This window comes from Schistocerca piceifrons, chromosome 1 (genome assembly GCF_021461385.2).
Source record: "Schistocerca piceifrons isolate TAMUIC-IGC-003096 chromosome 1, iqSchPice1.1, whole genome shotgun sequence".
NCBI classification, from domain to species: domain Eukaryota; kingdom Metazoa; phylum Arthropoda; class Insecta; order Orthoptera; family Acrididae; genus Schistocerca; species Schistocerca piceifrons.
Genome location: NC_060138.1, coordinates 401,891,162 through 402,035,340, shown reverse-complemented (window position 1 = coordinate 402,035,340; position 144,179 = coordinate 401,891,162). Strand labels below are relative to the sequence as shown.

Below are 144,179 nucleotides of genomic sequence, written 5' to 3'. Positions count from 1 at the left end.
CTACATTTTCTAAGGACTCTCCCAATGAATCTCAACCTGGCACCCGCCTTACCAACAATTAATTTTATATGATCATTCCACTTCAAATCGTTGCGTACGCATACTCCCAGATATTTTACAGAAGTAACTGTTACCAGTGTTTGTTCCCCTATCATATAATCATACAATAAAGGATCCTTCTTTCTATGTATTCGCAATACATTACATTTGTCTATCTTAAGGATCAGTTGCCACTCCCTGCACCAAGTGCCTATCCGCTGCAGATCTTCCTGTATTTCGCTGCAATTTTCTAATGCTGCAACTTCTCTGTATACTACAGCATCATCCGCGAAAATCCGCATGGAACTTCCGACACTATCTACTAGGTCATTCATATATATTGTGTAAAGCAATGGTCCCAATACACTCCCCTGTTTCACGCCAGAGGTTACTTTAACGTCTGTAGACGTCTCTCCATTGAGAACATCATGCTGTGCTCTGTTTGCTAAAAACTCTTCAATCCCGCCACACAGCTGGTCTGATATTCCGTAGGCTCTTACTTTGTTTATCAGGCGATAGTGCGGAACTGTATCGAACGCCTTCCGGAAGTCAAGGAAAATGGCATCTACCTGGTAGCCTGTATCTAATATTTTCTGGGTCTCATGAACAAATAAAGCGAGTTGGGTCTCACACGATCGCCGTTTCCGGAATCCATGTTGATTCCTACAGAGTAGATTCTGGGTTTCCAGAAATGACATGATACGCGAGCAAGAAACATGTTCTAAAATTCTACAACAGATCGATGTCAGAGATATAGGCCCATAGTTTTGCGCATCTGCTCGACGACCCTTCTTGAAAGCTGGAACCACCTGTCCTCTTTTTCCAATCATTTGGAACCTTCCGTTCCTCTGGAGACTTGCGGTACATAGCTGTTAGAAGTGGGGCAAGTTCTTTCGCGTACTCTGTGTAGAATGGAATTCGTATCCCGCCAGGTCCAGTGGACTTTCCTCTGTTGAGTGATTTCAGTTTCTTTTCTGTTCCTTGGACACTTATTTCGATGTCAGCCATTTTGTCTTGCGTGCGAGGATTTAGAGAAAGAACTGCAGTGCGGTCTTCCTCTGTGAAACAGCTTTGGAAAAAGGTGTTTAGTATTTCAGCTTTACACGTGTCATCCTCTGTTTAAATGACATTATCATCCCAGAGTGTCTGGATATGTTGTTTCGATCCACTTACTGATTTAACGTAAGACCAGAACTTCCTAGGATTTTCTGTCAAGTCTGTACATAGAATTTTACTTTCGAATTCACTGAAAGCTTCACGCATATCCCTCCTTACGCTAACTTTGACATCGTTTAGCTTCTGTTTGTCTGAGAGGATTTGGGTGCGTTGAAATTTGCAGTGAAGCTCTCTTTGCTTTCGCAGTAGTTTCCTAACTTTGTTGTTGAACCACGGTGGGTTTTTCCCGTCCCTCACAGTTTTACTCGGCACGTAACTGTCTAAAACGCATTTTACGATTGCCTTGAACTTTTTTCCACAAACGCTCAACATTATCAGTGTCGGAACAGAAATTTTCATTTTTATCTGTTAGGTAGTCTGAAATGTGCCTCCTATTACACTTGCTAAACAGATAAACCTTCCTCCCGTTTTTCTATTCCAATTTACTTCCATATTCAGGGATGCTGCAGCGGCCTTATTATCACTGATTCCCTGTTCTGCGTTTACAGAGTCGAAAAGTTCGGGTCTGTTTGTTATCAGTAGGTCCAAGATGTTATCTGCACGAGTCGGTTCTCTGTTTAATTGCTCGAGGTAATTTTCAGATAGTGCACTCAGTATAATATCACTCGATACTCTGTCCCTACCACTCGTCCTAAACATCTGAGTGTCCCAGTCTACATCTGGTAAATTAAAATCTCCACCTAAGACTATAACATGCTGAGGGAATTTATGTGAAATGTATTCCAGATTTTCTCTCAGTTGTTCTGCCACTAATGCTGCTGAGTCGGGAGGTCGGTAAAAGGAGCCAATTATTAACCTAGCTCGGTTGTTGAGTATAGCCTCCACCCATAATAATTCACAGGAACTATCCACTTCTACTTCACTACAGGATAAACTACTACTAACAGCGACAAACACGCCACCACCGGTTGCATGCAATCTATCCTTTCTAAACACTGTCTGTGCCTTTGTACAAATTTCGGCAGAATTTATCTCTGGCTTCAGCCAGCTTTCCGTACATGTAACAATTTCAGCTTTGGTGCTTTCTATCAGCGCTTGAAGTTCTGGTACTTTACCAACGCAGCTTCGACAGTTTACAATTACAATACCGATTGCTGCTTGGCCGCCGCATGTCCTGACTTTGCCCCGCACCCTTTGAGGGTGTTGCCCTTTCTGTACTTGCCCGAGGCCATCTAACCTAAAAAACCGCCCAGTCCACGCCACACAACCCCTGCTACCCGTGTAGCCGCCTGCTGTGTGTAGTGAACTCCTGGCCTATCCAGCGGAACCCGAAATCCCACCACCCTATGGCGCAAGTCGAGGAATCTGGAGCCCACAAGGTCGCAGAATCGTCTCAGCCTCTGATTCAGACTCTCCACTCGGCTCTGTACCAAAGGTCTGCAGTCAGTCCTGTCGACGATCTACATCTGCATCTACATCTACATCCATACTTCGCAAGCCACCTGACGGTGTGTGGCGGAGGGTACCTTGAGTACCTCTATCGGTTCTCCCTTCTATTCCAATCTCGTATTGTTCGTGGAAAGAAGGATTATCGGTATGCCTCTGTGTGGGCTCTAATCTCTCTGATTTTATCCTCATGGTCTCTTCGGGAGATATACGTAGGAGGGAGCAATATACTGCTTGCTCCTCGGTGAAGGTATGTTCTCGAAACTTCAACAAAAGCCCGTACCGAGCTACTGAGCGTCTCTCCTGCAGAGTCTTCCACTGGAGTTTATCTACCATCTCCGTAACGCTTTCGCGATTACTAAATGATCCTGTAACGAAGCGCGCTGCTCTCCGTTGGATCTTCTCTATCTCTTCTATCAACCCTGTCTGGTACAGATCCCACACTTCTGAGCAGTATTCAAGCAGTGGGCGAACAAGCGTACTGTAACCTACTTCCTTTGTTTTCGGATTTCAATTCATTAGGATTCTTCCAATGAATCTCAGTCTGGCATCTGCTTTACCGACGATCAACTGTATATGATCATTCCATTTTAAATCACTCCTAATGCGTATTCCCAGATAATTTATGGAATTAACTGCTTCCAGTTGCTGACCTGCTATATTGTAGCTTAATGGTAAGGGATCTTTCTTTCTATGTATTCGCAGCACATTACACTTGTCTACATTGAGATTCAATTGCCAATCCCTGCACCATGCGTCAAGTCGCTGCAAATCCTCCTGCATTTCAGTACAATTTTCCATTGTTACAACCTCTCGATATACCATAGCATCATCCGCAAAAAGCCTCAGTGAACGAACTTCCGATGTCATCCACAAGGTCATTTATGTATATTGTGAATAGCAACGGTCCTACGACACTCCCCTGCAGCACACCTGAAATCACTCTTACTTCGGAAGACTTCTCTCCATTGAGAATGACATGCTGCGTTCTGTTATCTAGGAACTCTTCAATCCAATCACACAATTGGTCTGATAGTCCATATGCTCTTACTTTGTTCATTAAACGGCTGTGGGGAATTGTATCGAACGCCTTGCGGAAGTCAAGAAACACGGCATCTACCTGGGAACCCGTGTCTATGGCCCTCTGAGTCTCGTGGACGAATAGCGCGAGATGGGTTTCACACGATCGTCTTTTTCGAAACCCATGCCGATTCCTACAGAGTAGATTTCTAGTCTCCAGAAAAGTCATTATACTCGAACATAATACGTGTTCCAAATTCTACAACTGATCGACGTTAGAGATATAGGTCTATAGTTGTGCGCATCTGTTCGACGTCCCTTCTTGAAAACGGGGATGACCTGTGCCCTTTTCCAATACTTTGGAACGCTACGCTCTTCCGGAGACCTATGGTACACCGCTGCAAGAAGGGGGGCAAGTTCCTTCGCGTACTCTGTGTAAAATAAAACTGGTATCCCATCAGGTCCAGCGGCCTTTCCTCTTTTGAGTGATTTTAATTGGTTCTCTATCCCTCTGTCGTCTATTTCGATATCTACCATTTTGTCATCTGTGCGACAATCTAGAGAAGGAACCACAGTGCAGTCTTCCTCTGTGAAACAGTTTTGGAAAAAGACATTTAGTATTTCGGCCTTTAGTCTGTCATCCTCTGTTTCAGTACCATTTTGGTCACAGAGTGTCGGGACATTTTGTTTTGATCCACCTACCGCTTTGACATAAGACCAAAATTTCTTACGATTTTCTGCCAAGTCAGTGCATAGAACTTTACTTTCGAATTCATTGAACGCCTCTCGCATAGCCCTCCTCACACTACATTTCGCTTCGCGTAATTTTTGTTTGTCCGCAAGGCTTTGGCTATGTTTATGTTTGCTGTGAAGCTCCCTTTGCTTCCGCAGCAGTTTTCTAACTCGGTTGTTGTACCACGGTGGCCCTTTTCCATCTCTTACGATCTTGCTTGGCACATACTCATCTAACGCATATTGTACGATGGTTTTGAACTTCGTCCACTGATCCTCAACACTATCTGTACTTGAGACAAAACTTTTGTGTTGAGCCTTCAGGTATTCTGAAACCTGCTTTTTGTCGCTTCTGCTAAACAGAAATATCTTCCTACCTTTTTTAATATTTCTATTTACGGCTGAAATCATCGATGCAGTAACCGCCCTATGATCGCTGATTCCCCGCTCCGCGTCAACCCTTTTGAAATAGTTCGGATCTGTTTGTCACCAGAAGTTCTAATATGTTATCGCCAGGAGTCGGTTCTCTGCTTAACTTCTCAAGGTAGTTTTCAGATAAAGCACTTAAAAAAATTTTACTGGATTCTTTGTCCCTGCCACCCGTTATGAACGTTTGAGTCTCCCAGTCTATATCTGGCAAATTAAAATCTCCACCCAGAACTGTAACATGGTGGAGAAATCTACTTGAAATATTTTCCAAATTATCCTTCAGGTGCTCAGCCACAACAGCTGCTGAGCCAAGGGGCCTATAGAGACATCCAATTACCATGTCAGAGCCTGCTTTAACCGTGACCTTCACAAAAAATTATTTCACATTTCGGATCTCCGTCAATTTCCTTCGATACTATTGCACTTCTTATCGCTATAAACACGGCTCCCCCTTCACTGTCCAGCCTATCTCTGCGGTATACATTCCAAACTGAGTTTAGAATTTCATTACTGTTTACATCTGGTTTCAGCCAACTTTCTGTCCCTAGTACTACGTGGGCATTGTGACCGTTTATTAATGAGGGCAGTTCTGGGACATTTCTATAGACACTCCTGCAGTTTACTATTACCTCATTAATATTGTTATTCCCTGTTGCATTTTGCCTACTGCTACCTTGCCGCGTCTCAGGAGGTGATGGTGAGCTCTGCTTTCATCCCGCTAGCGAGACTGCCAGTCTTCACCAAATCAGATAGCCGCCGGAAGCCAGAGAGGATTTCCTCCGATCCATAGCGACACACATCATTGGTGCCGACATGAGCGACCACTTGCAGATGGCTGCACCCTGTACCTTTCATGGCATCTGGAAGAACCCTTTCCACATCTGGAATGACTCCCCCCGGTATGCACACGGAGTGCACATTGGTTTTCTTCCCCTCTCTTGCAGCCATATCCCTAAGGGGCCCCATTACGCGCCTGACGTTGGAGCTCCCAACTACCAGTAAGCCCACCCTCTGCGACCGCTCGGATCTTGCAGACTGAGGGGCAACCTCTGGAACAGGACAAGCAGCCATGTCCGGCCGAAGATCAGTATCAGCCGGAGACAGAGCCTGAAGCCGGTTCATCAGACAAACTGGAGAGGCCTTCCGTTCAGCGCTCCGGAATGTCTTTCGCCCCCTGCCACACCTCGAGACGACCTCCCACTCTACCACGTGTGAGGGGTCAGCCTCAATGTGCGCAGTATCCCGGGCAGCCACAGCTGTAGTCCGATCGGGGGATGCGTGGGACGAGCTGGCCGTCCCCGACAAACCCCCGTCCGGACCCCCACAGTGATGCCCATTGGCAACAGCCTCAAGCTGTGTGACCGAATCCAACACTGCCTGAAGCTGGGAGCGAAGGGATGCCAACTCAGCCTGCACCCAAACACAGCAGTCGCAGTCCCTATCCATGCTAAATACTGTTGTGCAAAGAACGTCTGAACGAATCTACAGAGAGCACAAACAATTCGACACAAAATTTAAACGGTTATTAAAATACAAGACTGCCTAGTAAATACAATAATGCTGCTACTTGCGCACCGCTGACACACTGCTCGGCGGCAGAAGGCTAACTGTACTGTCAGTAACGTACAAAGACTATTTGAAAGAAATAAACAAATCACAGACGACTACGCGACTTTACACGTCACAGATAATAAAATGCAAATCTGCCCCTGCTAGTTACGAAACTACACAATGATTTGACGGATTTAACTAAACAAGTGCGCTAAGAACACTCAAACAGATTTTCAACTTGACTACTACACTTATATGAACGCTAAATAAGCCACTTGCTGCTACTTGCGCACTGCTGACACACTGCTCGGCGGCAGAAGGCTAACTGTTCTCCCCAGTTCTATTCATTACCTTCTCATTAGTCACATGATCTACCCATCTAATCTTCAACATGGTGATTTTATTGATATCCAGTAGTGGCGCTTGCTGTAGAACCCCCTAAATCGAAAACCATCACTGTCATCATCATTGTGAGTGTAGTAGATATGATGATTGTTTGTACGTTCCTGTCGTGTTCCCCGCAGCAACGGCCGGTGGCTGCAGCAGCTGCCAGGCGCCCGCCTATCCGACTGCCCCCTAGGCGGGAGCTCGTCCGTCCGCAGACGCCGCCGTCACCGCCACCGCCTCCGCCGCCTCCGCCAGCGGCCTCCGAGTCTGAGGCGGCTCAAGAGCTGGTGGTTAGGGCGGCTGCCGCGGTGCGGCGCTCCGGTTGCTCCTCCAAAGCTCAGCCGCAGCAGCCTCAACTGCAAGCCGTCCCTAGCAACCGCTAACAGCTAAACTAAATGAATCACTTGCAGAGACGGCCCTACCCTCTTCATCGCCTATATACGAGCACTATCCTGGTGCTCGTAGTATTCAAAAATTTATCGCAATATCAGTTTTGTCGTACAATTTATACAAAAGCACATTTTGCAGAATCTTCTTTTTTGTGACATATACAGTACTATAAAATATAACTAGCGATGCAATTATTTAAAAAACTACTTCCTGAGCTTTAATATTCGCAGAATTCTTGTCAGTGACACTTATTTCATTATACACACATCAAAAAAAGTTTTGCATCACCCCAGTTCCCAGAACTCCTGAAGATAGACGTTGACTGTGGATAATTGTGCGGACAAGTCCCTTTGACTGTTCAGAGATGTCACTACACTAAACCCGCCCAAAGATGTAAACAACCATGCATGAGCAGCGTCTATTAGACCGGGGGGGGGGGGGGGGCGGGTCCGACATCCTATCAGTTCCAGTCATTCCATCAGGAAGGAGGTACACAGTTCGTGTTGTCTGTAGTTGAACCATGCCTAGACGGTCAATACCGTGGTTCGATCGCTTCCGCATTGTTAGGTTTGTGCCAGGAACGGCTCTCAACAAGGGAAGCGTCCAGGCGTCTCAGAGTGAACCAAAGCGACGTTGTTCAGACATGGAGGGGATACAGAGAGACATGAACTGTCAGGCTGCCCAATGGGTACTACTGCAGCGGACGACTGCTATCTACCACACCCAACATCCATGGCGAGGTCCATCTTTGCAACCACGACACCACGCAGCATGGTAGGTGTCGACCCAACAACATCCCGAATGGACCGCTCAGGATTGGCATCACGTTCTCTTCACCGATGAGTGTCGCATATGCCTTCAACCAGACAATCGTCGGAGACGTGTTTGGAGGCAACCCCGTCAGGCGGAACGCCTTAGACAATCTGTCCAGCGAGTGCAGCAAGGTGGAGATTCCCTGCTGTTATGGGTTGGCATTATGTGGAGCCGACGTACGCCGCTGGTGGTCATGGAAGGCGTCGTAACGGCTGTACGATACGTGAATACCATCTTCCGACCGATAGTGCAACCATATCGGCAGCATATTGGTGAGGAATTTGTCTACATGAAAGACAATTCGCTCCCCCATCGTGCACTCTTGTAAATGACTTCCTTCAGGATGTTGACATCGCTCGACTAGACTGGCCTGCATGTTCTCCAGACATGAACCCTATCGAACATGCCTAGGATAGACTGAAAACTGCTGTTTATGGACGCCATGACCCATCAACCACTCAGAGGGAACTATGCCGAATCGCCGTTGAGGAGTGGGACAATCTGGGCCAACAGTGCCTTGAGGAACTTGGGGAGAGTATGCTAAGACGAATACAGGCATGCATCAATGCGAGAGGACGTGCTACTGGGTATTAGAGATAGCGGTGTGTGCAGCAATCTGGGCCACCACCTCTGAAGGTCTCGCAGTATGGTGATAAAACATGCAATGTGTGGTTTTGATGAGCAATAAAAACGATCGAAATGATCTAATGTTGACCTCTTTTCCAACTTTCTGTACAGGTTCCGGAACTCTCGTAACCGAGGTGATGGAAGACGTTTTATGTTGTACCCATATCCAGTTCAGTATTAATCCATACATACTATAAAAATGTATGTATGTTCCACATCTCCTAAACCACTGAAAAGGTTTCAACCAAACCTGACATACATATCTCCTCCAGTCTGGAAGGAATCGCTGTGTAGGCAAAAACGAAATTGATATGTCTGCTGACAGTGGCACAAAAATATTCAGGTACCAATGACTGAATTAGTTTATTTATCAAAGATTAACAACACATCTACTCAAGCACAAATTGAAAGAAAACTTAAATATGTCACTTCTTGAAATGAAACAATAGTACTTCTAGTTGCTTCTTAGAGGACTATGAAAAGAGCATCCAAATTATTAGCAGGTCTTGGGCATCTTTGCCTTCAACGGAAATTTTGCCTAAGAACCGAGATATTCCATTTACCGATGAAATACTATTGAGGCGCTGGTTGTACCAAAGGGAAGTCTGTTGCACTGGAACAAGATGGAGTATTGATGACTAGGATACATTAGTATTCCTTGTCCAAAGGCTGCTGGAGATGTGTGTCCACGGATATGAATTTTGAAAAAAAATTTGAGATATGGTTTAGACCCAGGGATTGTGGAAGCGGAGTCTTGAATTTCTAACACAAGTGCACTGAAAAGGTTCAAGCTTAAGAGACTGACAGGTCTGACAAATTTGGGCAGTGAATTGTCCATTACTTTTTATAATATTATTAGTATCACTTTGCACTTGGGTATCAAAGAGACGGAAGGGAGGGTACCTAATGCTATAATATGAATCCCAATCGATAACGATCGTGGAAGACCATGTATCTATATGTAAGGAGATGGACACGTAACTGATATCGACAGTTAATGAGTGATTTTCGTATAGCCGAGCGGTTCTAGGCGCTTCAGTCCGGAACCGCGCTGCTGCTTCGGTCGCAGGTTCGAATCCTGCCTGGGGCATGGATGCGTGTGATCTCCTTAGGTTGGTTAGGTTTAAGTAGTTCTAAGTTCTAGGGGACTGATGATCTCAGATGTTAAGTTCCATAGTGCTCAGAGCCATTTTAACCGTCGTGAAGGGAAGACAAGTTTATAGAAACGGGTTCTTAAGTTTTAGGAAATGAGTTTTATGACCATCATCCTAGGTATGTAATATAATCATATCTCTGTCCAAGAAAGCAGCGTATAATTACTTGCACTTGAGGTTATTGTAATGAAAACGGCAATCACGAGGTAAGTCCTTCAGGTGGTCTCCGTGCGTCTGTCCTTGGAGTTAATGACGACTAAAAAACAGATGGTGGGTTCCTCCCAGGTGCACTTGAGAGTCAAAGTATTTAAGTTTCCAATCTTCCTTAATTATTGCACAATGCCGAAAGACGTACTCAATAATTTATTTTGAAACAAGTTTACTCCTAATTCATTGACAGCACTAAGAATTTACCTCACGGTACCGGGTGCAGCAGCTCACAATGAAAAATCTTTTCGTCATTCAAAAATAACAAAAAACAAGTTACGCGATCCGAAGCTGTTGTGAAGTAGGTCAACCAGTTTAAGTTTCACCAGCTGAGTATTTAGCGTCGCCCAGGTATGTATTTGTTCCATTTCTATTAGTCCATCTCCTCCCTCGCCCTCTCTCTGCCCATCTCCATCTCCACCTCTCTCTCTCCACCCCCTCCACCCTCTGCTATCTGTCCATCGCCATCTGGCCTTCTCTCTGTCCATCTCCTCCTCCCCACTCCCTCTGTCTACTTCCTCCTCCCCCATATCTCTGATCATCTCCTCTATCCCCTCTCTGTCTTTCCGTCTCTTCCTGCTCCCATTCTCTCTCCATGTTATGACCCCACACTAATTGGAGGTTGTTGGTTCTTACCCACACAGTATTTCTTTCCAGACAGTAAGTAATTTGTGTACCAAGTTTGGTTGAAATGGATTCAGCGGTTTGGGAGGAGTTTTTCATTCACAGCTTTTCCTACAGATGCACACATCACTTATGCTGCACATAAATTTAACATAATTTATTCATGTATCTGTACATGTATTTCACCTGCATCTCTAGTGAACTTGGGCCTGCTGTTTCGTTTGCACTCAGTTCAGTATCTGTTACGTTATATCGCCATACGATCATTTCATTTCATTTCCTGAACCGTGTGTCGTAAAATGATACGATTTTCCAGGTATATTCAGCGGTGCAGTGGTGAAATCAGCACAAAGGCAGGGTTTCAGGAAAGTAATAGAACAACGTCTGAAGCATGTATGTATCGAATTTACTATGAAAGTAGAAGATACATATAAGACTTAAATAATCATGGCGGAATTAAAAAGTTTCCTTCATAACGCGAGAAACAAGATAAGGCTCTTGCACTACCTGGGGGGAAACGGGTACAATGGCGTTCAGTTTCCTGTTGTGTTATTGCATTGTTGGTACTTTGTTCAAACACCGTTCTTCCTAATTACCTCAAAAATTCTCTTCGGTGTTGATTTTGCTAGTGTTTAGTAGTACTTGCAGTGAAATTTTCGCCCACTCTTCTCATAACGCTTTTCAGCTCACAGACTGCCTCAAATTGCCTTCCATTGCGATAAGCACACCTTCGAAATATCCCACAAAGGTTTTCTATGGAGTTCAAATCCAGGTTCCGTACAGACCAGGGCAACAGGGAAAGACATCGACATCTTTATCTTAATAACATATTTTGGTTCTAGCAGGACAATACGCAGATGCATTATCTTGTTGAAGCATTAGACTTTCGTCCCCTAGGTCCTCATACATTCTAATCAGTTCTGTGTCTAGCATCTCAGTGTACATGTTAGAGTACGTTCCAGTACTCAGCCAAGCAATTCATGGTTTACCTTGAGTGTAGAAAAGCTGCCCAATTCAGAATACTTCCACTATCAAAATTTCTCCTCATTCTTACCTGCTTCTCTGTTCTCATACCATGCAAATGACATTGAACTCCTCCCTGCCCAGCAAAATTAAACTTCTTCTCAAGATATCGTTTTGATCAGTAACAGAGTACAGCCAGTGCTCACTTTATTTTGTAAATTTGAACATATCCTGTTTGTCTTCTGAACATATCTTCCCACTCTTTTGAAAGAAGAAAGATGTGTGCCTTTAATTAAGAGTGCGAAACGTGCATGAGTAGACTAGTTTAGTGATGCGCTCAGGCTCTGGCGTGCCCCTGGAAACGGTGTCCTAGTGTGGTGCACTGTTTGCAACACCAGGTAGGACCGCTTCTGATCGCTTTTCATGTCAACGCTTCCGTTCATTCCTTCGCGGTTTTTTGTTATCAGTCCTTACCAGTATTTTATTTGAATTCCAAAGGGAACTATACCTTCGGCTGATACCTGTAGGGTATCATTAAGTTTGTAATGTACGACTGCGATATTAAGCACTTCATTTTGAAATATGGGGTAATTAGAAATTATTGGGCGTTCCGTAACAATTCGCCCGCACTGAATATAAAAATGGAGTGTTTAAAAATGTCTGTACTTTAAGGATATACAACATTTACTAAGCGTTGAAACATATATGAAAAAACTAGTGGCAAATACCGAAGGCAAATATATGAGTTGTTATGCTTAACTGGAGAAACTGAGTGGAACTGCTTATTTTGATACGCTACATCTATGACTTTTCCTCCAAATGTAAAATGAGTCTTAGTACTTTCGGGGAAATTTGTTGCACCTCATCATTGATATGACACTGTAAAAGATCTGTTTGTAATTTATCAATTCATCATGTTCCATTCATTCTATCATGAAGAAGAATATTCAGTAACTTCGATCGCTTCAAATTATACAATGACAAACAGATGAAAATTTTAGTAACTGCATTAATAAGTATCATTATATTAAAGACTATTTGCGCTTAGAGCACCAAAATTTAACTTGCTAAAATTAGATGGAAAGCCGTTCTTTCGAAAAAACGAAAGCTGCTTCTTACGCAGTTATATTCAAAAGCTACTATTCGTCTTGTACTGCTATCATCATGTACCTTCACTCTGTGTTTAGTTTCACTGCTGTGGCGCAATTTCTCAAAATGAATGTCTGCTTGCTGCAATGAAGATAAGACTCCATCCATGCAACTGGATGCATTAACATTATAGTTTTCCAAGAAGAATTTTAAGGCCCACGCAGTAATCGGTGTCCGGTCCCGACAGTTACCACGCCGGACATTTGCCACGATTTTACCTGCTCCGACGGGTTGGGTCTCTTGTGCCCCCGCCCCCGCTCTCCTCCTCCTCCTCCTCCTTACCCACCCGCCCACTTTGCTTTCGAAGTTCCTAACGTGACTATCAGTTTGGACGTTATTACAACAAGCAAGGACAGGCCTCCTGCTCATTACAAAGGTTACGCGTATCTTAAACAGAGAGAATCTATAGGTGTTGTTACGTGGATGTGCTTACGCCGAAAAGCGGATCATTGCAAGGGAAAGCTGCTTTCGAGGAACGGAGAAGTGTTGAACGTATTAGAACATCTCTGTGGACCACCTGACGATGCGGCTCTGAAAGTGAGAAAGCAAGTGGAAAGAGCGAAGAGAAGGACTCGAGAAGAAGCTACATAGTTATCGGGGATATACGCGGATGACATGGGAAATCTATATAATAAAGTTTATGACTTTGTTGCAGTGATGCCTAATTCAGAAACTATGAAGAGAACCATGCGTTGTCGATGGAGTCGAGAGCGGGGGAAACAGCAAGAGCCTAAGAACTCTTATGAAATTGATCTTCATGAAGATCTATTAAAAATGGGAGATGGCAGTAGTTTTCTTCTGGAAGACGATAGTTTAGAGGTGAGAATAATGATTTTTAGTGGAAGCAAAGCAAAAGAAAGTTTAAAAACATGTTCTCATATTTTCATGGATGGAACATTTAAGAGATGCAGCAAGCAGTTTGCACAGATCTACACCGTACACGTAGACTTAGGAGACCCGATTAAAGAAACAAACATTCTTCCTACTGTATTTGCACTGCTCCCTAATAAGAAGAAAGACACATACGTTCGACTGTTTCGTCTGATGAAACAAGCAGTCTCTGAGTGGTGTCCTAAACAAGTAAAGGTGGAGTTTGAGGCAGCTGCGATATCGGCCATTCGTCAAGTTTTTCCCACAATTGAAATAGATGGATTCTATTTCCATATGAAGAATAGTTCATGGAGAAGAATTCGAGTTCTCGGTCTAACTGTGGAGTACCGCTAGAACGAGGATTTAAGACTTCAAGGTAGCATGTGTGCAGCGCTGGCAGTTGTAAAACCGGAGGACGTAAGCAATGGATGGATTGAGATTCATGCAGAAGCTCCTGATAACGGAAGATTCTCTCAATTTTTTGACTACTTTGTGGATAACTGGCTAGAGAGTGAGGATATCGCAATAGAAATGTGGGACTGTTACGGAAAAAGGCACCGAACGACGAATGCTGTTGAAGGTTGGCACAACGAAATAAATAGTATTATTGGAAACCCTCACCCTATAATCAACTATTTGGTGAAGTGTTTAAAAAAGGAAGCAGAGTTCACAAACTGCATGTACATGAAATTGGAAATGAATCTTGAAGGTAAGAAGAGGAAGAAGAAGTACTTGAAGCTGGACGACAGGATAGAGAGAATCGTAAAGAATTATGAAGAGACTGGTAACATTAGGCCTTGCTTGAAAGCCATTGCCCATATTCAGAAACTGGACTAAAATACGTTAAAAATAATGTATTAAAAATTATGAAAACCACTGAGTCTTTGCAGATAACTGAGATAAAATTATTAAAACATTGAAGCAGCATCATCATCGGAGCTAATATTAAGTTGTAATTGTAAATAGAGTGTACATTGGTTCAGCGTGTTTAGGCTGATTTTACACAAGCCAGAATGGTAATTGGTTATCTACCATTTTGACGTTCCAAAGCCCGTGCAAAGTGTGATGCGAATCAGCCGTTAATGTAAAAATTTAAAAGTGTTTCAAGCCTCACAAAAGTATCCCTATTGTTGTCACGTTAAGATAACTTTTTTCCAATATTATGGCCATACTATTACATAATTGTGAGTTCTAAAATTATTTTCTGAAGCTTCAGAATCGCAACTATCACCTAAAATATCATGGTTTGTTAAACTGATAGTATACGCTTTTGTAAAAGAAAATGGGAACTGAACGTTTGAATTGCACCTAAAATTGACATCCCAAAACTGATCTGATCCTAAGGTTGACAATTTTGGCACCTCAAATATTTTTTATTTAAGTTTAGCTGCAAACATTTATAGTAGATGTAAATCTACTTAAGTACATTTAGATATAGTCCAGCTTACTACTGAAAATTAATTGTTTCTAAAGAACATCAGAAACAAATGTATTAGACCTACTTTTCTTATACATTATAGACTTTTTGAAAAGATATTTGATCATTTCCTCTGTCACTGACAGTGTAATTTCAGTTGCTTTGCAACACCAGGGATATCTACTTCTAAATTATGTTTGCAGCTGTTCTCATTTCAAATTCTGGAATATTTACTTCGTCTTCTTTGGTGAAGGAATTTCTGAAAATGCATTTACTAACTCCACTTTAGTGGCACTGTCATCAGTAACATTACCGTCGCTGTCGCGCAGTAAAGTTACTTACTGAGCCTTTCCGCTGGTTTACTTAACATGGAACCAGTATCTCTTTGAATTTTCCGCCACATTTCTAGAGCGAGTTTCGTTGTGGAAACTATTAAATGCATCTCGCATTGAAATCCGCACCAAATTTCGAGCCTCAGTAAAACTTCACCAGTCTTGGAGATTTTGCGTTCGCCTAAATTATACGTGCCTTTTGCGGTGCTCCTGCAACAGCTTTCTGTCGTGTTTTGTGTACCATAGGGGATCAGTTCCGTCTCTTATTAATTTATTTGGTATGAATATTTCGAGTGCTGTTGATACTGTTTATCTGAACTTACGCCACATATGGTCTTCATTTACATAGTTTGGAAGGATTGGAGACTATCTCTTAGAAAGACGTCACCCGAATTTTTAGCTGCTTTTATAAATGGATATATTTCGCGTTTAGTTTTGGTGAATTTCTTTGTTACGGAAGTGAGCCTCGCTACGACTGCGTGTTCACTCATCCCTGTATCCGTCGTGATGCTCAGGATTATTTGTGGCTAATAGGTCAAGTGTGTTTTCGTAACCATTTACAATTTGAATGGCCTCGTCAACTAACTGTTAAAAATAATTTTAAAAATAGCATTTAGAACAATTACGGAAGTTGTTTTCTATTTACAATAGGGTATGAAAATGTATTTTGGCAACATGCGGAAGGTAGATTGAAGTCACTGCCAACTTTAATTGTATGAGTAGGGCACCTATTTGTGATGAGACTCAAGTTTTCTTTTAACTGTTCAGCAACTGTTTCATCTGAGACGGGGGATCGGTAAAAGGAGCCAGTTGTTAATTTATTCCGGTTGTCGAATATAACCTCTGCCCATACTAAGTCACAGGAACTATCTGCTTCAAAGTCGATTGTGAGCTTACATTATTTTTCCTTAAGTTGTCCTTCTTGTTTCTGTTGTAGTGCAGATAATTACAATTACAGCTTTTCCCTCCAGAACCTAAGATGCTTTCTCTGTGAACCTGTAAATACCAGAGCTAAACAATGTAGAACAACAACGTACGTTACAAGTGTAGCATTCTGTATTACTTCATTTCCTTATTTCTAACATTTTAAAATTGTAAGTCGACTTTAGATGACATGTCAATGATAGATGTTCTTATCTCTATTTAGTGAACATGTTTTCAGTTATGTTTTGAACATTGCCCCGCTACACTTTATTACCTAATGTTTTTAGAGAGTAAATTAATATGGAGTATGGTCGTTCTTCTTTTCAAACATTCACAAACCCATTTATTCTTTACCTATTGTCTTTTGGGTATGCAGTTGTAGTAATTAAAGTAGGCACAAATGCAGTGATAAAGAAATGATTAGCGTACATTTGCATTCTCGTTTCATCGTTCCTTTCTTATTGCTCCCATGCCGATGGACTGTTTCTATCGCAATCAGTAAGCGTGAAAGGAAGCTACCGTACAGACAGAGGAATCTATATTTATACTTGGCAGAACTAATTACATACTGACATAATCGTCGGTATTGCTTTCGTTTCCCAAAAGTTATAAATATTTCTATTTCGGAAAGGAAGCTCTGTATTTGGCCAAGATGTCGAACAATAAGGTCCCTTACGTACTGGTTGCATCGAGTAAGATGTGGAGACGGCGGTCTGAAAGCGGACAGAGGTAGTGCGGGGAAGGGCGTCCGTTACCTGAGGGATCGCTACCTGGCAAAGGGGCAAGTGTGGCAAATGTCCGGCGTGGCAAATGTCCAGCATTCCAGTAATCACCTGGCGAGGCCACAGAATACACCAGAAAAGAATTTTTTGTTGTTGAGATCTTTTACGAGATTATGTGTGGCTTCCTTTACAGAGCATCCTTTACGAAAGCAAATCTAAGAGGCAGTTGACTAGTTCTACTCTAAAACCTTAGCCTGTATACTGTTGTACGCCACATTTTTAACATTTTTTGAGTCCTAGAAGTGCTTCGCTTGGCTCTAATTCTTAGATGGGTTGCCATAGGCCTACCGCGTATAAGCCTGTGTGGGACCATGTCTTAAGTCACTGATTGATTATAAAACCAGCTCAAGTATCGTGCTATGAGCCAACACACGCTTTTAATACCCGGAAACATTTGACGACGTCGTTGGTTTGATGCGAATGATGACGACCGAGTTTATCGTAGCCACATCATTCAATTTATGCAGTGTCTTGTACCATCCTTAAGGATTTTTAAAGGATTGCGGACATGTTTATGCCTCGACTACTAGCTGATTTACCTGGCAAGAGGAGCAGAATTGAAAAAGTTATCAATCAGTTATTTGAGACAAAGGTTGGGAAAAATGGCTTTGAACTAGATGTACGAATATAACATGATTTTTCCATTATTATTTCATTTCTCTCGAGGCACAAGCCAAGGTTTGGAATGCCAGCGGTAGCAGCGAAAGCTGCCTGTAAGTGGCTGCCACTCTGACCTGTGTCGACTGAGCCCTATCGAGGTGCAGATGGCTCCCCACAGACTCAGATGTGAAATGGAAGGCTGTCGCGCAATGGAAACGCTAGGAAATTAATGAGCCTCCCGTTCGAGGTCTATACGTTACAGCGAAGAGCCATCAGGGTATTTCTTCTTAGTACCGAGTCTCTGGGTGTCACGCGCTCAATTGGTGAGACGCTCATATCGAGCAGAGAAGTCTTGAACAAACTGTATATGTTGTAAGCACCCACCAGAGAAATATTTTCACAGCTTTCTACATCAAGAATGGACAGACTTGATAATGGCAGAGCGTATGATGTTTGTTCGCGTTACCCAGCCTGCAAGAGATGTATACACAGGAATACTGTTCAGCAAATAACGCCAACGCAACAGTATAGCATGAAGATGCATCACCTGACTGGGCAACTCAGACAGCGGCTTCTAAACACATTTGAAAAGTAAGTAGCTCTCTGTCCATTATTATTAATGTTATTAATGTATTAGTTTATAGTTATGTTATTGTTATTGTTTTCTTCCAGCAGTGCAACGCATTCAGCGGAACTACAGGACCAGGATGCACAGCAGCACAACGACTGTTCTTGACATCATCATTCACTGGTGAAAAAAAAGAATCAGTGGATTTATTTTAAAGACGATTAATTACTGCACACAATGTACAAATTTTTTATTGATTTATCAAATATATAGTAAATAATAGTATTTCGTACAAAATTGTCTGCTGCTACCCATCAATTATAAAGATATGCAGCCACGGCAGCTCTGTGAGTGAGGTATTTGTTTGTGAAGGGATTAGGCTCTTTTGTAAATAATTACAAAGATGTAACAAAATAACTAACGGTTTATTAGCATTACAAATAGTTTTTTGGGGAGTTTTTTTGTGATGACTTAAACACAACAACGAACTTAAATTTTTTATGTGCAATCATTTTTTGTGCTTTAAAAAGATGACATTTACACAACACTGAAAATTCTTTTTGTTCTTAAGGATGATCTATTTTTTCGTTAAACTAGTTAGTTTATGTAATATTTATACTTTTAACCATTTTTTGTGGTTGGTTTGGTCAGTTGTACATATAACATATGAATATATGGGAAACGGGTGGACCAGAAGCAGCAGTAGGTGAAGAAATATCTCTCTCTCTCTCTCTCTCTCATACACACACACACACACCCACACACACACACACACACACACACACACACACACATACACACCCACACCCACACCCACACACACACACACACACACACACACACACACACACACACACACACACAAATTGTTTACACATCCATATAATGAATCATTCGAGCGAATAGTGTGAGAGTGTGAGGATCCCGATCGCGCCTCCACACGTGAATCATTTGTTGCCATGACGTGATAGGCCAGCTTTCAGCTGCAGTGCAGTATGCACCTCATGATCTTGCGACCAAAAGACTACTTGACGCATCATGTGCAGAAAAGCATTTGCACCATTCCAGAGGCACTCATTGTAGTCGTCGATCATGAGAGCTTACGAGAAAGCGTGATGCATTCCCCTAGCCCATCTTTAGGTGATTCATGCATCTATATGATATGCACACATTTTAGATCTGAGCCCCAAAAACTCCACAATCCGCCAGCCTCTCACCTCGTCTTTCATCAGGACAATAGCTTTCTAGTTCTGGGGCGTCATGCCATAAGGATTATCAGCCGTGTATCCAGACGTGTTGAATACCTGAGGATTGCACCTAATTATTTCATCTGGATCACAGCCTTTATCCAGTAGATGGAACTGTCTGTATACACATAAAGTTAATTGGCATAATTGATGTTTGGTTTTGCAAACTCATAGTGAAATCGGAGAGGTTCTGAATACGTTTACCCATATGGAGAGGTTCCGTAAGGTCCACTGAAACCTTAGCCATCCCCACAGTGACTAGTCCTTCATTGAAGTTGTAGCCCACTTCAAATTTGGCCTGTCGATGTAATCTCTTGCACCATAACTCCAATCCCAATGGTAAGCTAAATTAATTTCGTGGTGGTTACCAACTTGCTGCGTGGTTTTCCGGAAAACAGAATTATTCATTAATTTATAAAAATCCTTTTCAAAATCACACATTCCAAGAGCCCCTGTCTTCTCCTTCAACAAAGGACGCAGCTTGAAGGAGATGACGTGGGTGATTCCAGTAAATGTTATCCCCAAATTGAAACATTACTGGAGTTCTCTGTAGTGCAGAATATAACTCTGCTTATTCCCCAGCATTGTCATCAGCTTGGGGTCGAACCCTTTTGTTGGACTTGACACTCTGGACCCAGCAGCATGTCGCTATGAGCACCATGCAAACGGGTGTGATATACCAGTTCTGCCTCCAAGACATATCTCTCATGAGCATCTGCGGCCACGTGTTGGATCTGCTTCTCCAGTCTGACGATTTTCTCTTTGGACAGACGTCAGAACCCTCCAAACGGGAAAGATTGTTGCGTGGCGTGCCGTAGAGAGTGTCTACATCCAAGTAAAGTCCTGCGTGAATCCCAGGACCAAAAAGGAGCAACATATCAACATCAGTCAATAGTTCGATATTGATACAGGTTCTTTTTGAGTGTTTCACAAAATCCCTGACACAGTGTGATAAAAGACAGGACCCAGAGTGTACGTGTTCATGCCTACACTCTGGAATTTCTCAAGAATGTCTACAAGTAGGTGGATATCATTGGTCATGTATAATTGAGTATGTTCTGCTAATTCGAAGATGTTGCACTCTTGCAAAACATTTATCGCATGCTCATACTCTGCATCTTGTATGGCGGTGACTATGGGTTTACTGGTGAAAGTGCTTATGTTGGGCAACGTAGTTTCATTAAGTCTCTTCTTCGAATCCAAGTATTTTTAAGGAAGTATCCCCTGCTTCATCACAAGCTGAAATTAGCATCACCGGGATATGCAGCTCTGGTGATATACATGCCCTCACGACTCATTATCTCAGCAAGTTTCTGAGGAGACATGTGCATGAAATGTAATGAACCCAGGAAAAGTGTTATCCTTGGCGTGATTTGCTTGGAAAATGAAATGTAGCTTTCTGCATTGTCGAGTATGACACTGACATTATCATCCTTCAAGCCGAAATCATCCAAATGTTCAGCAAGAAAATGAGCATCATAGCTCCTCAACCTATGTCAGAAGGTGGCTGTGTGTCATGGCAGTTGGTATTTTTAGATGTCAATAGTATCAACGTAGAATTTCTGCTTACTTGTCCAACAGCAGCCCACAACTATGACAGTCAACTGCGTGCTTGTATAAGGCACATTCTTTTGCAAGCCGGTCATGGGAATGATGTTGCGATAATTGCGATAAACTTCTCAACGTATTTTTCAAGCTCAGAGAACTACCATCTCACAGGATTATCGCTGATACATGATTTGAACTGATTGAGATTACAATCACATGAGCATGCAACTTCATATGCTTCTGTGTATGGTACACTTCGTTCTGTGAAGATCATATAAGAGGCAGTGAGATCACCTTCACAATGCCCCACAGGAACTAGTGAGCACTCACAATCAGTGTGCACAATGAAAGGGCAGCATTCCTGGTGGTGGACATTCCTGAATTTTCATTACTTTTCGTCCTCAGTGGACATTTCCACACATACTGGTTCCTGGCTTGAGAATCTGATCAAATGCCTGCCTAGACATTCAGTCTTAATGAAAGAATTGAGGCATCTATTGCAAAAATGCCTCATACCGTGATGGTTCCACAACTAGGAGGAAAGTGGGCATGACATGTTTTTGACCCAGACATAGCGATGCTTCTCACCTTTGGAGAATAGCAGCAAATCAACGTGTTTGGGATACTGACTGCCTACTTTGGAAAAATAGTAGGATCTGACTATTTTATGCTTCTTTCCTTGCAGTGTGCTCTTCGTAATCTTCTGGCTTCCTCTTACCTAAAGACAGGCCATAAATGTGAACTGATTAATCTGGGTTTTAAATTTTGATAGGTCCTGGATTTCGATGGGGAATGAGATATCTGAAGTTATCATGCCTGCAGACATTAGACGTTCGACATATGTCTGCATACAGAGCATGATCCAGGTAATTTCTATCCCAGACCATAAGCGATCATGCAAAGCAGTATTCATCTTCCTCAGCTGTATTCCGGACATTAATAAGTGCTTTTTTAACGGCAATATCTTTTCGAGAGATGAAACCGAGCTCCCCGTTAGCAGTGTCAAAAAAAAATGCAAGTACACTTCAAGTTGGAGTACACGGCTGCGTGCCATACCTCACCCTCTTTCCTGCACTTTGGAAAAATGACCCACTGTGACACTCTTGGGAATAGTTTCAAACCACGCTGCAACTGACTCAGCGTGAGATATCACGCCATGTTTCCTCCAAATTTTAACGATGCTTTACTCTTCAGCATCACAGCCTTCTTTGGTGGGGTGCATCAGCTCACAGTACAGAACTACCTTGCACCTAACAGCAGGATACTGTGGGTCATTGATGAGGATTAGCCGAGCGGTCTAAGGCGCTGCAGTCATGGACTGTGCGGCTGTCCAAGGTTCGAGTCCTCCCTCGGGCATGGGGGTGTGTGTTTGTCAGTGATGATTTCGAGGAGCTCTCTTTCCAAAACTGCTTGGCAAACATTGAGGAAAGTAACATGTTCTCAGCAGCCTGCATTATTATTGTCAGTATGAGATTGTAAGATATTATCCCCACAATCACAGGCAACCATAAAGTAGTCCTGCGTGATTCGGCTGACGTTCGATAACATAACGGGCTGTAGGGTTTCTGCTGCTAGTTCCAGGACATTGTCGATTTTTGTGCGATGCACTGGCAGTGCATGCACCGTTGGCAAGCTGGAACACAGTGTCGAAGGACCTGCGTGTGGTATCAGTGAATGCATCGTCAACTGGGCCACCCCAAAGTGGAAACATCATCGATGCATCCTGCTGTGGTGTCAATGGACCTACAGGAGGTGTCATATTCAGGTCTGACCGTAGTCTTTCAAGCCCATGTCCTTAAGGTACCAATACTTCTGCAAAGGAAGAAGCGAGATAGATAAGTATCTTGTGTGTGCAACACTCAATATACATTTGCATCCATCAGTTACAGTAATTTATGATACTTGAGTTGAGGTTTATTCATGTTAGTTTGCCCAACAACTGAGCATAGCTACCCATCATCTTCGTATTTCGGCATATTATATACATTCTAATATTGTTTCTTCTAACTCAGCTTTCAGAGCAGTGGCTATTTTCTCGTCAAATGCATCAGAAAAACAACACACTTCGTAAGTATTGCATGCAAGTGTAAAATTATCTTAAGAAAAAGAAGAAATAATACCAATGTATCTGATTCTCCACAATTAGACCAAAACCCATGGTTCTTGGGTTGATGGTTGGGACGGCTCACATATAATATTCAGATGGTAAAAATCCCATAAATCATCCATTAGGAAAGCCATGGTTTGGTCATCAAAGAGCAGTGACAGTATGCTATTATCTGGCTCACACGTAGTATTCAGATCACCTAGAATGTAGAAAAAGCACCTTATAAACATTTTCCACAAACGTAAATAATTACTCAGAACACACACATAAGTATGTACATTTACATTCACATTCGGGTAAATCATTGATGAGGAAGACCAGGCTTCATCATAAAAATGTGATGACGGAATGCTTGCAACGTCATTGTAATCCTCGGCCGACAAACGAGAGTGCTTACCGAATCCATCACCATTAGGACAGCAACGTGGCCTGCTTGTGTCGTCTCGCTATTCACAGCTCGTATCAGATTCTGGATGCGAGTCTCATCTGTAGGTTGCAGCCTCCAAATGTGTCTCTGTCAACTGTCTACATTCCTCCTAACCTTGAGTCCAAGTCCCTGTTTCAAGTGTCACCTCCCAAAATCCTCTCTGCTCCCAGTTGTTCACAGAACACCCGCCAAAACACATTCGTCTTCCAGTCAGAAAGTTTGTCAGTGGTTCTCTCAATAGGAAACCTCTCAGCAGAACGTGCACTCTCTCTGCAAACAAAGTTTCTTTTACTGTTTATCAACCTCCTTATTTTTCCAAGTTGGCGATATATTAGCAGTTAAGTAACAATGTCCCCCCCATGAACCATGGACCTTGCCGTTGGTGGGGAGGCTTGCGTGCCTCAGCGATACAGATAGCCGTACCGTAGGTGCAACCACAACGGAGGGGTATCTGTTGAGAGGCCAGACAAACGTGTGGTTCCTGAAGAGGGGCAGCAGCCTTTTCAGTAGTTGCAAGGGCAACAGTCTGGATGATTGACTGATCTGGCCTTGTAACAATAACCAAAACGGCCTTGCTGTGCTGGTACTGCGAACGGCTGAAAGCAAGGGGAAACTACAGCCGTAATTTTTCCCGAGGGCATGCAGCTTTACTGTATGATCACATGATGATGGCGTCCTCTTGGGTAAAATATTCCGGAGGTAAAATAGTCCCCCATTCGGATCTCCGGGCGGGGACTACTCAAGAGGATGTCGTTATCAGGAGAAAGAAAACTGGCGTTCTACGGATCGGAGCGTGGAATGTCAGATCCCTTAATCGGGCAGGTAGGTTAGAAAATTTAAAAAGGGAAATGGATAGGTTGAAGTTAGATATAGTGGGAATTAGTGAAGTTCGGTGGCAGGAGGAACAAGACTTCTGGTCAGGTGACTACAGGGTTATAAACACAAAATCAAATAGGGGTAATGCAGGAGTAGGTTTAATAATGAATAGGAAAATAGGAATGCGGGTAAGCTACTACAAACAGCATAGTGAACGCATTATTGTGGCCAAGATAGATACGAAGCCCACACCTACTACAGTAGTACAAGTTTATATGCCAACTAGCTCTGCAGATGACGAAGATATTGAAGAAATGTATGATGAAATAAAAGAAATTATTCAGATTGTGAAGGGAGACGAAAATTTAATAGCCATGGGTGACTGGAATTTGAGTGTAGGAAAAGGGAGAGAAGGAAACATAGTAGGTGAATATGGATTGGGGGACAGAAATGAAAGAGGAAGCCGCCTGGTCGAATTTTGCACAGAGCACAACATAATCATAACTAACACTTGGTTTAAGAATCATGAAAGAAGGTTGTATACATGGAAGAACCCTGGAGATACTAAAAGGTATCAGAGAGATTATATAATGGTAAGACAGAGATTTAGGAACCAGGTTTTAAATTGTAAGACATTTCCAGGGGCAGATGTGGACTCTGACCACAATCTATTGGTTATGACCTGTAGATTAAAACTGAAGAAACTGCAAAATGGTGGGAATTTAAGGAGATGGGACCTGGATAAACTAAAAGAACCAGAGGTTGTACAGAGATTCAGGGAGAGCATAAGGGAGCAATTGACAGGAATGGGGGAAATAAATACAGTAGAAGAAGAATGGGTAGCTTTGAGGGATGAAGTAGTGAAGGCAGCAGAGGATCAGGTAGGTAAAAAGACGAGGGCTAGTAGAAATCCTTGGGTAACAGAAGAAATATTGAATTTAATTGATGAAAGGAGAAAATATAAAAATGCAGTAAGTGAAACAGGCAAAAAGGAATACAAACGTCTCAAAAATGATATCGACAGGAAGTGCAAAATGGCTAAGCAGGGATGGCTAGAGGACAAATGTAAGGATGTAGATGCTTATCTCACTAGGGGTAAGATAGATACCGCCTACAGGAAAATTAAAGAGACCTTTGGAGATAAGAGAACGACTTGTATGAATATCAAGAGCACAGATGGAAACCCAGTTCTAAGCAAAGAAGGGAAAGCAGAAAGGTGGAAGGAGTATATAGAGGGTCTATACAAGGGCGATGTACTTGAGGACAATATTATGGAAATGGAAGAGGATGTAGATGAAGATGAAATGGGAGATACGATACTGCGTGAAGAGTTTGACAGAGCACTGAAAGACCTGAGTCGAAACAAGGCCCCCGGAGTAGACAATATTCCATTGGAACTACTGACGGCCTTGGGAGAGCCGGTCCTGACAAAACTCTACCATCTGGTGAGCAAGATGTATGAGACAGGCGAAATACCCTCCGACTTCAAGAAGAATATAATAATTCCAATCCCAAAGAAAGCAGGTGTTGACAGATGTGAAAATTACCGAACTATCAGCTTAATAAGTCACAGCTGCAAAATACTAACACGAATTCTTTACAGACGAATGGAAAAACTAGTAGAAGCCAACCTCGGGGAAGATCAGTTTGGATTCCGTAGAAACACTGGAACACGTGAGGCAATACTGACCTTACGACTTACCTTAGAAGAAAGATTAAGGAAAGGCAAATCTACGTTTCTAGCATTTGTAGACTTAGAGAAATCTTTTGACAATGTTGACTGGAATACTCTCTTTCAAATTCTAAAGGTGGCCGGGGTAAAATACAGGGAGCGAAAGGCTATTTACAATTTGTACAGAAACCAGATGGCAGTTATAAGAGTCGAGGGACATGAAAGGGAAGCAGTGGTTGGGAAGGGAGTAAGACAGGGTTGTAGCCTGTCCCCGATGTTGTTCAATCTGTATATTGAGCAAGCAGTAAAGGAAACAAAAGAAAAATTCGGAGTAGGTATTAAAATTCATGGAGAAGAAATAAAAACTTTGAGGTTCGCCGATGACATTGTAATTCTGTCAGAGACAGCAAAGGACTTGGAAGAGCAGTTGAATGGAATGGACAGTGTCTTGAAAGGAGGATATAAGATGAACATCAACAAAAGCAAAACAAGGATAATGGAATGTAGTCTAATTAAATCGGGTGATGCTGAGGGAATTAGATTAGGAAATGAGGCACTTAAAGTAGTAAAGGAGTTTTGCTATTTGGGGAGCAAAATAACTGATGATGGTCGAAGTAGAGAGGATATAAAATGTAGGCTGGCAATGGCAAGGAAAGCGTTTCTGAAGAAGAGAAATTTGTTAACATCGAGTATAGATGTAAGTGTCAGGAAGTCGTTTCTGAAAGTATTTGTATGGAGTGTAGCCATGTATGGAAGTGAAACATGGACGATAAATAGTTTGGACAAGAAGAGAATAGAAGCTTTCGAAATGTGGTGCTACAGAAGAATGCTGAAGATTAGATGGGTAGATCACATAACTAATGAGGAAGTATTGAATAGGATTGGGGAGAAGAGAAGTTTGTGGCACAACTTGACCAGAGGAAGGGATCGGTTGGTAGGACATGTTCTGAGGCATCAAGGGATCACCAATTTAGTATTGGAGGGCAGCGTGGAGGGTAAAAATCGTAGGGGGAGACCAAGAGATGAATACACCAAGCAGATTCAGAACGATGTAGGTTGCAGTAGGTACTGGGAGATGAAAAAGCTTGCACAGGATAGAGTAGCATGGAGAGCTGCATCAAACCAGTCTCAGGACTGAAGACCACAACAACAACAACAAGTAACAATGTTCCATTCTTGGAGAAATTTTCAATGCTAACCAATGTGAAAAGCATGACTGCTTTCCTCAGAAAAAATAGTCCAATCCCCCACTCACACTCCTCTTTTGGCACTGTCCAATCACCGTTCTTCCCACTGCCTTCTGCAGTGCTCGGGTCAACAAACTCCATAGTCTGGTGACAAATTGTCAGCAGACTGGCTCTTTACGTAGCACAGTAAAAGTTCCATTTCCCGAACACGAGTTTTACACTGTAATGAGCCAAATAAGATCTTATCCACCTTTACAACCACTGTAAAACAATTTTTTTACTACCAGCATCTGCCCTGCGGCCTGCAAACAGGTCGTGAGACCATTTTAGCTGAACAGGGCACCACCTAAAGAATCACACATGCTCTACACAGTCCCAGCATTCTCCTTAGAGCTCATTGTTAAGATCCATTGGGTCACATCCGTCCGCTAGATGCCTACCTAGTTCTCCAAAAAGCCAGTCGTCTGCGCCATTACAATGCCATTTACACAACAGCTCTGCCCCAGAGACCGCCGGCCGATGTGACCGATGATTCTCCAGGATATTGATGCACACCGCACAGCAGAAGTCTTCAGATCTCAGGTTAAGGGATACAGAAATTTACAAATGTTAGTTGCATATGGGCATTGCAGTAATTACAAGGGCGACGACCGAGACCGAACCCAGATAATCTGTTTCTCTAGACGGTTGTCTTCAACACCTTGGCCATCTGAGCATACTTGCCGCCTAGCACAAATTCCCATACGCCAGATAATACAGATGTATTATCTCCAGTCCATTATTCCCTATTTACTCACAGCTGGTCAGCTGAGTCCCACAAGAGTTTGGATGAGTAAGTGCATCCCACAGAAGATACCATTTCGCGATCAAGGCGCATATATGTACATAATTATATGTGTGGTATCTATTCTGTCGGACCCACCAGCTCGGCAACACCCTTGGCGCCACTCATCCACCTCTGTTGGACATATTAAAAATACCTGTCTGAAACTTGGACAAACGTTCAGCCTCATGGCTGCTCTAGCGCCTGAGGGTTAGGCTAAATGGTTCAAATGGTTCTGAGCACTATGGGACTTAACATCTGAGGTCATCAGTCCCCTAGAACTTAGAACTACTTAAACCTGACCAACCTAAGAACATCACTCACATCCATGCCCGAGGCAGGATTCGAACCTGCGACCATAGCGGTCTCGCGGTTCCAGAGTGAAGCGCCTAGAACCGCTCGGCCACACCGGCCGGCCGTTAGGCAAACCCTTCGACATCCCTTATGTGGGGTTATCTGATTCAGGCACTAGAGCAGCTGTGAGGCTGAACGTGTGACGAAGTTTCTGACAGGCACATTTTTAAAGTACGCAAAAAAGTTGCGTGTGAGGCAATGAAGGTTTTCCTGAACTTAGGGGAGGGAAGGGGAGGGGGATCTTAGGGGGCCCTTTGCAGTTTTATTCATGTTAACGTTGAACTGTGAAAGTGCAATATCTTTCACTTCCCTTGCTCCCACTGTATGAATCAGTTGAACAACGGGTGCTCTCTTTAACAATGTTTCCTACAACAAATAGACTCCAATCTCCTCCCTGCTTTCCCTTTCGATTACGTACATATTTTTACAGAAATTTACATGGTGATTTGCTGTATCTCCATAAATAAATCATTAAAAATTCCTTCAATAACCTGCTCAACAACTTAATTTCTCAGTGCTTTGAAGTACCTGCGGTAGCAGAATAGAGATACGAGAAACACAAGTCCGAAATATTTTATTGGACTCACCAAAACGAACCAATAATACAGTCTCCAAAAGAACAATAGACTCGATCCCAACTGCGGATCGTCACAAATACAAGATAACAAATAATAATAGAAAAGACCCGACTCTTCACAGGGAGAGATCACAATAACAATTCTACAATGTCCAGACGTCCGTCGACAATACCAAGTCCATCTGCAAGAGATCAGCCAGCTAGAAGAGGCGTCTGGCCGTGGCTGTCGGGATAGCAGCTCTGTATACTTCCAAGTAGTGCGTCGAACTGTCCTTTGCCTGCAGTGCGCCGCCCTATAAAGCCCGTTTGGCGGATATATCTGCTCGAACTACTTGCAATCACGTGCCTGGCGTATCGAAGTAGTTCCTGTGCTAACTGCGACCTCTGGTGAAGCTGTTCTGTAGGCTCTGCGAAAGTGTTGCGGTTCCTGGAGGTTGTTGGTGGAGACCTGGTGTTGTGTTGTGGCCGTCAGTAAATATTTGTGTTGGCAACATAGACGATGTAGGTTTTCCTGGTGAATATACGCCATGTGATGCAGGCATCCCGTGTCGATTGGACGTGAAGTGGGATGCCGATGCAGTAGGCGCTACGATGTATGAAGTGGGCGCCCACAGCATCCTTCTACACTCATGCTCATAAATTAAGGATAATGCTGATACATGGTCAAACAACGCTTAGGTGGGCGGTTTGCAGGTTTAAATCACCTCGGGGTATGACCATGCAGTGCATCTGACCTGCGGCGTCGCACGGTGGCGCTGGCAGCAGTCAACACACACAGAGCATGTCAGAGTACGGTGCTGCGAGTAAGTGTGCAGACGTTTTCAGACGTGCTAATGGTGACTGTGTGTTGAAAATGGCTCAAATAACACACATTGATGACGTTATGAGGGGTAGAATACTACGGCGACTGGAGGCTGGTCAAATACAGCAGGTTGTAGCACAGGCCCTCCGTATGCCACAAAGTGTGATCTCACGATTATGGCAACGATTCCAGCAGACAGGAAACGTGTCCAAGCGCTATAGTACTGGACGTCCACAGTGTATAACACCACAAGAAGACCGATATCTCACCATCAGTGCCCGCAGGCGGGCACGGAGTACTGCAGGTAGCCTTGCTCGGGACCTTACCGCGGCCACTGGAACAGTTGTCTCCAGTCTACAGACCCCTGGTCACAGGAGAGCCCGTAAAGCCTGGTGTCAAGAACACAGTACATGGTCATTGGAACAGTGATCCCAGGTTATGTTCACAGACGAGTCCAGGTATAGTCTGAACAGTGATTCACGCCGGGTTTTTATCTGGCGTGAACCAGGAACCAGATACCAACGCCTTAATGTCCTTGAAAGGGACCTGTGTGGAGGTTGTGGTTTGACGGTGGAGGGTGGGATTACAATTGGTACACGTACATCCAGATGTCTTCGACAGAGGAACTGTAACAGGTCAGGTATATCGGGACGTCATTTTGCACCAGTATGTCCGCCTTTTCAGGGGTTCAGTGGATCCCACCTTCCTCCAGATGGATGATAATGCATGGCCCCACCGAGCTACCATCATGGAGGAGTACCTTGAAACAGAAGATATCAGGCGAATGGAGTGGCCTGCCTGTTCTCCAGACCTAAACCCCTTCGAATATTTCTGGGATGCTCTCGGTCGACGAATCGCTGCACGTCTTCAAACCCCTACGACACTTCAGGAGCTCCAACAGGCACTGGTGCAAGAATGAAAGCTATACCCCAGCAGCTGCTACTCCATCTGATCCAGAATATGCCAACCTGTTGTGCGGCCTGTTTATGTGTGCATGGTGATCATATCCCATATTGATATCGGGGTACATGCGCAGGAAACAGTGGCATTTTGTAGCACATGTGTTTAGGGACGGTTTTCTCAACTTATCACCAATACCGTGGACATACAGATCTGTGTCGTGTGTGTTCCCTATGTGCCTATGCTATTAGTGCCAGTTTTGTGTAATGCCACGTTATGTGGCACCACATTCCGTAATTATCCTTAATTTATGAGCACGAGTGTAGCTCTCTCTCTTTTTGTTTCTCTCATTCCTCGTGAATTAACATCTTATGGGCCTCACCCATGCACTTACTGCTGTATTCATCAGAATTTCCACCAACACAGATAGCAGGAAGTGAATTTCCAGCTAGAGATATTTAGGTGATGTGCAAGGTGGCTGCAGTGCACACTACGCAACTAAAGGGCTCTAAAGCACACGTTAGATAGGCAACACAAAATGAGTAAAATAATAAGCATTTATTAAGTTTGTGATCAAAAGTAATACGCAGCTTTCAGCGTGATGGAAGCGTGGAAAGATATTCAAAGTCCAACACGTTGACTATCCTAACACACTGAAAATAACTTTTTATCTAAAAATGTTTAGCTGGTCTGCTGTGTTTGACAGTTCTTTGTTCTGTTTGTGACTAATAACTACACTGGATACTTGGTGTCGAACAGTCCAACATATACTCTTAGGTAGTGGCTAACTATTACAATGGCGAATGAAGGTAGCATTGTCTGTCGACGACTGGAACTGTAGAGCTGTAGGCACTCGCGCGTGAGCTGGGCATGAACTGCGTTGGATGTGAACTGGAACTAGGTGTAAACTGGACGAGAGCTGTCATGTGTCACTATTGGTGGAATAATCTTGCATCTGCGAGGAGGAAAGTAATTCTGAATATCAGCGCCCCCAGTGGCAACTAATATCACTAGCAGCTTATGATTATGACACTTGCGGACAGTCTTGCAGCGAAAGTAGAAATCCGTCGCATATTACAAGAGCCATATGTGTGGCAACAGACAACTCTGTATGGCACCACAACTGGAATGGCTGCATAGTGGCGCCCTCTGATGCATATTACTGTGTACCAGTGACTAAGTACACAGCATCCCTGCCTCGGGAGGGTGGCCACGGGGGAGGGGGCACAGGGTGGGACGATGAAACTGGCTTCATCGGTTTAAACCTTCCCCGCTTGCTGACAGGCGAATATGGTGGGTGTACACCTCTTGCTCCCCCTGGCGTTTGCCCATGGCTCTGGGGAAAACCCACACAAAACCCCGGTGAGCGGGAGCTCAGCTAAGCATTGCACCAATCTAGTTCCATAGGCTCGTCTTTCGGATGGGGCTCGACCTCCACATCCAATTGGGCGCCTCTGGTTCGCTGCGGCCTCGCTGCCGGTTGTGCCTGGAGGGCCACAAGACAGCTGGTTGCAATGAAGTCTTCTGAGTTTGAAAAAGAGAACAAGCAAGAAGTTCTGCCTCTATGTGACTGAGCACATTGCAGCCACATTTCATTCCTATGGTGTGTTGAGACACCCTGATATTTTACTCCAAACTTTGCATTGCTTAGCTGCTGTATAACTGTACCAGACACCCAAGATTTCTTGCCAGACTTTTATATTGGAATAAGTCTTTCTTATTGCAATAAGTCTTTCTTTCCTGTCAGCCTTTGTCCCGCTTCAATGCGAGGTCGGCCTTGTTACAACGGCTTTGGCAGTGTTAGTTGCAGAGGATGGCCGGATTCCCTTCCTGCCGCCACCCTGAACCACCACCACCTAGAAAGAGTCTCTAAGTGGTGGTGCCTGAACCCCCCGGGACGGAATTAGTGTACCCCAGCTGTCTGCGTTTAGTGTAAGCCATGAAATAGTGCGAACGTTTTCAAATGTCTGCGAGTCGTGTAACTGAGGTGGAACGTGGGGACCAGTCCGGTATTCACCTAGCAGGATGTGGAAAACCGCCTAAAAACCACATTCAGGCTGGCCATCATACGATCCCTCGTCGTTAATCCGCTGGGGCGGATTCGATCTGGGGCCGGCGTGCCTACCCGAGTCCAGGAAGCATCGAATTAGCGCTCTCGGCTACCCTGGCGGGTTTATATATTGCAGTTAGTACAGGATCATTTATTTTTTCAAATTTCTATGTCGACTGTTGTCGAAGCTAGGGTTGCCGATGCACGAGCAGTTTTAAAACTGACATTACAGTGCGCAGCGGTCTCCCACGTAGTTTCTAAGCCGAAGATTTGGCATACTGACCCTACGACTTATCTTAGAAAATAGATTAAGGAAATGCAAACCTACGTTTCTAGCATTTGTAGACTTAGAGAAAGCTTTTGACAATGTTGACTGGAATACTCTCTTTCAAATTCTGAAGGTGGCAGGGATAAAATACAGAGAGCCAAAGGCTGTTTACAATCTGTACAGAAACCAGATGGCAGTTATAAAAATCGAGGGGCATGAAAGGGAAGCAGAGGTTGGGAAGGGAGTGAAACAGGGTTGTAGCCTCTCCCCGATGTTATTCAATCGATATATTGAGCAAGCAGTAAAGGAAACAAAAGAAAAATTCGGAGTAGGTATTAAAATCCATGGAGAAGAAATAAAAACTTTGAGGTTCGCCGATGACATTGTAATTCTGTCAGAGACAGCAAAGGACCTGGAAGAGCAGCTGAACTGAATGGATAGTGTCTTGAAAGGACGATATAAAATGAACATCGACAAAAGCAAAACGAAGATAATGGAATGTAGTCGAATTAAATCGGGTAATGCTGAGGGAATTAGATTAGAAAATGAGACACTTAAAGTAGTACATGAGTTTTGCGATTTAAGGAGCAAAATAACTGATGATGTTCGAAGTAGAGAGGATATAAAATGTAGACTGGCAATGGCAAGGAAAGCGTTTCTGAAGAAGATAAATTTGTTAACATCGAGCATAGATTTAAGTGTCAGAAAGTCTTTTCCGTGCGAATTGGTATGGGTGGAGGTTATACTTAACAGCCGAACTAAGTTAATAATTGGCTCCTTCTACCGACCCCCAGACTCCGATGACATAGTTGCTGAACAGTTCAGAGAAAATCTGAGTCTCGTAAAAAATAAATACCCCACTCATACGGTTATAGTTGGTGGGGACTTCAACCTTCCCTCGATATGTTGGCAAAAATACTTGTTCAAAACCGGTGGTAGGCAGAAAACATCTTCCGAGATTGTCCTAAATGCTTTCTCCGAAAATTATTTCGAGCACTTAGTCCACGAACCCACGCGAATTGTCTATGGTTGCGAAAACACACGTGACCTCTTAGCCACAACAATCCAGAGCTAATAGAGAGCATCGTGACTGATACAGGGATTAGTGATCACAAGGTCGTTGTAGCTAGGCTCAATACCGTTTCTACCAAATCCACCAGAAACAAACGCAAAATAATTTTATTTAAAAAAGCGGATAAAGTGTCACTAGAAGCCTTCCTAAGAGACAATCTCCATTCCTTCCGAATTGACTATGCAAATGTAGACGAGATGTGGCTCAAATTCAAAGATATAGTAGCAACAGCAATTGAGAGATTCATACCTCATAAATTGGTAAGAGATGGAACTGATCCCCCATGGTACACAAAACAGGTCCGAACCCTGTTGCAGAGGCAACGGAAAAAGCATGCGAAGTTCAGAAGAACGCGAAATCCCGAAGATTGGCTAAAATTTACAGACGTGCGAAATTTGGCACGGACTTCAATGCGAGATGCCTTTAATAGGTTCCACAACGAAACATTGTCTCGAAATTTGGCAGAAAATCCGAAGAAATTCTGGTCGTATGTAAAGTACACAAGCGGCAAGACGCAGTCAATACCATCGTTGCGCAGTGCCGATGGTACTGTTAGCGACGACTGTGCCGCTAAAGCGGAGTTATTAAACGCAGTTTTCCGAAATTCCTTCACCAGGGAAGACGAATGGAATATTCCAGAATTTGAAACACGAACAGCTGCTAGCATGAGTTTCTTAGAAGTAGATGCCTTAGGGGTTGCGAAGCAACTCAAATCGCCTGATACGGGCAAGTCTTCAGGTCCAGATTGTATACCGATCAGGTTCCTTTCAGATTACGCTGTTACAACAGCTCCCTACGTAGCAATCATATACAACCGCTCGCTCACCGATAGATCTGTACCTACAGATTGGAAAATTGCGCAGGTCGCACCAGTGTTTAAGAAGGGTAGTAGGAGCAATCCATTGAACTACAAACCTATATCATTGACGTCGGTTTGCAGTAGGGTTTTGGAGCATATACTGTATTCAAACATTATGAATCACCTCGAAGGGAACGATCTATTGATACGTAATCAGCACGGTTTCAGAAAACATCGTTCTTGTGCAACGCAGCTAGCTCTTTATTCGCACGAAGTAATGGCCGCTATCGACAGGGGATCTCAAGTTGATTCCGTATTTCTAGATTTCCGGAAAGCTTTTGACACCGTTCCTCACAAGCGATTTCTAATCAAGCTGTGGGCCTATGGGGTATCGTCTCAGTTGTGCGACTGGATTCGTGATTTCCTGTCAGGAAGGTCGCAGTTCGTAGTAATACACGGCAAATCAGATGTTCCGCAGGGAAGCGTCCTGGGACCTCTGCTGTTCCTGATCTATATAAATGACCTGGGTGACAATCTGAGCAGTTCTCTTAGGCTGTTCGCAGATGATGCTGTAATTTACCGCCTAGTAAGGTCATCCGAAGACCAGTATCAGTTGCAAAGCGGTTTAGAAAAGATTGCTGTATGGTTTGGCAGGTGGCAGTTGACGCTAAATAATGAAAAGTGTGAGGTGGTCCACATGAGTTCCAAAAGAAATCCGTTGGAATTCGATTACTCGATAAATAGTACAATTCTCAAGGCTGTCAATTCAACTAAGTACCTGGGTGTAAAAATTACGAACAACTTCAGTTGGAAAGACCACATAGACAATATTGTGGGGAAGACGAGCCAAAGGTTGCGTTTCATTGGCAGGACACTTAGAAGATGCAACAAGTCCACTAAAGAGACAGCTTACACTACACTCGTTCGTCCTCTGTTAGAATATTGCTGCGAGGTGTGGGATCCTTACCAGGTGGGATTGACGGAGGACATCGAAAGGGTGCAAAAAAGGGCAGCTCGTTTTGTATTATCACGAAATAGGGGAGAGAGTGTGGCAGATATGATACGCGAGTTGGGATGGAAGTCATTAAAGCAAAGACGTTTTTCGTCGCGGCGAGATCTATTTACGAAATTTCAGTCACCAAATTTCTCTTCCGAATGCGAAAATATTTTGTTGAGCGCAATCTACATAAGTAGGAATGATCATCAAAATAAAATAAGAGAAATCAGAGCTCGAACAGAAAGATTTAGGTGTTCGTTTTTCCCGCGCGCTGTTCGGGAGTGGAATGGTAGGGAGATAGTATGATTGTGGTTCGATGAACCCTCTGCCAAGCACTTAAATGTGAATTGCAGAGTAATCATGTAGATGTAGATGTATTTGTATGGAGTGTAGCCACGTATTGTTTGGACAAGAAGAGAATAGAAGCTTTCGAAATGTGGTGCTACAGAAGAATGCTGAAGATTAGATGGGTAGACCACATAACTAATGAGGAGGTACTGAATAGAATTGGGGAGAAGAGAAATTTGTGGCACAACTTGACTAGAAGAAGAGATCGCTTGGTAGGACATATTCTGAGGCATCAAGGGATCACAAATTTAGCATTGGAGGGCAGCGTGGAGGGTAAAAATCGTAGATGGAGACCAAGAGATGAATATACTAAACAGATTCAGAAGGATGTAGGTTGCAGTAAGTACTGGGAGATGAAGAAGCTTGCACAGGATAGAGTAGCATGGAGAGCTGCATCAAACCAGTCTCTGGACTGAAGACCACAACAACAACATCGATAATGTTAGCCTAACAAGTATCACATTGTACAGGGCGATAAAGATTAGTAGGAAATAATAAAGGGATTCTTTCAAGTATCCACAGGTACGCCAGTTTTGAATGGGGTCCATGTTGCATTTTTTATGAAGTTGTTGCTGGATTTTGTGTACTGTAATTGGTGTGTTAAGCACAGTCTGTAACGTATTGTCTAGATACCGAATCCTAGGCTCAAGATGTGGGATAGGCACACGGTGGCAGAGTATAAAATACCAATTGTAGGTTGAAAATTGAAGTAGTGATTTCCCATTGAATACATACGTCTTCTATGTAGACGTATCAGTTGCTCTTTAAGTAGTATTTGAATGTGTTTGAACAAATATCAATGGTAGTCCTGTAGCTGTGAGGTAATGCATCAACATCTACATCTACGTGTCGCCTTACGGTGTGTAGTGGTGGGCACCTCTTTCCCACTACCATCTTCCCACTTCATTCTTTCATTCGCGAATACTGCGTTGGGGGAACGTCTATCATTAAGCTACCGTATGATCTCTAATTCTTTTTATTTTTTCGACGTGGTGAAAATAATATGTTATCGAGATCTCAATCGAGCGCACGTTCGTAGGATTCCGCTGAATAGGTCAGGTGTCCATTATATGCAGGAAGCGGCTACACGGGTAGCAGGGGCTGTGTGGCGTGGACTGGGCGGTTTTTTAGGTTATAGGGTCTCGGAAAAGCACAAGAAGGGCCTCAGTCACAAAGGGTGCTGGCTGAACACAGGAAGGACGTAGATACAGGAACCATTGGTATAACAGTTGTAAATTGTCGTAGTTGTGTTGGGAAAGTACCAGGGCTCCAAGCGTTAATAGAAAGCACTGATTCTCAAATCGTTATAGGCACTGAAAGCTGGCTATAGCCGGATATAAGCTCAGCCGAAATTTTTGCGAAGAACCTAACGGTGTTCTGAAAGAATAGGCTATACACAGTTGGCGCTGGCGTTTTTGTTGCTGTTACAAGTAGTTTAACTTGTCGCGAAATTGAAGTAGATAATTCCTGTGAGTTAGTATGGGCAGAGGTAATTGTTGGCAACCGGAATAAACTAATAATTGGAATCTTTTTACCAACCTCCCAATTGAGATGATACAGTTGCTGAAAGGTTCAAAGAAAACTTGAGTTTGATTTCAAACATGTACCCGACTCATACGATAACAGTTGGCGGTGACTTTAATTTACCCTCTATATGTGGGCGAAAATACATGTTTAATTCCGGAGGTACGCATAAAATATCATCTGAAATTGTGCTAAACGCATTCTCTGAAAATTATTTGGAGCAGTTAGTTCATGAGCCCACGCGAATAGTAAACGGTTGTGAAAACACACTTGACCTCTTAGCAACAAATAATCCTGAGTTAATAACGAGCATCAAAACCGATTCATGGATTAGTGAACACAGGGTTGTCGTAGCGAGATTGAATATTGTAATCTCCAAATCCGCGAAAAATAAACGAAAAATATACCTACTCAGAAAAGCAGGTAAAAATTCACTTGACGCCTTCCTAAGAGACAATCTCCACTTATTCCAAATTAATAATACAAGTGTAGACCAGATGTGGCTTAAATTCAAAGAAATAGTATCGGCAGCAATTGAGAGATTTATACCAAATAAATTAACAAACGACGGAGCTGATCCTCCTTGATACACAAAACGGGATGGAACACTGTTGCAGAAACAATGAAACAAACATGTCAAATTTAAACAGACGCAAAGTCCCCGAGATTGGCGTTCGTTTACAGAAGCTCGAAATTTAGCGCGGACTTCAATGCGAGATGCCTATAACAGTTTCCACAACGAAACTTTGTCTCGAAACATGGCAGAAAATCCAAAGAGATTCTGGTCGTATGTGAAGTATGTTAGCGGCAAGAAACAATCAATGCCTTCTCTGCGCGATAGCAACGGGGATACTATCGAGGACAGTGCTGCCTAAGCAGAGTTACTAAACACAGCCTTCCGAAATGCCTTCACAAAAGAAGACGAAGTAAATATTCCAGAATTCTAATCGAAAACAGCTGCCAACATGAGTAACGTAGAAGTAAATATCCTCGGAGTAGTGAATCAACGTAAATCACTTAACGAAAGCAAGTCTTCTAGTCCAGACTGTATACCAATTAGGTTTCTTTCGGAGTAAGCTGATGCATTAGCTCCATACTTAACAATCATATACAACCGCTCGCTCAATGAAAGATCCATACCCAAAGACTGGAAAGTTGCACAGGTCATACCAATATTCAAGAAAGGTAGTAGGACTAAGCCTCTAAATTACAGGCCCATATCGTTAACGTAGATATGCAGCACGATTTTCGAACATATATTGTGTTCGAACACTAGCTCTTTATTCACATGAAGTGTTGAGTGCTATTGACAAGTGATATCCGATCGATTCTGTATTTCTGGATGTCCGGAAGGCTTTTGACACTGTACCACACAAGCGGCTCGTAGTGAAATTGCGTGCTTATGGAATATCGTAGTTATATGACTGAATCTGTGATTTCCTGTCAGAGAGGTCATAGTTCGTAGTAATTGACGGAACGTCATCGAGTACAACAGAAGTGATTTCTGGCGTTCCCCAAGGTAGTGTTATAGGCCCTTTGCTGTTCCTTATCTATATAAACGATTTTGGAGACAATGTCAGCAGCCGTCTTACGTTGTTTGTAGATAACGCTGTCGTTTATAGACTAGTAAAGTCATTAGAAGATCAAAACAAACTGCAAAACGATTTAGAAAAGATATCTGAATAGTGCGAAAAGTGGCAGTTGACCGTAAATAACGAAAAGTGTGAGGTCATCCACATGACTGCTAAAAGGAACTGGTTAAACTTCGGTTGCACGATAAATCAAACTAATCTAAAAGCCGTAAATTCAACTATATACCTAGGTATTACAATTGCGAACAACTTAAATTGGAAGGAACACAGAAAATTTTGTGGTGAAGGCTAACCAAAGTCTGCGTTTTATTGGCAGGACACTTAGAAAATGTAACAGACCTACTAAGGAGACTGCCTACATTACGCTTGTCCGTCCTCTTTTAGAATACTGCTGCGCGGTGTGGGATCCTTACCAGATAGAACCGACGGAGTACATCGAAAAAGGTCAAAGAAAGGCAGCACGTTTTGTATTATCGCGAAATATGGGAGAGAGTGTCACAGAAATGATACAGGATTTGGGCTGGACATCATTAAAAGAAAGGTGTTTTTCGTTGCAACGGAATCTTCTCACGAAATTCCCAACTTTCTCCTCCGAATGCGAAAATATTTTGTTGACACTGACCTACATAGGGAGGAACGATCACCACGATAAAATAAGGGAAACCAGAGCTCGTACGGAAAGATATAGATGTTCATTCTTCCCGCGCGCCATTAGAGATTGGAGTCATAGAGAATTGTAAAGGTGGTTCGATGAACCCTCTGCCATGCACTTGAATGTGATTTACAGAGTATCCACGTAGATTGAAATGTAAACGCTAATCTTCTCCGTGATATGCAACGCCTTTCTTGCAGAGACTACCATTAGAGTTTGTTGAGCATCTACGTAACGTTCTAGCACCGACAGCTAAACGATTCCAGACACAATGTGCCACTCTTCCTTGGATCTTCTCTGTCCCTTCTGTTCATCGTACTTGGTAAGGGTCCCAACTGATGAGTAATAATACGAATCTGTCGAACGTTTGCTTTTGCGTTTATCACAAATCTCTCGCCCAGCACAAAGTTGTAAGCGACTGCAAATAAACCCTGATGGTTCAAGTGCATAAGAAGGGTAAAAGAACAGTTCCGCAAAATTACAGACCAATATCCTTGTTATCGATTTGGTGTAAAATTCTTGAGCATATTCGAGTTCGAAAATAATAAATTTTCTTTGATCACAAATGCTCCTGTCAACAGATGAGCATGGCTTTAGAAAACATCGCTCGTGCGAAATTCAGCTTGCCCTTTTCTCGCCAGGTATCCTGCACCCATGTTCTAGAGGTAGCGTCTTTGATTATTAATCAAAACGTCCTCGGTCGCGGGCTCGAACCTCGCCACTGCTTAAATTTTGAGTAAAAATCATGAGCGTTGGCGGCCGAAGACTTCTGGCACAAGAAGTCACCCTCAATCTACCAACGGCCTTGTCAAAGACGGTGAAGGAACGGACAGAGGTTCAGAGCAATCTCTTGCCCATGGTGTGGGAAAGGTGGACGAATCAGCGATGATCAACGCCATGAGGATGCAGAAGGCAGTGGAAACCACTGCCTTTAAGATACATAACGGGTATCCACAGAACATGTGGCGTGTAATTGGAAAAGTATCATGATGATCTCTCCTTTGGCAAAACATTCCGGTATAGGGACTGCCAAGGGCGAGGTGACTATGAGGAAAAGATCGAATAGCCAACGAAAGAATAACCTTTTACGAGTCGTAGCGTGGAATGTCAGAAGTTTGAAGGTGTGAGGGAAGCTAGAAAATCTGAGAAGGGAAAGGCTTAAGGCTCAATCTAGAAATAGCGGAGCCAGTGAAGTGTAATGGAAAGAAGACAAGGATTTCTGGTCATATCGATAAGTGGCTTCATACTGCCAAGTTCTTTGATAATTGGGATCGATTTTGTAATCAGTGAAGTAACATCATTCTATGTAGGTGTGATGCTCTAAGAAATAGGATGGTGAAATTTGGTCTACGTAAGGTGCTCCAGGAAATCACAAACAACCTCTGAGAAATGGTGCTCACACATACTATCAAATAATGTCAAGAAAGATATTGCTTTTAATCTATCAAGGCATCAGAGATCCATAAGTTCAGAACAAGGATAACAACAATTTTACATAAATTACATTTTATTACAACCATGTACGAATAAATTTACAAGAGATTTTGAAATATTCTGCTATTGGCTGAGTTTCATGCTTCATACCTTCGCCGGAATGAGCTTCCAAATCTGTCGTCTATGGCGCAGTCTTGCTTCTTATCGTGAGAAAGTCACTGATTCGGGTAATAAGGACAGTTCTCTTTGTAACTTAAGTAGCTACTTACCTGTATACGTGTACTAAAACAGCGTAGCTGTCTTAAGAGTAGGCTTCTAAAAGAGGCAGTATTATGCACAACCACTTGCACTCACAGTTGAGCGCTTGAAAAGTGCTGCGACACGTGATATTGCCTGATAAGGTTACATTGTATTTCCTCGTCGCCCGCTGGTGGATCTGGGACCACGAGAGCAGACGCAGACCATCACTTCATAAGGAAGCGTTGCTTTTCCTGACTTCTGGTTGGCTGGGGGAGAACAGGGGCCCATGCTAAGATGAAGAATCAGAAAACGAGAGACCAGGTTTGGCGGTGACTGGGTGGGAACGAGTCAACAGCGGTGACAAGACAAATGAGTGTCACAGGTGCTTCCAGTGTGGAAAGTACATGTCCAACTCGTATATCGTAAGTCACAACACCTTTGCGAATAGGTTTATTCATTTTGCAGTGGAACTCAATAACAAATGTCTTGGCACTTTACGTTTAGTTGAATCATTGCCATTTGCCATCTAACACATAGTCTGTAGCGATCAACGTAGCGTTAAAGGCGAATGATTAACGATTGGCGACCACTACTGTCTACAGTGACAAGAGACATTGCATGAAGTTTCGAGTTAAGTGCTAATTACAACTCTGCTGTGTGTGCCTGAAAAGTCCATGTCCACTTGCGATACACGACGGGTACTGCATAATACTCACAAGAAGTCGCGCTCTTCCGCCCTTGGGAGTAATGTCACACGCAAACTTAATTTTAAAGTGCCTCATCGTGGTAATGGGACCAAATCATACTAAACTCTTGACATACCCGCAAGAAAAAATCAATGGCCCTTAACTCGGACAAATGTAGTGACCATAGAACGGTTCCTGGCCGATGACTTGAGTATCGGGTAGTCCTAGTCCTGCAATAGTGTTGCAACAGTGTCCACTTGCTTTGCTGGGTGGTAACGTGCTCCCCTCCCATGCAAGCGGGCCCGGGTTCGATTCCCGGCTGGGTTGGAGATTTTCTCAGCTCGGGGACTGGGTGTTGTGTTGTCCTCATCATCATTTCATCCTCAGCGCCGGCGCGTAAGTCGCCCAATGTGGCGTCGAATGAAATAAAGACTTCCACTTGGCGGCCGAACTTCCCTGAATAGGGGACTCCCGGCCAACGATGCCACACGCTCATTTCATTTCCACCGCAACAGTTACGTCGCCTGCACGTACCACACAACGTGCACTGACTGAAGGTGCACTACTAAACCTTTCTATCACGGCATCATTAAAATCCAGTGTTCTCAAATCAGGCCTTCCATTCTCAATACGCTCAAGACAAAGTTGTCATAAAATACAGTAAAGTTAATGTGGTGTGGATCTCTTCTATTAGGAAAACGATACTCGCGGAGATGGGAATCGTCTATTCTATCGCCCACCTATTGACGGCAAGACATAATAGTGTCAGTGCGTTCATTCGGTTCTCAGTACATGTTAGATCCAGAATCGTATATGCACATCGAAGGCTAAGAACAATTAACTACGAGGTGGCCACGGAGCGTTGAGTACCCTTACCAACACACACACACTGTGTGCGACCTGTCACCTCTTAAAAGTTTATCAGCGACGCTCTGAAATATCATCTCGCGCAGGTTACGATTAAGGTTTTAGAGGAAAAGAAAAACTAAATACAAGCTTCTTAGTAGGAGTATTGTAGACGGATTGTGCCTGAACAATGACGTTCTTGTGGTATCCGGCAGTGACTCGATCTCCGTTCATAGAAAGTGTGTTGTCCGTGTAGCGAGGGGTTCGGTAATGCCATGAGTTTGTGAGAACGTTTCTTTCTGCATAAACATAAGAACTTATTCTTAGGAGAGGGTATGCGTAAATAAAGTTTATTTTTCCTTATAAGAAATTGGTAATTATGTAAAATGGTGATGTAATGTTACCAAGTCATGTTATAAGGTTAGGGGTGCTGCGTTATTCATGGAGTCATGGAAACGATTTGTACTGACGTAACTGAAGCTGTTGAAAATAAAATGAGCATGTTCCATAAAATTTCGGTTGCGCAGCCGCATAAATTCACCTCTTTGCCGCCTATCAACGTCTCTGGCGCCTTGTGTATCTTTGGCATGTTACCAAGCCATGTTATAAGGTTAGGGATGCTGCGTTATTCATGGAGTCATGGAAACGGTTTGTACTGACGTAACTGAAGCTGTTGGAAATAAAATGAGCATGTTCCATAAAATTTCGGTTGCGCAGCCGCATAAATTCACCTCTTTGCCGCCTATCAACGTCTCTGGCGCCTTGTGTATCTTTGGCGCATACGCAGTGGTTCGGTCCTCGGGTTTAATATGACGGAGCAAGTGATGGAGCGTTAGTCACCTCGGCTCACTCAGAAGATGGACGGACGGTATTCAGCCGAAATATTAGAGGAAGAAGCTGAATTTGTGCGGCTGCACGCCAGAAATTTTATGGAAGAGTCTTTGCGCCGCGTAAATATGAAAATGAGCGTGGTTACAGGATTAAGTGGTTTGAGATTTTAAATAGAATACACAAGACACAGTAAGCGAGATTTGTTGTAGTGTGTCTCGCTTTTGAAATGAGTGGATATTTTTAAGTATAAATTCTGAAGAATCTTATGATGCTTTCAGTGACGGGAAGCGGGCTGAGGAACTTGTTGAGGAAGAAAACAATGTTGGTAGGTATGTTGGAAAGTGTTATGTCTGTTTTAGTTGCAAGGAATTCAGTCTTACAGTTGAGGATTATACAGGATCTTGCATGTTGGGAGTATTGCATCTAGAAGGAAAGATGATAATTGGGCAGGATGTACGGAAGCAGTTAGATCGACAGTAGCGGCAGATGGCAGAATTTCTGTAATTGATGATCTAGTGATTTTTATACATGTGGTGTTTTTCGCAACAACAGCAATGGGAGCCACATTAGAAGGGTTCCACGTTACATTTGCGATAGTAGATTAGGGCACTGTGAGTGGTTACTTAAGTGATTTAGCCGGCCGCTGTGACCGAGCGGTTCTAGGCGCTACAATCTGGAACCGCGCGACCGCTACGATCGCAGGTTCGAATCCTGCCTCGGGCATGGATGTGTGTGATGTCCTTAGGTTATTTAGGTTTAAGTAGTTCTAACTCTAGGGGACTGATGACCTCAGATGTTAAGTCCCATAGTGCTCAGAGCCATTTGAACCATTTTTAAGTGATTTAATGAAGACAGGGCTTCTTCGAAGATTCACCTATATAAACACGGGCGGGCTCACCGTTTATGTGAAGCGTTTTCCTAACTTCAGTGTCTTGGGAGCAATTGAGTTTAGACTCTTCCCCCCCTCTGTTGATGTGTCAGGTTCTACTCCACTGATAACAACAGTGTGGATATGTGGAACGAATTTTATGCACATTTACGGCAGACCATTTGTGCCATATGCAGGTTAGTTTCAGGTGGTCTATATGTTGCTTCGTTGCAGAGATTTTGCCAGCATATTGACTCGTTTCACTTTTAATGTGTCGGGTCATACAATCGTCAAAGAAACGAGTAAAGTAATCTAACTTCTCAGTGGCGTCTGAAAACTGAAAGGCTACGTCACGGTGTAAACACGACTTATCATTGTTCCTAACAGATCAGCACTGGAAGCTCCAAAAAAGATTAAAGGAGCAATACACTAAACTCTTCCAAAAAATTTTACGTACAATTCTTCCCACTCATTAAAGTGATTAAAACAACTCAACGAGATGGTGCAATTCAATACATGTCAAGAAAGAATAGTCTGCTATTTAAAGTAATTATTTTGTTGTTCTATTTTAATTTGGAAGGAGGAGGACTTCGTTACGCTCATCAAGAAATGTCACCCGCAAGAAGCAAATTTCGATCCTCTCTTCATGTGATCACACACTGACAAGGGGTAAAGGAAATATTGTCATCCACATGAAGCGAATTGACAGTCTTGTTAATGTACCTCATCCTGCCAATGTGATGTATCATTTCTGCACAAATCAAGTTCTAACGGACTTACATTTTCGGGTAATTGAAATAAGTTATTATGCGTGTTCCTAGAATCCCTGTTGTCTGGGGAAAACCAACTCTTCTGATGAACAAACCAAATCCAAAAATACGTAGACTCAGCTATAACGGAATCGTTATTGCGCGATTTTTTTGAAAAATGATAAAAACTGCAAATTAGTTAGTGAAGTTTCAGACAATAAAGTTAAATATTTTTTTAGTTTGGATTACAATGGTTATAGAAAACGACCGCCAGCTCACGTGTCAGCGAACAATACTATACAGTTGTTAATCAATTCAGAAAAGCATTTACATAATAATTAATCCAAGACAATCACGCGGGAGCGCACACAATAACACTGACTCGTCCTCGGATTCAAAAACACAGTTAACACCATGAAATAAATCTAACTGTGAAATTACCAAAGCAAATTTCGCTTAGCATATGCACTTGATTGCTGATTGTCCGGCACTCAGTTTGCTTCATAAATAGTTTCGCGCAGCCTACTATAATGCCTATTATATTTCTCCTATCGTTATTGTTCATAAATAAATATTTTTCGTTAAGCAATATATCTTTATTAGCGAATAACTTTAATTAACTATTGATTAACTTTTGAATAACACTGTTAAGTGTTTTGGAAGTGAGAGCAGAAATTATTGATCACACAAAGAAATTAAACTTTTTGATCTACAGTAATCTTAAAAATTCACTAAAATTACTTTTTCATAGACACTGAATATTACTAGTTTTTATGTGAATAATTCGCTGAGCAACAAAGTCAATTATCTTTAACGATCAGTCTATTATTTTTATGTTTTGATAACTTTCACTTTTTTAAACACAGTCAAAATTAAATTAGCTCAGCAATTTTAGTCTTTTTATCATCAACAGTAACACTCGGCTTTAATTTATAATGACAGAATAGGACGCTACTTGATAACTGTTCAGGTTTAAGCACTTGTAACACAGTGCTAAGGATAAGTTGGTAATTATTCACAAAATTAAGCTACTACGCCGACTAGCCTTGATGTACTTCTAAATATTAAAACTGGTATCGGTCTTACTTCAGTGAGTGACTGCTAGTGCTGCGTAAGACAATAATTGCCGACAATGCATGGTTACAGGCTCTACTTAGCGTCGCTTTTCAATAAATAATTCTGGATCCACAGTGCTCTTCCATATTAATTCCTCTTGATGCTTTTTTGCACTGTGCACTGTGTCCACTTAACACCGTAATCATGGCAGACCACGACACACGATTCTCCCAGTTTGGTACCTTATAATACGCTGCACTGTATGCCGCTAGCAACCACTAGGCCTAAGCGCTTCTATCAGACTCTTACGGCACAAGAGTTCGCACCAGACTCAACTGTACTCTGCGCGTCCGCGCCCAGCGACAGCGTTCCCTACTACAAATATACTCTTTGACTATTCAGAATAGCAAATCGCCTTGACTAGTCCAGCGTCTTTACTATATGTTATTATACAATTTTCTTCTAGACATTGCATTTAAATTACATAATCATATTCATTCATAAGAAAATATTTACAAAACAGTGAAAAAATATATTACAAAAAAATTACTCCATTACTCAAAATTACAACATTAATACTGCGAAAATTTTTTACGTTAGACACTGTGTTGTGTTACAAAATACAGCTGCAAAATCAATAGTTTTGTACTTCTCCTTTACTGTTTGACTCATTATGAATGCTTGTTTCTTCTGATTAAAATCGTATATATTTTTGTAAGAAAATTGACATGTCTGCCACTATTATTAGTAATGGCTCAATGGAACGTAGCTGTGAACAGTTACAGAATAAACTGTTGGTGAGCAGTTTGAGGCACTGCACGAATAGCTTCTAGTCAGCCCTAAACTGTTTTGAGTTGTGTAGTCACTACTCCTACGATGCTTTCGCTCTGCTCACGCGTGCGACAAATGGAAACTGCTGCTCGTGAAAGCCAACGTTTTCGCCAAAACAGAGTTGTTATCCGCAGTTACGAGTTTCAGAGGAGAGTGTTGTGATCGGCCTAACTGGACACGATTCTTCGGCGGCAGCCTTTTGCTTGATTTTAAAGTTAACAGCTAGCTCGAGTATATGTTGGCTGAAAAACGAACTTGGTGGGGGTCCTTTAAAGTGAAAAAGTTCACTATTGTTGTGTAAAGTCAAGTGTTTTATATTACATATTATTCTGAATCTTGTTCGCAAAGATGCTGTTTCCCGAGACTCCTGGAATGTTGCTAGGAACCAGTTGTGAGGTTAAGTGAGACCTGTCTGCAGTCTTTTCGGTAGCTTATTTGAATACAAGTGGTTTGTTACATAACCTGTGGTGGAAGACACACACTATATACCGTCGACATATACACTGTCGTGCAGTATTTTCAGGGCGTCTTTTGTTTTCTGAGTCTTCTGATTGGTTTGATGCGGCCCGCCACGAGTTGCTTTCTTGTGGCAACTTCTTGATCTCAGAGTAGCACTTGCAACGTCCTCAATTATTTGTTGGTCGTATTGCAGTCTTTGTATTCCTCTACGGTTTTTAGCCTCTACAGTTGCCTCTAGTACCATGCTAGTTATTCCGTGATGTCTTTACAGATGTCCTGTCATATTTTCCCTTTTTCTCGTCAATCTTCTCCATATGTTCCTTTCCTCGTCGGTTCTGCAGAGAATCCCCGCATTCCATACCTTATCAGTCCAACAAATTTTCAACATTCTTCTAGAGCATCACGTCTGAAACGCTTCGATTTTCTTCTGTTCCGTTTTTCCCACAGTCCGTGTTTCACTACCATACAGTGTGAACTGTGGCGGAATTGCAACCTACGAGTGTCCGCGTAATTAGCCCTGTTACAACGTTGAGTCACCACTCCAAACCAGTACACGAGAAAGTCAAGAAAAAATATAAATTAGATAAATCCGATAATTACTCGCGAAGAGGTGCAATGGAATCCATCCAACCTGTCAGAAGTTCACAGATTCCTAGAAACACTGCACGAGCAACTGTGTGACCAATAAGTAATCGTATGCTTGGCCGAATTGGCAATTCTGCCTCCTGGCACTATAGCATACCTTCGATTAAATGGACCACCAAAAAAGGACGATCAACATACAGCAGAACAAATGAAGAAGCCAACTCACAACTAATGAAGCGTCTTGTATAAGTATCGATCTCCCTGGGGAAGACGTTCACAGCCTGGTCTATTGCGATTGCCTATGGCACCTTATTACTGAAAACTATGCCATAGTCGCATTTCGACAGCTAAAACACACTCATCCTGACGGTGGTTGCAAATCGGCATATGGGCCCAGTACATGGCTTCTGGAGCCATGGAAATCTGCAGACGCATATGGAAAATGAACAATATTGGAAGCCGATAACAGAACGTCACTACTGTGTAGTGTATTCAAAGGGAAGTACAGTGACTGAACGACATACTAAAACTTTAAATAATACAACAGACTCAGTAACTGACAGCAACTTATATTTATTGATAAATCTTGTTACAGCGCTTGCTCAGTATTCATTACAGTTGAAATGAAGGCAGCTTTCTTGTAATATGCGTCCACAGTTTCAATAAATTTTTTAAAATGATTTCATATTGCATTCAGCCATTATAATTTTATTTTACGATTTTAATTTCGGCAATAAACCATTTTCATTCATCTTTAAACATAATAAAACGAAACGAGAACCATTTATAGTGGGATTAATAGTAGGTACGACATATTTTGTAGTTTGTAGACATTCATATACCATACTTATAAGAGTCTGATATAAAGGTTTAAGTCAGGCAGAGATAACAACGTAATACGCATATCAAAGAACAACTAATCAACATTACTTGTTAATATTCCATTTTATACACTTTGACTTTGAGCGGATTGTATACATGACACATCTAAAACCTTACACTCATAATGCATTAGCGTACATGTCTACAACAATTGAGAAAATTTTTATTTCTGAGGTCTGTTTGCTCATTTAATATGTATTGTGGTTAGTCTTTTGAGGCGCTATAAATTTCAATTTCTTCTAGTGTGTCCACCAACCGGCCTTCAAAAATTCCTCGCTTTTTTCAGTGTTATGATTGTAGTTTCTTAGATGTGCAGTACATGGAGATTTGCAGGTTTCTCTCTGAACCTGGTGGAGAAACATCTACTTGTCTGCCCCACGGAGAAATTTTCACACTCACCACATTCGATTTTATAAATCCTTGATTGTTAAATGGTTTTGTTTTGTGGGTTGTATGTCTCATGCATTGGTTTTACGAAAATTCTTGGCTATTATGTCTGAAATGGCTCCATAATAAGTTGAAGCAATGTCTTTCGTTTCTTCTGGATCTGCTTCTCTTGTTAATGTTATTTCTTTATCTATTCTGTTGCTTTTATTATGTAATTTGGTAGTATATATTTTGTCTAGCTTTACAGCACTGTAGCTGTTATTTATTTCAAATATGCTTTAGTATACTGAACTCTATGGTAATGATTCTGTTGATCATGCAGTGAAAACAGGCGTTCTCATGTATTTCCCGGAGGCACGAACTGTTGTGCATCATGCTGTCAGTGGAGGTTGGTTTCCGAAATATTCCGAATTTGAGGGCGCCATTATCATTCTTTATCATCAAATTTAAAAGATTAATTGATCGTAGTTTTTTTAGCTCCAACCTAAAAACGTTTTTTTGGACGTACACTGTTACATTGTGAAAGCACATTTTCGATTTCAGCTACTGTGTCGTTGAAGAGAACAAACGTTTGTCTCCACACATCTTCTAATAAAAAATCTTACTACTAATATCAGTTAAATTTTTCAAAGAATTGGTTCTCTGTATGATTTCTAAAAATATCTGCCAATGTGCTAGTAACACTTACTGCCCGTTGCAACATCATTTGGTTGTGAGTATACCATATTTTTCATTTTTAAATAATAGAAAGATAAGATTAACTGCATCAACTCAATAATTTCCTCAGTTTCGACTATTCTTTTTTTTGCGTTTGAGTAGGTTCTTTTTTTATAATGTCCGTGGTTTCTACTGTTGGAAAGCTAGTGAACAGATTTACTATATCAAATGAAGGAAATTTTCCTTCTATAGGCATTACTGTGTCTTTAATCTCGATTTCTACATAAATGGCATTTTTAACTTTCATAGACTGCGTCAAAAGCGTAATTTATTTCTAGATTATCAAGTTTCTTATGAAGCAGGCAAAAAGGAATACAAACGTCTCAAAAATGAGATCGACAGGAAGTGCAAAATGGCTAAGCAGGGATGGCTAGAGGACAAATGTAAGGATGTAGAGGCTTGTCTCACTAGGGGTACGATAGATACTGCCTACAGGAAAATTAAAGAGACCTTTGGAGAGAAGAGAACCACTTGTATGAATATCAAGAGCTCAGATGGCAACCCAGTTCAAAGCAGAGAAGGGAAGGCAGAAAGGTGGAAGGAGTATATAGATGGTTTATACAAGGGCGATGTACTTGAGGTCAATATTATGGAAATGGAAGAGGATGTAGATGAAGACGAAATGGGAGATAAGATACTGCGTGAAGAGTTTGACAGAGCACTGAAAGACCTGAGTCGAAACAAGGCCCCGGGAGTAGACAACATTCCATTAGAACTACTGATGGCCTTGGGAGAGCCAGTCATGACAAAACTCTACCATCTGGTGAGCAAGATGTATGAGACAGGCGAAATACCCTCAGACTTCAAGAAGAATATAATAATTCCAATCCCAAAGAAAGCAGGTGTTGACAGATGTGAAAATTACCGAACTATCAGTTTAATAAGTCACAGCTGCAAAATACTAACGCGAATTATTTACAGACGAATGGAAAAACTGGTAGAAGCGGACCTCGGGGAAGATCAGTTTGGATTCCGTAGAAATGTTGGAACACGTGAGGCAATACCGTATGTAGGTTGCAGTAGGTACAGGGAGATGAAGAAGCTTGCACAGGATAGAGTAGCATGGAGAGCTGCATCAAACCAGTCTCAGGACAACAACAACAACAAGTTTCTTACCAATTCTATAAATAGGACTCTCAATATAATTCACTACAGGACATATGGGTTATCTGGTCTTACGGATCTTAGGTTGAGTGTAGAATGTGGGTGTTTGTGGTTTCATAACGAAACATTCATTGACCTCGCTCTCTGCCAGGATGAAATTTTGTGTTTAGGTAACAGGATGGTATTCTGTTTTATTGTAGACTACTGATGTTTAAATAGCGATTGGGCAGTCAGCTACCACTTTAAATAGGCAATCTCGCAAGCTTTACTGCATTTTATTATTACTGCAATTTTATTTCATAGTTAAATGATGTTTCCACAGCAACTGTTTTGTTATTTTCGTGTTGAAATTATTGAATAAATCATCAGTTCATGGCAATCTAAAACCTTTGATGTTCGTTAAATAGAATTAACACAGCCTTTTTATCTTGTTATTATTATTTATTGCATTACAATCTGTAATGTTTAAATTTGCGTTACTTCCCAACGCTTAGGTAAAATTGAGTACAGTGTCAAAGATTCCAGCTGAAAGCAGATATGTCACAGATAGAATCTATGACTATATCGAACTAACATTCCAAACAGAGCCGTGTACCACCCATCTGTGTCTAATGTCTATTATGAACAGCATTAGGGCATCTCCGTCATAAGTTTTCTATTATTCGGCTGCCTTAGAAATCAATATTCGGTGTTCCCAACAAGCAACGCAGTTTGGGTTGAAAACCATTCTAAAACCTTTAACGTTAAAGTCGCTAAAACGCCAAAATAGTATTTGTTTGCTTCTCATAAATTACATTTCCAAGAATGATGAAAAGACGTATCTATCACAACCACGTTAACACTAGTATACAAGGGTTGTCCAGAAAGTAAGTTCCGATCGTTCGCCAGATGGAAACCACTCGGAAAATCAGGTAAAACTTTGCACAGATGTTTTGGCAGTGTCTCTAGTATTCCCGTCGATCGTGTCGCACCGCTCGTTTCAGTTTTGAGTGAACAGTGAGCACGTAAACACGCATAGGGAATAGCGTCTCCCGCTAAGTAGGAGGGTCTGGTTAGAGATTTCGCCTGTGTCATGCAGCCCACATAACACAACTGTCGAGCAGTTCCTTCTTCATGCCATTTCTGGACCGCACACTGCAGGTCCAATTAAGACGCTCCTGCAGCGTTTCCGATGAGAGGTGTTTGATCACCCACAATACAGTCCGTAATTGGCTCCCCCTGAGTCTCATATCTGCTCACAAGAACCGCTGGCTATGAAGACAAAATTTTTCCACAGACAACGAGCTGCAGACCAGTGCAGATAACTGGCCGAAAGCACAGGCGGCCGCTTTTGTATGACGAGGATATTGCAAAGTTGATACAACACTACGACAAAACTCGAAGTTGGAGCGGCGACTATGCAGAGAAGTAGGTGGAAGGTGTACTTAACTGTTGCAAATAAAACGTTTCTGGTTTTGACTGTGATTTCCATTTCGCGACCGATCGGAACTAAATTTCTGGACAACCCTTGTATATTATGTATCTGCATAGCGCACACAGTTAAAAAGTTCTAAAAGTTCATCAGCATTTTTTGTGAATTTATTTTTTAGTCTCTTGATGAAGATTTGGAATGATTCCAGAGCACCTTGGTACTCTTTGTTATTAATAAAAAGCTTCTTAAGGATGCTGATGCCAAGGACAAAACACATGTGGTTGCATAAATCTAGTGCATTTCTTTTTATATTCATTTGTCTCTATAAAAACGCTAGCCTTTATTACGATCTGAACGACCCTGAAGATTCTGACCGTACTTTCGAAGGACGAAGTATTATATTAATGCAGTTAGTACAACGCTCTGTTGTTGGACGGACATATCTCGTTCAAAAGTTTATAAACCTGTCTTTAAAGTAGTCGAAAAGTACGTGTGAAATTGGCAAGGAAGGACCTCGCAAGCTTGTTAGCGATGTTACTAAATTAGAAAGTAGCGAAAGGATAAAACATTCACAATGAAATTTTCATGAAGGACCGTAATTCTGAGGAACAATAAAGAATGGGCTAGCATTGTTGACGTTCTTGAAATTCATCACATCTTCAAGGTCGTGCTCCAAGAGGTATGGTATAAGATATCAGACGCATTTATATTATGAATAGCGATAACAATCACGAAATCGTTGGGAACCGTACAAGTCGGCGAGAACGGTCCTTGATAATTGTAATAAATCTTTTATAGCTTAAGCTCTGTGTACAGTGACCAATACCATAACACAATGAGAAAACTGTTCCGAGGGATAAAGGAAATACAAATGTAAACCGTTGCGTGCTTTCACTCATAACGAATGTACAAAACCACTGTATCCAAAAATTCTTCGCTATCCGTCAAAATAGTACAAAAGTTGGCACCAAAATAAAAGTATCTCCGTTCTTTCCCAAATACTTGCATGCAATTTGTAAGCAACACATTGTAACAAGGCATAAATAACAATTTTTATAGTGTTCGTAAGGAGTCATAACGAAAGGTTATTTGTTGTTGTAGTTTACGGACGAATTTTGTCCTGGGTAAACATCTTAAGTGATTTATTAACGCCTGATGAAGCGGCCGTGGCACTGAAAGCACTCGGCTCCGCACTTTCTCGAGACGACGCGGCCGTCCTGCGGCAGGTGACGTCAGCGCCAGTCGTCGAGCTCCGACTCGGAGGAGTCGTTCTGGACGAGCAGCTGCATCACAGACGCGATCTGCGGGGTGCTCTCCCTCGTGTCCTGGTGCCTCCGCAGGTTCCACGCCTCGAACAGCTCGCTCCGGATCTGCCCACACAGAAATACCCGCACCAACGTAAGTTTCATCGAACAACACCAAGTATTTGCAAAGAAGCCTCCACTAATAACAGTAAGCACCGCTACATGCTACGTGTTACAGCCAACTGAACACTGTATTGGGATACATGGTGCTGGAAGAGCTATTGATACGCAGTAGCCTGCGGCAAAGATAACAGACAGTGCTCCTAGCGCTCGATGCATCATAGCTATCCAGTTTCGTCGTCTAGAAGACACTACGGCTCGTTTATACACTGATGCGGATTGTGAACGTAAGAAAATGAAGTACAAGTTCGGATTTTTATCAAAACTTGTGAATATATTCATTACATAACGAGTACTGCACGATTAAACTTTCATTCCAATCGGAAATCTTCCTCTCATCAACATCAATATGAGGCCACAAATACATGTTTGTATTCGATACGAGTTGGAAGCAACCTGCCAACGAACGTCATACTGAGAAATTTCTTTCCATGCTTGAAACACGTGATCGTTGGAAGCTGACATGAAAGAACACTGCAAAAATATACAACACCTGGGGCAATGTCATTTTATTGACAACTGAGATAACAGGTAGTTCATTATTGTAGGAGTATATGAAGATAAATTCAGACCAAATGATACACACATATCACAGGAAAGGGTGCCCAAACATTCGCATCAAACACACAGCGTACCTCCCTTTGGCGGCAACGCAGGCGTTTATTATCATGCAAACGTCATAAGGATGCCGAATAGCACCCAAGTATCTTACGCCTTTTGTTGTGATTCGACAATCGGGAACGAGTGAGTTCCAGTTTTATCATGTCCCATACATGTTCAACTGACGAGAAATCTGCTGATCTTGCTGGCCAGAGTTGATGTTGACATCATGATGACTTCACTACAGATAAGAGTCCTCAGCTATATTCTTATAGGTAAAACACTTATTAAACTCCTCTCTGTCCAGCGCTAGCATCTCATCAGTTGAGCACAATTCCACCAAACAAATAAAGATAGTTCCTCCCATACCACCCTTTTTCCCACCAACTTGTAGATGAAGGGTCGAGTTTGAGTATGTCTACCACTAGTTTCGAGTCGTATTGTGAAATTTTTTCCCAGCTGGATAACACCAGTTGTATGGTATTGTCAATTTTTGAGCTGTATTGCAATGTTAAGCACTCCTTGTGTAGCAATATGCATATAGCAGTTGTATGAGCAACGATCTTCTGATTAATTGGTTACTTAGGGCCAATCTTCACTTCAGAATGAAATTTTCACTCTGCAGCAAAGTGTGTGCTGACATGAAACTTCCTGGCAGATTAAAACTGTGTGCCGGACCGAGACTCGAACTAGGGACCTTGGCCTTTTGTGGGCAAGTGCTCTACCAACTGAGCTACCCAAGCACGACTGACGCCCCGTCCTCACAGCTTTACATCTGCCAGTACCTTGTCTCCTACCTTCCAAACCTCACAGAAGCTCTTCTGCGAAGCGATGGTAGAGCACTTGCACGCGGAAGGCAAAGGTCCCAAGTTTGAGTCTCAGTCCAGCACACAGCTTTAATTTGCCAAGAAGTTTTAATCTTCAGTTCAGTTTCACAATCTAAATAAATGAATTACATTAACTTAACCTTCCTCTTCTTCATCGGGATAGTTTCTATTTTTTGGGGAGTGCACTTGGGCTTTCTGTCTGGAAGGATCGGGGTTCATGTCCCGGAAGTGGCACCGCCATTTTGAATTTCCTGCCAATTTCTTTGGGAGAGGTTGGGGTGGAACGTCTTCACAGCCCTGGAACAATGAAATGGCCACCAAAATTTGAAATTCCCGCCAAAAATTCGAAATTCCTTCCAAAATCCGATATTCCCGCCAATAGGGTAGCTGGGGGATGGGGAAGAAGAGAGGGAGGAGGAGGGGGAGGGGCTGGGACCCATGTGGTAGCTGAAGAAAAGACATGATGTCATGCAGGGTTGTGGGTAGGGGGTAGGGCGTAATAAATTGATAAATTTAATTAATTTGCATATCAGTTTTATATCAAAATTGGTGTTACAGTCCCATTACCCTACTACTTGTGTCTAATAACTAATCAGTGGTTTGAGCAATTTATAATGGTCCGTTTTACATGTTTGATCCTCCATTTATCAAATTTTTTCATGATTTGTACAGCATGTGCAGGGAAGGTCACATAATGAGGACCGCTTCTACTCAAATATGTAGGTCCATCTTATTCATCTGGTGGCTGTGATAGATGCATATGCCCTAACTCCGATACTGAATCCAACACGTTGCGGAAGGTCGTGAAATACACACAGGGCTAGGGTACCTTCACGATGCACACATTGCACTGTCGGTATCTGAGCTGTTAGCTGCCCCTAAATTCCTAAGAATTATAGACTCGGGTATTTCGTGCAATGGTTACCCACATCAGGTAGACATTTCTGTGACGCGCTGCTGCGCATGGGGAGAGCCCCCAGGCGGACTGACTGGCTACGCTGCAGCAGGAAAATCTATTTAAGAACGAAGGGGAAACATTGGCACCACAATATTTGGTCTACACCAGAAGAAACGCCGAATCGTAGTTGAAATCAAAACCATTATGCTTAGTGGAGCAATGCAGACACAAACATGATAAAGTAGATCTTAAAATATACAATGAGAAGCGAATTTTTATTAATCGAGACATCATCCCCATCCTCAAACAGGCCCCCCTCTCACACAACAAACCTGGTGCCGTAGACTATCAGACAGAATTACATCTCATAGAACCCTCAACATGGTGTAATGGATATTTTTTCATCGTGACCTTAAACCACAAACAGATTAAGAACAACGAGCCAATTTAGAAAGATAGGGAGTAAATTAAGTCCCGAAAAAAAGGACGGAAATTGAAGCAATCATCCCTACCTCCAAAGGTGACTCACTCCTGGAAAAGATGAAAGTAATGATCGTCTAACCATATGTACTGCCTCCTACAAGGTGGTTCAGATACATGCACTTTGACCAAAGCGACTCGCTGTACGAACGCTCCAGTCTGTGGAGATTATTGTCGATCAACATTCGAGAACACATTATTTGAAAAAACTACAACTTTGCATTAAATGTAACGAGGGTCATTCTTGTCACTTAATAACTTGATATATCTTTCATAAAGGAGTACAAATTCTTCGATAGAGTAACAAACTTCGATGCTAGGAAAAAAAATGCGAATGGTTTCATGCTGTACAGATGATCCAAACATTCACGCTAATAACAACAAGCGTCCCACCTGCGACGAAAAAAGCGCTCACTTCCTCCCCTCAACACTAGACTCAGATGGTCTCCCAAATATGTCCCATCACGAAAAAGCAACTGTTCTCGCCCTCCTGTACCTAACCTGACGACCACAGCCTCCCTTCCCACAGGAGAGCAGTATCTTCTGCGACAGATCACTCTTGGAGGAAGGCTGCCTTTCACTGTATATTCACCCCACGAACAACCAGCGGGCTGACGCCTTGACAGCAGCAAGTGGCTGATGAAAGATTTGGAAATGGAACATAAAGATGGTCGATTCATTTACTTCTCCAGAAATACGCCGAGACATTCCCAATTCGAACTAAGGCACATTAAAGAAAATAATAAAATGGAAGAAAAGAAGAAACCAAAAGTAAAGACAGATCCGCTTACTCAAATAGCCCCGTATATCACGTCACCTACAGAAATTAAGCAGAGTGACAAGAACCCAGAAGATCGTGTCGGGTAATGTTGAACTGTGATGTTTGCCCACTACAGCACTTGCCTACAGATTTAATGTTTCTTTGGCGTTTCTGACGCTTCTACAGCCATTTCCTAGCATCCTGACAACTGGAGAGGTCAGTTTTCAAACCTTGCCCCCCCCCCCCCCCACACACCCACACCACACACACACACACACACACTGATCAGCTAACGACTCTCCAACGGAATTCCAATACCTACTACCACCAGAGCACAGAATTTAAACAATTAATAGCATTCCATCCAAAAGTTGATAGAGCCCTATAGGAAACCGGATTTTCAGCAGTCTACCAAACTTGTTAACTGGAATACTCTCTTTCAAATTCTGAAGGTGGCAGGGTAAAATACAGGGAGCGAAAGGCTATTTACAATTTGTACAGAAACCAGATGGCAGTTATAAGAGTCGAGGGGCATGAAAGGGAAGCAGTGGTTGAGAAGGGAGTGAGACAGCGTTGTAGCCTGTCCTCGATGTTATTCAGTCTTTATATTGAGCAAGCAGTAAAGGAAAACAAAAGAAAAATTCGGAGTAGGTATTAAAATTCATGGAGAATAAGTAAAAACTTTGAGGTTCGCCGATGACATTGTAATTCTGTCAGAGACAGCAAAGGACTTGGAACAGCAGTTGAACGGAATGGACAGTGTTTTGAAAGGAGGATATAAGATGAACATCAACAAAAGCAAAACGAGGATAATGGAATGTAGTCAAATTAAATCGGCTGATGCTGAGGGAATTAGATTAGGAAATGAGACACTTAAAGTAGTAAAGGAGTTTTAATATTTAGGGAGTAGAATAACTGATGATGGTCGAAGTAGAGAGGATATAAAATGTAGACTGGCAATGGCAAGGAAAGCGTTTGTGAAGAAGAAAAATTTGTTAACATCAAGGATAGATTTAACTGTCAGGAAGTCGTTTCTGAAAGTATTTGTATGGAGTGTAGCCATGTATGGAAGTGAAACATGGACGATAAATAGTTTGGACAAGAAGAGAATAGAAGCTTTCGAAATGTGGTGCTACAGAAGAATGCTGAAGATTAGATGGGTAAATCACATAACTAATGAGGAGGTATTGAATAGAATTAGGGAGGAGTTTGTGGCACAACTTGACAAAAAGAAGGGACCGGTTGGTAGGACATGTTTCGAGGCATCAAGGGATCACAAATTTAGCATTGGATGGCAGCGTGGAGGGTAAAAATCGTAGAGGGAGACCAAGAGATGAATACACTAAGCACATTCAGAAGGATGTAGGCTGCAGTAAGTACTGGGAGATGAAGAAGCTTGCACAGGACAGAGTAGCATGGAGAGCTGCATCAAACCAGTCTCAGGACTGAAGACCACAACAACAACACCAAACTTACCTTGGAAGGACATAGGGTGAAATTTGTACACTGGTGCACGAGACCTGCTTCCGTGAACCGATACTACTCAATATTTAGTTGAAGTAATTGATGTATGTATATCGTCGTAAAAAAATTTTTACGCTTCGTAATATCTATCTCCTTCTGTACCATGAGCTCACACACCTAAGGATACTGACTTGATCTTTCAACTGTCTCCACCCCTCCTCATTTTACGTGGTTTAAGGCCCACAGCACTATCTGATGCATTCCCAAAATTTCTCAGCTAGTCAGTCCATTGAAATAAATACTTTTTTAATTTAAATCTTTGTGTTTTGTACTCCAGGCCCTGTCCATTTTAAGGCAACATACAACACCTTCTCAGCTTTCAGTCTGTCAGTAGCCCCAGCTTTCTACTTATGGGACGGTGCATGGTGATTTATGTGACACCAACCATTTCTGATCGTTCTCTCTCTGCTACACTAATATCCAACAGGAAGCTCTCTACGCTGGCATTTGAAAAATTTCTTATCTCCTCCCCCAAGAGATGAAGAAAGTTATCCTCCAACATACTACTACTGCGATATGACGAATGACAGAAGCAGCGATTCTTATTTCCTCGGGACTCCGCCGCCAGAAAGCTGTAAATGGTGTCGTTGTTGTTGTTGTTGTTGTTGTCATCGTCATCTTGAGTCTGAAGACTGGTCTGATGCAACTCTCGTTGCTCGTCTGTCCTCTGCAAACCTCTGCGTAACTACGGCAGTATACATCAGTTTAAACCTGCATAGTGTATTCAAGCCTGGGGTCCCTCTGCAATTTTTCCTCCCAGCACTTCCTTCCATTACCAAATTGATGGTTCCTATATGGCTCAGGATATTTCCTGTTAACCAACCCCTTCTTTTAGACAAGTTTTGCCGTAAACTTTACTTTTCCTGAATTCGATTCAGTACCTCCTCTTTGTTACTGGATCTCCCCAGAGTCTGCGACATTATTCTTTAACACCACATTTCAAAAGGTTCTATTCTGTTCTTTCCTGAACTGCTTATTGTACACGCTTCACTTTCTTAAAAGGCTGCACTCCAGACAAATACCACTAGAAAATATTTCTTAACATTGAAATTGGTATTAGATATTAACAAAGACCTCTTTTTCAGAAACACTTTTCTTGCTACTGCCACTCATCAATTTATATCCTCTCTATTTCGGCAATTGTCAGTATAACCTCTTTTCAGGACTCTATACATTCTGTTCAAAATGGCTCTGAGCACTATGGGACTTAACTTCTGAGGTCATCAGTCCCCTAGAACTTAGAACCACTTAAACCTAACTACACATACATCCATGCCCGAGGCAGTGTTCGAACCTGCGACCGTAACGGTCGTGCGGTTCCAGACTGTAGCGCCTGGAACCGCTCGGCCACTCAGGCTGGCCATTCTGTTCAATTCTTCTTCCAAATGCTTTGTCTTCCCTGGCATAACTTCAATGTCTTCAGCAAACCTAAATGGTTTTATTTCTTCTCAGGCAATTCTAATTCTATTTCCAAATTCGTGCTTGCTTTCCTTTACGGCTTGTTCAATGTATAGATTGAATAACACTGTAGATAGGCTACAACCCTGTCTCATTCCCTTCTAAATTAATGCTTTCCCTTTCACGTTCTTTGACTCTTATCACTGGTTTCTGTACAAATTGTAAAATATCTTTGGAGTTGTGTATCAGTAACAATATGAGTCAAGATAATGCTCTTGTCTCAAGGTCACTGACAGGATAAGACCTTCCTTGCTGAGCATGTGTCAAGGTCAGACCTAAAATTGAAGGACACCCAACCACCGTACCAATATGAGCCAAAATCTGGATGTAGGACCAGGTCGCACCACCCTGAGACAAGAGGAAATAGGCTCCCCCTCCGTTGCCCCCTTGTTAGTATAAATTCAGTTGCCTGAGCATGGTCATTTACGTTCTGTTCACCACAGTGAGAGGATCACAGCAACAGCAGAGACTGGCATCTGACCATAACAAGAAGAAGAGAAAGTAATAGTGCATTCATTGTTAGTATTATTATTAACATTCTGTGTTTTTACACTTACATATCGTTATTTTTTCCAACTACTCAGTGGGTGCCTCATGCAGTGCTAGTGGAAATGCTGTACCAGGACACAGAGCTGTTCAACTTACTACTGTCTGCAGCAGCACAACTTCCCACATGCAGTCGACAAGATTTATCGCATGTGCTGTTTGAGTAATCTGTATTGTGACAGCTACAGCAGTTGTTGAAACAAGCTCAGTTAAGTGTTCCTAGAATTCTGGTATTTAGCAATACCTATTATGTGCCACTCACGGATCAAAATGAGTGAACATAAGCCTGGCACCTGACAGTGCCTTTGCCAGATTAATTCAAGTGAAGTATGTGGAATAGCTTTGTACTAGAGTGCAGTATACATACTGATGCAGTATGATGGACTAAACTGAGAGTACAGTCTAGTGAGGACAATCCATCCCACACACCAACCAAAGAGCATATGTTTGGAAAGATGTCTACAATCAATATGGATGGAGACGCAGTTCTGGAATGAACTCCAAGGGAGACGTGCATTTACTTTAAACAATCAAGCTTTGTGAATTTGTGGGAACTATACTGTGCAGTAGCGATCATGACAGACACATTTTGTCACTGATTCCCTTATATTAAGGCTGCATACCATGACTTTGTAGACTATTTAGGCAATCATGGTGTAAATATGAGTCAGTTACAACAATGTATAAATGTATGTATTCATCCAGTGCCAAAGTTGACACCTATCAACCCCATAAGCATGAAATCTGTAGTAATGGAGTATACTAATGGAATAGCTTGTGTGTGATGGCACATATAGGGTTGAACATGATTCAGGTCAAATTTAAGACCTATAGAAAGCAATTATTTGCAGTTTATTGTAGAATGGACTGATTTCAATGTAAATGTATATAAATAAATAATAATAATTTCTATAAAATTGTTCCTAATTTCCCCAATCTATCACTCAATGTTTTATAGCCACAGCCTGCTGGAGGGAGACAGAGACACACATTAATACATATGCACTCCAGCACAGAGGGTGCCACCTCTGCCGCCATCGCCACTGTCATCACCATGTTGTGTTACAGCAAACTGCATGTATGTACATAACCTGACGGGCAATATCTGCCAGAAGCTAATACATCCCAGATAGCTGTTGACAGAGAGGTAAGAAGCACTACCACAACTAACCACCTCCGTAATGATCCAAATGTGTAAAAGATAGCAGTCAGTAGAGACAAGGTGCCCACCTACACATCTCCCAGTTACATATCAAGCCAAAGAGCTATCAGTCATCTACACAAACACATACCTTATGGTGAGAGATTGCAATTGCACTGCATCCAACAGTGGTAGTAGTCACTACCGAAACTTGAATTAAGAGTTGATATAAACTTGTAGCCAGCATAGTGTATTGGGTATGATTTTTGATGCACAAACAGATACTAATCCAACCAAATTGCTCAGGTGTGATGACTACACACACATGTTTGTTTTTTTTAAAGAAAGGAAGATTTTTTGTTTTTTTTTTTTTTTTGTCAATCCTCACAGTGCAATTTAATTCAAGCACTCATCTTTAATGATGATGATACAAAATACATTTTCTTAAACTTGTGTCCACAGCTGCTAATATTATATATATTTATAGAGGTCGATAAATCATTCACCCAGTCATTTGCGAACTCTCAAAGGGTGAACATGCCGAAATGCATAGAACCAATCCTTGCTGCAAGACACCCCTCATGTGAGGAGATGCCACCCAGTGTGAAATTAACATTGTCTAATGTGTCCTACAGCCTAACAACAATGGTAGTAAATGGGTCAGTGTATGAATGATCTCAGACTGTGGCTTCTGTTTGTTGGGGGTTTTCGAAACTCTGAGATATACTGATACAAAAGTCGTATTATTCCTGGATGCATGGATTCACTTATGTGAGATGTCAATGCAAATCACTGCCATGTTCTTAGAAATGCTCGCTCACTCTCAGAAATATTGAGTCATCATAATACATCGTCAGGGAACTTCTGACGATCAATTAAAATGTGTAATGAGATTGAGTGCACTCATCTACAAGAACATACATTTAAAAATCAAGTGTACACCAGTTATGAGATCCAACATACTCTATGTTATAAACTAAGTTGGCAGCTGCATGTATAACCATTCCATTTGAAAACGTGGAGCAATTTGATGGATTAGCATGAAAAACTCCTGATCCATTATTAGAAGAAAACAGCACACAACATTACGATTCCTGCTGAACATCAATACTCCCAGAAATGTACGATCCAGTTGTGCCAGATATAGACAAAGAACTACATTTGTATGTTAGTATGTATACAGGGTGTTACAAAAAGGTACGGCCAAACATTCAGGAAACATTCCTCACACACAAAGAAAGAAAATATGTTATGTGGACATGTGTCCGGAAACGCTTACTTTCCATGTTAGAGCTCATTTTATTACTTATCTTCAAATCACATTAATCATGGAATGGAAACACACAGCAACAGAACGTACCATCGTGACTTCAAACACTTTGTTACAGGAAATGTTCAAAATGTCCTCCGTTAGTGAGGATACATGCATCCACCCTCCGTCGCATGGAACCCCTGATGCGCTGATGCAGCCCTGGAGAACGGCGTATTGTATCACAGCCGTCCACAATACGAGCACGAAGAGTCTCTACATTTGGTACCGGGATTGCGTAGACAAGAGCTTTAAAAAGCCCCCATAAATGGAAGTCAAGAGGGTTGAGGTCAGGAGAGCGTGGAGGCCATGGAATTGGCCCGCCTCTACCAATCCATCGGGCACCGAATCTGTTGTTGAGAAGCATACGAACACTTCGACTGAAATGTGCAGGAGCTCCATCGCGCATGAACCACATGTTGTGTCGTACTTGTAAAGGCACATGTTCTAGCAGCACAGGTAGAGTATCCCGCATGAAATCATGGCGGTGAATCGACTAAGTACAGTACATACTAACGAAACTAAAATGAGCTCTAACATGGAAAGTAAGTGTTTCCGGGCACATGTCCACATAACATCTTTTCTTTATTTGTGTGTGAGGAATGTTTCCTGAAAGTTTGGCCCTACCTTTTTGTAACATCCTGTATATGACCTGCTTTATATATGAGTTTATTAATTAAAAAACGGTAAGAGTTACATGTATGTTACCAATAAATCCTCTGTATGCTAATGTAAACCCACAGTCCTCACCATGACCGAGTGGACGAAACACCCTGCCACGAGGGCCTCATGGTAGACACCAAAAGCCAGAAGTAGAAGAATGCATCACTGTTCCCCAATAGCATATGAGCTATAGTTGTTGAACCATCTGAAAGCAGTAAGGCCAGTGTTGTAATGTCATTGTTAACACATCCTGAGCATGCAACATATCCTTCGAGCATATATCTGTTACCTCATGCATCACATGACTAAAATGCTAAAATCATTTTTGCTCATGACAGAATGTTAAGAACATGCTCAAGCTCTGTCACAGTCTGCTTTATTACTTTCGAAATCCCTGAATGTAACAAATGCTTCATCACATATGAAGTCTCTTTAGGTAACAGCACACAGAAGTTGTAAATATCGTTTTTATACTACGTATCACTTTATAAATTCGGTAATATAATTGACTTTATTACGATGCCTATCGCTCCCTGTGTTAGTGGGAGATTGAAATGTCGTTAAAAGTTCTTGCTGCAACGAAAAAACGGATGATTACCGCCACAACTCTTAAATCATATCCAAGCCCTCGCTTTACCCGCCTGGCGGTTCGTCATTGATATCAAATTGATAGGCTAATTAATTAAGTTGATCATATGAGTCACTTTGCATGGCGAGTAGTTTTCTTTTTCAGAAGTCGGGTTACACTCGCCAGATAGCCCAAATGGAAATCTCTGGAAGAAAGACGATGTTCTTTTTGAAGAACACTATTAAGAACCGACATTTTAGGCTGATTACAGAAGAATTCTACCACTGCCTACAAACATTTCGCTCAAAAGGCCATGAAGATAAGATACAAAGAGACATACAGGCAGTCTTCTTTCCTCGCCCTGTTTGTGAGTGGAATAGGGTACCCTGCGTCGTACATTGTATTATGGCTTTCAAAGTAAGCATACGGTTGTAAATGTAAATTTAGTCTACCTATCAAGATTTCATTCCATTCATTTACAGGCACATAAAACTCATAGAAAAATGTTGTCTCTTACGTATTTATAGAGAAAAACGACGGAACTTCTGCTGCCGATTGTCTCTCGGTAAAAATCTTCATATTGGCTCCTAACTTTCTCATTGCAGTCACTTTGCAAGACATATGTGAGAAGCTGTAAGATGTTTGGTCACATCACTTACAAGAAACGGCACAGAGCTCACCTTTCAACTCCCCTTTGGTCAAAGTGTCGCTTACGTGCCGTATTCTCACATGTCTTCCACTCTTCGATATACAGCATCTGAATCCCGCTTTTCAACAGAAAATGCCATATATGCTTTCACCAATCAAATTTTGAATGATCTGAATAACCGAACACCACCCATTGGGATTTTTTGTGATCTCTCAAAGGCTTTTGATTGTGTAAATCATGAAATTCTGCTAGACAAGCTCAAGTATTGTGGCATGAGTGGGACAGTGCACAAATGGTTTAATTCGTACCTAACTGGAAGAGTGCAGAAAGTTGAAATAAGCAGTTCTCATAATATCCAAAGATCAGCACATTCCTCAAACTGAGGAACTATCAAGAATGGGGTTCCACAAGGGTCAGTCTTGGGTCCTTTGTTGTTCTTAATATATATTAATGACTTGCCATTCTATATTCATGAAGAGGCAAAGTTAGTTCTCTTTGCTGATGATACAAGTATAGTAATCACACCTGACAAACAAGAATTAACTGATAAAATTGTCAATACTGTCTTTCAGAAAATTACTAAGTGGTTCCTTGTAAACAGACTCTCACTGAATTTTTATAACACAGTACATACAGTTCCGTACAGTGAATGGTATGACGCCATTAATAAATATAGACCTTAATCAGAAGCATATAGCTAAGGTAGAATATTCAAAATTTTTAGGTGTGTCCATTGATGAGAGATTAAATTGGAAGAAACACATTGATGATCTGCTGAAACGTTTGAGTTCAGCTACTTTTGCAATAAGGGTCATTGCAAATTTTGGCGATAAACATCTTAGTAAATTAACTTACTACGCCTATTTTCACTCATTGCTTTCATATGGCATCATATTTTGGGGTAATTCATCACTGAGGAAGAAAGTATTTATTGCACAAAAGCGTGTAATCAGAATAATAGCTGGAGTCCAGCCAAGATCATCCTGCAGGCATTTATTTAAGGATCTAGGGATATTTACAGTAGCTTCTCAGTATATATACTCTCTTATGAAATTTGTTATTAACAACCAAACCCAATTCAAAAGTAATAGCAGTGTCCATAACTACAATACTAGGAGAAAGGATGATCTTCACTATTCAAGATTAAATCTAACTTTGGCACAGGAAGGGGTGAATTATACTGGCACTAAAGTCTTTGGTCACTTATCAAATAGTATCAAAAGTCTGACAGATAACCAACAAGTATTTAAGAAGAAATTAAAAGAATTTCTGAGTGACAACTCCTTCTACTCCATAGAGGAATTTTTAGATATAAATTAAGAAAAAAACAGAAAAAATTATAAAAAATAAAAAAACACAAAAAATAAAAAGTTGTTAAATTAACTTAAGTATGTTGTTAAATTAACTTAATTATGTCATGTATTGGTAAATTTGACTCGTTCCACATCATTACAAAATATCGTATTCATGATACATGGAACTAGTATTAATCTAATCTAATCTGAATCTACATGAATTCAGAAGCATAACACCTACAATTCATCTATAGCAAACGATTGTCTACAAATATCATCCTCTACATGTTCTGATCTCCGTTATCGTATTCCTATGATTACTATGTTAGAATTACGATAGTATAATTGTGTCAGAGACTTTGCTGACCGCATCTCTCTTCCGATACATCGAAAACAAATAGTGTCTGGGTGTTGACATCGAGCATTTGTAGTGATCCTATTAAATATGCACGTATTTATCCATTGTAGCAAATGTACATTTCAGTTGCCCATACTGTAGGAGGACCATATCCTACAGACTATCAATCACAAGAGACGCTTCCTGTGTTGTTCTTTCATAACTACAATGTTGTACACCGCCACACATTTTCTTTTTCCACCATGACTTTGAGGTCTGTGTCAAGTGCTAAACAGGCATTAACACCTTTCGATCCATCAGCTCTCGCAAGAAGCTGGACTTCGCGTGGTGTAAGTTAAACAGCTCCCACAACACACAGGATGGTCGAAATAAAAGACAGAGGCGGTGTTTCTTATTGACAAAAACGTGAAAGATATCTCAATATATGGAACCTGGAAGAATTTGCGGCATTATGAAGCGCTTCCAAACAGCTACATTTAATTTTTTTTTCCACAGTGATGAGGTGGCAGATGCCTCGGTGTTCTGTCTCCGAAGAGAACGCAGAGCATTGATTCCTCATATTGGTGATGCAAATTGCATCCAAGTGTGCGATCGCTTTTTCGGTGTCCTGGGTAGTGGTCAGCCTAACCTCCAAATCCTTGGCCACTGCGTCTTTAATTATTGTGACTTACAATGCATATCCAAATGTGGAACAAGGTGGTACTCTGCAGGTCTTAAACCCATAGGGCGCCGAGAATTTGCACCATCAGTCGTCAATCCCACAGCTGGAGGAATGGAATGATTTTCATACAGCCACACGAGCCTGTAAGTACTCTCATCTCTCCATATTTTTCGTCGTATATTTATCAATTTTATGTATGTTTCATCAATTTTCGTAACCTTACCTGGTTTTCTGGTATTTCAACGCAATTTACTCAATTACTGGAGATCCAAAACAACAGTGTCAACGAGTTGTCATGTCAACAAAACGCCTCATCGCGTCGATCTCTATCAGCCAAAAACACTGCAGTGCGGTTCTCATTTTCTGAATCGTTAGTAATCCACACTCTCTATTACTTTACGAGGGTCGTATTCACGTGGGCATATTGCGAACCCTGTTACACTGCCTATATCACATTACACAAATAGGAATTAGCCATCAGCAGAGAGGACGTGCAAAAACTACGTTCTTTAGCCGAAACACTTTTTTTTAAATTCGGTAAGATTTTTTTACGTTTTGCCATCTCCCCTATGTGGATGGGAGTCACGAAGTATTCTCAAATTCGCAAGATAAAGTCGGATATTCAAAAATCTAGCACCCTGCCCGGTATTTCTAAACGAGTTACTCCTTCGTTTAACGCATCGGCTAAGAACCCTGAAAAGACTCTAGATGCCCTCTCTCTAGCCATCTCATAACTCTTCCTCTACCTTTCACCAACTCTCCCTGCAATATTATCTCCGATTTAATTCGGAACCGACCAGAAACAGGAGGGTACTATAGCTGCTACATTCGACGCCGCGTGAAGGAACAGAACGAGCTGACATCCACGTAATCAAGACACTTCAATATTTTGCTTTCGAAAAGAGTAGAACACGAGTTTCAGACTTGAACTGACCGATGCAAGAGTTATAGATAAGTATTCAAGAACTGCCGTTCTGCAAAGACTGTTCCATACCAAACTTATTCATCTCATGTGTCCAATTACACATGATCTCTCTAGATGCTTGCATGCTAAGAAGTTTTGCACTCCTTATTGGTGTATCCTAGATACAAGCACGGTACATTCGAGACTATTGTGGCGAGATAACAAACTATTAACATAGCACATTAGAACATAAACATAAACTCCTAGGGCTATACAGTTCTGCATTTAACCATATTGTAATTTTGAAACAGTGTGGTTTCCAGTATGTTAGTTGCGTGGAATGAAACACTGTTCATACTCTAACGCAGGAAATATATTTGTAACACATGACATACATTCACCCTGCAAGGTTTTTTGCCACTCAATATGGTGAGAAACTTTAAGATGATAAAATTACTACCTTCTACAGTAAAGGGATAAAAACATATATTATTTGTGATATATGCACTATACAGGGTGTTACAAAAAAGTAGGCCAAACTTTCAGGACACATTCCTCACACACAAATAAAGAAAAGATGTTATGTGGACATGTGTCCGGAAACGCTTAATTTCCATGCTAGAGCTCATTTTAGTTTCGTCAGTATGTACTGTACTTCCTCGATTCACCGCAATGATTTCATACAGGATACTCTACCTGTGCTGCTAGAACATGTGCCTTTACAAGTACGACACAACATGTGGTTCATGCAAGATGGAGCTCCTGCACATTTTAGTCGAAGTGTTATTCCGCTTCTCAACAACAAATTCGGTGACCGATGGATTGGTAGAGGCGGACCAATTCCATGGCCTCCACGCTCTCCTGACCTCAGCCCTCTTGACTTTCATTTATGGGGGCATTTTAAAGCTCTTGTCTACGCAACCCCGGTACCAAATGTAGAGACTCTTCGTGCTCGTATTGTGGACGGCTGTGATACAATACGCCATTCTCCAGGGCTGCATCAGCGCATCAGGGATTCCATGCGACGGAGGGTGGATGCATGTATCCTCGCTAACGGAGGACATTTTGAACATTTCCTGTAACAAAGTGTTTGAAGTCACGCTGGTACGTTCTGTTGCTGTGTGTTTCCATTCCATGATTAATGTGATTTGAAGATAAGTAATAAAATGAGCTCTAACATGGAAAATAAGCATTTCCGGACACATGTCCACACAACATATTTTCTTTCTTTGTGTGTGAGGAATGTTTCCTGAAAGTTTGGCCGTACCTTTTTGTAACACACTGTATAGCTTTCCAGAGGTATATAGCGCCCACTGTTCACATCCCATTATGGTTTGGAAACTATGCTACACTCGCATTAGTCCTACATCATCAGCAATGGAAAATGAATGCAACAACAACATCTTCTGAGGAAACTGACAAATACATAGCAGCGGTGTGACATTTGAAATTACACGCCATGCTTCTCTAACTCCATGAACAGAACACAATCTCCTCCACACACTACATATGTCAAGCAAATGTATACACAGGGAATGCAGTACCTCACAAACACCTGTCATTAACTTAGAATTACTGTAGTTGTGAAACTCAATACTCGATTTACGTCCAAGATGTATCAGGGAAATTGAATACCTCAAATACATCTTCGTTCATCTGGAGGATGGTGCCAAAATAGGTTTTCCATTTGTTTGGTACACATAATTCATCACACATGAATTGGAAATTCTCTGCTGATTGAGGAAAGTCTTGGAGATTTGTGGTAAGGTCCTACAGAAGCAAACTGCTAAGGTCATCGGTCCCTACACTTACACACTACTTAACCTAACTTAAATTAACTTATGCTAGGGACAACACACACATACACCCATGCCCAAGGGGGACTTGAACCTCCGACGGAAGGAGCTGCAGCTGATTGTGGTATGGAGAGATTTGCTGTTACTGATCACAGGAAGATGGCACTGCAAGTCACACACAGAATACGCTATTGTATACAAGTCAAACGTAGGCTGTACCACACAACTGATACACCCCAATACAACAACGGAAAAAATGATTAAATGTGTCAAAAATGCCAGGATGACCTGTTGCAACATCTCCCTATCTCTTGAATGCATCATCAGTCTACCATTAAATCATACCTCGTTAAAATCCCTCAACCAATTTCTCCATCTACTTTCTATCATCCTTCCACGCAGATCTAAGTCAACTTCGAGGCAGATGGTTCTCTTTTATAGGAAAGCATCAATGCCAACATACTACTTGTAAGTATCAGTATTACCTCAATGGGCATACAGCAGAATGTTGTTAAAAGCCATGCAGCAACTGTTGTGTAATGTATTTCTTAACTGACACCACATGGTTGTGACTGTTAGAGAATACAGGGAAGCATATTGTAAATACTGTTTGTCACAGTTCAAAACTGGCAAACAGTTTGGCACAGGGTAAAAATGAGATAAATTCTGTAGCTGTATATAGCCTATGTCATACTGTAACAGTATTTTCACAGCAAATAACGCTACTTTAGCGATGTGCAAATGCGTGTATGCTCCAGTTTCTTCTGACTTCTAAATCAACTCTGGTAAAAGGGAGAAATCTACATTTCCTGTGTGAAATTCGAGGAGTATGATTAGCAATATCCCTGTTTGGATTGGGTAAAATAGATTTTTTGAACTGGGTGAGTCTATGTCGGGGTGGAATTGCAGTTAGAAGTATATATCCAAGCTGTGCCTGCTTGTCTCGCAATGTGCTGCAGCTGGCGGCGCGAGAGGGCACGAGGTTTGCACTGGACAATTATCATTTATTGGTTGACTACTTGGTGACAGTCTCTCCGGTCTCTGAGCATTTGGTTTGGCCAGTGAGTGGACGCCCAGGGATGGGAATCCAGCTGGCTGGCTGATGAAAGTGTGAGTCTCTTCTGACCAGCGCCTGTGCAACGATGCAATAGGTCTAGCCAGTGGGGTGGTTACTGATCTCAGCAGTCAGTGGATGGTGCATTCTTTGCTGTCATGATTGTGCATGCTCCATAGGATTTTTTTACCATATATTTTTAGTGGATACGTTGTGGTGGAGGAGTGTGCTTGTATTTTCAAAGATCAGTGCATATAAGACGGTGGCTACATTTAACCCTGCCATCTATTTCTGGTAGAAATTTAATTACTTGATATGTAAAATGTTTGAGTGTGATTCTCAAGCGTTGGAAATACAACACCTTGTTCAAACTCATTTACATCTTGATAACCTGCCATAGTAGCAGCTGTAACTGATCTAACAATTGCCCGAGACACTTGTTGGGTTATATATGCTTTGCTAACCCCAGTGCCGTATTCTGCTGGTTTTCATATCTCTGTATTGGAATACGCATACCTATACCAGTTTCTTTGGCTCTTCAGTTATTAACTCATGGGAAGTCGGGGTAGGGGGTACAGACATGAGCTGTACCCAAGTGGGGGAGGTCTGTCTTCCACAAACTGATTAAATAAAGATTATGCAGCAGTATAGTATTGAGACTGATTTCAATATTATGTCGTGAGATCCGTTCAGTCCCTCAAATCAGCGAATTTTCCCATGATTTTTTTCTGTAATGGGTAGGAAGGGAGGGGTTGAGGGTTGGGGAGGGCACAGGGTTTCATGTGGTGGTGGCACTGTGCACTAGCTCAGTCGATCCCTGCATGTCTATGTGATGTCACACACAAAAATTTTCCAACAAGACAACGCCTCCAATCTGAATCAGTGTAATAACGTTATTAGGACATGTAGTTGCTGGAGAAGGTAATACCTACACCTTGCAGTCCAATAGCTCAGCACAGACTATGCATTTCTACCACTTCTCCAGGTGGGGAGTGGGGAGGAGAGGGGAGGGTGAGACCTAGCTTTCCAACAGAGTAGCACCCAAAATAAAGAAAATAAACTACCCTATGTCCTTCCTCTCTAATGGCTCAGCACAGACCAAATCTTTTTCTCACCAATTTCCTGATGGGGAAGGTAGGTATGTGGGGAATGGGAGGGGAGGCCTGGGAGATTTCCCAGAGGGGATGGTGTAGTTATGTGATGCATTTAATCAGTCACTTAATTTGATATCAAATGTGTGCTTGTATTGGTGAGGGGGATGGGGGTGAGAGTTGGATATTTCCCAGAGGAATGGCTAGAAGAGGAAGGAAGAGGGGAGGGGGGGTTTCTCAGAAGCACAGATTATCCTAAGGGAGTCATAAATCAACACCTAGGGTGTTATAAATCAATTAACTTAACAGTAGGTTTGTTTGCCCCTGAATGTATGCAACCCTCTCAAACAGAATTTGCTCATTCTCTCTTTACCTTACTACTAATGTGTGATCTTTAGAATTCGCCTTATGACAGTAAAAGCAAGGCACTGCCTTAAAACGTGTGCCCCTTTTAGGAGTGTACTACAGTCAGAATGAGGTGATCACCTTCTTGAAGAAAATGTTTTGTGGGTCATTCTAGTATAGTCAAATCAGAGTGGGCCAAGAATTGTAGATCCTTAGTGCTATGTTCTGTATGAAGATATCCAGGAAGTAGTAACATTTTTCATGATACACAGGTTGTTACTGGCACCTACAGCACATCACTTTGTGTTCGTTGACTCTAGCCGCCGTTGAAATAGGGTCGTCTGTAGGTCAGGAGCCTACGTCTTTAGTTAAAAGGCGTCCTTTATGGTAGCTTCCTTGGTCAAATTTCTGTGTTTCTGACGTTGATTGGGGCCCAGAGAAACATGATGGACCCTCTGGGTTTTTTTGTGCTGAAAATAAATGTTTTGAATGCACAGCATCGCGGATGTATGGGACAGCAGTACCCTACAGATTACAAAAAGCTGAGACATACTGACAATTTGTAAAGTCCTATGTGAGCAGGCGCAGATGTATCGAAGGGCTGGCATATAGGCTACTATTAATGCCATAAAGACGCTACAATTCTGTAGAATGAAATGTTATTTGTCCACTTTCTCATCAGTGCTTGATCCACCAGTCTAGACGCTCCGAAAATTGGTCACTACCAAACGAAACACTCTTCACAGAATATATTGGTCTGTTATGTCTTTCGGACTGAACTATAGATCCAGATGAAGTTTAGGGCGAGGTACACTCCAAAGGATGTTCGTCAGAACTATGTTGTGGAAGGTTTCAAAAACGTCATAGACAGTTCAGAGAGAGTGGATTGTAGATGGACTGATATCAGGACACTAGACCGAGGATGTTTTTGTAGAGGTTGCGTCTTTTACCTGGGAAAGATATCTTTGGGACTACATACACAGAGAGGATACACTGAGGTGACAAAACTCACAAAATACTTCCCAATATCATGTCGGACCTGCTTTTTCCAGGTGTGGTGCCGTTGTAAGTCCCTTGCAGAAATAGTGAGCCACGCTGTCTCTATAGCCGTCCATAACTGCGAAAGTGTTGCTGGTGCACGATCTTCATGATTATGTCCCATAAATGTTCGATGTAATCCATGCTTGGTGACCTGGGTGGTTAAATCATTAGCTCGAATTGTCCAGAATATTCTTCAGTCGCGAACAGTCGTGGTCCAGCGACATGGTGCATTGCCATCCACACTAATTTCTTTGTTGTTTGGGAACATGAAGGCTATGAATGACTGTAAATTGTCTCCAAGTAGCCGACTGTAACCATTTCCAGTCAATTATTGTTTGTGTTGGACGAGAGGACCAAGTCCATTCCTTATAAACACGGATAACACCATTATGGAGCCACCATCAGCTTGCACAGTGCCTTGTTGACAACTTGGGTCTATGCCTTCGTGGCGTCTTCGCCATAGTCGAACCTTATCGGCTCCTATCAACTGAAATAGGGACTCATCTTACCAGACCACAGTTTTGCAGTCATTTCGGAGCAAACCGATATTGTCAGGAGCCCAGGGGTGAAGCTCCAGGTGATGTGTTGATAGCAGAGGCACCCGCGTCAGTCACGTGTTGCCATTGTCCATTAACGCCAAATTTCGCCGCACTGTTCTGACGGATACGTTCCTTACACATAGCGCGTTGATTTCTGTAGCTATTTCATGCAGTATTGCTTGTCTGTGTACACTGACAATTATTCGCAAACAATGCTGCTCTCAATCGTTAAGTGAAGGCCGTCAGCCACTGCGTTGTCCATAGTGAGAGGTAATGCCTGGAATCCGGTACACTTTTGACACTGTGGATGTCGGAATATTTAATTACATAACGATTTCCGAAATGGAATGTTCCGATTACCATTTCGCGTTCAAAGTCTGTTAATTTCGGTCGTGTGTCCACAATCTTGACGGAAATCTTTTCACAGAAATCAGCTGAGTACAAATGACTGCTCTGTCAATGCACTGCCTTCTTACACCTTGTGTACGCGATATTACCATCATTTCTACATGTAGAAATCGCTATCCCATGACTTTTGTCACGTCATTGTAGTTAAGTAATAGTGGGAGTTATCGAACTCTCATCTCTGTTAGGAGGCTGTCTACAGGACTCGACCGAAAGGCCCCAGCTGAATGAAATATGGTCGATCTTCACGAGTTTATCAGCTCAAAATGAAATTTGAATTAACATTATCAGTGGGTGTGATGGATGGGGCCTAAAAGTATTAGCATTAGTGGGGATGCCTATCTGTAGGCCAAGCTTCCATAATCATATGAGGATAGTATGAGAGCTTTCTAAGGTCGCAGAAAGTTGGAGTGATTGATGCCACAGGAAGCGTTGCTGAGGTAGCAACGAACAGTTAGTTTACCCTGACAGTTCTGATTAAGCTGGTTATGAGAGGTAGCCATGTCAGTTTCGCACCGAAATCTATAATCAGAAAATGGCGTGTCTTTCCTGCCTTAAGTAACTCATTGCGTAAATGAAAACTCTGGATGTAGGTGGTCTGTTGGATAATGGCAGAAGTGTATGTTTTGCAAGCAGTAAAGCGGAAGAACTGGGTGAGGGGCAAGATTTGGTGACCATTATGGCTTCCTGAAGTTGGGGATTCTGCAATACTGACGTCTGAAGACCTGTAGTAGACGTAAAAGCCATCAACATATCGAGATATTGGGTCTGTAGATCCTGGACTTATGCTGCCTAGTTCTTGAAAAATTTGATCCGATTTGAATTAAGGTCAGATGCCTTCTCAACCAGTTACATTTCATTTCATTTCCTCCTGTCCTTCTGGGTGCCTTATCTTTGTTGCAGGCAACGTGTTTCCTAACAAATGTGACCATTTAATATAAGCAAAAACACGAGCACACTGAATTACACAAAGAATTTGTGAACAAGTAAAACCTACATTGTACTCAAATATTGAAATTGTAAAAATATAAAGGACAAAACGTCTATATTTTGCCTGATAGCTAGATTTGGTAAGAACTTGAAAGTATTCAAAACGGATCAGTATATTTCGGTTTCTATGGATTCAGTTTCTGCCATGAGTCACATCATCTAGAGAAGTCCACTCTCCATGACTGTAGAAAACCGCTGCAAAGTTTCTATCTCCTACAAAAAACATATAAGAAATCTGAAATTGAAACACAGCATACGTCTCTAAAGTGCTAAAAATCTCTTCTTGACTTCACCAGTGATCGTCTGCATTGGCATACTGTTGGGGGGAAAGTATCCTCTCACTGTAAATGCCAACTACATCGTTGGCCATTAAAGCTTCATCAAGAAGGATACTAAGTGACGAGATTTTACTTATTGTACTGTAACGTTATGAGTATATGGCGAGTTATTCGTCCATCTAGGGCTGGTATTGAGGAGAATTTGCTTGCTTGGCTGGGTTCGAGTTGCTGGGAGGAGGCGTCACATAGCCGCCCAAGGCTAGCCCAGATGCAGAGAGAAGGTGTGCATAGCTGGAAATAGGTAATTCCCAAAGCTGTAAGTTTGGAGGACTGATTTTTACATGGCCTTTGTGCTGGAGACAATGCTTCAAGAAATGGCAGTGTGTCAGATATGCTGAAAGGTGGCTTCTTATAGCTCTGCAAGAATCTATAATAATTCACAGCCTAGTATTAAAGCAAATCTGAATACATTGGTGATCTCAGATGAATGAAATGCATCCAATAATACAACAGTATTTCAGTATCTTTAAAACTACAGAAGTTAACAGTTCATAGTAAACAAATTTACACATTGAACCTCTGAATTAATAGCTTTAAATGCTTCATGAAATTTCAATATGTGATATCTCAGACGATAGCGTTGTACAGTAGCTATCACCCCTGGGAGTCGCTCATCTGTTTCTGATTTATATATTGACTTTGACATCTTTTATAACTTTCTTGTCACACAAATGTTTGTCAGAACATCGTATTCCCCACAGCAACACAATGCAAAGGAATTATAAAAATGACTTTTTTTTAAATAATAATATTAATATTTATATGAGAGTGTGGAGAGAGAGAGAGATTGATTTTTGATTGAGATTTTTACTTTAAGTCGTAACTGGTACCTGAATTTTGGTTGTTACCTCCTTGAATGATCAGCTTCCGCACCAGTTGGTGACGTATTGCAATTTGGAGGAAGTTATTGTTCTTTATGGTTTAAAATACGACTCTGTTAGTTACTTGACCGTATTGTGGATAGCTTTGAGGCCAAGTTTTCGTAGCTTTTCTTACCTAAGGGACTACTGTTGTAAGTAAATAAGATCAAACAGCAATCTGCTTTTCGTGAGAAAATGAGATTGCTTAGCACACAGACTTCCTTCACACTACACGTCCTGCTACATAAAAATTGGTCAGTGGAGTTCAGCACCATAAATTCTGTCTTGATAGACGGCAACGACAATGAAGTTCACCTCCTTTTCCAAAAACAAGATATTTCTGTTCTTCACTTTCAGAAAATTTGTATACATAAATGTTTGGCAACTCTTACACATACTTCACTCGGTTTTATCACTAAAATATCAGTTTTCATTAAATATAACAATACGTTCTGAGCGATGGCCTAGCAACACGTCCTCTATCCACAAGACACAGATTAACAGTCTTTTTTTTAATAAAATCAATTGTCTTTTTTTTTATAATCTATACTCAAAGATTCTCTAATACTATCGTTGCGGAGATTGCTGTCCAGCTGCGCTTCACTTCACTTCAAGTACTTTTTGAATCACATTTACATTTACGGTATTTACATACATTACTGAGCCTCTCAGAATAAAATCAGGCACAAATTAGTTAAAGAAAAAAAAGCAAAGAGGCACACATAACATTACAGAATCCAATCTGAACACCTCAATTTTGTCACATTTGTATATTTATTTAATGAACAGTTAACTATTTTGCCAGTAATTTTGTTTAAATCTTGATTGCAAGTGCTATTAAAAAACTGTGCCAACTTAAAAGTGGTCAGTCGCATGTGTTAGCAGACACCACAATTGAAAAGAGAACCAAAACGTGCTTCAGTCAAGAAGGCATAAACACTTGTTCAAACAATATTTAACGACAATCTGTTGACAATTATTGTGGGCACTCTTGCACAATAATACTAGCATACTTACCTATGGACTGTGAGTTGTCTGAGTGTGACTGAATGTTTATAACATTTCTTTATTTCAGTATTGTTGTAACATATTAGTTTAGTCTGAGAAGTGGTCATAATGTGTCAGATCATGTCTGTAGAGAGTAAAATGATGTGCATTTCGTGGGGACAGCCTTCAGCCAATGGAAAACCAGACCAGTAATGGAACACTATTGGAGCCAAGTGAAGACTGGAACTTTTTCGAGGGAAGACCTCAAGGGAGTGATTCTGGGCACTTTTGCTTGAGTGCTGGAAGGAGGCAGACCTGCTAGTGGTATCATGTGGTTTTAGATGAGTGGATGATTGAGTCTGGGCAGTGAATGGCCGCTACCATACTTTAATTTCTGAAGGGACATCACCTTTTAAGAGGTCTATATGTGCTCCAGAGTAGGACTCTTAACTTTTTCCACTTTTATTGCAGAACTGTGTATAGACATAGTACAAATTACCATTCTCTGTATCGCATGTGTCAGTTTATGAAACATCATGTCAGACTCTGAACTGTTTTGAGCGGAAGAATATTTTGTGTACTGTGGTTGTGAAATATAGTACAGTAGGACACATATGATTAAATTTGTAGGTAATTTGTGGGCATAGAGGAGAGAAATTTAGTACACAGAGTAGTAACATCTGGCATCAACAATGGGCCTAAGCTGGCCTGACAATGAGTCGAACTGGACTTTGATGACAGATATGTGTATCACATTGCATCCAGTTTCAACTCTAAGCCAGTCATCAGTCATAGTGGCTAGAGAGTGCTGGTGTGTCACTGTCTCAGCAATCCATGACCAGAGGTTTTCAGTGGGTAAGAGATCTGAAAAATGTGCTGGCCAGAACAATAGTCGAACACCCTCTATAACTAGGTAGGTCAGAACAGCATAGCCAACTTGCAGTCTAGTGTTATCTCATTGACAGATGTTACAGAGAGATGTAATGGCTGTTAGCCAAAATACTGGCAGAAGGAACCAGAACCCACCAGCACCTCATTCCATTATGTCAGATCCAAGGCCGTATTATGATGAGAAATGCAATCTGTCAACATTCTTTCTCCTCAGAGCCTCTACAAGTGGATGTGTCCATAATGGTGCTGTACGCAGGTCTGGGTGCCATCAGCAAATACAACACAGTGCTACTCGTATGTCCAGTGTTGTCTTTGGGTGCATCATGCCTGTTTCTGCTGTCACATCAAGGGAAGCCACAACAGTGGCCGCCATACAGCAGCTTTACTCCAACTGTAGAAGCACAGCGTGTGTATTCTTGTATTGCAGCAAAAAATCCCATTTCCTGACTCAAGGTATGTGAACCTGTCTGTCCTTTGGTGCTCCTGCGTGGAGCCGTTGAGATCCTGTGTAGTGCTGCACCCATATAAAATGCACTGTGTAAACTGTATTTTTTTTTTATTTCTAGTGTGACCAGGTAGTAGAGACCAGCCCAGCCAATATGCTAACCGAGTAAGTCACTGGACATAATGTTGAAATTATGACAAAACGCTCTGGGCAACTGGGAGTTTTTGACAACAATCAACAGGAGAGGGCAGGAAACAGATAATACAGTGTGACCAAGATTAAGATGGTATTTTGCAACTTATATGCTACCGAGAAACTCATGCACTGCAGATTTAATAAGGCCTAGCAGGAAAAGTTGACAGTAAAAGTGCGTTTAAGCAAACTTATTCGTCCCCATCCAGTAGAACTATGTCAGAAGAATAACTATAAAGGTATAAATAATCGGGCTTAGAAGCTCAAAGCATTCGGTTGTGGCACCAATCTACCTGTGTCTTGAAGCTGAGAGAATGACAGGGTTTTGAGTTTCAGAGAAACCACGACCCACCCATAGTGACGAAAATCAGTTGGCAACCTGCCACTGATTAACTCATCAAGTTCTAGCATGAGGCGCGCCATACCTGTGGCGTGTCGGCTGTGGGACTTGGGAAAGTTTCGCTGATGCAGGGAGGTGGTATTCACACCAACAACTGCCCTCTGAGTGACTTCGGCTGACAGACTGCAAGCTATCTATGATCTGGCTAGGTGAAACCTGCCCTCACAGCTCCCTAGCCACCTAGACATCTTCAACTACCATCCTGGTCTATCTCTGAGGGTTGACTACGACACCGCTGCTCAGCATCAGGACATCCAGCATCAGCTGAGGCACCCAAGTGCACGTTAAGGGGACGACCAGCATGTGCCGTGTGCTTAGCTGTCATGACTCTGGAGGGCCTGGGTGGCCCATGCTCATCTTTACGACTGGCAGCCCGTGGGCACTGCACCTTCCTACTCTGTCCTGTGAAATTCTAACCATTGGAACATCAAGGCATGTAATACACTTCATGTCAGTTTGATAGCCCCTGTCTGTTGCATACTGAGTAGTGGCGCTGCGATTGTTATGGTCAGCAGTGTACTTTAAAGGTCGATTTACACTTGACGCAACGTAAAACAGCTCAAAACATTCTACAATGTATTTCAAATGCTAGCGTTCGCACCGGACCCCAACGCAAGGGAATGGAATGAGACTGAATGGCACATCAGTGTCAGGATTTCTTGGGAAGGATGTCCTGACGACGTTGGTGGGGTGACAGTGGCATTATCTGCTAACATCGGAAGTTAATCTTCTCTCACTGTGCACACTTATGTTATTGAACTGAACAGGATTTGATGCATTTGCGTTTTCTTAAACTTTATTTTTTTGTTTACTCTGTTTTCGTTGCAAACTTTTCATGATGGCTTGGACATTTTTTCCAACTGTGTTTTTCCACAAAAGCAAGCGAAAAATTACTTAGGTTTTACAATGCCTAGATGAAGCAAAAGCCTTTTATTTATAGAAATCAGAACACAAATCGATGAAACAAGTTTCACTGAATAACTTTTTTAAAAGTGAAAAAGACACTTTCATTGAAGGAGGAAAATACAATTGGTTTAGAAGTTATTTGGTACTTGCTTTGCAAAAATTATATGTATGTATGTACTCATATACTCTCCAACAAATAAATGGTTTTGGAATGTTTGGGCCGGCCAGTGTGGCCGAGCGGTTCTAGGCGCTTCAGTCTGGAACCGCGCGACCGCTACGGTCGCAGGTTCGAATCCTGCCTCGGGCATGGATGTGTGTGATGTCCTTAGGTTAGTTAGGTTTCAGTAGTTCTAAGTTCTAGGGGACTAATGAGCTCAGATGTTAAGTCCCATAGTGCTCAGAGCCATTTGAACCATTTTTGGAATGTTTGGACGACATTTGCTTTCACTTTCCAGGAGTATATCACACAAACTTTGCAATGAATAAGCGTTTTGAACTTTATTTTGGCCATTGATAAACTCTATCATTGTTAGACTCTCAGTTCTGAAAATATATTATGATTTTTTGTATATAGATGTATCTCACAACCTCACTTTCATTGTTCTGTACTGAGTACAAGAGCGTGTACGAAAAGTGCGAAAAGTCGTAGTTGACCCTAAATAACGAAAAGTGTGAGGTCATCCACATGGGTGCTAAAAGAAATTCGTTAAACTTCGGTTACATAATAAATCAGTCTAATCTAAAAGCCGTAAATTCAACTAAATACCTAGGTATTACAATTACGAGCAACTTAAATTGGAAGGGACACATAGAAAATGTTGTGGGGAAGGCTAACCAAAGACTGCGATTTATTTGCAGGACACTTAGAAAATGTAACAGACCTACATTACACTTGTCCGTCCTCTTTTAGAATATTGCTGCGTGGTGTGGGATCCTTACCAGGTAGGACTGACGGAGTACATCGAAAAAGTTCAAAGAAAGGCAGCACGTTTTGTATTATCGCGAAATATGGGAGAGAGTGTTACACTATACGAGATTGGAATAACAGAGAATTGTGAACCCTCTGCCAGGCACTTAAATGTGATTTGCAAAGTATCCATGTATATGTAGATGTTGAGCGACTTACATCTTTCGATATCTTTCTCGTTGGCGACTGAAGACGCAAATTTCACCAATTTCACCACCATTAGTGACATGTATTTTTGTCCCAGCCTACAGGTAATGCCCCAGATTCATACGTACACTGCCCAACTAGGTTTTTGCGCCACGTCGCTCACAACTTAAAAGATACTGTCTAGCGTGTGTGTCGCTCAGTGTCGTCAGTAACATGCAGCTGTTCACAGCGATTTCTCACAAAGATGAAGAGTTGATAGTTTACAGCGATTTTACTGCAGTTTCATGGTCAATGAATTCGTATGTCTACACTGTTTACATCAATACAAGAACAGATACACATTGCTTGCGAGAAATGTCCGCACAAACTGTCACTTCCTGCTCCACAAACAAACAGAAAGGAAGGTTCATCTCTAGCAAGAAGCCATATACTTGAATATTTCTGGTATCTCAACTGCAGATTTTTCAGCGATCATTTAACTTTAGGACTCTGTATCTCAGAATGATCAAAAATTGACTTGTACCACTATTGAAATAAGCCCTTCAGTTATTGTTGTGAGCTCTTGGCTTGCTGCGATCGGGAAGCATGAGGGATGCTTACATTTGTGATATTATGTTGATGCGAGTTTAAATTTGATAGAGTGGTTATACGTCCACCACATTTGAGGCAAACTGAATACCTAATCGCCGTTTCATCTGTAGTCGACGGCATCGTGTGCTGTGTCACCCCCCTTTAAAATTCACCAACTTGAAATAGTTCATGCTAGCTTTATTTTTACTCAAAAAACAATACCAGCGGCGATTACTGTGTACACTGGCAGAAATAAGAAAGTTTTAGTCCAAATATGGATAAACATTTCGAAGTAGACAGAACTGCAAGACGGCTACCAACATTTTTGTCCTCCCATCGCCCCCCCCCCCCCTCCCCCCCTTAACTTCTTGCTAGCTCGCAAACTTTTGTCCTCCCATCGCCCCCCTCCCTCCCCCCCTTAACTTCTTGCTAGCTCGCAAACTGAACGTAAATCAATGCAGAATGAGCAGGCACCACCTGAAGATCATTGACTAAACTTCGAAATGCATTGTGGGTAGATAAGAGAAAGCGGTACTTTTGTTTGTTTGAAAATATGTAAAATGAGTATAATTATTAAACTACAGACTTACTATATGCTACTTGATTCGTTAAGACTATTATTGACAAAATTTTCGAAAGTTCGCTTTCCGGGCCATGGTTGTGGGTGTGAAAGACAGTTGGGATTGCCTTGGACAAAAGAGACCTCTGATCATTTGTGTCGTTTCTGTACTTCTCTTCCAATTAATTTCAGCAAACGTAGCTCGGTATAGTTCGAAACAATTTGTCCTGTTTCATATCTGCCGCCCTTCTCTTCGTTAGCTCCTGTCACTTCGATCCGAGTAACTGAACGCTAAATACACTTAGGCACATTTAATTTATATTTCGCTAAACAAATTGCCAAGAGAAATTAAATGATTCATCAGATAAAGCAGTTCGCCTTCCACGCAGACAGCCGCTGGACTGGCTCCTCTCAAGTATTCTGACCACCGTCAATATGGTGGCCGAGATAACGTCGATTGCCGCTAGGAGCGCTGTAATTCGTATCTCACAAGGGACCTCCCCATCGCACTCCCCCCTCAGATTTAGTTATAAGCTGGCACAGTGGATAGGCCTTGAAAAACTGAACACAGATCAATCGAGGAAACAGGAAGAAGTTGTGTGGAACTATGAAAAAAATAAGCAAAATATACAAACTGAATAGTCCATGCGCAAGATATGCAACATCTAGGATAGTGTGAGCTTAGGAGCGCCGTGGTTAGCGCGAGCAGAGTCTTCCTTCGAGTGAAAAGTTTAATTTTTTATTTCTAGACAATTATTATCTGTCCATCCGTCCGTCCGATGCGAGGTAATTGCGCCGTAGTATGGGGACGCTACACCTAAACAAACGTCGAGACACACGTCAGTCGACTACAGCGCACAGAAGAGAGAGTATTCCTGCTAACGAGGCTACCTGGCTAGCAGTTGACTGTTCGCTACTTTGGACGAAAAAAATGGCTCTGAGCACTATGGGACTTAACAACTATGGTCATCAGTCCCCTAGAACTTAGAACTAGTTAAACCTAACTAACCTAAGGACATCACACAACACCCAGTCATCACGAGGAAGAGAAAATCCCTGACCCCGCCGGGAATCGAACCCGGGAACCCGGGCGCGGGAAGCGAGAACGCTACAGCACGACCACGAGCTGCGGACTACTTTGGACGAGAGTGCATTAAATACGTGAGACGTATTCCGTGGGCGATATGAATTCGGCAAATATAGCTCGCGACTTCAATAACAATCGCACGGTTTTGCGGTGCGGTCGCAAAACACAGACACTAAACTTATTACACTGAACAGAGACGTCAGTGAATGAACGGATAGATCATAACTTTGCGGAAATAAATAAAATAAACTTTTCACTCGAGGGAAGATTTGCAAAGACCTCTCGTTTCGCAGCTGCTCACGCTAACCACTGGACCACGGCGCTCGTGAGCTCACATTATCCTTGATGTTGCCTATCTTGCGCATGGACTACTCAGTTTGTATATTTTGCTTATTTTTTTATAGTTCCACACAACTTCTTCCTGTTTTTTCGATTGATCCGTGTTCAGTTTTTCAAGGCCTATCCACTGTGCCAACTTGTAACTAAATCTGAGGGGGGTGCGATGGGGAGGTTCCCTTGTCAGCCACTCTATGAAATTTAAACTCGTTGGTGTAGACCAGGGGTCTCCAAAGTACTGCCCGAGGGCTGAAACCGGCCCACGAGGGCCGGCAAACCGGCCCGCGTTAGCTGGCCGGACATCCCCGGTATCCGGCCCGTCAAATATTTGAGGTGGTACCTATACTGCCAACAATTGAGTTTCGAGGCCTATCGCGACCAATACACCGCGACATTGGCTCTGCTACTCGCTACAAGACTACAAAACTAAACTTATTGTTGCGCCACTTTAAATAACAATGCGTTGACATACTCCACCTCAGTTACGTCTTGCAGTAATAGTGTTGCTAACAATGATTTTGAGATTCCGTTAACTTTGCAGGACGCTTTCGTGAAGAATGTGCAGTGACATACTTTTTTGTCGGTGAAATTCGCCAAATAAAATACGATAGAATTTCGGTCAGGTACGTCCACCAATCAAAATTATGTAATTAAATAAAAACTGTAGTTCGTTTCAGTGCTAGCTATTCCCATAACCTTAGATTTTTGCGATTTCGTCTTTCCTTCAGCCTTACATTACGATGATTATGGAGTGCTAGGGTGCTTTAATCTTGGCCCTTATGACTTCGTGGAGGAGTCAATGTGGCCCGCGGACTAAAAAGTTTGGAGACTCCTGGTGTAGACACATCTTTACTCGACGATGGCGGTGCCAGCCGTTACCTTGACGACCAGTGTGAATCAGCCTTTAATCGGAATGTACTGTACGGGAGAGAAGTGAAGGCGCACCTGTGGCAGCATGTAGTTGACGACGTTGGCGAGGCGCGACGATAGCGTGAGGTCCGTGTAGACGAGTCCGGAGCTGGCGAAGAGCACGGCACCGCCGATGGCGTCGTCGGGCAGATAGATGCCACGGCGGAGACTCAGCTGGACGTCGGCTCCCGTGGCGGCGCGGTACTGGCCGCGCACGCGGCCCAGCGCGCCCACCACCAGCTGCGTGTCGCGCCGGCGCGCCACCACCACCACGCTGGGCTCCAGCAGCTGCGCAATGCCTCCTTACTGCCGGCTCCCGTCTGCTTCCGCTGCTACAGGGTGAGTCTTATTCTTCGACCATAAATATAATACAGTAGAACCCCTCTAATCCGTCACCTTCGGGACCGGGACCATGGTCGGAACGAAAAAAAGGTCGGATTATCCGAAAAATCTACTATTTATTGCACAAAACATAAAAAGACATTTAGTACAAAAAATTAAACGATTTAAGAACTAAAAGACGTTCCTTTGCAATTTTCTGGATCGTTCTCCTTCGTCCAGCCTTTGTAGCACTGCTAATTTTTCGTTTAGTGAAAGAGCTGCGTGTTTTACGTTTGAATCCAGACATGTTGAAAAACAGGCAACTGTACACACAACGAATCTACAATAATAAGTATTGTAGAGAACAGGGAATAAAGCAAACAACGACGTTTTTTAATCCCAACAAAGGATAAAACTGCACAATAACGTACAGTATAACAATATGCACAGCGACAGACACCGCAACAATGGCCCGACAGGCGTCCAGTCAGTGACAAGTCGGCACAGGCTCGCGAGCCTGAGCATGGTCGGACTAACCGGAGTGACAGACCATCCAAGGTCGGATTAGAGGGGTTCTGCTATAGACTGGCCCTGACGTCATTTTCGTGGCTCCAACGTCTCTGGGCCGAAGCCACGTGAATGTTGGCAAATCATGATTGTTTCCTGTTGCGCTTATGGCTGTACCCAGCGTTTTGTCGGGGGAAATGGCATTACATTTCACATGTAAGTGTTTATATGATAGTGCAGATGCGTTTATTGAAATCTGCTGAAGTGACTTTTACATCCACATCTACATCCATACTCCTCAAGCCACCTGACGGTGTGTGGCGGAGGGTACCTTGAGTACCTCTGTCGGTTCTCCCTTCTATTCCAGTCTCGTATTGTTCGTGGAAAGAAGGATTGTCGGTATACTTCTGTGTGGACTCTAATCTCTCTGATTTTATCCTCATGGTCTCTTCGCGAGATATACGTAGGAGGGAGCAATATACTGCTTGACTCTTCGGTGAAGGTATGTTCTCGAAACTTTAACAAAAGCCCGAACCGAGCTACTGAGCGTCTCTCCTGCAGAGTCTTCCACTGGGTTTATCTACCATCTCCGTAACGCTTTCGCGATTACTGAATGATCCTGTAACGAAGCGCGCTGCTCTCCGTTGGATCTTCTCTATCTCTTCTATCAACCCTATCTGGTACGGATCCCACACTGCTGAGCAGTATTCAAGCAGTGGGCGAACAAGCGTACTGTAACCTACTTCCTTTGTTTTCGGATTGCATTTCCTTAGGATTCTTCCAATGAATCTCAGTCTGGCATCTGCTTTACCGACGATCAACTTTATATGATCATTCCATTTTACATCACTCCTAATGCGTACTCCCAGATAATTTATGAAATTAACTGCTTCCAGTTGCTGACCTGCTATTTTGTAGCTAAATGATAAGGGATCTATCTTTCTATGAATTCGCAGCACATTACACTTGTCTACATTGAGATTCAATTGCCATTCCCTGCACCATGCGTCAATTCGCTGCAGATCCTCCTGCGTTTCAGTACAATTTTCCATTATTACAACCTCTCGATATACCACAGCATCATCCGCAAAAATCCTCAGTGAACTTCCGATGTCATCCACAAAGTCATTTATGTATATCGTGAATAGCAACGGTCCTACGACACTCCCCTGCGGCACACCAGAAATCACTCTTACTTCGGAAGACTTCTCTCCATTGAGAATGACATGCTACGTTCTGTTATCTAGGAACTCTTCAATCTTATATGTTTTTTACACTTGAAATAGAGTATCACGTAAATTAAAGTTCTGAAAGTGATGCCTGTAAAATCAGACTCATATTACATTTTGAAAAATATCTGTGATAATTCGGTTACAGAAGTAAGTATAACTGTTTCTCGTTCCTACTCATAGATTCCCTAAGGATGAAAACCGGAGGCAGCTTTGGATACAAGCCCTGAAACGGAACAACTTTAAGCCATCTGCACATTAGCGCCTTTGCTCGAAGCACTTCGAGGAGAAGTGTTTTGATAGGTTAGTTATTACTTACAATGTATATTTATAATTTATATTTACAGTGCCTGTCAATTTTAATCCTGATGTTTTTATAGGGCTAAGACTGGAGGGAATTGGCTAAGTAGTGATGCTATCCCGACACTTTTTGATTTTCCGGGGCATATGAAATCGAAGAGGCCTAAGCTCCGTAAATCACACACTTGAAGGCGTTCGTTAGATGATGCCTCGTCTTCTGAAATCTGTGCTTCCAATGCCTGTAAGTCTGAATGTTGTTAAGAATGTGTGTGATAACTGCGAGTTAGTAAAATATTGTATTAGAATAGAACTGTAGCACGTTACGTTTTATTTTAAACTGATAGTTTAAACTTTTGTAAAAATTGTGGGAACTGAATCTTTGAAGTGCACCTAAAATTGATACTCTAAAATGGACATGCTCCTAAAGTCGACAATTTTGGCACCTATAATTCACATAATTCCCATATCCCATTTTCTTTTATAAGTTACTAGAGCTCAAAACGCGGCGAATCCAATGTTTAAAGTTTTGACACGAGCCCACTCTTACTGTTTAAAAGAATTTTGACGACATTTTACTTTAATTGATAGTTTATAATAATTTCGTCCCGCTGCCCACCAAAGTGGCGTTCGATGTATTTGTTATACAAATGGTACTGTGAACAAATCCAGGTCAAATGTAGTTCTGGTATAATTTTTCGCAAATAAAAAGGTAATTTTTTTTGGAAGCGTTTGGCAGTCAATTGAGAAATGTGGGGAAAAGACGATACAAACATAGGATGGCAGACTGCTGATTTGAAATCCCGCCACGTTTTGCCAACAGTCACGTGGTTTATGTTGGAGCCACACCAGCCATATAGCTTCTGCACAGCAAGGCCAGTCTACTAGATCTATGGTCGAAGGTCTTATTGCACGCCGGTACCGTCACGCGTGAAGTCATTATGACGTGAACACGCTGTATCGAAGACGACAAAGGGCGCTTATCGACTTTCGTGATCGTTTGAGAGGCTAACCTGCGGCAGCCTTTTTACAAACAAATTAAAGGAACAGTTTATATCTTCAGATGGTACACTCAATGCAATTTTGGAAGCTATTTATGATTTTATTTTATTTTTGGAAAAAACGAGTTCCCAATGTGCCTTTTAAATGATACATTTCAAAAGTAAGTGATCACGTCATAGTGGTTCAGTGATATAAAACTTTAATGTCATGTGACTAGGGCTTCCCGTCGCGTAGACCGTTCGCCGGGTGCAAGTGTTTCGATTTGACGCCACTTCAGAGTGACTTGCGCGTCGATGAGGATGAAATGATGATGATTAGGAAAACACAACACCCAGTCCCTGAGCGTAAAAAATCTCCGACCTAGCTGGGAACCGAACCCGGGCCCTTAGGACTGACATTCCATCGCACTGACCATCTTTTTTTAACCGTTTTGTTCGTTGTTGATCGTTGTGGTTGGTCGTTGCCGACGTCACATGACATCCGTTCAAGTTGGTTGTTGATCGTTTCACTCAGTTTTTTTTATTACAGAGGCCAACCAGCGCTCTGACCCAACACGCTTTTTTTTTCTTTTTTTCCGCTTTAGTTCGTTGCATCTGCTCGGGGCGGACGTCGTAAGACATCCATTTAAGTTCGTTGTTGATCTGTTAACTCAGTTTTTTTTTTATTACGGTGGGCACATTACCCTCTGACCGAACACGCTGAGCTACCGTGCCGGCTTACGCTCAGCTACCGTGCCGTCCCCACTCAGCTACCGGGGTGGGCAATACAGTAATATGATCTCAGGGATCCTGTTTTAGGAACTATTAAGACTCTACATACTTTTGTAATGCCAAAATTGTCACGAAGTAGCAGCGCGATGCGGAGTCCATGTTTAACTCGACGCAAGTAAGGAATTATCTTCAGAACTGATTCAGTTATTATAGTTAAAGACTGAAATGTCTAACGCCAAAGCGTACCTTCCCTATTGTCAGCCTATTACAAATATCATTGAAGAACTGCACCAGTGTGTCTGAACTTGTTCCAGAACCGTTAGTTTATTAATAAGGATTATTGAATCTGACCTCCAAAGACACATTCGAGTACTTTCAACACATTTTAAAATTTGCAGGAGTACTTTCACTGCAGCTTCCGAATGATAATGAATACTAAATTAAACTATTCTATTTTCGAGCAGAACGGGATGAAGATATTAAACTACCTGAAAAAATAATCCATGGGGTGCTAAGCCTCCTACATCTATGTTTCATGCGTTAGAGCAGATTACTTTTCTTACAGACATTGTCATTAGTCATGCCACAAGCTTTTAGGATTTTGATGAGTATTGTCAACAAAACTACACGTTTTACTGATATTAAATGTGTAACTGGTCGACAATTTGGAGGATGTGCTTTGACGTTAGATATTTCTGTCTTTAATTTTAACAACTGAATAATTTCTGGAGGTAATTCCCTACTTGCGTCGAATTTAACATGGACTCCGTAGCACACTGCTACTTGGTGGTAATTTTCGCATTTACCGAAAATCAGATTCTCAGTAGTTTCGAACACAAGGTGTCTGTCACCGTATAACTGCATTTAATTCCATTTCTCTCTCTCTCTCTCTCTCTCTCTCTCTCTCTCTCTCTCTGTCTCTTTCTTTCTTTCTTTCTCTTTTCTGTAGCAAAATGATAAAACAGAAAATTGCACTATTGCACAACAGAGTTTAACGATGTGACACAAAGTACCGTTATTGTTTTGATAGTGATCATGTTAATTTCTATAACAACAATACACTACATCTTACAACTGTGTTTAATAACATTTTTCTTCTTTCACCACTCACAACAAATACTTCACTGACATGGATCACTTGCACACATGCCAGCTTGAAGAATACACAGAGCTGCAGTTACAGTCCAAATGAATCTGCATAACTTCCTCAGATTTCCTCTGGTTTGTGTAGCAGCTCTGCATGCTTCTGCAAATGGCTGACAAGTGCTCTTTATGGTGTGTGACGTTACTCAAGACTTGGCTTGCAGTGGAATTCAGTGTCGTAACAAGGCCAGCTCAGAGCCGTTGTCAAATTTGGCAAGTTATTGTACACAAGAATTCCATTCCTACGGAGAAGGCTGTCTTCAGCAATGCAAATCGTAAGGATCAGCTGAGGGATACGTTTTGAAATTTTGAAAAGGTGTGCCAGCTGCTGCTCTGGTCTGAATACTACTGCTGTTGTTGACCCAAATAGGAGCAACACTGCAGTATATCCTACATTTCCAAAGCATACTTGATTACATTTAGTGCTTGCTGTTTTATAGCCACTTTGCGTTTATGGAACATGACTCTCGCCCTGAACTCGTCTTCACCATTTATTGGGTTGGCGTGAAAAAACGCAGCCATTTCTGTCTGGTCAAACCAACGCAAGCATTCTTTTGCCTTTATCAGCTCATATGGACTTTCTTCCTCGATTTTCTTCGATTTCAGTTCATTCAGTTTTCTGCAAGTTACCCGGGAGTAGACAACATCCCATTAGAACTACTGACAGCCTTGGGAGAACCAGTCCTGACAAAGCTCTACTATCTGGTGAGCAAGATGTATGAGACAGGTGAAATTCCCTCAGACTTCAAGAAGAATATAATAATTCAAATCCCAAAGAAAGCAGGTGTTGACAGAAACTATCAGTTTAATAAGTCACAGCTGCAAAATACTAACGCGAATTCTTTACAGACGAATGGAAAAACTGGTAGAAGCCGACCTCGGGGAAGATCAGTTTGGATTCCGTAGAAATGTTGGAACACGTGAGGCAATACTGACCCTACGACTTATCTTAGAAGAAAGATTAAGGAAAGGCAAACCTACTTTCCTAGCATTTGTAGACTTAGAGAAAGCTTTTGACAATGTTGACTGGAATACTCTCTTTCAAATTCTGAAGGTGGCAGGGGTAAAATACAGGGAGCGAAATCCTATTTACAATTTGTACAGAAACCAGATGGCAGTTATAAGAGTCGAGGGACATGAAAGGGAAGCAGTGGTTGGGAAGAGAGTAAGACAGGGTTGAAGCCTCTCCCCGATGCTATTCAATCTGTATATTGAGCAAGCAGTAAAGGAAACAAAAGAAAAGTTCGGAGTAGGCATTAAATTCCATAGAGACGAAATAAAAACTTTGAGGTTCGCCAGTGACATTGTAATTCTGTCAGAGACAGCAAAGGACTTGGAACAGCAGTTGAACGGAATGCACAGTGTCTTGAAAGGAGGATATAAGATGAACATCACTAAAAGCAAAACGAGGATAATGGAATGTAGTCGAATTAAATCAGGTAATGCTGAGGGAATCAGATTAGGAAATGAGACACTTAAAGTAGTAAAGGAGTTTTGCTATTTGGGGAGCAAAATAACTGATGGTGGTCGAAGTAGAGGATATAAAACGTAGACTGGCGATGGCAAGGAAAGCGTTTCTGAAGAAGAGAAATTTGCTAATATCGAGTATAGATTTAAATGTCAGGAAGTCGTTTCTGAAAGTATTTGTATGGAGTGTAGCTATGTATGGAAGTGAAATATGGACGATAAATAGTTTGGACAAGAAGAGAATAGAAGCTTTCGAAATGTGGTGCTACAGAAGAATGCTGAAGATTAGATGTGTAGATCACATAACTAATGAGGAGGTATTAAATAGAATTGGGGAGAAGAGGAGTTTGTGGCACAACTTGACTAGAAGAAAGGATCAGTTGGTAGGGCATAGTCCGAGGCATCAATGGATCACCAATTTAGTATTTGAGGGCAGCGTGGAGGGTAAAAATCGTAGAGGGAGTCCAAGAGATGAATACACTAAGCAGATTCAGAAGGATGTACGCTGCAGTAGGTACTGGGAGATGAAGAAGCTTGCACAGGATAGAGTAGCATGGAGAGTTGCATCAAACCAGTCTCAGGACTGAAGACCACAACAACAACAATAACTCCAGCGCTGAGTTCATAATTAAATTTTGGGTATCGCGGTTCACAACTGCTAAGACCTTTGCTTTCTGATAATGTGACTTAGCAGGCCTCTGGAAATTTCCTCTGTGATACCTCACAAATTCTAAGCGAAGGATATTCTTGATGTTTAGTAAGCCTTTGTGGCAGAAAGTTTCCATTATGGTCCACTGAATCACACAAAGAAATGACAGTACATGTTTCATGCGAGTAAATAGTAAACATTTCCACAGGTGGTGCTCCAGCAACTACATAAACAATAACAAAACTGCATCATTCGTTTCACGAACTTCGGTCTGACCAATTGACTGCAGCACTGTGAAATGGTGCTTCAATTTCTACATTTACAATTACAAAGCACATTGAGAGCTCACTATTTTTCCAAAAGCTGGCAAACAAAATAAAGATACCAACAGCTTCCAAAATTGCTGTGAATATGCCAATAGAAAATACAATGAACTGCTCTTTTAAATCGTCAGCAAAAATCGGTTCCGCAGCTTAGCCTCCCTAATGATCATAAAAGTCAATACGTGGCCCCTGTCGTCTGTGATACAGCGTGCACACGTCACAATGACTACACGCGTGCAGTAAGACTCAGCCCCACCCCCCGGTGCTACGCGCTGTCTCTCGGCAAGTGACGCACCCTCAACAGCCCCTGCAGCAGCAGGCGGCGCAGCAGGTCGCCGTACAGGTTCTCGCAGCGCACGGCGCGCCTCAGCAGCCGCTGGGGCTCCTTCAGCAGCTGCTGCACGATCTGGTGGCGCGCGCGCAGCAGCGACAGCCGGCCCTGGTTCAGCCACACCTGCTCGTCGCTGCAACACGCACATCCCTCACTCACTACTCCTGTTAGTAAAAATGGCGCGTGACGAGGCCCTCCCGTCGTGTAGACCGCTCGCCTGGTGCTAGTCTTTCGATTTGACGCCACTTCGGCGACTTGCGCGTCGATGGGGATAAAATGATGATGATTAGGACAACACAAGACCCAGCCCCTGAGAGGGGAAAATCTCCGACGCAGCCGGGAATCGAACCCGGGCCTTTAGGATTGAGAGTCTCTCGCGCTGACCACTCAGCTACCGCTAGTAAACGCTGCAGCGATCAACTTTTCACCGCAAATAACGCTTTGACACTAGAACGTCCAGCCGAGACCAACAATCGGTAGTAAAACCGGAACGCTTATAAGAACACTTTTTTTGTTCATCCATCTGTCTGTCTGACACATAAACCCCTTTTTCTCAGGAACGGGTAGAGGTATCAAGTTGAAATTTATGTCAGGTACTAAGTCCTATAATCTCTTGGCGGTGTAAAAATTTTAGGCTTTTAGGTCAATGGAAATTAACTCTCAAAAACTTCATGTTGGTCAAAAATTTCACATTGATCTAGAGTCGTGAAATTTGACAAGAAGCAAGCTTTCACAGTACAAATAAAACAAAAAGTCGGCACAGTCTTAATTTGTAATTTTTTACATGGTCTTCAGTCCAAAACTGGTCTGATGCAGCCCCAAATGCTACTCTATTCTGTGCAAGGTTCTTGACCTCCAGGCAACTACTGCAACCTACATCCTTCTGAAACTGCTTAATGTATTCATCTCTTGGTCTCCCTCTACGATTTTTACCCCACACACTTCCCCCCAATACTAAACTGGTGATCCCCTGATGCCTCGGAATGTGTCCTGCCAACCGATCCCTTCTTCTAGTCAGGCTGTGAAACAAATTTCTCTTCTCCCCAATTCTATTCAGTACCTACTCATTAGTTGCGTGGTCTACCAATCCAATCTTCAGCATTCTTCTGTGGCACCGCGTTTCAAAAGCTCATATTCTCCTCTCGTCTGGACTGTTTATCGCCTTTGTTTCACTTCCATACATTGCTAAGCTCCTGACAAATACTTTCAGAAAAGACTTCCTAGCACTTAAATCTAAGTATTGGGGCAAAGCTTTACCACCCCTCTCTCCATTGTTGCCAATGTATCCAAAATGGCAGTGATAACATCATCAGAGATGGCAGCGTGTGGACTTGGCAACAGCGCATGACATCATCCGAGATGGCGACCATGACGTCAGCTGATGACACTAGTACCATTATCCGAGATGGTGGCTATTGGTGGGAAATTGACACGTTCCCCCCTACCATGCCCCCTGGCAGGAAGTTCAAATTCCATCAGGATAATGCAGCCTCTGCTAAGCTAAGAAAGATGGTGGGAAGATAGGTCATTTGGGGTACATCCACTAACCTAAGTCACCTGATCGCCACCTCTTCCTAGGGATTGGTGGGAAATATGAATTTTGGTGGTAAAGAAAGGCCACTTGAGCTATCTCTACTAACCTAAGAAAATGGTGGGAAAGAAAGGGCAGTTGGGCTATCTCCACTAACCTAAGTCAACCGACAGCCACCCCTTCCTAGGAATTGGTGGGAAAATGGCAGGGTGCTGGAGAGACGAAGGAGTTTACTTTATTTATTTTGGAACAATTTCTTTAGGGATGGAGTATATTTATCACAGTGATACAGAACATAAGCTCTGACGTGCTTGGGGTCACCCCACACAGAATACAGACCTGCAAACTACTCCTAAATAACTCATCTATAATGCTATGGACTTGTGCTTGCTCATCGTAAACTGTCAAAATAATGCCTACAGACCTACAAACCACTCGTAAATAATGCAGTACATTAATGTCCAGAGAGCCAATCAACTGTCAAAATAACGCCTACAGACCTGCAAACCACTCGTAAATAGTGCAGTACATTAATGTCCAGAGAGCCAATCAACTCGTAAATTGTCAAAACCATAAACAATCTAAAAGACTCTGCAAGCATGCTTGCTAATCGTCACCTGTCGAAATTATGCACCAGTCTTTATTTCAACAATTTGAGGCACTACAGCCATCTGGTGTATTCGCCACGAGGTCCAGAGTCCAACTGACCTAGTACACAGTACCACCACCAGAGGGCACTATCGTCCATTCCATCACGTAATCCAAGATGACGGCCATGATGTCAGCTGATGACGCAACTACCGTTATACAGGATGGCGGATTTTGGCGGGAAACAGTGTGTTCACCACGAGGTCTGGACCTAGTACACAATACTGTCACCAGAGGGCACTGTCGTCCTTCTGTGACATAACAGAAGATGACTGTCTGGAGGAGAAAATGAATCAGCCTGTGCTGGGCTGCTGGAGAGAGGAAGGAGTGTACTTTATTTATTTTAGAACAATTTATCTAGGGAGGGATTTTGAAAGATCGTATATTTATCACACTGTACAAACCACATGGTCTGACAGACTTGGGGCCATACCACACACCACACAGACCTGTAAACTACTCCTAAATAATGCTCTGCAGACATTCAAACAACTCCTAAATTACCCAAATAATTTCAGTACAGACATGCAAACTCCTCCTAAGTAATGATGTACACTGATCTGCAGACACAAAATCAACTTGTTAACTGTCCAAATAAAGCATAGCACAGAGTGCAGACCAGCTCGCAAAATAATGCAATACCCACGCCGCCCCCCGTCCATTGGAACGCACAGCAGGTTACCACACATGTTCCCAGAAGTCGAGATGCACCGCCCCCCCCACCCCCACTAAGTGACACACAGGTATCTGTTCAGATAGGCGGCGACATCCCTTTCATACCGCGTACCTGAGAAATTCCTCTCGAAATATGTGTTCAACTAGGCACCGTTGCTGATGGGAGCGAAGACCTATTTGATAGCGCGCCGCCACCACTGCCACGGGCCACTGCCGGATGCAAGTCAGTGCGAGCCACCTTCACTCCACTGCTGACGGCATGTGAAAGTTGGGTCTATTTTCGGGTATTCAGTTAGAGTCCGGTCCCATACGTGAGACGCCTCTAGGCAGCATGTATGTTTACTATTGCTGACGCGATGACGCATAGCTACGGTATGGTCCAGTGCCGAGGGAGATGTTCCAATGCTTACCAGATAGCACAGGATGCATTGTTCCTAGCGATCCTTGCGCCATTGGTTTCTGCAGATGAGACTTTCAGCGGTAAAATTATTTTGCACAGATCGCTAAATTGCACTGACAGTTAAATCCCACAAAAGTTGTCTACAGATCATCAAATACACACAAGACTCACAAGAATATTGGAAGCCTGGAACATATTTACCAGTGTAACTACAATTAAATGTTATGATTGCTGCTACAGCCTGACACCAATCGATGTACAGGTAATGTCTCCTCTTGACGTCTGTGGTTCTGGGGCGTATCTCAGTATCTATAGAGAAGTCTCGGAAATTGCATAGTGTCCTGGAAATACTTAACATGTGCTTTTGTAGGAGTTTTCATGATGTCTCGGCTTGTATGCTCGGAAATTCATGTCCTAACAGAACCTGTTTACAAAAATAGCGCAGAATAACGTCGAATGCATTCTTCCTCCTGGTCCTAACATGACAGCCTGTCCATCGTGTGTTACCCTTCGTGCTTTCAACATATGCAAACGTTCTCACTGCTTTGTAGAGACTCCTATACCCAGCACAAAGGATGTCTTGTGAATTAATTGGGCATTATGATTGGCTCTTTTCGAATTTACCTGCCAGATTACTGATGTCGCTGGCGTGGAAGCACCATCCGATTTGTCTTTCTCTTTCTGCAGACGAGACTTTCAGTGGCAAAAAAAAAACTGTTTTACACAGATCGTCATATTGCACCGACAATTAAACCTTGCAAAGTGGCTTACAGATCATCAAATATGGAAAGACTCCTACTCAATTACACTGGTCTCCCATTGAGGACAGCATCTTGAATATTAGAGCATTAAACCGATCTCCAACCCAGCAATATATTACTGCCTACAGTGTCGATGTAGTAAACATACAATTCGTATCCTAAACCATACAAAAATCACCCCCTTTACATCATTCATACATATACTGTGAAGACAGATAGGACCACAGATATACTCACAGCACTAGATATTTCCCTACGAGGTAGGCAGTCATCCACCACTGATGGGTAACCAGAGTGAGGAAGAATGCATTCGACGTTATTCTGCGCTATTTTCGTAAACAGGTTCTGTTAGGGCATGAATTTCCGTGCATACAAGCCGAGAAATCACTAAAACTCCTACAAAAGCGCAGATTAAGTGTTTCTGGGACACTAGGCAATTTCTGAGACTTCGCTATAGATACAGAGATTCGTTCCAGAACCACAGCTGTCAAGAGGAGACATTACCTGTACATTGATTGGTGTCAGGCTGTAGCAGCAATCATAATAATTAATTATAGTTACACTGGTAAATATGTTCCAGGCTTCCAATATTCTTGTGAGTCTTGTATGTATTTGATGATCTGTAGACAACTTTTGCAGGGTTTAACTGTCGGTGCAATTTAGCGATCTGTGCAAAATAATTTTACCGCTGAAAGTCTCATCTGCAGAAACCAATGGCGCAAGGATCGCTAGGAACAATGCATCCTGTGCTATCTGGGAAGCATTGGAACATCTCCCTCGGCACTGGACCATACCATAGCTATGCGTCATCGCGTCAGCAATTGTAAACATACATGCTGCCTAGAGGCGTCTCACGTATGGGACCAGACTCTAACTGAATACCCGAAAATAGACCCAACTTTCACATGCCGTCAGCAGTGGAGTGAAGGTGGCTCGCACTGACTTGCATCCGGCAGTGGCCCGTGGCAGTGGTGGCGGCGCGCTGTCAAATAGGTCTTCACTCCCATCAGCAACAGTGCCTAGTTGAACACATATTTCGAGAGGAATTTCTCAGGTACGCGGTATGAAAGGGATGTCGCCGCCTCATGCTTGCAGGATCCAAACGGACTTCGTGGGGGGGGGGGGGGAGGGGGGGTTCCAGTGCACCCTGACTTCTGGGGGGCGTCTTCAGTAGCTTCGTGTGCGACCCAATGGACAGTAGTATGGTGAGCGGTGCTTGCACACATTGATTGCGTGTCTGTTGCATTCTTTTGTTAGCAGGTCTGTAGTCTGTGCTATGCTTTATTTGGACAGTTAACGAGCTGATTTTGTGTCTGCACATCAGTGTACTACATCATTTAGGAGGAGTTTGCATGTCTGTACTGAAATTATTTGGGTAATTTAGGAGTTGTTTGCGTGTCTGCAGAGCGTTATTTAGGAGTAGTTTACAGGTCTGTGGACTGTTTGGCGTGACCCCAAGTATGTCAGAGCGTGTCTTTTATATCAGTCTGACAAATATATTGTCTTTCAAAAACTCTCCCTAAATAAATTGTTCTAAAATAAATAAAGAACACTCCTTCCTCTCTCCAGCAGCCCAGCACAGGCTGAGTCATTTTCCCCTGCAGACAGCCATCCTGCATAACGGTAGTTTCATCATCAGCTGACGTCATAGCCGCCATCTTGGATGACGTCATGCGCCATTGCCAAGTCTACATGCCGCCATCTTGCATGACATAATCGCGACTAGCTTGGAAACATCTGGCAACACTGGATACTGGCGTGGTAACAGCTTTTCCCCAATACTCATCTATACTTGGTATAACAAATTTCTCTTCTTCACAAATCCTTTTCTTGTCACTGCCAGTGTACATTTTATTTACTCCCTGGCCCGACCATCATCAGTCATTTCGTTTCCCAAATAGCAAAGTGCATCTATTCCTTTAAGTGTCTCATTTCCTAATCTAATTCCCTCAGCATCACCTGATTTAATTCGACTACAATTCATTACCCTCGTTTGCTTTTGTTGATGTTCACTTTATATCCTCCTATCAAGACCCTGCCCATTCCATTTGACTGCTCTTCCTAGTCGATTTCTGTCTCCCACATAATTAAAATGTCATCTGCAAACTGAGTTTTATTTCTTCTCCCTGGACTTTAATTCGTATTCCAAATTTTTCCTTTTTTTTCCTTTACTGCTTGCTCAGTATACAGATTGAATAACATTTGGGATAGGCTACAACCCTGTCTCACTGTCTCCTCAAGCACTGTTTCCCTTTCTTGCCCTCAACTCTTATAACTCTCACCTGGTTTCTGTACAGACTGTAAAAAGCCTTTCACTCCCTCTATTTTACCCCTGCCACCTTTAGGATTCGAAAGAAAGTATTCCAGTCAACATTGTCAAAAGCTTTTTCTAAGTCTACTAATGCTATAAACGTAGGTTTGTCTTTCCTTAAATTAACTTAGTCATAGGGTCAGTATTACCTCACATGTTCCTACATTTCTTCAGAATCCAAAGTGATCTTCGCTGGGTTCTGCTTCTATCAGCTGTAACGGATTCATGTTAGTATTTTGCAACCATGACTTATCAAACTGATGATTTTCACACCTGTCAGCACCTTCTTTCGTTAGCATTGCTATTATTGTACTCTTCTTGAAGTCTGAAGATATTTCGCCTGTCACATACATCTTCCTTATGCGACAGAAGAGTTTTGTAATTGCAGGTTCTCCCAAGGTTATTAGTAGCTCTAACGGAAAGTTGTCTACACCCAGGACTTTGTTTCAACTTAAGTCTCTTAGTGCTTTATCAAATTCTTCACGCAGTATTATATCTCCCTTCTCATCTTCGCCTGCGTCCTCTTCCATTCCCATAATATTGTCCCAAGTATGTCTGCCTTGTATAGACCCTCCATATACTCTTTCCACGTTTCTGCTTTCCCTCCTTTGCTTAGGACTGGTTTTCCATCTCAGCTCTTGATATTTATACAGGTGGTTCGCTTCTTTTCTCCAAAGGTCTCTCTGATTTTCCTGTAGGCAGTATCTATGTTACCCCTAGTGACATATGCTTCTACATCTTTATATTTTTGTCCTGTAGCCATTCCTCCTTAACCATTTTGCACTTCCTGCCGATCTCATTTTTCGACGTTTGTATTCCCTTTCGCCTGCTTCATTTATTGCATTTTTATGTTTTCTGCATTCTTCCATTAAATTCAATATCTCTTGTGTTACCCAAAGACTTCTACTAGTCTCCATCTTTTTACCTATTTGATCCACTGCTACCTTCACTATCCCATCTCTAAAAGCTACCTACCCTTCTCCTGTGTATTCCTTTCCCCTGTTCTTGTCAATCGCTCCCTAATGCTCCCTCTGAAATTCTCTTCAACCTTTGGTTCTTTCAGTTTATTCAGGTCCCATCTCCTGAAATTCCTGCCTTTTTGCAGCTTCTTCAGTTTTAATCTGCAGTTCATAACCAATAAAATGAAATCAGAGACCACATCTGCCCCTCGAAATCTCTTACAATTTAAAACCTGGTTCCCAAATATCTGTATTAACATTGAATCTCCCGATGTCTGCAGTTCTCTTCCACGTGTACAACCTTCTTTCATTATTCTTAAACCAAGTGTTAACTATGGTTAGATAATGCTCTGTGAAAAATTCTACCAGGCAGCTTCCAGACAGCTTTCATTCCTTTCCACCATTCCAAATTCACCTAGTATATTTCCTTCTCTTCCTTTTCCAACTGTCAAATTCCAGTCCCACATGAGAATTAAATTTTCGTCTCCGTTAACTATCTGAATAATTTTATCTCATCATACATTTCCTCAATTTCTTCCTCATTTGCGGAGCTAGATGACGTATAAACTCGTATTACTCTGGTGGGTGTGAGCTACGTGTCTACCTTGCCTACACCAATGCGTTCACTTTGCTGTTCATAGTAGCTTATCCGCTTTCCTATTTCTTTATTCATTATTAGACCTACTCCTGGATTACCCCTATTTGATTCTGTATTTGTAAGCCTGTATTCATGTGACCAGAAGTCCTGTTCCTCCTGCCACCGAACTTCACTAAATCCCACTATATCTAACTTTCACATACTCATTTCCCTTTTTAAATTTTCTAACTATCTTGATCGATTAAGGCTCTGACGTTCCACACTCCGAACTGTAGAATGCCAGTTTTGTTTCTACTGATAACGACGTCCTCCTGAATAGTCCCCGCCCCGTGATCTGAATGGGGGACTATTTTACGCACGCAATATTTTACCCAAGAGGATGTCATTATCATTGAATCATACAGTAGAGCCTCAGGAAAAATTACGACTGCAGCTTCCCCTTGCTTTCAGCCGTTCACAGTACCAGCAGAGCAAGGCCATTTTGGTTGATGTTACAAGGCCAGATCGGTCAATCATCCAGACTGTTGCCCCTGCAACTACTGAAAAGGCTGCTGCTCCTCTTCAGGAACATCATGTGTGTCTGACCTTTCAACAGATACCCCTCCGTTGTGGTTGCACCTACGATACTGCTATCTGTATCGCTGAGGCGCGCAAGCATCCCCACCAATGGCAAGGTCTATGGTTCACGGGTGATGAATTTATAATTATGTCACATAAAAAATACTTTTTGCTATTACAAACTTAAATTGCATTCTCAGTCCATATAGGTAGAGTTGACGCAGGAGGAATGTTTGTGTATACAATTCATAAATATTTCTTGCTTACTGACTGAGCTACAATGAAGTGAAGTAGCCAGCTGGTGTAAAAACGACGCCTTTGCCATCTAGCGGTCCTAGGTAGAAGGCCACATGTCTATCTCACCACACCAGTCCTAGCATCGCACGTCCTTTACAAACTGCTCATTTATTCTACATACAAACATTCCCTGGCAGTCTATCCCTATGACATCTCCAGCAGCTGTAATGTTTTAGTACAAAGTGATACTTGTAATTCACACATTGTATGGGATGAGGTGCCGATATCCCATAAAATAATCATTGAAGTATTCCATAGAACAGTTCTACATTTCTATAACATCACAAGCCATATGGCCAAATGTAACATCTGGTTCTCTGCAGATTTCCATCAGCAATTACAACAGGGATGACAACAGAAGCCAGTTTCAATATCCATAACAGACAAAAATTGTAGAGATTCTCGATTCCTGGGATAGATGAAGTATCATTGTAATAGTCCATACCTCCAATTAAATGATTTTTAATGTACACTCCCTTAGCTGAGCGGTCAGGACATGTGACAGCCATGGAGCAGCCCTGGGCTTGATTCCCGGCTGTGTGGGAGATTTTCCCCACTCGAGAACTGGGTTTGTGCTTCCACATCATCATCATGAAAATCGCCCAGTGCGGCGTCGACTGGAAAGACTTGTAACTCGGCGGCCGAACTTCCTCCGGATGGGGATTACTGCCCATCGATACCATTGATCATTTCATATGACTTTTATTTGTTTCAGAGGAGATTTTGTGTGTGTTTCTTATTTTGTTCCTTAACTACAGATTATTAAGGCAATTATGCATTTAGCACATGTTCCCAATGGTAAATAACTCCGTCTTAAGGCCACAAGTGGCCCATCGGGACCATCCGACCGCCGTGTCATCCTCAGGTGAGGATGCGGATAGGAGGGGCGTGTAGTCAGCACACCGCTCTCCCGGTCGTTATGATGGTTTCTTTGACTGGAGCCACTACTATTCGGTCGAGTTGCTCCTCAGTTGGCATCACAAGGCTGAGTGCACCCCGAAAATGGCAACAGCGCATGGCAGCCTGGATGGTCACCCATCCAAGTGCCGGCCACGCCCGCCAGCGCTTAACTTCCGTGATCTGACGGGAACCGGTGTATCCACTGCGGCAGGGCCATGCTTCCCAATGGTAGTCAATTGACTATTTCTCACAAATAATCTTTTTACCTGATTTATTTTGTACCCTTGTTAGCCAACAATGATTAAACTCAAACAATGTTATACACATTTTGCACGTCTCTTCTTTCTCACTAACAGTTCGACTGGTAATTATAATGGATCATAATCGCAGTTGTGCCCTTTCTCAAACTAAGATATAGAACTTCTTCACGTACTTCCAATGGAGGTAGAAGAGTTTCAGAGAGAGCACATGAGGCAACAAACACAAAGCTCTTGCGAATTCAAGCAGTGATTCATCAAAAAGCAGTAATGGTGATGACTACCCAAGGCTTTCTTCCAGCCACAATAATGCTGTAACTTGCGGCCTGCAAGTATTCCTTCTAATCGTAAACGGAGAGAAAGAAGTGACTAAAATGCTACAATTAGTGTAATTGAAAATATAAAATTTATTTTTATATTGTGCTACTGTATAAAAAGTTGTAAGGAGAGCTGATCATGGGCACCAAGAGTTTAGCAATGGAGAAACAGCGTTGACACATATCGCACCTACAAACTTTGCAGGAAAGAAGAGTCAGAAAAATGCTATTCGAGACACCTCGGAACCTACTGGTCACGCACAATGTATCGCTAGGTAGGCAACTCTAATGGTGCACTCCAGCTACTCGGTAGTAGAAATATGTCGTGCTGGGTGAGAAAATGAACTGAAACAGAAGCCGTATTCTATTCGATGATAATTGTAGAACTTGAGTCTTGAATTCGGACGAGCTGGAAGCGTTATTACACTTGAAAAAAGTAATAAAAGTAATATTAAAGATAGCAAATACGAAATATCTTTACGTTTTGTTGAAAAAGGCATAAAATTCAATAAAACCTTCGGCAATTGACCTCCATTGGGTGTTATGGGGGATAGTGAAAGCTGGGCGTTCAAGTGTTAAAGGTTCTTGGGTGTTGCGTCAGACGTTGTCGTTCCTACAATACCATTCCACGCTACTCCTGAGAAAGTTTCAAGCATTCCGCAAAGTCTCGAACAACACAAGGTTAAGCAGTCGACTCCCGATGACTCGAATAATTAAGTGTCTGGTTTAAAAAAAATTCGTATATTCGAGGCAGACTCAGAAAAAAGTCGAAGTAAGAGTATTCCCTACAAAAATAAATGTGATATATAGTACTGCAGTTTAAACAACACTCGTTTCTATTTCCTTAGGGAAGTGGGAAAAAACAACTAGAACTTCAGTTATAAAATAGTTCATTTTGCACTTTGTTTCAATTTTTATTTGTTTTAACATTTTGCACTCATATTTTTTTGTTGAAGTGATAGGACAATGAAAATTATACAATACTACTCAAACATCCATGGTTTGCATCTTTCGATATCAAAAGAGGTTTTTATTTCTGAGACCCATCCAGGTTCTCTGGAACCGCGCGACTGCTACGGTCGCAGGTTCGAATCCTGCTTTGGGCATGGATGTGTGTGATGTCCTTAGGTTAGTTAGGTTTAAGTAGTTCTAAGTTCTAGGAGACTGATGACCTCAGATGTAAAGTCCCGTAGTGCTCAGATCCATTTTGAACCATCCAGGTTCACTGCAAGCAACCGCGTTACTCTTTTTCATTATGACTTTTTTCGACTTCAAAAGTTAATGTTCCGTCAGCAACACATTTTGAAAAACGGTCCCATTTCGTCAGTATTGAACAGGTCACGTGTACCATCATTTTTCAACAATCTTCTTAGTTCATTTTCCCATGCCGATCGAAATGTGCCATCATTGTTTGGACTCTCTCCAAAGATTTTCTAAATTTTCTAAATCTTTGCGGTCCCCAGAAGGGCCATAAATCCGTCCCATCACATCAGGGGTAACGGCTCCGTAGGCTTTTCCTAGGCGCGAATCATCTCGCAGTGATGTGTATCCTTCCTAGAATCTTCTTCCCCACTCGTGCAAACGCGTCAAACCTACAATGTTCATCATACATAGCGGACATTTGGCGCATTTCCTGTATTCTAGCACCCTTAGCCACAAGAAAACAAACCACACCTCTCTGCTCGTCTTTATTTGCTTCCTTGCCCAACAACTGCGCCCACCTGTGCTGTGGTACTGCTCCATTCCCCCTCTACAGCGGTAACAGTATCGAAATGTAACAACACTGAGGTCACCTGTCTCTCGGGCTGTGTGTTACTGCGGGTGTCCAGTTTTCATTTGACTGCCCCTCCTACATGTTTCCAGTGACATACCATGCCATATGGTATGTGATCGTTTTTGTTTTTTTTTTTTTTTTTTTTTTTTTTCAAATTGTCCTGTAGCTAACTAGAAAGAAGAACTCAAATGAAGTAGGAATAAATTAGTCTCCATAAACTAGTATCCATCAAAAAATGAAACATGAATCAGTACCAGTTTCACCCAACCAATACTTAATTATATAGATTACTTTTTTCTGTGTTGACTAGCATGTTCATCTCAATAACAAACCACTGGGAAAGCAGGTTGCACATGGCTGTGGACAAGGTGACGCGTTGTAGGGCAATAAAACGAACAGGAAATCAGCTCCCTGTGGCATTCATGGAATTGTCGCCTACACACGTGTGAAGGCCCACATTAGAGTCAGTCTAGTCACTGCTTTGGAAAAGACCCGCATGGGCTCCCGTCAGCCAATGTCACACAACACAGACTACATCATCACCAGGATGTGTGGGGACAACACAGGCTGTTTTTAACTAGCTGTGTGTGATCTGGGGATGTGTGCTGTTTTTGGCAGAGAGAGGATGCATAGAACACATTTCGATACTGTTACCGCTGCGTAAGGGGAACGGAGCAGTGCCACAGCACAGGTGGACGCAGTTGTTGGGCAAGGAAGCAAATAAAGACGAGCAGAGAAGTGTGGTTTGTTTTCTTGTGGCTAAGGGTGCTAGAATACACGAAATGCGCCAAATGTCCGCTATGTATGATGAACATTGTAGGTTTGACGCGTTTGCACGAGTGGGGAAGGAGATTCCAGGAAGGGTACACATCACTGCGAGATGATTCGCGCCTAGGAAAAGCCTACGGAACCGTTACCCCTGATGTGATGAGACGGATTTATGGCCCTTCTGGGAAGCGCAAAGAATCACAAAAATTAGTGTTCAGCTTATTAGCCATAGCTTTGTGCATGCCATCATCAAGGACCACTTGCATTACCGCGAAATTTGCGACCCGCGGGTGCCCATTACCTGATGGAGGGATACAAATGGACAGAATGGCATCAAGTCTGAGTCATCTGCTGCAGTAGCACGAGGAAGGGCATGCATTACTGGCCTGTATCATCACAGGGGACGGAAATTGATTCCACCATTTCGTGCCTGATGGCAAACCGCGAAGTCAACAGTGCATACGTGCCACATCTCCCCAGAGCTGTTCATACAAGTTCCAGTAAGATAATGGTGACCTTGTTCGACTGCAGAGGTCTTCTGCTCGTCGAGTTAGTCGTGTGTGGAACCACAATCAGTGCACTGTGCTACGAAGAAACTTTGCAGAAGACGCAATGCACCATAAAGTCAAAACTCCCAGGAATGGTGACGGTCGAATCATCCTTTTGCACAATAACGAACACCCGCACAATGCCAAGCAGACTAAGGCGATCTGGTTGGGAAACTCTCCAAATCCTCCATACACTCCACATCTTGCACAATGTGATTTTCACGTCTTTGGCGACCTGAAGAAAGACATGGGTGGACGTCGGTTTCAGATGGATGAGGAAGTACAAGAGTGGATGTAGTGGTGGATTCGTTAGGAGCCGACCGTGTTCTGCGAAACAGAAATTGATCGTCTCGTCTCCCAGTGCATAAATCTCTTAATGCAAGTGGTGATTACTTTTGAATGGAACCATTCCATGCTCCCGTTGTGACGAGTGAATGGTTTTCATTTGACTGTCCCTCATACTTTGGAAAAAAAGCTAATATCGGAGCGTAATTTTCTTTGAAGCAGGAATTAAAACATTACGGCTAACCCCTTTTGTTTTTCCTTAAGAGCTCATCTTTATGAAGTATAGTAATTCTTCCAAATTCGAAACTCGATAAATCGAATTTCTCGATAATTTGAAGTAGTAGTCTATTCCCTAGGAAAAACTCCGATAAATAGAAGGAATCCTATGTGCTTTGGTACTGTCGATAAATGAAAGCGATTTCATGTCACATGATTCAAAGCTTATGGCCAACACTCGATGTTTCGCCATTTAAATCGTCGCGTCACCTTTTATCCTCTCAACAATGCGTATACATCAACTGTAAAAATTACTCCAAAGAAGTGCAAGTATCTCACTGTCGGAGAAAATAAACAGGTTATTGCATTGAATTGTATTGGACTGTGGAATGAAGAAATAAATGAAAATAATGCAGTGAAAAAATTTGGGATTTTGTCGTCCACATTATCAACAATCGTGAAGCAGACTAATCAGTCTGCTGAAAATCCGGCAAGGTCAGCTCCCAGGTCTTGAGAATTGATTACAGAAATGGTTTATTCAGTGCAGAGGACGAAACTTAATGTCAGATGTAATATGCTTAACGAAGTGGCCAAGTCATTCGCCGTTAGTCTGGGCACCGAAACGTTTGACGTTAGTGAGGTGGGCTTTAGCACCTTGTGGCCGAGCGGTTCTAGGCGCTTCAGTCCGGAACCGTGATGCTGCTAGGGTCACAGGTTCGAAACCTACCTCGGGCAGGGTTGTGTGTGATGTCCTTACGTTAATTAGGTTTAAGTAGTTCCAAGTCTAGGGGACTGATGACCTCAGATGTTAAGTCCGATAGTGCTTAAAGCCATTTGAACCATTTTTGAGCACCTTGAAAATGAAATGAAATCGTTTTCTAGAAAATCTTTTGAGAGAGTCCAAACATTGATGACCCATTTCTATCGGCATGGGAAAATTAACTAAGAAGATTGTTGAAAAATGATGATACACATTACCTGTTCAAAAATGACGAAATGAGACCGTTTTTCCAAATGTGTTGCTGACGGACATTAACTTTTGAAAACGAAAAAAGTCGTCATTAAAAAGAGTAATGCCGTTGCTTGCAGCGAACGTGGATGGGTCTCAGAAATAAAAACCTCTTCTGATACCGCAAGATGCTAATCATGGATGTTTGAGTACTATTATATAATTTCCATTGTCCTATCACTTCAACAAAAAAGTGTGAGTGACAAAATGTTAAAAGAAATAAAAATTGAAACAAAGTACAAAATGAACTATTTTATAACTTAAGTTCTAGTTGTTACTTTCCGCTTCCCTAAGGAAATGGATACGAGTGTTGTTTAAACTATAGTACTATATATCACATTTATTTTTGTAGGGAATACTCTTACTTCGACTTTTTCCTGACTCTGCCTCGAATATACGAATTTTTCTTAAACCAGACACTTAATTATTCGAGTCATCGGGAGTCGACTGCTTAACCTTGTGTTGTTCGAGACTTTGCGGAATGCTTGAAACTTTCTCAGGAGTAGCGTGGAGTGGTATTGTAGGAACGACAACGTCTGACGCAACACCCAAGAACCTTTAACACTTGAACGCCCAGCTTTTACTATCCCCCATAACACCCAATGGAGGTCAATTGCCGAAGGTTTTATTGAATTTTATGCCTTTTTCAACAAAACGTAAAGATATTTCGTATTTGCTATCTTTATTATTGCTTTTACTACTTTTTTTCATGTGTAATAAAGGCTACAGCTCGCCGAAATTCAAAACCCAAGTTCTACAAATTATCATCGAATAGAATGTGGCTTCTGTTGCAGTGCATTTTCTCACCAAATACAACATATTTTCATTAAGGAATAGGTGAAATGCATCATTGGATTTGCCTCCGTAGCGATACATTTTGCATGACCAGTATGTTCCGCAGTGTCTCGAATAGCAATTTTCTGACTCTTCTTTCCTGCAAAGTTTGTAGGTGCGATATGTGTCAACGCTGTTTCACCATTGCTAAACTCTTGGTGACCAATATCAGCTCTCCTTACATCATTTTATACAGTAGCACAACATAAAATAAATTTTATATTTTCAATTACACTAATTGTAACATTTTACTCACTTCTTCCTCTCCGTTTACGGCTAGTAGGAATACTTGCAGACCGAAGTTACAGCATTATCGTGACTGGAAGAAAGCCTTGGGTAGTCATTACCATTACTGCTTTCTGATGAAGCACTGCTTGAATGCACAAGAGCTCTCTGTTTATTGCCTAATGTGCTCTCTCTGAAACTCTTCTACTCCCATTGGAGGTATGTGAAGAGGTTCTACAATTTTAGCTTGAGAAAGGGCACAACTGCGATTGTGATCCATTATAATTACCAGTCGAACTGTTAGTGAGAACAAAGAGACGTGCAAAATGTGATACACGCAACATTGTATGAGATTAATCATTGTTGGCTAACAAGAGCATCAAATAAATCACGTAATGTGGTTATTGTGATAAATAGTCTATTGACTACCATTGGGAACATGTGCTAAATGTATAATTACCTTAATAATTTGTAGTTAAGAAACAAAACAATAAACACAAACAAAATCTCCTCTGAAACAAATAAAAGTCATATGAAATGATCAATGGCATCGATGGGCAGTAATCCCCATCCGGAGGAAGTTCGGCCGCCGAGTTACAAGTCTTTTCAGTCGACGCCGCACTGGGCGATTTTCATGATGATGATGTGGAAGCACAACACCCAGTTCTCGAGTGGGGAAAATCTCCCACACAGCCGGGAATCAAGCCCAGGGCTGCTCCAAGGCTGTCACATGTCCTGACCGCTCAGCTAAGGGAGTGTACATTAAAAATCATTTAATTGGAGGTATGGACTATTACAATGATACTTCATCTATCCCAGGAATCGAGAATCTCTACAATTTTTGTCTGTTATGGATATTGAAACTGGCTTCTGTTGTCATCCCTGTTGTAATTGCTGATGGAAATCCGCAGAGAACCAGATGTTACATTTGGCCATATGGCTTGTGATGTTATAGAAATGTAGAACTGTTCTATGGAATACTTCAATGATTATTTTATGGGATATCGGCACCTCATCCCATACAATGTGTGAATTACAAGTATCACTTTGTACTGAAACATTACAGCTGCTGGATATGTCATAGGGATAGACTGCCAGGGAATGTTTGTGTGTAGAATAAATGAGCACTCTGTAAAGGACGTGCGATGCTAGTGCTGGTGTGCTGCGGTAGACATGTGGCCTTCTACCTAGGACCGCCGGATGGCAAAGGCATCGTTTTCACACCAGCAGGCTACTTCACTTCATTGTAGCTCAACCAGTAAACAAGAAATATTTATGAATTGTATACACAAACATTCTTCGTGCGTCCGCACTAACTATTCCTAAAAATCAGCTCAAATTCCCTACAGTAGTTCCTGTGGTTTATTTACGGATTGAGAATGTAATTTAAGTTTGTAATAGCAAAAAAGTATTTTTTACGTGACGTAATTATCAATTCATCAGCCGTGAACCATGGACCTTGCCTCCCCCCTAACACCCAATGGAGACAATTGCTGACAATTTTATTGCATTTTACGCCTTTTTTAACAAAACGTAAAGATATTTCGTATTTACTATCTTTAACATTACTTTATTCATGTCTAATAACGCTTCCAGCTCGTCCAGATTCAAAACTCGAGTTCCACAGTTTATCATCGAACAGAATATGTGCTTCTGTTTCAGTGCATTTTCTCACCAGGTTCGACGTATTTTCACTAAGTAATGGGTGAAGTGCAGTAATGCATGTTGCCCCCTAATGATACATTTTCCATGACCAGTATGTTCAGCAGTCTCTCGAATAGTATTTTTCTGACTCTTCCTTCCTGCCAAGTTTGTAGGTGCGATGTGTGTCAATGCTGTTTCAGCAGTCCTAAATTCTTGGTGCCTCTCCCCCCACTCCCACCCCCTCCCCCCTGAACCATGGACCTTGCCACTTGTGGGGAGACTAGCATGCCTCGCGAAACAGATAGCTGTACCATAGGTGCAATCACAACGGAGGGGTATTTGGTGAGAGGCCAGACAAACGTGTGGTTCCAGAAGAGGGGCAGCAGCCTTTTCAGAAGTTACATGCAACTGTCTGGATAATTGACTGATCTGGACTTGTAACATCAACCAAAATGGCCTCACTGTACTAGTACTGTGAACGGCTGAAAGCAAGGGGAAACTACAGACGTAATTTTTCATGATAGCATACAGCTCTACTGTGTGGTTCAATGATAATGACATCCTCTTGGGTAAAATATTGCGGGGGCAAAACAGTCCCCCATTCAGATCACGGAGCGGCGTTCTACGGTTCTGAGCGTGCAACGTCAGATCCCTTAATCGATCAGGAAGGTTAGAAAATTTGAAAAGGGAAATGAGTAGGTAAAAGTTAGATATAGTGGGTTTTAGTGAAGTTCGGTGGCAGGAGGAACAGGACCTCTGGTCAGGTGAATATAGGCTTATAAATACGAAATCAAAAGGGGTAATCCAGGAGTAGGTTTAATAATTAATAAAAAGTAGGAACGTGGATAAGCTGTTACAAACAGCACAGTGAACGCATTATTGTAGTCAAGGCAGACACGAAGCCCACACCTACCGCAGTAGAACAAGTTTGTATGCCAACTAGCTCCTCAGACGATGAAAAGAATGAAGAAATGTATGATGCAATAAAGGAAATTATTCAGATAGTTAAGTGAGATGAAAATTTAATAGTCATATGGGACTGGAATTCGATAGTAGGAAAAGGAAGAGAAGGAAAATTAGTAGGTGAATATGGACTGGGAATAAGGAATGAAAGAGGAAGCCGCCTGGTAGAATTTTGCGCAAAGCATAATTTAATCTTAGCTAACAACGTGGAATAGGCCTGGAGACGCTGGAAGGTTTCTGATAGATTATATAATGGTAAACCAGAGGTTTAGGAACAAGGTTTTAAATTGTAAGACATTTCGAGGGACAGATGTAGACTCTGACCACAATGTATCGGTTATGAACTGTAGACTAAAACTGAAGAAATTGCAAAAAGGTAGGAATTTCTGGCTATGGGACCAGGATAAATTGAAATAACAAGAGGTTGTAGAGAGCTTCAGAGAGATCATTAGGGAACGATTGATAATAACGGGATAAAGAAATAAAGTAGAAGCAGAATAGGTAACTTTGAGATATGAAATAGTGAAGGCAACAAAGGATCAACTAGGTAAAAAGACGAAGGCTAGTAGAATCATTGGGTAATAGAAGAGATATTGCATGTAACTGATGAAAGGAGAAAATATGAAAATACCGTAAATGAAGTAGGTGAAAAGGAATGCAAACGTCTTAAAAAAGAATTCGACAGAAGATGCTAAATATCTAAGCAGGGATGGCTAGAGGAAAAATGTAAGGATGTACAAGCATATAAGATAGATACTGCCTACAGGTTCGAATCCTGCCTCGGGCATGGATGTGTGTGATGTCCTTAGGTTAGTTAGGTTTAAGTAGTTCTAAGTTCTAGGGGACTGATGACCACAGCTGTTAAGTCCCATTGTGCTCAGAGCCATTTGAACCGTTTGAACTGCCTACAGGGAAATTAAAGGGACCTTTCGATAAAACAGAACCACTTGTATGAATACTTGAGGACAATATTATACAAATGGAAGAGAATGTAAATGAAGATGAAATAGGAGATATGATAGCGTGAAGAATTTGACAGAGCAACAAGGTCCCGGGAGTAGACAACATTGCATTACATTGCAAATAGCCTTGGGAGAGCCAGCCATGACAAAACTCTATCATCTGGTGAGCAAGATGTATAAGACAGCCGAAATAGCCTCAGGCTTCAAGAAGAATATAATAATTCCAATCCCAAAGAAAGCAAGTGCTGACAGGTGTGAATATTATCGAAGTATCAGTTTAATAAGTCACGGCTGCAAAATACTAACACGAATTCTTTACAGAGGAGTGGAAAAACTGGTAGAAGCCGACCTCGGGAAGAGCAGTTTGGATGTAGCAACACGCCAGCAATACTGATCCTACGACTTCTCACAGAGGGTAGGTTAAGGAAAGGCAAACCTACGTTTATAGTATTTGTAGACTTAGAGAAAGCTTTCAATAATGTTGACTGGAATACTCTCTTTCAAATTCTGAAGGTGGCAGCGGTAAAATACAGGGAGCGGAAGGATAGTTAAAATTTGTACAGAAACCAGAGGGCAGTTATAAGAATCGAGGGGCAGGAAAGGGAAGCAGTGGTGGAGAAGGGAGTGAGACAGGGTTGTTGCCTATTCCCCATGTTATTCAATTCGTACATTTAGTAAGCGGTAAAGGAAACAAAAGAAAAATTTGGAATATGGATTAAAGTCCAGGGAGAAGAAATAAAAAGTCTGTTTGCCGATGAAATGGGAAAGCAGTTGGACGGAATGGACACTGTCTTGAAAGGAGGACATAAGATGAACATCAACAAAAGCAAAACAAGATAGAGTAGCATGGAGAGCTGCGGCAAATCAGTCTCTGGACTGAAGACTACAACAACAAACTCTTGATGACCAGTACCAGCTCCCCTTTCAGCGTTTTGTACGGTAGCATCTGCAATACTTAGATATTATGAAAAAAACGACATAAATAATTCAAAAATAAATTTTATATAAATGTAGATTAGACGAGAAATAATCGTAAATAATATAAAAACAAATTTTATATTTTCAATTATACTAATTGTAACATTTTACTCACTTCTTACTCTCCTTTTTACGACTAGTACCAATGCTTGCGGGCCGCAAGTTACCGCATTATTGTGGTTGGTTCAAGTGGTTCAAATGGCTCTGAGCACTGTGGGACTTAACTTCTATGGTCATCAGTCCCCTAGAACTTAGAACTACTTAAACCTAACTAACCTAAGGACATCACACACATCCATGCCCGAGGCAGGATTCGAACCTGCGACCGGAGCGGTCGCGCGGTTCCAGACTGTAGCGCCTAGAACCGCTCGGCCACCTGGCCGGCATTGTGGTTGGAAGAAAGCCTTGGTTGGCCATTATCATTACTGCTTTGTGATGAATCACTACTTGAATTCACAGGAGTTTTGTGTTCATTGCTCGATGTCCTCTCTCTGCAACTCTTCTGTTTGGGTTCGAGTTCGAGATATGTGAAGAGGTTTTATAACTTTAGCTTGAGAAAGAGCACGACTGCGATTGTGATCCATTATAATTACCAGTCGAACTGTTAGTGAGAACAAAGAGACGTGCAAAAAGTGATACACGCAACATTGTTTGAGATTAATCACTGCTGGCTAACAAGAGCTCAAAATAAACTAGGTAAAAGGATTATCTGCGAGAAGTACTCAACTGACTGCCATCGGGAACCTGTGCTAAATGTATAATTGACTTAAAAATTGGTAGTTAAGAAACAAAACAATAAAGCCAAACTAAATGTACTCTGAAATAATTTAAAATCATACGAAATGTTCAGTGGATTCGATGGCCCTGAGTCCCCACAGGAAGAAGTTCAGGTGCGGAGTTGCAAGTCTTTTCAGCTGACGACACACTGGGCGACTTTCATGTTGATGGTGATGAGGACAACACAAGACCCAGCTCCCGAGTGGAGAAAATCTCCCACACAGCTGGGAATCAAATCCAGGCCTGCTGCATAGCAGTCAGATGTGCCGACCGCTCGGCTAAGGGGGTCGACATTCAAAGTAATTAAATCATAGGTACAGACGATTACAGACACCGAAAAAATACCCGTCTTAAAACGAAAAAGAAGAGCCAGACAAATACTAGACTGTGATGTTTCCGCAGAAACTTAATGTATATAGATAGTTCATCTTTCCCAGGAACAGAGAATCTAGACAGTTTTACCTGTTATCAATATTGATACTGGCGAGATATTGAGCTTGAGCATTTCAAGACTTCCGAGAATGTTTTAATTATAAGTTTTAAATTTAAATTTTCAGTGTAATTTTGCATTCACTATCGTAATTTTTCATTTACTTAATCATTTTTGGAATTATATTAAGATGATACGCAGACTGGCAATTGCAGATGTATTGACTGCATCCGCTGTCATCCCTGTTGTGATTGCTGATGGAAGTCTTCAGAGAAGAAATCGGTACAACTGACATAGGGCTTCTGTTGTTATGCAAATGTAGATTTGTTCTGTGGATTTTCTGCCACAAATAAATCGTTGCACAATATACAGGGTGTTACAAAAAGGTAGGCCAAACTTTCAGGAAACATTCCTCACACACAAATAAAGAAAAGATGTTATGTGGACATGTGTCCAGAAACGCTTAATTGACATGTTAGAGCTCATTTTAGTTTCGTCAGTATGTACTGTACTTCCTCGATTCACCGCCAGTTGAATCAACATGTGTGGGCTGACGAGAATCCGCACGCAATTGTGCAATCACGTCATCAACACAGACTTTCTGTGAACGTTTGGGCAGGCATTGTTGGTGATGTCTTGATTGGGCCCCCTGTTCTTCCACCTACGCTCAATGGAGCACGTTATCATGATTTCATAAGGGACACTCTACCTGTGCTGTTAGGACATGTGCCTTTACAAGTACGACACAACATGTGACTCATGCACGATGGAGCTCCTGCACATTTCAGTCGAAGTGTTCGTACGCTTCTCAACAACAGATTCGGTGACCGATCGATTGGTAGAGGCGGACCAATTCCATGGCCTCCACGCTCTCCTCAACCCTCTTGACTTTCATTTATGGGGGCATTTGAAAGATCTTGTCTACGCAACCCCGGTACCAAATGTAGAGACTCTTCGTGCTCGTATTGTGGACGGCTGTGATACAATACGCCATTGTCCAGGGCTGCATCAGCGCATCAGGGATTCCATGCGACGGAGGGTGGATGCATGTATCCTCGCTAACGCAGGACATTTTAAACATTTCCTGTAACGGAGTGTTTGAAGTCACGCTGGTACGTTCTGTTGCTGTGTGTTTCCATTCCATGATAAATGTGATCTGAAGAGAAGTAATAAAATGAGCTCTAACATGGAAAGTAAGCGTTTCCGGACACATATCCATATAACATATTTTCTTTCTTTGTGTGTGAGGAATGTTTCCTGAAAGTTTGGCCGTACCTTTTTGTAACACCCTGTATACCTGTGTGTGTTATATGCAACGATGTTATATAACACAAGCACCCACCCACTAGACATACCTAGCGAAATGAACCCAATCGCCCACTCTCACGGTTGCGAAATCATGCACCGTCCACCAACTGCCAAAGAGCCGCAGCGGCGCTGGCTATGACATCGTGCCTTCACGTGCGCGCTGGTCGGGAGAGGTGGGCACAGGCATCTGTCATGGCGGCACTTGCGTGCACATTTCCAGCCGTACCACTTGCTCACAGACTGGAGAGGCTGTTTCCGCGATCGCCGAGCAGTCAACCGGTCAATTTACAGGGGGGAATAATCCGCGTAATCCAGTGCAACCACTCGCCATATTGAATCTTCTCAGACTCCCACACAAAAATCGGACAACACTCACAACACACATGATCACGAGGCCTGCCCAACCCATTGTGTACAATCACTGCAATGAACCTTCTAAAGAAATAGAGATTATTGCATATGTGTAAAACAAATTGTAGGGCTATAGATATAGAGATGCTGAATGAAACACGTTTGGCTGTCTAGAGAGCAATGCATGATGCCTTCACTGACTACTGTAGCAGAATATTGTCAATTGGTCTTACACAGAACACGAAGAAATTCTGGTCGTGTGTAAAAGGTGTTAATGTCACCAAAGTTAGTGTCAAATCGGTAGCGAAAGAGACAGGAACTGAAAATGACGGTAGCAAAGCAAAAACTGATTTGCTCAGCTCTCTTTTCAAGGGTCCCTTTACAAAGAAAAACCCAGGAGATTGCCTCAATTTAATCCTTGTGCCACTGAAAAGATGACCTCCTCAATGCCAACCAGCGTCGATTTCGAAAACATCGATCGTGTGAAACCCAACCCGCACTTCTCTTATATGAGATACTGAAAGCCTTGGATCAATACAACCAGATAGATGCAGTATTTCTTGATTTCTGAAAAGCATTTGACTCAGTACCAGACCTACGCTTATTGTCAAAAGTACGATCATAAGAGGTATCAAGCGAAATTTGTGACTGGATTGAGGACTTTTGTGTAGAGAGGACAGAGCTGTTATCTTGGTTGGAGAGTCATTGTCAGATGTAGAAGTAACTTTGGGTGTGTCCCAGAGAAGTGTGTTAGGACCCTTGCTGTTCATGTTGTATATTAATGACCTTGCAAACAACATTAATAGTAAAATCAGACTTTTTGCAGAAGATGCAGTTATCTATAATGAAGTACTATCTGAAAGAAGCTGCATAAATATTCAGTCAGATGTTGATAAGAATTCAACTTGGTGCAGATATTCGAAACTTGCTCTAAATGTTCACAAATGTAGAATTTTGCACTTGCCAAACGAAAAAAGGTAGTATCCTATAACTCTAATAGTGAGACACTGATGGAATCGGCCAACTCATACAAATAACTGGATGTAACAATTTGTGGGGATATGAAATGGAATGATCACATAGGTTCAGCCGTGGGTAAAGGAGGTGGCAGACTTCGGTTTATTTGTAGAATACTGGGGAAGTGCAATCAGTCTACAAAGGAGATTGCTTACAGATCACTTGTGCGACCAGTACTAGAATATTGCTCAACTGTGCGGGACCCATACCAGATAGGACCAACAGGGGATATTGAATGTATGCAGAGAAAGGCAGCACAAATTGTCGCTGGTTTGTTTAATCCGTGGGAGAGTGTCACAGACATACTGAGGGAACTGAATTGGCAGACTCTTGAAGATGGACGTAAACTATCCTGAGAAAGTCTATTAACAACGTTTCAAGAACCAGCTTTCAATTTTTATTGTAGGAATACGTCACAACCTCCTATGTATGGCTCACATAGGAATTGTGAGAATAAGATTAGAATAATTACTGCAAGCACAGAAGCTTTCAAAGAATCATTCTTCCCACACTCTATACCTGAATGGTACAGGAAGAAACGCTTATAACTGGTACAATGGGATGTACCCTCTGCCATGCACCTCATAATGGTTTGCAGAGTATAGATGTAGCTGTAGAAAGAAGTAGATACTGAGTAACAGTTCGGTATTCACTCTCTCACAGTTAGTCAACTGTGTCCTCGTACACGCATGCCCACTTCAGGAGACTCAGAGTTGGCTCGCACCTTAAGCCAGAAATATCCATTCATTCCAGCCACTGACTACCTCTGTCATGCACTCAGATGTCAAGCAGAGTCGGTCTAAGAAATGAGCCACATATTTACTGGTTAATTACAATTAAATATTGTGACTGCAGCACCAATCTGGTGACAATCGACAATGAGTAAAGAAATCAGAAATACATCCTCATGATGACTGTGGCCCTGGAAATATCAATGTCCCGTGGAAATCTATATTCTCCTTTTGATTTTCTACTTAAAATCTATCATACCCATTACGGCTGCTGATGCATTGAAATAGCAATTTTCAATGACAACTCTATACCTCCCTTATGACTGGACATAGTCCCACCCACATAATTTTCCGTGCACACGTCAGGAAACTGGCCACAGTAACTTTATACTCCAGCACATACACATTTCAGAAAAGCAGTGCAATTATCGTTTATATGTGTGATATGTGTGGAGCATCCGAAAAACTTATGTATGTCCACGCTCACAGTGGCTACTGTCTCGATTGCCCTGAGGTCTAGGAATTTATTTGACATTTAGGTCTTCCAGCCAATCAGATTCGAGAACAGACTGCAGGTATTTTCAATCCTGGAAGGAGTTGCATCCCGCCAAGATTCTCTCAGTCATGTGTTGTAAAGCACAGGCATTCAGCACTATGTGATAATGAACAGCGCTCCCACAGACAAAATGGTTGGAAAGACATCACAGTTGATAGTGCGACAAAGAACATGTGAGAATCAGCTTAGGGGAGTCGATGAGAGGACGTCCTGGACATCCATTACGTGGTAGTTGCATTGCAGGTCCTGTTTTTAACTGTAGCAGATCCAGCTGAACCCTAGCATTGCTATATTGTGCAGCTGTTTACGAAACGAATTTATCACCCCCTGCGGTCAGATATACCCGTCAATGCCTTGAAATCACAACTCACCATGTCAAATCTGTTCCCAGCTTACAGCTAGAAATGCATTTTTTTTTTACAGGAATAGTAGTCTGATCACATCACACATACATCTGATAATATGTAGGAACACTAACCACAGTAACTTTATGTTCCAACAGCGTAACATTCCCGATAAGTAGCGTGATTATTATTTATAGTTTATAGCATCCGAAAAATTACGGTATCTCCACACTCACACTACATGGGTATCATTTCGCAGGCCCTACCTTCCCAGTAGCAAAACCATTCCGCTACGCCGCAGTTATCTCATATTCATTGAGAAACAAAGGGCATAATTACAATTATAAGGCCCTCACGTCTTTTATTTATGGTACGTACCTTTCTGCACAATAGTTGGCTTTTGCCAGAGCAGACAGAATTAACACTCCCAGGCGAGTGCCACTGATGCAAGCATAGCATAATTTCCTAACCATAATCAGATGTGAACAGTGGCCCTATGCACCTCCGGAAAGCTACATAGTGCATGCATCACAAAGAAACTTTGTTTTCTTTTTTCCTTTGATATAAAAGGTCGCTGTTTTATCATCTTAAACGACATCACACCTGATGTTTGTGGCAACAGAAAGCCAATGCTTCCTACCTCATCTTACCCGTCAGCACAACAATGAAAAGGGTTGCCTTCACCTGACTCTTTGTTCGGGGATTAGCGCAACTTCTATTCCGCATGCCACGTACGTCAGTTCTGTGTGCAGGTCTCTCTCCTGAGCTACGCAAACAGGAATACATGAGGTGCCCAGCATGGATGCAGCTCCTGGCATGGCGGTTCTTGTGAAGATGCAATCAGAAGGTTTTTTTCACTGGATATAGCTTTTGGTGGTGGAGGAGGGTCTTGTGTAACCATACGTCAGTACATGCAAGATCTCTGATATATGACACGTATTTTTACCACAAATTGCAATATTCTGCACAGTCAATCAATTTCATGAGATATTTCCCACCAAATATGCAAGTAATCAATCAGATGTGCCTCAGTATTTCCGGGCAATTGATAGGTCATGGGATCAGTGCAGGAAGGATTTTGACCTAACTGCATACCAATAGAATGCGAGGTGCCTTCATAAGGGTAGAGGTACTGCAATTGAGATATTTCCCACCAGGGAGGAGCCTTGTCTCCGACAAACTGATTAAATAAAGAACATGCAGCAATATATTGTTGACATTGATTTGAATTTTGTGTCATGGGGTCCTTCCACTCCACCACAGCTGAGTTTTTTTCTGTCAATTTCTAGGTGGGAAAGAGGAGGGGTGAAGTGGAGGAGGGGAGGACTGAGAGATTTCCCAGCAGTGGGAAAAGTGGTTCTGAACTGAATAAGTATTTCTTTTTCGAGATGGGTGGGGGAGGAGTAGAGGTAGGGGAAGGGGTGAGGTGTTTTCTCAGAAGAATGGATTATCCCAAGGGGGCCAATAAATTAACTCTTGGTAGACAGTTCCAGTGCAAGTTTCTATCAGCATGAACAGTGAAATGCTACTTCAACCCATCCAGCTGCATTATCATTATGTGATGAAGCGTATTCTTCTTACACTCCACCATTTCCTTCGCCTTCTAACTCTCATGCAGAAGCCATGGGCATAGACCTCAACTGAATGTTTACAGGTGATACAGCTTTTAAACTCCTCCTTGCCTGACAACAACATATCTTCCATTGAACACATCGCAAAGGCTTATATTGTGTTATCATGGAGTTCAGCACAGCCTGAAGCTTCTACACAAGTGGAAGAGTGGGGGGGGGGGGGGGGGGGAGAAGTGGGGTAGGAGAGTGGGGAGTGAGGGAGGAGGGGGGACGCCAACAGCACCCTCTGATGGACTTCAGTTAGTCCCTGCACATCAAGGTGAATGTATACCAGTTAGGTAACTGGAGGTAGCCCAATTGAGCAATAAAAAATAAAAAAACATAATACCCTGCCTCAAAGGCTCATGGAATTACCGTTTCCCACCATTTCCACAAGTTAGCTTAGTACCATTGACGTTTTCCAAGGTGACGTCGTATGATGGGTGGGGGAAGGGGAAGGGAAGTTAGGTTGGTGGAGGTAGCCCAACTGACCTTCTCGACATTTTCACAGGGTGAAGAGGGGTGCGTGATGTCATGAGGGCTGGGGGGACCACCACTATTTTGAATAAATTATTTGGGCTCTTAGCAGCTTTGTTCCACTATTACTGCGTGTTTCATAATGAGTGGCTTCCAACAAATTTTAATGTATGTGTGTTTGTGTGTGTGTGTGTGTGTGTGTGTGTGTGTGTGTGTTTGTGTGTGTCGTCTATTTTACAGAAAGGTCCAGTTGTCCGAAAGCTTATATTGTGACAGTCTTTTTGTTAAGCCTGTCTGCGACTCAGCATCTCTGCTATATTGTAAGTAGCAACTTTCCTTTTCATAATATTCCATCCTGGTTTTTCCATTGTGATACCAATAAAGATAGCCAAAAATAACGGAAACGCAGTATTGAAAAGACCATTTAACTTATATTTCGTACAACATTCGTTCTGTGTGAAAATAAACAATTTTCTTTAGTGGTCTTAATGAAGGAGACTGGAATGTCCGTGAGCAATGAAGACTGATATGCGAGAGGCGGCGGCAGCTGTAGAAACCTCACTTATATATAATAAATAGTCTTCATGGGTTTGCCGCCTGATCACTTTGTGCAGATTCCATAATATTTCCTCGGAGCAACAGTCCGACATCTTCAGGTGGTTCAACCTTGCTGGTGGCTAGGCACAAGTGACGGTATTGGCATGTCGAGGTCCTTTCTAGAACTCGCACACGAAGAATGCGCGGACGCGAAATCACGCATGCGTAATGATTTGCAGATAGATGGTGCCGTATTGAAACGCCCTCTGTCGAAAATCGCAGAGCAGCTGTCCTGCACGTGTGCGGTACGCTGTGTTTACGAACAGTGCAACCAGACGTTACTCACTAAAAACCGTACTAGAATAATGTTATGATGGGTCTGTTATCGTAATATCTTGATTTTCGCGTCGTGATTTAACAGCAGCCAATGCAGGTTTCCAGGCTATGCTCCCTGTTGATGAGATTATCGGCTGTACGGATATATATTGCTTCCTTATTGACGCAATCCCAGAAAGATGGTGCCAGGGATAAAACTTCCGTTTTTTCATAAATCATGCGATGTCCTGTATTCGACAGTGTTTCGCAATTGCAAATCATTGCGCATGCGTGATTTCCGCGGCTGTGTATTCTTCGCGCGCGTGTTCTAAAAAATTGCAGACGGAACGTTAACCTCTAATCTTATTTCCCTTGTAACTGTATTTTATGGAAGGAATAAAGTACAGGTTGTGGGCCCAGTACACATAGTTCGACAGTATTACGCAAAACAGCGGTTTATTTGAAACAAAGAAAATCTCTCTCTCTCTCTCTCTCTCTCTCTCTCTCTCTCTCTTGCTTTCTCTTCTTTGTCTTTCTCTGTTATGTCAGAAAGGTCACATCAAAACACAAATATAGAATGCCAACATTATGATTTCGTTCAATGCTAATTCGTTGCCATTAGTCCAGAAACTAATGGGAAAAGAAGATTGCTAATATGCCAGATTTCTGTAAAAACTTATTCGAAACATGAACAATTGTGGCAATGCATAACGGGCGAGGGGTCTGGTTTTTCCATCTTCATTCTTTCAGCCAAAGGGACAAAGATAATCCCAATATACGGGAGGTAAAATAATATTGCCGCTGGATCTTTCTATGGATGTGCATCTACAGAACATTTCAACTGCAAAGGAGGCACGGGAGAAGTTAATAAAGTGCATAGGCGAAGAATAAAATCGCTGAACTCTCTTAATAACTACTATGGAGAACCGTTGGGGAGTATATCTGTCGAAAATGATTTCAACCTCGAAGTAACTGGATAATGTTAATTTCGAAGTGAAAGACGAGTGGGTAGAATGTATTTTCTTAGGCAAACTGCGTAAAGATTCCAGATCAATGATAATAAGTTTAGAGAACTCCAGCACTGATGATAGGACATTGCATAAAAAGATTGCTACAATTCGCGTTTAATGACGCAGCCTTTCAAGCAAATGAAAAAGAAAGCATCCGATATTTTGCAACTGCAACTAATTAGACACATAATGAAGAACCGTCGCAGTAGAAAACATAAGCAAACAATCTACCGCCAAAGCAATAAGATATAAGACATTCTTAATGACGCCAGTCACAGCTAACAAATGGTGGTACATAGACTCTTGTGCAGCAGTTAGTATGTCGAAGCCTCAAGTGATTTTAAATTTCACAAAGTCAGTTTACATCTCACCAGCAGTCGTGGCAAACGACAAGAATTTACTCGTTAATGGGGCAGGTTTTGTGCATATTAAAACATTATCAGCCAGAAAGAAGACAAAGCCCAATGACAATACAGATAGCCAAAGATTGTAACACGTCACAAAACACAGCATCGAAAACTTCACTTGACCTAAAGCTCAACTGAAAAGCCCGATGTCAATAAAGAAAACCAAAAACCGATACCAACGCAGAAGTACAATGCAGATATGCAAAAATCGAGGGAATGAACCAATATTGAAAACATCACTTGACCTCTTTAGCCCAAGTGAAAAGGACAATACCATTAATACAGAATGCCAAAAACCGCTACAAACACAAAAAGCCAAGAGGAGCACCTATCAAAACATTACGGCATCGAAAACGTGGCTTCACCTCTACAGCTCAAATCAAGGTTATTTAAAAGGCTCAACTGAAACGCACAATGCCAATACAGAAAGCCAAAATCGCGGAAATTATTAAGCTTAGCATTAACTACGTATACCTGTACAACACAAATAACAAAAACCCAGCAATCATAAAAATATAGCTGAAACTATCACCTCCTGGTGGGAACTATAAAAATAACGACTTACGCAATAAAATCGAGTTTAACAAAACAGAATATCCAACATACCATACACAAATTATGCAACGAAAGAGAGACCGAGACACAAACATAAAGAAAAACAAACTGTAAAAAATCTTCCAACGAAAAATCTAACAATCAGCTTCAAAAGAATAAACAAAAAATTTGAAAAAATCAATGACATGCACGAAACAGAACACCCCCCCCCCCCTCTCCGCTCATCCCCGTCGTCCAATAAAAGAAATGCCACAGCTCCATTACATGACGGTTCAAAGTCAGTAATATCGAAGGGTCAAACTGGGCCAATTCTGTCTTCAGATTAATTTGGCAGCAGAAATACATATCTGACTACTATTACCGTATTTTGGTTGGTATGTAGATTCCGATACAGTGCAAATACTTTGCGCCATAGTAGCATATATTTATAGCCATGAGGTTTATCTGGGGCAGTTAAGAGGCGGATTATTAGAATTACACTTACATAAAGTATAAATCGTAAGCATATCCCTACAACTCCATGCAGTGCACTCCAAGGAGTGAATCCTGACCATCACACAATTTAAGCCCTGTGTCGATTACACTGTTTGCCTGTGCGTCGTTATCGCGATGTGCAAAGGCTACTAGGAAAGTCCTGCAATAAGACTTAACTGTAAGTCGCAAGAGGCTGATTGTCGCTGTATTCTGAGAATACTTCATACCTGCATTGTAGCCACTATGCCATGTCTGTGGACGCAGCATTGTAGCTCCTGCTAGTAGGTTTAGTTCAAAGTGCTTGCTATGACATCGTGGTCACCTACATTCAGGTGATACAGATAACTACAAAGAGAAAATTTCACTCTGGAGGACGCCGAGAGGATGGAAAGGCCACAATCATCAGTTACAGAGGAAAACATTGATGCTGTAAGGAAAATACTAGACTAAGACAGGCGAGTGATGTATAAGCAGATAGCGATTCTGCATGATCATTTGCAAGTAAGAATCTTTGTTTTCTCAAATGGTTCAAATGGCTCTTAGCACTATGGGACTTAACATCTGAGGTCATCAGTCCCCCAGACTTAGAACTACTTAAACCTAATTAAACTAAGGACATCACACTCATCCATGTCTAAGGCAGGATTCGAACCTGTGACCGTAGCAGCAGCGCGGTTCTGGACTGAAGTGCCTAGAACCGCTCAGCCACAATGGCCGGCTTTGTCTTCTCTGGTTGCTGCATAGACTGATGGAAGAGCAGATGACATGACGTTTGACTTGGTGCCGCGAAATGTTAAGGAAGTTATCTAATGGACAGTTTCAGTATGTAAATAACATAGTGACAGGTGACGAGACTTGGCTGTGCTATTATGACAAGCCGACCAACGGTGGCGAGCACCAACCAGGGGTAAGTGAAAACAAAGTAATAAGTTATTAAGAGAGAAGAAAATCAGCAGCTTCCAGTCAATATTACTGAACTAAAGGAGTAAATTACTTCAGGAGTAAATTTTTCATTTACTTCCGAAGTAGAGAGCAGCATTGAAGATGCGTGCCAACATCCCAAGGATGTTCGGGCTCACATTCAGTTCCTCCTCGGTGACATGTCTTGGCTAAAACTTGTCTAGGGGTGAACCACACATGTCGCATTACATACCCTAAGTTAGACACTTGTGACCTTTTGGTTAAATTGTATGGTTGATGACAAATTTGCGAAATTCTATTAAACATATGAAGCTAATATAACATATAATAACAGTAATAATATCATCGGGAGCTAAATTAACGACCCATATATTATGTAGGCCACACAGTTGCGATTTGGTTAGAATAATATTTATTCACAAAGCAAACTAATAGCGAAAGTGGCTGTATTTAGAGTTAGTTATACTCAAGTGCATATCCATTTGACAGAGTTCGATCATTCACAATCTCATTGCAAAATACAAGTCCAGTACTCCACCATGTTATCTGTGCGACAAGTTAGAGGTCACACCAGATGCGCAGCTCTCACCACTCAGAGACTGAGTCCCACAATACCACACAACGCGAAATTTTCTAAGTCGTTTCACTTCTTAGCTACCTAAAGACTGACCGTCCGCTTTCACATCTCCACCAGCACTGTACCCTTTAGTGTCTAGAACGGAACTGTCCACTTTGGTGTCTTCAGCCTGGTGGTGGGCAGGAAATCGCATATCTGTTAGAAATCATTGTGATTGAGAAGGCACAGATATCACAATAACAACTTTACATAATCTAATTGTGATTTCAGTCGCAAGTAGCATTTCACATTCAATGCCGCCTGCCATTTGTTGGCCGAATCTCGTACTGCTTTCTGTAAACCTGGTGTCGTGCTATGGAATAACCTGCGATTTCCGTGACAAGTAGCGACTAAAGGTCGCAAGTAGCAACTAAAAAGCACAGTTAACATTCTTTGCCTAGTGCCATCTGTTGGCCGACGTTTGTACTTCATTATACGAACCTTGTGCCTCATGAGATCGAGGATAACATGCACATTCAGCACCAGTTATGGTTGGTCAGAAACTGCGGTGACTGAATTATTATATCAGTAAGATTTTCATTATTTACTCACTGTATTTAACATTTATTTATCATTCCTTTAAAATCGTATAATAACTTCAATTAAACACAGTTCAATCACTCATTCTGCGCCCTATTTCATAATTATGGCACTTTTAAACTGCAAATCCTGTAAGAGTTGTCTTGAATCTTCACGAATCTCTCTTACGAGCCTTGATGTGGATAGATACGTACAGCAACCAGTGATCAGAGTTGGAACAGCTTCTGCAAAATCACAAGGATTATTAAACATTTTTGCTGTCACTAATTACAAGCAATGTAATTGACAGAGCTGTATTGCTAATATTTCTTGTAATGAAAGCCACTCAATGCGGGATGTTCACATTTGCAAGAACGATCTCAATTTAAGTAATGAAGTTCATTGAAACACTGAGAAACTAACCTCTCGTCTGACGAAGACAGTCTAAAGATAAAGTGGCAATTTCTCCAGATTTGTTGACAATGATATTTTAAATTATCACTATATGAGTGACTGAAATGTAGTTTGGATACCAGTGAACATAACAATACGTTAGAATTCGTTTTCTAAACACGAACTATTACGGTACTGTATGGATACTTACATATTAATTACACTATTAATATTTTCACAATTGTTTCTTTAATACAAATTAAAGCCAACGGAAGAACAAATGTAAAACATACTTACTAATAGTTTTGTTGAGATGCAATTTTCTGTGTGCACAAGTGTAACTTTTTCATACGGGGATAAATCGCAGAAATCATAGAAGTCGCAGGAATCGCAGAAATAGCAGCGGTAGAGTGCGGATGGGTACAAGACCTGGATTCGTTAACTACGATTATTAACTGCGACAAAACATAGTTAAGAATAACAGATACTGAAAATCGCAGTTTAGCCCATCACTACTCAAGCCAAACTGTTCGCTTTCGTGTCTGCACCAGCACTGTCCCTCTGCCCGTCTCCAGCCACGTATTCCGCGGGCTGAGCTTCATCGCTCAACTGCCTAGTGCAGTTCCCTTCGCTGAAGCCGTCCGTCTGATTGACTACATCTTATTCTACATTATTTTATATTTCAATGTATTCAAATAATCAAGGCTTGGCCACTTTCACGTTCTAAATAAAATAACAATAATATCCATTATATAATAAACGTTAAATTCTTTTACATAAAACCAATACAATTTCCTTCTTAATTTTGAATGTCACGGCCAGTAGCCTTGCATCAATGTGCTTTCTGATAAATAAATAAAGAACAAAAGTAATCATTATGCACTAAACTTAACAACAAATATTCTATTACCTAACAATTCAATAAGGTGTCAGTCAAGCTGTCATCGTTCAATGTTTTTGTGTGGAAAAAATGTTAATTTCATGCTTAACTGAAAATACTGATAATTTAAATTTACTATATCTTTTAAACAAATAAAGTTACAGAGTTGATATTTACGACATTTGTCATTTTAATGATGCACTTTTATGTGAAATGTCGATCGTTAAGATCGATCAAAGCGTTCATATTTTAGCATTCAGGTCTTTGCTACAAAACTTGTTAATTTCACTTTAACAGTAAATCCTAAACTATTGCAGATATGATCAATATTCAAGTTTTATTGGGACCATGTGAAAATTTAAAAAAAGATGGAAGATTAAAATTACTGTGGCTTCCCTCCCAGAATTCCTTCAGAATTAAATAGTTTTCATAAATGTTTCCCTTTATGGCTGATCTTCGGTCCGCAATATTTAACACTGCTACGCCTCCCTGAGCACAAACAGCTCCTACACGGTTCCCTACTACATAGGTTCTTGTCTGTCACACTCGCACACTACAGCACTTAGGCCTGATCAGCCTGGCCTCAAATGTTCAAATGTATGCGAATTCCTAAGGGACTAAATTGCTGAGGTCATCGGTCCCTAGACTTACACACTACTGAAACTAACTTAAAGCAACTTATGCTAAGAACAACACACACGCCCATGCCCAAGAGAGAACTTAGAACCCCCGGCGGGAGGGGCTGTGCAGTCCGTGACATGGCGCCCCAAACCACAAACAGGAGGTGATTATATGTGGTGACTATAATATAGACTTTCTCACCCACAACAGAAACAGGGAAACATTGATTAACATTGCAAAAACTTATAATCTGCATGGCCTTGTAAAGGAGCCCACTAGAATAACACCCACATCCAAGACAGCTCTAGATCAAATTTTTACAAATAGAAATAAACTTAACCCAACTCTAGAAGTATACAATGCAGGATTCAGTGAGCACCAAGCTGTCATTCTAAAGGTCGATGTTAGCAAAGATACCTCAAACCCAGTCCCACCTAAAACTTTACGAAGGTTTTTCACCCAAGAGAACTTGAACAAGCTAAATGCCCTCCTTAGTAAAGAAAAGTGGACAGAGATGTATACAGCCAATGATGTCAACATGAAATTCAACATATTTCTTGACAAAATGATCCACCACTTTGAAGAGGCCTTTCTGCAAAAACCAGTAAGAATAAATAATAATACAAACAAGAGTTGGATTACACCAGCTATAAAAATCTCTTGCAAACATAAAAGAATACTCCACATGTTATGTAAACAAAGTAGTGACTCCCCCCAACTAACAGAATGCTATAAAAATTACACATGTAACCTAAGAAGAGTGATAAGACAAGCAAAAAGGATGCAGAATGATGAGTACATTGACAAATCCAGCAATAAAGTAAAAGCAATGTGGAATATCATAAAAAGGGAAAGAGGGGAAATGAAAGCTTCACATTCGAACATAGAAATCAAACTCCACAATGAATCTATATCTAATCCCAAAGTTGTGGCGAACTCATTCAACAATTTATTTACAAGCATAGCTGAAAAACTGGTCCAAAATAATCCTAACACAAATTACCAACCAGCAAACCAAAAATATCACACATGTGCAAAGTCAATTTTCATTACCAAATTCACTGAAAATGATGTTGCAAAAGCCCTTAGAGAGTTAAAAAAATTCATATTCAGCTGGAATTGATGGTATCCCAGCAGCTGTAATCAAAAATTGTGAACACGCAATTGCTGAACCATTAACTCACCTCTGTGACTGTTCTCTCCAGGCAGGTATCTTCCCTGAAGCTCTGAAACTTTCCAAAGTAATTCCTGTCTTCAAAAAAGGTGATAATAAAGATATGAATAACTACAGGCCTATCTCAATCTCATCCTGCTTTTCTAAAGTTTTTGAAAAAATAATGTCCAAAAAATGATGGACTTCATTGAAAAAAAAAGATTTACTAAGTTTAGCTCAACATGGGTTCAGAAGCAACAAATCTATTGAAACTGCAGTATATGATTGCATAAATACGCTTTTAGAACTGTTAGATAGAAAACAACCCATAACAGGCATATTTCTGGATCTGTCAAAGGCTTTTGACACTGTTGACCACAAAATATTACTGGAAAAATTAGAACACTATGGTATCAGAGGAATTGCAAAAAACTGGATTGCTACATTCCTAACCAATCAGATGCAGAGAGTCAGCATGAAATATACTAATAGACAAAGCAACTCAATAACCAAAATACTATCAAGTAATAAAACTGTAAAGCAAGGTGTTCCACAGGGCTCAGTATTGGGACCCCTACTTTTCCTCCTATATATTAATGACTTGAGCCTGAATGTTGATGCACACAAAACAATAATATTTGCTCATGACACAACTGTACTCCTCAAAGGGGAGAATACAGAGGCTGTGCAAAAAGCTGTGAACTTGGCTACTGATCAACTCAGCAACTGGGCAAAAATCAACAGATTAACTCTCAACACCAAAAAGACAGCTTCCATGAACTTCCACACAACACAAAATGCAAATTCCTCTCAGCCATCTGTCACTATAAATAACCAGTCAATAGATACCGACACTGTTTTCAAATTCCTAGGTCTGTGGGTTCAAGATAACCTGAAATGGAATACACGTACAGGAAAGATAAATGCCAGGATTTGTACTGGCTGTTATGCATTGAGTGTACTGAAAACATGTGCTAGCCTGAAAACATTAACCAGTGCATACTACGCTTATATACAAGCCCACCTAAAATATGGTGTAATATTCTGGGGAAATGCTCCAACTGCTCTGAGCACATTCAGAATCCAGAAGAGAACAATGAGGATTATTACTGGGAGCAAACCCAGAGACTCCTGCAAACCCATCTTCAGAAAGTTGGAAATCCTTACACTGCCTTGCCTCTACATTCTTGAGACTCTAAAATTCTTCAGAAAACACATAGTGCCAACTGACCCCAGGGTCGTAAAAAATAGTGAAATACATGATCACAACACGAGGAAAAACGCAAACCTGCATGTTATACTTACAAACACTCAACTGTGTAAAAAGGGAGTTTTCCACATGGGCCTCCAACTGTTCAACAATCTTCCCACTAGTATTAAGTCCATCGAAGACAACATAAAATTTAGCAAAGCCGTGAAGTCATATTTGTTGTGTCACTGTCTTTACTCTATAAATGAATACTTAGAACAATAATCTTGCTGTTTGTGTTAAATTGAAAACATTGAGCAATATAATAGATTAGGATACTTTAGGCTTACGTTAATGCATGTTAACAATGTTAAATGATATTTTCCGACATCTGCAACACCCTGTGTACCATCAGATCACATGGAATAAATAAATAAATAAATAAAGTCCCTCCGCGCGGCAGCCTGGCTCATTAAGCACAAAAGACGCCTGTGAATTTCCCCATCTCGTAGCGAATCTGCGCTCTTTGTGACACATGGTCCTGGACGACAGGATTCGTTTCACAATTCCTACAAGGCTGTCTCTTTCGGTCATATACTTAAATGAGAGCGAAATGGTCGTTAACTCACAGTAGTAAGTTACTAAGAGGGAAGGAAATCGGCGACCTCCAGTCAATATTACTGAACCAAAGGAGTACATTACTCCGGGAATAAAGTTTTCATTATCTTCCAAAGTATTACTGGTGGAGAGCACCACTGAAGAGTGCGCTAGTGCGTTAGTAACTTAAGGGGAAAATAAGGCCAAAATTTATTCCTAGGCAGTAGCAGGAGTAAAGTAAGAGAGTAAGGTGCGATCTTTGAGTTTTGTGTTTTATGTGTCGAATTCTATGGATTACCTGGACTACAAAGAATATATGGAGATGGATGAAGAGGTGAACATCCCAAAAACAAGGGTTGTAATGGAGAGAAGAGATCCATTTGTGATATATAGCGACAGTGATTTCAAAGAGCGGTTTGGGATACGCAAGGAATATTTTGAGTTGCTGCTCAGTATGCTGGAGCCTGTCGCATCCCGGCACAGCCTCACTATACCAAAATGAAGTAAGTGCGAACTGCGTAGTGCAATCGGGACGTTAACGACAATGCGTCAAGTATAAGTTGCTGTCAACCTATCGGAGATGAGAGGGAGAGAATCTCCTTGGTTTGAAGCAAATTAGTTTCCTGAAAATAGGTTACAGAATTGCAATAGGCACAAAAGATTGGTTAGTTTCTATCAAGTTTATTCTCACATATACTTATGTGAGGTGCTCGACCATAAACCCCTTAGTAAGACTTAGTCTATTTATTCAGACTTGCTACTTCAAAGCTAATTGCCGATACATATGAGAAACAAATACAAAGCAATCACTTGTTATTGGTTAGCACTGAAATCTCTCTAAGTAATTGAGATAAAGACTGACAGCCTCTGTTCAACACTACTCCAATGAAACTCTAAAGATCCTACTTGACCTGCAGTTCCTGATTGTCCACCAGAGTCTATCACCGTCTTCTCGTAGTTGAAGTCTTTATCAGCTGTATCGGCTGCTATGGGCCTACTAGGCCCCTCTGGCATCTCGCTGCGGAATCTCCAAACTGCCGGCACTGGCTCTGAATCTGCATCTGAATCTCTGCCTCTAGCTATTCCGCTGCCTGGCCTTTTATTTCGTTTCTCATGTACTTGGGTGCACACGAGGTAATTTGTTTTACATGACCCTTTCATTTCTAAGTGATCAGATTGCACAAGAACGCCTATCGTTCCACACTCTCGTTTCTAATTGGTCGGCTTGTGCAAGAATGCCCTTGGTTCCACATGACACTTTCGTTTCTAGCTGCACACAACTTAATTTGGTTCCACACGAGTCTTTTCCGCACATGACTGACAATCTCTCTTGCTGTATTATCGCCCTGGTGTTTGCGTCTTCCATTGTGCAAGTTTGATTTGTGCTGCTTCCTCTGGAAGGAAGTCAAACACTAAGTTATTTGATCAACAAGCCATACTTGGTAGCCTCCGCCGCTTATCTTGTCCCTACGTCCTGGTGGACTATTTCTTAATGTCGGCTGGCTGTTTGCCTATGAAGCCTGGACTCTTATTATGGTCACAAAAGCAAGAATAAAAATTAAAAGTTTCTACAGTCACAACAAGCCATTACTGCACCATAATTCTGTCAGGAACTGTGCTTTGTCTCCTAGGCTGCAACTTCTCTGTGGACTGCGAATCTTTTGCACAGGTACTTATCAAATCGTATCAGGGGTCCCATTAATATCCATCCTACTGGTGCTTGAAGAGCTTTTAATGGTGTGATAAACAGTTTAACTGCCTTAAAGCCACTGTATGTGTCCATGTCACAGAGCCAAGAAAATATGTCAAACAACAAAAGGGAATTCTATCGAACTGGTGGATTCCAAAATGTCATAGGGGCCATAGATTGTGCACATATACCGGTACTTTGTCCGTCCAGAGCATAAGCACAACTATACGAAATCGCAAGAATTTCTTTTCTATCAATACACAAATGATCTGTGATGCCAATATGAAGATTTTGAACGTGGTAAGCCATTGGCCAGGTTCATGCATGATACACGCATTTGGGACATTAGTAGAGTTTCTGCAGAATTTTGAAATGGACAATATGATGGGTTGCTAGTTGGAGATAGTGGATATGCTCTCTCCAAACATCTTATGATGCCTGTGTTCCGAGCCCACACAGAAGCCGAACAGCGCTACAGTAGCCCATATTGCTACCAGGTGTGTAATAGAGTGAGCGTTCTGTGTTTGGAAGAAACGTTTCCAAATTCTCACTAAAGCAATGCCATTTAAACCAAACAAGTGTGGGAATATTATTTGGCTGCTACAGTTCTAGAAAACTCTGGAATAGAAGTTAGAGGTGTGTTTCACCCTGATGCGGTGGAGGTGAATGACATCGAACAATATGCATTTCAGCCAGAAGCATATGTTGCAGGTCAAGCTGTCAGAAGATCTATTATACTTCGTTACTTTAATTGAAACTGTACCTAGTTTGCTAGTAAAATTAGAAGTTTATGTAAAGACCTACCCTTCTTAACTGAAAGCCACCGGATTTTCACTACTGCAGTGAAAATTTACTTATTTTATTTATGTGTAATTTTATAGTGATGTTTTTTCTAGGGGATTAACATTCTGATTTTATATCTTAATTAAGTATGCAAAGTCATACAATGTTTCGATTATTTCTAAAACAACTTCTTTTATAATATAACAAATTCAGATACATATTAAAATATGGTATTAACAAAAATTGGTACCAATGCTGAAATGATAAACACAAATATTATGCCATACAAGAAACAAGGACATATTAACCATTTCAAAAAATATCAAGGAAATAGAAGATGTTTCATGCATATGAATATTTTCTTATTCACTCAAAAAACCATATTTCTCGAGCACATTGGCTGAAGAACTGGAAGCTGAAGCTTGCCCCATTACGTTCTTGAACTTACTCATAATTTCCATTTTGAGGTTATGCTTTTCTTGCATGATTTCTCTTTGTCTTCCTATTAATAATATTTTTGCATTGTATTCCTCTCGTATTAAACGCATTTTTAAGGAATGAAGCTCTTCTGCTTTTTTTCAACAACTCTCGGTTCTTCACTACAACCGCATGTTCTCTCTCTCTCTTTTGCTGGGCGCATCTTCTGACAAGCTCCGACCAGAGAAAGCAAGCAGAGGTTCATGACTATGGGATAAAGTTCCACCTTCAGCAGTTTCATTGCTACCTTCAGAGCAGTTATCATCATCGAAGTTGCTTGAAAGTATCACATTATCTCCAGGTGTGTCGTTGTTGTTAATCCCACCTATCCTCTCGAAAACTTGTGGAATCATATAAACAACCATTTGGTTTTATATCGTCGATCTTGGTCTCACCTACTCCACCGCCAGTTTGAAATTGTTTTAGATTTCCCTTAGCTTGCATTTGCTTTGTTTTTACTTTCATGTCCTTCCAAATTACCTTCAGTTGCTCTTGTGATCTTTATGTAAGAGCTTCTGCGTTGTATTCAACGTGTATTTTTTTCCAAGTATCCTTTTTCCTTTTTAGCATGTTTACATCATGCTTTTTAGATTCAAAAGTAGTTATGTACTTTTTCATTATTTCAGGAAACCGCCCTTTTCATTTTCTGGTATGTTTTTTGAACGTTTCTTGGCTACCTTCATGTTGCTGCTAGCTTGTAACTTAAACTGGCGTTTAAATTAATACGTTTCACCAACCAACAATGGGCATTGGTTGCTATAGATGGCGGTGTTAACAATAGATTCATCCATTAATGGCACGTTTCTTTTTCACAATACACAGATCTTGTCATTAATTAGTACAATAGCATTTTGATTTTCCAGTTACAATAATTCAATTTAATAATCCTTTCTGGCTTCTAAAATTATATCAATGAACATAAATTACGCAAAAGGTGACGCAATAATGTCTGCCGACAATCAATAGGCACTATTCTTCAAGAGAGAACATAACGCACGTGCCAGCAGTGTGCAGTAATGGCTTACTTTTTTAGTAAAAAGGCATCAGTACTAAAGAAGTAAACAGAAATTGAGCTCTCCAACAGTTACTAAAAGAGCATATTACTACAGAAGTAATTTACTGAAGTAGTTCAGACTAAAGGAGTGAAAGTTACTACAAGAGTAATTTATACTACTTTGGTGCTCGCCACCCAGACTCAAAATAACCTTTGCGTCTTTGAAGATGATGATAGACGCGTAGCTGCCAGAAATCCCGATCAGCAAAGAAAAAATAATAGCTGTTTTTTTTTTTGTTTTTTTTTTTTTTTGGGTGGAATTGTGGAGCGTGCTGCTTTGTTTGGACACACAGAAGACAGTCACAGCTAAGTGGTACACTGAGCAGTGCCTGGCCATGGTCATCTAATCATTGAAGAATGTGCTACTGAAGTCAAGAATGGACACTTGGTTCCTCCATCACGACAACGCTCAAGTTCATGACACCAAAGCATGCACCGAATATTTGCGGCATACAGGATTGAAACTTTTTGAGCACACTCTGTGCAGTCCAGACCTTGCTCCATGTGACTTTGCACTGTTCCTGCGTGTGAAAATGAAGCTGATAGGAGTGCAGTTTTCAAGTGATGAGGGCGGGGGGCTTGGGACTATGAGTGTGCCTTACTCCCTACAGAAACTTGGAGGATCTGGTTTAGGGACTGGTTTCAGAAGATGGAGAGGTGTATCCAATGTAGCGGAAATTACTTCGAAAATTAAATAAAGAAAGCTGTATTGCAAAACTTTCCTAGTACTCTTTGTATGAATGCATAGCGGTAAACAGCTCATCCATGCAAATGTTTTTCACATGTCTAGCATTTTCTGCTGCTGATACAGGGCTTATCATGAAAATACAGCAACAACATAGCACAAACACTTTGAGATACTCCAACACAATTATATGTACATTCAAAATTTTGGACCTTAAACTAACTGTACAAAAGAAGTGAAATCGAATTGTATCTTCTTTGATGAAATGTTGAATTCAACGTTTCGCTAACTTTCGGAGGCTTATTTAAAATTTTTGTTGATCTGCCATCATTCCTGGACTGAACGCTGTGGGACCGATGACCAAGCAGTTTTGTCCCTCCCCCTTTAAACCAACTACCAACTTAAGGCTGCACCTTCAGCTGTATTTTTTTTTTTCGTGTAACTTACCATCCTGGGTCGCAGCTCTAAATTCTCTCACACCGTTCCATGGAGAAAAATGTATGTACCGGTAAATATCTGCCCCAAACCCATCGTATGAATATGACATTTTGTAATGGACACGATTTAACCAAAGATATTACAAAACTTCATCTGTAGCTGTGATCTCTATTGGAATATTTATTTGGCGACTGTGAGAAGATCCAAACGGTACTCACAGTTTGAACTTGGATTTCATTTTCTTCTCCTGCTTGGTGTAGCTGCGCGATATTTGATTCACTTCAGTCCATATAATGCTGTTCTTCGTCAGTGTATATGACTCGTCAATGTCATCCTCGAGGTCCTCTAGCGTCTCCTCCAGATCTTTCTCCATAAAAGCTAATATGTTGGCAATCTGAAACAGAGACCTTCATTTTAATGGCACTGTCGTCTGCTGTTTGCAAGCTACAAGGCAACAATATATCACTTACAGCCTTGTTTAAGTTCTCTCTGCTTAATATCGAAGTAATGTCTCGAACGGGTTGTGTCTCCATGTTCTGTTGATACAGTTCACAGTATCTTACCTAGACTCTACTATGCGAACGCTGCATTAAGAAATAGACCGCGTTGTGCGAGTACTATGTGATTTTCATTTGTTTTAGTTTAAGTAGTTTGATATTTTTAGGATTTGGGAGGGGTGTCTATCTTTGGTGAATGATGTTACAGTTTGCAGTCGCGTTTGTATAGATGTTGATGACGCCGTTTCTTCTAAATTCTTTCGTCAGCTATTCACCAAGCTTAATTTTCAGTTACGATTTTTATTTTAAATACAAGAATGACATACCTCATGGCATTTAAATTAACGTATTTTTATACCATAAATACTCCACTGCTTGTCAATTCACGGGTTCGTAATGATCAGATTGCACTTGGTTATTCTGCCTTTGTTTCTTGATCTGAGCAGGATGTGACAACACGTGCATTTTCATAATCTGACCAAGCTAACGTACAATGAAACTGAACTTTTATTTCAGAACAAAATGTTTAAACAAACAACGCAACGTGCTCAAGGACCAAGCGAAGTAGCAGTTCCAGAAATGTTGATGCGGATCTGCGTTTTGAATGTGAAATAATATCTTGAACAATAATGCCAACGTCGCGTTACACTGTGAACAAGTAGGCTCCGATACACATAGAAATCCCGTAGTTTTACACTTGCCGCCAGCCGTACTCGCTCTCAAATACCAAATTACTTTCCAGGATTATGATCTAATGTTTCCGTAACAAAATGTTTTGAAACGATTGCCAGACGATACATCTCTTCTCAGCAACCTTTTTGACGTTTTATGTTCAGATGACCCGGGCGGGAATGATAATCACATGCACAAAACAGATTGTCGTCTAGAACGGTTAGGCGCCACCTTAACAAATTTGAACCTCTGAGTACAGTAGGGCCTACTGAAAACTGCTTTGAGTCAGATTTTAGGCAATTTTCTGGGGGTTTTCTTTACCCTAAGCCCTCAATTAGTTGCTGGATATATTGCAATCTTTGCCTCCCGCCAGAGTTTTCACCTTCCACAGATCCCTCTAATACCAACAAATTCGCTAATGTCTTAACATTTGTCCTATTATTGTGTCCCTTTTAGTCAGTGTTGCCTTCTACGCTGATTTTGTGGAGAACCTCCTCATTCCTTATCTTATCAGGCCTTCTAATTTTCAACATCCGTCTGTACCCATCTCAAACACATCGATTCTCTTCTTTCTGATTTTCTCACAGTCCGTGATTCACTACCATATAATGCTGTACTTGATACGTACGTTCTCACACAATTTCTTCCTCAGACTGAAGCATGCGCTTCATATTAATAGAATTCTTTTGGAGAGACGAGTGCGCTTTTCCTGTGCTAATCTGCTTTTTACGTCCTCCTAGCCTCGTTCGTCATATGCTATTTTGCTTCTGTGGTATCAGAAATTCTTAACTTTCATGAACTTCATGACCAAATTTTTATGTTAATCTCATTCCTTCCTCTCATCACTTTCGTCTTTCTTCAGTTGATTCTCAGTCCAAATTTTGTACTTTTTCATTCGTTCATTCCATTCCACACGTCCTGTAATTCTTCATTACTTGTTACTTTCACTGAGGATAGCAATGTCATCAGCGAATCTTACTGATATTCTGAAACCCCGAATTGTAGTCCCACTCTTGAACATTTGTTTTACTTCTTTCATTGCTTCTTCGGTGTATAGTTTGAACAGTAGGAGCAAAAGCCTGCACCCTTGTCTTACACCCTTTCTGGAGCTGCCCAGATGAATTGTAAGAGTACAAACTATAGTGAGAAATCCTAATAAATGCAGCAGAGCTTTAAGAACCAGTATTAAGTAAGGGATATAGGAATTCATTACAACCCTCTGCGTATTGCATCCATAGGAACCGCAAGGAGTCCAATAGGAGGTGTTAAAGTTGACAGACCTATCATTTGAAAAGAGTAATGAAATGAAAAGTTCGTATGGCATTGTTGGCCGGGATGTCTTATTCAGGTTCGGCCGCCAAGTGCAAGTCTTATTTCATTCGGCGCCACATTGGGCGATTTGCGGCCGATGATGAGGATGAAATGATGAGGACACCACAACAGCAGTCCACGAGCGGAGAAAATCTCCGACACGGACGGGAATCGAACCCGGGCCCAGTGCATGGGAGGCAAGCACTCTACCATCCAGCTAAGCAGGCGGACTGGAAGGAGCAATAAAATCAGCTCACCCATCTGAGTTAGAAAACACATCACATAGCCACCTGCAACAACAAATTGAAATTTCAGCAGTAGATCCAGCAAGAACAAAACTAGGTGAACCTGTATCATAAATCACACATCATAATCGCTGACATCCATCGCAACTTATCAGTCAACCAGAGCTGTACCAAGGATCAACCTTGCTATTAAACTACAGGACAACCAGCAGCCGCCAGGAAGCGCACCACCAGGACCAAATTTGGCCACTGTGGTCCTACCAACTGTCACTATCACCTGCTGCAGGACAACAAGAGCACCAAGAAAAATGCCATGAACAAAACTCTGAGACACTAATAGACATCACAAACAATGTTGGGCCAAGAGTTTCACAACCACAGGCACCGCACCCTATGGAAGGCATTTATAACTGAAGTGGGCTTTCACAGAAGGACTTTCTGGCATACCCTTTGGGATTTCCATCCTACAGTGCTTGACAGCAGAGCAGTGTTGCTACCCCGCCAACATTTCCATGAATATGGGCACCAAACATCAGGATAATGCTCCAGTAATTGGCGTCCATGCATCGATTCTGTTAATTCCGTCGAGCAAGGTGGCACTATGGTTAAGACACTGGACTTGCATTCAGGACTTGATCGTTCGGATTACCCTTTGACCATTTAAATTTAGGATTGCTGTAGTTTTCATAAATCATGTAAGATAAGTGCCGAGATGGTTCTTTTGAATAAGATACAACTGATTTTTTTGATCATCTTTTCCCAATCCGAGATTTTGTTCAATCTTTAATGATATTGCCGCTGACAGAACATTAAAACATTATCTCCTTCCCTTCTCTTATCACCTGCCAGAGCCACCTCCATCCAGGACACTTCTGGCGGTATGTGCCTTTTGTAAGGACGTAGGATTTAGTGTCTCATAGTATTATTGATAACCATACTGAATCAGATATGCTGGTAGAGGTGGAGATTGTAAATTGCCTGGTCATGTGACAGTTTTGTTAAGCTTTTCTTTGGTTCAGTACCACTGTTGACCTGTTGTTTGCTGTCACATTGTTTCAGCATCAGACTATTTGTAGGTAGCATTACAGACAACTTACTCCTGAGGCACACATATCTTTATAACTTCATAATTGTGTGCCTATTCCTCTCAAATTGCTACTGCCACTCTTCATTATAACTAACTCAATCAATACACTACGGTTAAAAGGGATCTTCAAATTAAAAAGTTTATGATTGACACCGGGCTTAATACGTGTTGAATTTATGAAATGGTCGCTGGATTGATCTGAAGTCCACTCCGTGTACATCAACATTCACACTATTCACGTTTTCGCTTTTTAATGCCGTTCGTTCACAGTACCCAAAGTAGGCCTACTTGGCGTCCGCAAAGGCAATGGGCTGGTGACACCAGAGACGTGAAAAGTACGATTTGGTACACTGTAGTGTTATCAATATCTGTACCATTACAAAACAGATACCACTGATAGGGTGCCTTGGCCAACTATGATGCTACCACCACTATCACGGACATCTCTGCATGTGCTGAGCAGTGATCCTTTCAGACACCACCATATAAGGCCACGATTGAATAGCAGCCGACTGTTCGTTGCTGTTGTGGATGTTTAGTATTTTGGATACTTACCAGCGTGCTTGTCTTGCTGTCAACTTGTTTGTACCATTGATTTCACCTGAAACATTCTATGGACTGTTACTCTACATAACCCTTTCACTGCTGAGTGCACCGCAACAGTGTGGGCCGCACCACGCAGCAGATGCGTCGTTCTGGGCACAATAAGGTCTTGAGCACTGCAGTGCTGCTACACTAAGCAGGTGTCGTCACAGGCTTGTCCATATTTATTAACACCAATGAATATTTAAAATTAAGTGGGCGTATAATACCCTTTATCGTTGAAATTCCTAAAACTATATGACATTACAAAGAAGAATAGTTCAGAAAGTTTTTGTGTATAACTGTGTGAAGTTTTCGATACAAGGCACAATACACAGTTCCCCATCACACTGTTTACAGCAGTAATCGATTCCTTTAGGTATTTTTGTTTTTACTGGATCTACAAAAAGGTCCATGTTCTTCTACTGACGATTCGACGGTGCTAAGAAAGTGCCTTTCTCGAACTCGCAATGGATTTTCTTTTTCTGATGGAAGATCTCCTGATGCTTTCCTTGTCTCACGTCTGTAAAATATCAGGAATAACGCCAAGAAGAAAATCAGTGACTGGATAATCCAGTGTGAACTTTGAAACCAACATGGGAATTCAGCACGCACATGTCTAAGTAGTGAAAAGAGTTTTTTGTACTATTTTGGTATATTGCGAACACATTTCATTGAGCTAAATACCATGTTGCATTTGTCTACTGCACCCACAAACTCGTAATTCAACACATACGTTGGTTTGAATTTTTCAGTATTAGCCTGGCGGTTGATTTTCCCAGCTGATTTCATTTTAGCCATATTGCACGTCATCAATATATGAGGGGCAGTCAAATGAAAACTGAACAACTCCACAATAGGACCATGGGATGGTTCCATTCAAAAGCAATCACCACACATGTTAAGATACATATCCCAATGGGAGGCAGGATGATCAGTTCCTGTTTTTTAGGGTGTGGTCAGCCACTGGCAGATCCAACACTGCACCCATCCTTGCGCTTCCTCTTCCAACTGAAACTGAAGTTCACACACGTCTTTTTTCACGATGGCAAAGGTGTGAAAACCACATAGTGAAAGATCCAGGAGAATGTTGCCTTCATCCGATCGGCAGTATGGGGATGAGCGTTGTCATGCAACAAGATGATTCCGTCTGACAGCATAAGGGCAAATGGCAAAACCAATGGGGGAAACATCCCAATCTCCCCTGCCACAGAAATCCAGTGAAGTCACGATGACCTCCTTGAACTTCAGGTGCCCTCCACTCATCGAGTTCCTCAAGCGTGGAGCCACAATCAATGCACAGTTCTTGCAAGACACTTTGCAGAAACTGGACCGTGCAATAAAGTCAAAACACCCAGGAATGCTGTCTGATGGAGTCATCCTGTTGCACCATAATGTCCACCACCACACCACCAATCCAATCGAACAAAGGCTCTGAATCAGCTAATTGGGTGGGAAGCACTGCAGCATCCTCTTACTGGCCAAATTTTTTGTCATATGATTTTCAAATCTTTGACAAGCTGAAGAAAGACATGCACGGATGTCGCTTGCAGTCAGATGAGGAAGTGCAAGACTGCATACGGTGTTGGATCCATCAGCGGCTAACCACATTCTATGAAACAGGAATTGATCACCTCACCTCCCAGTGGGATAAATATCCTAAAGTATGTGGAGATTACTTGTGAAGAAAACGATTCCATGGTTGTGTTGTGGTTGGCGTTTGGTTTTCATTTGACTGCCCCTTATATATATAATGTGCATCACTTTTGTCATGCCACTAAAGAACAATCACTGTCTGTTGACCTAAATTTCACCTCTCCTCTTTGCAGTTTGGTTTCAAGTTTTGACATACCTTTCCTGTTCATGTGAATTGTAACTGCAGCATTTGTTCCTCTTCATTGCAAGTCCAGTTGTGGAAGAGAGATGGACTTGTGTACCAAATGTCCACATATGGCATAGCATGTGCCTCGTACCATATAAGGTTCCAAAAGTGTTGTCACAATATTTCCAGTAATTCCCAAATAGTCTTCACTGACTACTGTGTCACACATTGCTCCAGTATAAACTAAAAAGTCAAGTATAAAAACCATTTCACAGTCGCACAGAACATACATTTTTATGCTGAAATGATGTATTTTACATAGAATTTACTGTTTGAAAACCAAAGAGTCTCATGAGTAATAGACAACTTTCAACAATACAGTCTTTTCAAAATGGAGTGAGTGCTGTTCTGAACTTCCCTTTCATTTGGAAACAACGGATCTTACTTTGTACAGCCTATCACCCTCAGCAGGAACACTGTTACTTAAAAAATGCAGCATTTGGAGGAACAATAATTACCTTTAATGAGATCAGTAATCAGAGTTTTGAGGAGATAATCATTTGACCATTATTCAAAACATTTCAGTCTTTTATGTGACTACATAGGCTTTCCCAGCATAATAAGTTTTGAAAGTCTCTTCGGGTTTGCTGTCGGATTCTAAAATCGACTTGACTCGATATTTCGGCGATCGAGCTGGTCGCCATCTTCAGGAGAATGCTGCTTCTGCTGATGAGTCCCGCTGA

General features: G+C 41.8%; 1 protein-coding gene across 1 annotated transcript; it reads right to left on the bottom strand.

Moving 5' to 3' along the window:
* Positions 1 to 54,220: 54,220 nt before the first annotated feature.
* Positions 54,221 to 143,665, bottom strand: LOC124729502 (V-type proton ATPase subunit E 1-like). The gene is made up of 5 exons (XM_047248496.1): positions 143,588 to 143,665; positions 137,439 to 137,614; positions 93,852 to 94,020; positions 85,945 to 86,196; positions 54,221 to 54,358 (listed from the first exon to the last, which is right to left on the bottom strand). Exons 1-5 carry the CDS (start codon positions 143,663 to 143,665, stop codon positions 54,221 to 54,223), a joined length of 813 nt encoding a protein of 270 aa, XP_047104452.1.
* Between the last annotated feature and the right edge of the window lie 514 nt (positions 143,666 to 144,179).

Coding starts and splice junctions, on each gene's coding strand:
- LOC124729502 (XM_047248496.1), bottom strand. CDS start 143,665: ATGTGTGACACAGTAGTCAGTGAAGACTATTTGGGAATTACTGGAAAT. Junction 94,021..137,438: donor ATGAAATCCAAGTTCAAACT/GTGAGTACCGTT, acceptor TGCGTGTTGCAG/CGACGAGCAGGTGTGGCTGA. Junction 86,197..93,851: donor TGCTGCAGGGGCTGTTGAGG/GTGCGTCACTTG, acceptor GGCATTGCGCAG/CTGCTGGAGCCCAGCGTGGT.